Here is a 120,224-nt window from a genome sequence, read left to right on the forward strand (position 1 = left end):
CTGGGAAGCCATTTCATCCCGGGAGCCGCCCCTGCCCGAGCCTGCACCGGCCCACCCCCACCCGTGTCCTAGAAAGCCCCCCGACTCTCCCTGCACCCCAATGTGGGGCTTGGGGCCTAAACACGTGGTCTGCGTGCGGACCTTGCCCTAGAGCTAGGCCAGCGCCCGCACCCTCCCGGCCACAGGGGCCCGGGCCAGCGTGCGACCTGGAGGCCGGCCTGCCCGGGTCAGGGGTGACCACAGGGCTGGGCGGGGCGTGGCCTGGCGGGCGCGGGGCGTGGCCTGGCGGGCGCGGGGCGTGGCCTGGTGGGCGCGGGGCGTGGCCTGGCGGGCGCGGGGCGGAGTCAGCGCGGCCCCGAGCCAGGCGTCCAGGCGCGCGCGGAGCGAGGTGCCCGCAGCGTCCCCGCGCGCGGCCGGGCCCGGCAGGACCGCCCGCCACCGCCGCCGCCGCCGCCGCCGCCTCGGCCATGCGGCTCCCGGGCCCGGGGCCTGGGCTGGGGCCCGCGCCGCCCCCCGCGCGCCGTCCGCGCTGAGCCCGCGCCCGGCCGGGGCGCCGCCCGCCCGGCACCATGGTGCAGAAGTCGCGCAACGGCGGCGTGTACCCCGGCCCGAGCGGGGAGAAGAAGCTCAAGGTGGGCTTCGTGGGGCTGGACCCCGGCGCGCCCGACTCCACCCGCGACGGCGCGCTGCTCATCGCCGGCTCCGAGGCCCCCAAGCGCGGCAGCATCCTGAGCAAGCCGCGCGCGGGCGGCGCCGGGGCCGGGAAGCCCCCGAAGCGCAACGCCTTCTACCGCAAGCTGCAGAATTTCCTCTACAACGTGCTGGAGCGGCCCCGCGGCTGGGCGTTCATCTACCACGCCTACGTGTGAGTGCGGGCGGCGGCGGCGGGCGGCGGGGCCTCCGGTGCGGGCCGCGCCGCGCCGCGGGGTCTCCGTGTGCGTGCGCGCCCGCCCGCCCTGGCGTCCGCTCCCGGCACTGCGGGCCCTGCTCAGAGCGGAGCGCCGCGATGGAGAGCCATCCCGCAGCTGGCTCGCGGAGGGGCCGGGGTGCCGGCACGGCGCGGCGCGGCGCCCCAGACCCGGGCCCCGAGGCCCCTCCCCAGGGCCCACGGCGCGGAACAAAGGGCCAGCGAGGCGGCCGGGCGGGCGGCCTGGGCCTTCTCAGGGCCCCCCAGCGGGTGGGGGCCGAGGGAGAGGTCTCGCCCGCCCCCAGCTGTCGGTGGCAGAGATGGGGAGGGGTCCCGGCATCACCCCAGGTTTAGCCTTTGGTAGCTGCCTGCGGCCCTGTTCCTGGCCAGGCTTGAGTCCCCCCCCAATCCCCCTCCCCCGCCCTCAGCACAACCCGACCCCTGCACCGCTGCTGAAGGCCCCCTGCACATCGGGGCTTTGGACCCCCTTGGCAGCCGAAGCCAAGAGCAGCAGGCTGCTGTCTGTCCTGGGGCCTCAGCCCTGGTCCCCGAGTGGGCTGTGTCCCTTGGGGGCTCCGGCTCGGGGTCTGCCTCCGCCCTGCTCCTGGCATGGCCCTGGTGTTTGTGCACTCATGGATGTTTGTGGTATTTACAAGTTGGGCAAGTGTGCACAGCCTCCCTGTGTGAGATGCTTGATCTCTTGTTCCAGCTAACCAGGGACACAAGAAGAGCGCAGGACTCAGCCATTTTGTGTGAAAGAGGTATTTTGGACTGGAAGTGAGGAGCAGGTTCTGGGGAAGTCTTCTGCCCCGAGGGTGTGTGCAGTGATTGTGCTCAGTGTCTGTTCTGGAATGTGACGTGGGGGGTGGTGGAGGTAGATCCACAGAGGGAAATGCCAGGCTGCGTGCAGAGCAGGTGTCCTGGCGTATCCACAGCCTTTGTGGCTTCTGCCGGAGGTCTGGAGACTGCCCAGTGTGGGGCTTCCCTGGCCGCCCTGTGCGGGCCTGTGCCGCCCCGGGTCACCTGTGCCACCAACTCCAGCAAGGTGGAGCAGGTTTTCCACCTGCACCTGCTGCCTCCCTCTCTGCCTGACTGGGGCCAGAGGCTTCTGTGGAGGCTGGCTGTGGTTGGCCAGCCTGGCACTGGTGACATCTGAGATGCAGACAGGACAAAACTCAAGGGTCCAGGGGACTGGTTGTGGTCCTTCTGGCTGGCAGATCAGAATTTGGCCGGATTTGGCCAGCCCCTGGGTCCCTGCTGCCCACTTCCTGAGTGGCAGCCTCCAGAGCTGTGTGGCCAGTGTGAGACCTGGGGCGAGGCTCCCGATAGGAGTGCTCCGTGGAGAGCAGGAAGGCAGGAAGGACAGTGCAGACCCGGCAGGGTCTTTGGGCCCTGACTTCCTGAGTCAGACAGCCAGGTTTGGCTCAGAACCTCTGAAGCCTTGTCAGTAAAGGGGAGATAGCCGTTTCCTGTGCTCTGGGTGTCCGCTCTGGGTCTGGCTGCGGAGTGACAGGTGACGTGTCCCCTGAAAGCGGTGGTTGTTCTTGGCCCATCCCCCGGGCTCCCTGGTGTGGAATCCCGGGGTTCTGGAGCATGTGTGTCCCCCTGCTAGGCCACATGAACTGGCCGTGATGCATGGGCCTTTGGCCTGCTCAGTGATTAATTATGGGGTAGAGTCCCTTCTCTTCTTGGGTTGGGCAGCCTGGTGGGAGAGGACCCTCACAGTAGAAGGGAGCCCCAGGTCTAGTCAGTGCTGGGTTCTCCTGAGCCATTTTCTTTTGCCTTTGGCTACCTGAGCCTGGTTTCTGAGCGTTGTGAAAGCCCCAGCGGTGCCAGCCGCTTGACCATTCCTGACAGAATCCTGGCTGGCCACCGCTGCCCAGAGTGGGGAAGGAGGCCACTGCCCTGGGCCCAGGGCTTGGTGGGCAGGATCACTCAGGCCCGCCAGCCACAGGGCCCTGCCGTGCACCTCTGGCAGAGCTGTAGCCATTTTGTGCTGCTTGTGAGCATTTCTAGAAGGGCCTGTGGAACTGGCAGAGTCCCTCACCCAGCCTGGGGCTGCACAGACAGTCTGAGTACCGAGTCAGGAGAGGCCCCGACTGGGCAGACATGGGTGATCGAGGGGGGGCGGCTCCAGGAAGCTGCCTAGGGGTCAGGTTTTGTTGCTGCAGGTGAGAGCCTGGCCTGGCCCTCCTGTGACTCGGGCTGCAGAGGGAATGGGACCTGGAGGGCGATGGGACTGCTCCTGCCAGGTGGGCAGGGCAGGGAAGCCGGGGTCCTGTTGGCTTTCCTGTGTCAGCTGTGGGTGGGCCTCTGCCTCGGAGGAGGGCGCTGGGGCGCAGACTGCATACCCTTCCCAACACTGGTGGAGGGTGGCTAGGAGGAGATGGTGTTTAACATCGCCTAAATGGAAACTGGGTGAATACTCGCGGCTGAGTCTTGGGGTTGGCCACCCCGTGTGCTTCCCTCACAGTTGGTGCCTCTGTTCTGGGAGGCCTTGGGAACTCCGGGCCATGCTGGTGTGGCTGCCTGACTCGTGCCCACCCGCCCCAGGCCAGGCTTCCCTCCAGGCTCTTTGGTGGTCCTTCCCCAGACAACCCAGTGGGGTGGAGCCCACACCGCCCCTGGGCCCCTTCATCACCCCTTCTCATCCCTGTGGTCGCTTTTAAGGCTCAAAGGAGCCCTCAGAGGGCCCTGGTTGGGTGGGGACAGCCTCAGTGCCCTGTGACAGGGCCAGGCCTCTGCGGCTGGGTACTCTGTGCCTGAGAGAGGCCACATCTGCGAACGGTGGCCTGCTCTCAACTTCTCCCCACAGTCTCAGCCCGCCTGAGGAGGAGATGTCTATTGACGGAGGGGTCGGAGAATCGTATGGAAATTTCCCCAAAAGTGAAAATGCCTCAGAGGGTGGTTTCCAGGGAGACCTGGGTTTGCTGGGAAACTGGGCTTGTCCATCTTCCAAATCTCTGTAGCATTCCTAACCCTCACAGTGATTACTCTGAAATGGTGGACTGTTTTAAATCAGTCTGTCTTGGTTACTCATGGGGGGTACATTTCTAAACATTCTTGTTTCTGTATGGTAATGGAACACATAGTTAATTAGCAGGCTGGTAGGGGGCTTTCTGGGCAGTGTCTCAGACTACAGTAGTTCTACAAAAATCTGTGTGAGTCAGATATTCAAATTGGCCTATACACAGCTTCAGGAGGACACAGGCTGTGGTCAGAGGCCTGAAGACTTTTGATGTGGACCATGCTGGACCACGTCCGTCAGAGGCTTGTCCAGTTCTGAATCACACATGGTCTGGAAGAGCCTGCAGGAGGGTCCAGCGCATGGGCAGAGTCCAGAGGAGGCCTGCCCCCAGCTCTTCTCGTTATTAAATGAATTGCAGACTTCAGTCCCCATTCTCCTGGTGGGCTACGCAGCATGCCTGGGGGCGGCATGGTGAGCACCCGCTTGTCAGCATGCTGCCGGCTGGGGGCTGGGGGCTGGAGGGCTGGGGGCTGGGGGCTGGGGGCTGGGGGCTGGGGGCTGGGGGGCTGCCGGCTGGGGGCTGGGGGCTGGGGGCTGGGGGCTGGGCTGGGGGCTGGGCTGGGGGCTGGGGGCTGGGGGCTGGGGGCTGGGGGCTGGGGAGCTGGGGGCTGGGGGCTGGGGGCTGGGGGCTGGGCTGGGGGCTGCCGGCTGGGGGCTGGGGGCTGGGGGCTGGGGGCTGGGGGCTGGGGGCTGCCGGCTGGGGGCTGGGGGCTGGGGGCTGGGGGCTGGGGGCTGGGCGGGCCTGGCCTGGGGGTCTCACCGTCTGTTTGGCAAAACTCCTGTATAAGATGGGGCAGAGGCTGGGGAAATGTACAAGAGTCAGGGCCGAGCACTCTTGGGGGAACGCCTCACGCAGCCTGACTGTTTGAACATGAGGGGGCTGGATGGTCATGCAGAAGGACGTCTGTGCTGTGCTCTCTGTCCTTGAGGTTGGACAGGACAGGGTGGGGCGGGGACAGCCCTGCTTAGGGAGGAAGGCCGCTGCTCCAGGCTGGTGCCACCACCCCATGGTTAGGCTCAGTGGGTCCTGGATGGTGGTGGTGGTGCCTGTGGCGTGCCTGTAGGACTTTGCCCTGTGTCCCACATTGTGTTCCTCACGGTGTCCAGGTAAAGCAGCCCACCTTGCTGTGGGTCATTTGAGATACCTTAGGCATAAACGTAACGAAACTAAAGTATGAGATTGCTGGTCAGCGTGTATGCTGTGGACAGACGCAACCTCAGACCTCCCCAGAGGGCCCGTCCTCTTCCTGCCCCGCTGGTGTGAGGCTCGGTGGCGTGATGGGCCACTGGAGGCCTGGGACTTAAAGACGAGGGAGATTGTCGCCCTCGCCGGCGCTGCCTCCCTGCTGAGGACCCCAGATTCCTTGTCACGAAGTGGGAGTGACAGCCTGGGGTATGGCGGGGCCCCGTGTCACGTGACTCACATGAGTCATGTGGCACAGCACTTGGTGCTGCTGTTTGGTGCTCAGGCCTGCCACCGTCCCTACAACCTGCCAGGCTTGCCAGATGTGGCCACATCACAAGGAGGCGTGGAGGCTGGGGTGACTGACACTGCCTGCCCTGGACAGTGTCCTTCAGCTTCTGACCCTCGTCCAGTCCCTTGGAAAATTCTCATGCCTGTACGTCAGTGCCTTGACCTTGAGAGTTGGTTGGGGCTGCAAGGTAACGAGAAGCACACATCTGGGTGTGAGCTCTGGGTTCCGGATGTTGGGAGTTTGCTGTGAGCCCACCCAGGAGCTGGTCATTCCCTAGAACAGAGTTCTTGCTCTGTGGCTGCAGGAGTTCAGAGACATCCTGCTTGGGCGTCCTCGGGAGTCAGCACGGAGGAGAGGAACTGTTTGGTTGGCAAAACACCTCAGCGGGAAGGAGGTTCCGGCAAGCCCTTGAGGCTGAGGAGGAGCCTCAAGAAAGCCCCAGGCATCGGTTTCACGCAGCCGTGGCTGTGTCTGCTGGGGTGCAGTCAGCCAGGCTGGGGTGCAGTCAGTCAGCCAGGCTGGGCCCACTTCTCCATGAGTGCTGCTCCCGCGTGTGGGACGCTGCCCCTCTCCCTTCAGGGGCTGGAGCTGAGCTCTGCTTTCAGACAGCAATGCGCTGACAGCTCCTTGAGCAGGGGCGTCTTAAAACGGTGCCTTGCTGGCTTGTGGTGACGCGCCAGGCTGAGGCTGGGAGGAGGTGGCCACGCGGCACCTGTCCAGCTGCCTAACCACAGCGGGCACAGTGCAGCTGGGTCCAGCGTGGAGGGCAGAGGGGAAACTGCTCTGGGGTTGTCCCCGAGGAGCAGCCTGGAGCTGACTCACACGGCCACCCCGCTGCCCAGCCATCCACCGCCGACTCCAGCGGGGTTCTCTGTGGGCCCAGGCTCTCTGCTGACCGGTCCCAGGTCTCCCCTGGGAATCCCCTTGTGGGATGTGAGCCGGTGCAGGGCTTCCTGTCTGTGTTTCCCAGGTGGGATCTTAGAAAGGAAATTCTGCAAGCAGGCCGAGAATAATGGCAGAGGCAGCCGGCGTGCCAGGCTGCAGCCCTGGCGCACAGCTTGGCTGCAAGAGTCTTCTGGGCTCTTGGTGTTCCCGTTACCACTTCATTCCCAGGGCCGGGCAGGCGGATGGTTAGACGAAGTGAGACGCGGAGAGACAGGGCTGTCCCCCAGGGCCTTTCGTCCTCAGACCCATGTCCCCTGGCTGTCCCTGCCTGTTGTGCTCGAGTGGCCCACAGGAAGGGCTGCCGGCCAGTGCCCCACCGCTCCCGCAGCAGCTTCTCTGCACAGAAAGCGAGGCCTTGGTGTCAGAGGCTTCTCTGGGCCGGGACCTGAGGCCGGGTCGGTTCTAGAGCCTCTCGCCACGGCTCTGCCGGCTCCTTGCCTCAAACAAAATTAGGTCTTCAGTTTCCTCTTGCATTACTGGGGATAATTTTGTGACTGTCCAGAAAAGTGATTGTTCCAGCACATTCTGACAGGAGTTGCTGGAACCAGTTATCTGCAGAGCTCTGGGGTGTCATGTGATGCCAGGAGCCTCAGGCTGCCTGGGCGGCAGGAAGAGTCCTGCTGTCTTCAACCCCCTCTGTGGGGGCCCGGGCCGGGGGTCTGCCCGCCCTCTTTGTGGCCGGGGTCTGCCTTGGCCTCCTGGTCCTGCCTTGTCCTGTTCCTTACGCTTCTGTTTAGGCTTGGGAAGACAGTTTCCGGGGAGTAGGGGGAAGGGCGAAGTGCCTTGGGTTCAGTAGTGAGGAGCCGCGAGGAGCTTTGAGGGCAAGGCAGGGATTTGGAAGGCCCGGTCAGGGCTTGTGGATAAGGAGTCACGGTGAGTGTGTGGGACACTGAGCTGTGCTGTGGGCAGGTCTCCGTGACTGCCTCTCTCAGAGCGCAGAAATATGCTCCTGGGCGCAAAGCCAACAGGCCAGCCTCTGCAAGGGACAGCCCTGCTTGGGGCAGGCCCCGTGGTGGGTGGTGCCGGTCAGCAGCTTCTGGAGCTGACCTCCCTAGCCCCAAGCCAGCCTGGGAGGCCTCTTGGTGGACTGGAGACTACTGCCCCTTCTCATCTCCTTCCAGAATAGTCAGTTTCACAAAGAACACACACGGAAAACAAAGCGTGGCGGAAAACCCTGAGACATATTTAAAAATGTCTAGTGAGGGGTTGGAGGCATGGCTCAGGTGGAGCGCCAGGCAGTGAGCAAAAATGTCAGCTACTGAGTTCAGTACCTGTCGCAGAATAAAGAGCAGAGCTTCTTCCAAGACGCTCTTGGCACACGTGCTGGTGGTTCAGTGCATGTACCTCCGTGTAGGTCATGACTGCGTGCGCTGCCTGCCCCGTGAGGGCCGGGACGGTGGCCCAGGTGCATGGATACACTTATGCCAGGTTCCCCATTCACGGAGGCCCGTTCTAGGGTTTCCCTTCCACCAGGCACTGCAGGGAGGCTCCTGCAAGCGGATGTCTGCACAAACACGTGCAGAGTCCGTGTCTGTAGGCGAGATGCCTAGAGGAAGGACTCTGAAAATGCTCTCATCTCCGATCACGTTTTCCCTTGAACCAGACAGCAAGTGTTGCTGAGTAGCTCTGTGTGTGCTGTTTGTGGGAGGCGGCCAGCCAGAGACAGGGGAGGGGCCGAGGGTCACGCTCCCACCTCTTCTGGGAGTTAGTTCCATGCCAGGAGGCCGGCTGGGGCAGCCCAGAGGGAGGCTCGCTCTGGGGTGCTGGCCATGGTCCTGAAACGCACCGGCAGCGCTGCCTCCTTGGGTGGACATCCGCATGCTGGACTCCTTTGGTGGAGCTCTTCAGGGTGGTGGCTGGCTCCTCGCTGCCAGCTTTCAGGAAGGGCCGGTGTTTGGGAGGCACTGCTGAGGGAAGCCCTGTCTGCGGGGTGGAGACCCGAGGCGGCTCTGTGCTTCCTGAGTCCGGGGTTCCCACACGAAGGGCACGCGGAGGGGCTGTGGACGCAGCAGTAGGGAGGCGTGCTGTGTCTGAGAGAGATGGTTATGGGACTCGCGCCGGGCCGGCTCCTTCGTCCGCTGCAGAACACCTGGCGGCACTGTTCCTTAGTATTATTATTTTGTCAGTACTAGGGTTTAAACTCAGGCCTCATACTTGCTTGCTTGGCTGGCACTCTGCCGCTTGAGCCATGCCTCCAGCCTTTTTGCTGGTTATTTTAGGGAGAGGATCTCACAGACTTTTCTGCCCAGGTTGTCTTTGACCTCAGGCTCCTGAATAGCTAGGATTACAGGTGTGAGTCACTGGCATCGGGCTGATCACTTCTTTTTAAAGTTATTATTACAAAAACAATACACAGCACTGGCAGCAACTGGGAAAAGTCTGGAACACATGAGGAGAGTGATTGATCTTTCTGACCAGTTCCATGCCTTTATTCTTCTTGCACAGCTTTTGAACAAACCAGGGGCTGGGCTCCTAGCTTTTCCTTTATTCACGGCTTGTAATGGGGTATTCTCATGGGCCAGTGGTGCTGTGGCCTGTTGTGTCTTTGTATGCCTTGGAATGTCTCCGTGCATCTTCTTCCCTCATCTTCTGTCACTCTGACAGGCCAGTCTATGGAGACATGGGCGCTCAAGTTTCCGTCATAGAGCCACAAGCAGCCTGTCACGTATCCAGGGATACACCTGTTCTCAGGTGTGTCCTATCTAGGTGGACCAGGTGGGTCATTCCCACGTACTCCATATCTCCTACCACAGGAGCAGGTGGCCGGATGTCCTTGTCCCCTGCTCTGCCTGTCAGTACAATAGAAAGGCTAATGAGCTGACTGAGAGCCAAGGCTGACTTGAGAGGATCTGGGTCCTGTCTGTAGATGGAGCCTTTCACCACTGGAGATGTGCATGTGACCGGGATCAGCCCACCACTGGAGGTATGCACATACTAGGATCGGTCCACCACTGGAGGTGTGCATGTGACCGGGATCAGCCTACCACTGGAGGTGTGCATGTGACCAGGATCAGTTCACCACTGGAGGTGTGCATGTGACCGGGATCAGTTCACCACTGGAGGTGTGCATGTGACCGGGATCAGTTCACCACTGGAGGTGTGCATGTGACCGGGATCAGCCCACCACTGGAGGTGTGCATGTGACGGGGATCAGCCCACCACTGGAGGTGTGCATGTGATGGGGATCAGCCCACCACTGGAGGTGTGCATGTGACGGAGATCAGCCCACCACTGGAGGTGTGCATGTGACGGAGATCAGCCCACCACTGGAGGTGTGCATGTGACGGGGATCAGCCCACCACTGGAGGTATACACATGACTAGGAGAGGACTCATCAGGGAGCAACCTGGAGCCTGACCTGGGTTCAAGGCAGAGTCCTGGCCACTCCAGGAATCTTTCTCTCAGCGTTGGGAAGGCCTGCCAGAGACCCCTGTCGGGGGGTTGGGTTTGTGTGTGGCCAGATGGCATCCTGAGCCATGGAGGGTGCTTCAGGATGCTTCAGGGGTCCGTGCCCTGGAGACAGGAGGGATCTGGACCCTGCTTGGTTGCTACGCAGTAAGGCTGCTGAAGGCTTGGGCTGTGCCAAATGTGGCCCACAGCAGCTCACCCGGGCCGAGGCGTCTGAGGGTGGGGAGGCAGGGGACTGCAGGTGACCACGGACAGAACCAGTCACCTGTGAGGAGCTGTCCTGGAAGAAGAGTTGCCCTGTCCACTGGCCTTGCCATCCCTCTCTGTATTGGAAAACGCCCCAGTGTGGGGCCATTCTTGTCCAGAGAGCAGATGGGCTCACTGCCCAGTAAGATGGCCCTGTGGACCCCAACACCTGTGGGCTGGAGCATGCATTCAGCCCTCCTTAGGGTCTGTTCTGTGCAGGATGCCCTTGAGGACCAGGGTCAGCCTGGGGCAGCACGGATGTGGCAGTTCCCTGCCAGAACCCTGCATCCCATACTGGACAAGATGGCCCTGCTTGCTTCAGTTCTTGGGAAATTGAAGTGAAACTTTAATGTGCACTTAACCATTTAAAAGGGAATAATGTGCAAGTGGAGCTGTGGCTCAAGTGGTAGAGTACCAGCCTTGAGCAAAGAAGCTGAGACAGTGCCCAGGTCCTGAGTTCAAGCCCCAGGTCAACACAGGTGAAAATGTTCTGATGGTGCTTGTGCACGTGGGGGCAGCTGCCAGTGCTCTCTGGAGACCTCTGTGTCCCCCCCCCCCCCCCGCACTCTCCGCAGGCCCCTCCCCCAGCCCCGCAGTCTCTGGCCTCTCTGCCTCTGTGCGTGCCTGTTTGGGAGTCAGGATTCCTGCCTTCCTCTGAGCACGGTCCCCGCCAGTCCCCGCCGGTGCACTGGAGCCTCACACTGTCTGGTGGCTCCTGGGACCCTGGCTGTCTGGGCATCTGTTAATGGACCTCTGGAGTCTGCTGTCAGGCTTCTGTGAGCGGCTCTGACCAAAGTGTTGGCGCTCACACACACGCGCACTCACGGCTTCTCTGGGGACCCGGCCTTTTCTGTCCTGAGCTGTTGGTCTCATTGCTGGCTCAGGCTGTGTGCCTGTGGGTCTCAGGCCCACACAGAGTCATCCCCCGCGGCCTTTGTGTGCTGGGTCCTGCCTTTGGCCCGGGGTCCTGCCTTTGGCCGGGTGGCAGGCGGCAGCAGTGGGTGGACAGTGCTCCGCGGCCTGGCCCTCTGCTCTCCAGCTGGGCCGGCTCAGCAGCAGCTGGTCCCGTCAAGGTCGTGGCCCCTGTGTGTGGGTCTTGGGTGGCAGAACCGGCAGAGTGGATGAGGCCCTGCTCTTAGGTACAGGAAGCACACAGTCTCAGGAGGGGCTGGCTCAGGACCCGGGCTAGAGGCCTGGAGGTCAAGGCTGTAGGAAGGAACTATGGGTAGCAAGAAGATGGTCAAAGATCCTGGGGCAGGGAGAGGCTGGGGAGGCTGAGAAAGAGCAGGAGGGGAGGGCAGAGAGCAAGTGCCAGCCTGACGAGGCCAGGGCGTCTGGGGGGGGTCGTGTGGGGGGTCGCCAGGGCTGACCAGGCCAGGGCGTCTGGGGGGGTCGTGTGGGGGTCGCCAGGGCTGACCAGGCCAGGGCGTCTGGGGGGGGTCGTGTGGGGGTCGCCAGGGCTGACCAGGCCAGGGCACCCGAGTGGGGGTCGTGTGGGGGTCGCCAGGGCTGACCAGGCCAGGGCACCCGAGTGGGGGTCGTGTGGGGGTCGCCAGCCTGACGAGGCCAGGGCATCTGTGTGTGGGGGTTATGGGGGTCGCCAGGGCTGACCAGGCCAGGGCACCCGAGTGGGGGTCGTGTGGGGGTCGCCAGGGCTGACCAGGCCAGGGTACCCGAGTGGGGGTCGTGTGGGGGTCGCCAGGGCTGACCAGGCCAGGGTACCTGTGTGGGGTTGTATGGGGGTCCCCAGGGCTTATGCATGCCAGCAGTCCGGCGGCTTCCGGGGGGCCATGAGAGGGGCTTCCCACAGCCCCAGTAGGGTGGAAGGCAGCTGGAGTGGGCACAGCTGGGCCCGGATGAGCTCTTAGGAGCACAGGGTGCCCTGGTGGGCTGTGGCTCTCAGGAGGGGCTGGTGTGCAGGGCAGGCTGCCCGGGTGGACCTGAGCAGGAGCAGCCCTGTGTGGGACCCCGGGTGTTTGTGCAGCCCTGTGTGGACTCTGCAGTTTTGTGGGACCCCCGGGTACTTGTGCAGCCCTGTGTGGACTCTGCAGTTTTGTGGGACCCCCGGGTACTTGTGCAGCCCTGTGTGGACTCTGCAGTTTTGTGGGACCCCCGGGTACTTGTGCAGCCCTGTGTGGACTCCCCGGTTTTGTGGGACCCCCGGGTGTGTATGTAGTCCTGTGTGGGACCCCGGGTGTTTGTGCAGCCCCAGTGGTGACTGACGGGGGTAATTAACTGTGGAACGCGGCCTTGAGGGACTCTGCGGCTGGAGGTGCCGTGCAGTGCCCTCCCGGGAGGAGCCTTCTCCCCCACTGCTGAGCTGGCGGTTCCCTGCTGAGGTTCCAGAACCCTCCGAAGCATGACGCTCCCACCCAGCCCCTCCCAGGGAGCCCACAGCTGCTGTGGCAGTACTGGGGGGAGGTCCTCAGGAGCCTTAGGGTTCTAGTGAGTCGGGTGGCTAGGGAGTAATGGGGGGCGCTGACGTTCGCAACCCCCCTGTTGTAGAGAGGGTCCTTCTGGCTGCACCGTCACCGGGCAGTGTGGCACCCGGGTCCCTTGGGAGTGCTTCATGCCATGAGAGGTCCTGGCGGTCTCTGGGCTGGGCCTCCCGGGGTGTGCGTGGTGGGGTCTCCAGCATTTCCCGAGCACCTGGTGTGTTTGGCCTGAGGCTCTGGAGGGGGTTTCCTGGCTGGTGGCTCTGGTGTGCTGGCCCATGTAGACCCCGGCGCAGGACACCCCGAGGAGCCCTGGACAAGTGGGGCCTCAGCCTCCAGGCTCCAGGTGGAGCAGCGCGGCCTCAGCCTCCAGGCTCCAGGTGGAGCATCAGGCTCCAGGTGGAGCAGCGCGGCCTCCCGTCCGTCAGGCTCCAGGTGGAGCAGCGCGGCCTCAGCCTCCAGGCTCCAGGCGGAGCAGCGCGGCCTCAGCCTCCAGGCTCCAGGTGGAGCAGCGCAGCCTCAGCCTCCAGGCTCCAGGTGGAGCAGCGCGGCCTTCTGTCCGTCAGGCTCCAGGTGGAGCAGTGCGGCCTCAGCCTCCAGGCTCCAGGTGGAGCAGTGCGGCCTCAGCCTCCAGGCTCCAGGTGGAGCAGTGTGGCCTCCCGTCCGTCAGGCTCCAGGTGGAGCAGCGCGGCCTCAGCCTCCAGGCTCCAGGTGGAGCAGTGTGGCCTCCCGTCCGTCAGGCTCCAGGTGGAGCAGCGCGGCCTCAGCCTCCAGGCTCCAGGTGGAGCAGTGTGGCCTCCCGTCCGTCAGGCTCCAGGTGGAGCAGCGCGGCCTCCCGTCCGTCAGGCTCCAGGTGGAGCAGCGCGGCCTCAGCCTCCAGGCTCCAGGTGGAGCAGCGCGGCCTCAGCCTCCAGGCTCCAGGTGGAGCAGCGCGGCCTCAGGCCTGCACCCGTCCGTCAGGCTCCAGGTGGAGCAGCGCGGCCTCCCGTCCGTCAGGCTCCAGGTGGAGCAGCGCGGCCTCCCGTCCGTCAGGCCTGCACCCGGAGCTGCCGTCAGCACTCTTCCCTCCCTCCCGACATTGGAGGAGGCAGCGGGTCTGGCGGCAGAGCAGTTTATTAGGGGGACAATTAGATTTCAGGCCACGGGGCTGGCTGAGGCCTAATGCGCAGACCGTCCCCAGGGAGCTGGGTGTGAGCTGGACCACGGGAGCTTGCTCCGGCCTCTCTCCCTGGCTGTCCCCTCTTCCAGGGCCGCTGAGCGCCTGGGCCCCCAGTGCCTGTCCTGGGAGGGGCGCGTGGCTTCTGCAGGGGACTCATGGGAATGCAGGGCAGGATTCTGAGGCCAATTCCCCTCCCTGCCCCCCCCCCCGTTGATGTCTCCTCCCCTGTCCCCCCTCCCTCACCCCTCCTCCAGCCAGCCTGCTCCAGCTGGATTCCTTCCTGAGCCACAGCAAGTTACTTGAGCGCCTCCATTTTCCTGTCTGTGGCATGTGGGGCGTGCGCACATGGCTGTCTTGTTGCATGAAGTCGGCGCGCTCCGTGTTTGGCTGGTGTCCCAGTTCCCTCCCACTTGGCTTCCCCAGCGCTCTGAGGATGGGGGTCTGCTGATGGGGAGTTGTGACAAGCCTGTGCCGGCTGCTCACATGTTGGGGTCTTTGTCACTAAATATACACAGTGGGCTGGGACCCCTCCCATCTCTCTGGAGTCCGTCTTTGGAGCTGGAGCTGACCGGAGTCTGCGAGCCCATGTGGGTATCTGCCAGTGTCTGCTGGTGTTTGCCAGCATCGTAGCTGTCCACCAACCTCCAGACAGCAGCCGAGCCCCCGTGTGGGAAGGGAGATTGGACAGGAAGTAGATGAGGCAGCAGGGAAAAAAGATTCCCTGCAATAGGATGGTGGGGTGGGAGGGGAAAGGTGGGAGCAGAGGAGCCAAGGGGGTGGGGGCTTCCCTGGAGAGCAGGGCTCCAGTGTGTGCATCCACGCCCCCACATGCACACACACACTCATACACACACACACTCATACATACACACACACATATACACATGCACACATGTACACACGTAGATGCACGCACACACTCATACACAAACACACATATACACATGCACACACTCATACACACATGCACACGCACTTATACATACACACGCACACACAAATATACACACGCACACATGCACACACATAGATGCGCACACACGCACACACTCATACACACATGCACACACACATGCACACACGTAGATGCACACACACATGGACATGCACATATACACATGCACACACCACACACGTAGATGCGCACACGCGCACACACACTCATATATGCACATATGCACTATATACACATGCACACACGTAGATGTGCGCACACACATATATACACATGCACATGCACATATACACATGCACACACGCATATACACACATGCACACACACATGCACACAGATGTGCACACACTCACACAATGCACATACATACACACATGCACATATACACATGAACACACGTAGATGCACGCACACTCATATATACACACATGCACACGCACATATGCACATGCACACAGGCACACACATAGATGCACATGCACACACATATACACATACACACATGCACACGTAGATGTGCGCACACTCATATATACACATATGCGCACACAACATATACACATGCACACATGTAGATGCGTGCGCACTCACATATACACACATGCACATGCACATATACACAGGCACACATGCACACATGTAGATGCGTGCACACACACTCATATACACACATACACATGCACACATGCACACAGGTAGGTGCGTGCACACACATACACACATGGAATGCACATATACACATGCACACACGTAGATGCGCACACTTATATATACACACATGCACACACACATATACACATGCACACATGTACACGTAGATGTGCGCACACTCATATATACACACATACACACATACACACATGCACACATGTAGATGCGCACACACATACACACATGCAATGCACATATACACATGCACGTAGATGCGCGCACACTTATATATACACACATGCACACGCACATATACACATGCACACATGTACACGTAGATGTGCGCACACTCATATATACACACATATACACATGCACACATGTAGATGCGCACACACATACATACAATGCACATATACACATGCACACACGTAGATGCGCGCACACTTATATATACACACATGCACACGCACATATACACATGCACACATGTAGATGCACACACACACCTGCACACGCCCTTCTGCACCTCAGAACCTACTGAAGCTGGCTGTTGGCTTGTCCCCAGGTGCTGCCCGGCATCTGTGCCCTCACCTCTGCCCTCTGTTCATCTCAGCACCTCCCCTCTGCCAGGGCTCGGGCTCTTGCTCTTGTCCAGTGAGTTTCCTCCAGCTGCTGGTGAAGGCAGTCTGTCCCCGCTGAGTCCCCCATATGACTCTCTTGCCCTCTTGTGTTTTGGAGCCTGGATGTGCGTGGGGACACAGGAGGTTCCTGGCAACACGCTCCACATGCCCGAGGACCGCCTCGGCTCACGGGGTCCCTGCCTGCCCTATCCTGGCCCAGGAGTTGGGCTGGGGACAGCCGCTTGTGATGCTTGTCTCCTTGGCAACTGCTGCCCGGACAGCATCTTGAGTCGAATCTATTATCATAATTACCCTTGAAACTCCTTGTGTTGTAATCTGGGCAGCACAAAAACCACAGTCCTCCGGTCCTGTCTGAGGCTGCGGCTGGGTGGGCCCCAGGTGGGAGGGTAGACAGGGCCTCCTCCCAGCTGGCTCCCTGCTTTGGTTTGTTGGTGGTGAAGGGGGATGCAGCCAGTCCTCAAAGCTGAGAGTGTGGTCTCCAGCCTGCAGCTCCCAGAGCCTCTGGCCAGGTTTCCCCAGCCCCACCCAGTGAGCAGAACGCTGACCTCCAGGTCCGCATGTCTCCCCACAGGCTGTCCCTGTCCTGTGGAAGGTCCCGGGCCCCTTTGAGCACAACCATAGGCCATTGTGGACCCAGGACTCCCAAGGTCTCTGTCCTCTCCTAAAGGGAGGAGATGGATCCCCCGTCCACCGCTGTGGTTTCTGTGAGTAGAACAGTGCTGCAGGGAGGAGGGGGAAGACCAGGCAGGACGTGGCCTCTCCCAGGCCTGGGGCACAGGTCCCCACCAGTGACCAGTGACCCCGGCTTGGTCTTGAGGTGGCTGGTCTTATGGTGTGGGCTGGGTCTGAGGATAAGGGTCTGTTCTCCACACGGGGGCCCCCCAAAGCGGGGCCTCTCCGAAGCTGAGGCTGGAGGGCTTGCTCCTCCCAGGAATAGAAGTCAGAGTGGCCCGGCTCTGCCTGCCTCCCCAGCCTCAGTTTCCCTGGTTGTGAGGTGGGCGTGGGGCTTGTGTCTGGTGCCGGGTCCTGGTTGACTACCCGGGTGCTCACAGGTGGACAAGGGCTGGGAATGGCTGCCTCCACTCAGCCGGCCTGATCCACGCAGTGGGTAGAGGACCTGCTGCACCCGGGGGTGTCTCTTCCGCTCTGGGCCGGGTCCCCTCCCTCCAGGGAGCTTGGAGCCTGGGGCAGCCCTCAGCTGCAGCCCAAGCCCCCTCTCTCCGGCTTCCAGGAACAGTGTGGGTGGCTTCCCTCAGTCTCCCTCCTTGCGCATGGGGCCATCTGTGCTGTCTGTTCCCAAAACTTAAAAAACAAAATGTGGAGTGGCCGTCTGGGATAGCTGGGCTGCACAGTCGGGGTCCACCCTGGAGCCCAGTGCAGGGGACCCACCTGTCCCTGACCAAACTGTTCTGCTCACATTACAGGTGCTGGGCTCGCTTCCCCGTGTTAATCACTGGTGTCACGCAGGCTGCAGGTCCATATGTGGTGGCCTGTCTTCTGTGTTTCTAGAATGTTCTAGATGCCTGGCCAGAGCCCCTTAGGAACAGACCCAAGAGGATCAGATCACTTGGCACCTTGGGCTTACGCCTTTTAAAAATGATTTTATTTTTAATTGTTATTATAAAGGTGACATACAAAGGGATAAGTTTCCTGTCTTGGCAGTGTCACCCCTTTGCTCTCTCCCAGATTTTCCCTCCCATCCGCGCCTACAAGGTATAAAGTTCATCTTCCACATAGTGTCTAATGAGTGCCGCTGCTGCATTTGTTCAGCCGTTGGCCCTACATTTTTTTGTTTTGTTTTGTTTTTTTGGGTCCAGTCATTGGGCTTGAACTCTGGGCCTGGGCGCTGAGCCACAGCGCCACTTCCGGCTTTTTTCTTTTTGCTTATGTGGTGCTGAGGAATCGAACCTGGGGCCTCACGCATGCAAGTCAAGCGCTCTACCACTGAGCCACCTTCCCAGCCCCGGCCCTACAGTTTTATCTTGGAAGAATGCTCTGCAGTGTGCCGAGTCTGCAGGTCTGCCCCCGGCCTTCTGATCGCACACACACCTGCTCTTCAGACCGCGGGGCTTCTGCCCACGCTCCTCACGATGCCAGGACCGCTCCTCCTTGCTCTCCACGGTTGGCCTAGGAAACACCTCTGTGAGGCAGCTGCAGGGGCCTTGCTCTGCTGGGTTGGGCTGGTCCTGGGCCCACAGCCCTCCTGAGCCTCCCTCTGCCCTGCTGCCCGACTCCAAAAGTCCTGACTGGCGCCTACACCTCCCGTCCTCCCTCCTGTTCCTAGATCCCCTGTCCTCCCTCCTGCTCCTTCCAGATCCCCAGTCCTCCCTCCTGCTCCTTCCAGATCCCGTCCTCCCTCCTGCTCCTTCCAGATCCCCTGTCCTCCCTCCTGTTCCTAGATCCCCTGTCCTCCCTCCTATTCTTTCCAGATCCCCTGTCCTCCCTCCTGCTCCTTCCAGATCCCCTGTCCTCCCTCCTGTTCCTAGATCCCCTGTCCTCCCTCCTATTCTTTCCAGATCCCCTGTCCTCCCTCCTGTTCCTAGATCCCCTGTCCTCCCTCCTGCTCCTTCCAGATCCCCTGTCCTCCCTCCTGCTCCTTCCAGATCCCCTGTCCTCCCTCCTGTTCCCAGATCCCCTGTCCTCCCTCCTGTTCCTAGATCCCCTGTCCTCCCTCCTATTCTTTCCAGATCCCCTGTCCTCCCTCCTGTTCCTAGATCCCCTGTCCTCCCTCCTGCTCCTTCCAGATCTCCTGTCCTCCCTCCTGTTCTTTCCAGATCTCCTGTCCTCCCTCCTGTTCCCAGATCCTCAGTCCTCCCTCCTGTTCCTTCCAGATCCCCCTGTCCTCCCTCCTGTTCCTTCCAGATCCCCTGTCCTCCCTCCTGCTCCTTCCAGATCCCCTGTCCTCCCTCCTGTTCCTTCCAGATCCCCTGTCCTCCCTCCTGCTTCTTCCAGATCTCCTGTCCTCCCTCCTGCTCCTTCCAGATCTCCTGTCCTCCCTCCTGCTCCTTCCACATCCCCTGTCCTCCCTCCTGTTCCCAGATCCCCCTGTCCTTCCTCCTGTTCCTTCCAGATCCCCTGTCCTCCCTCCTGTTCCTTCCAGATCTCCTGTCCTCCCTCCTGCTCCTTCCAGATCCCCTGTCCTCCCTCCTGCTCCTTCCAGATCCCCTGTCCTCCCTCCTGTTCCTTCCAGATCTCCTGTCCTCCCTCCTGTTCCTTCCAGATCCCCTGTCCTCCCTCCTGTTCCTTCCCACTGAGCTGGTAAAAGATCCCATCAGGGAGATGGAATCACCAGTAGGAGGCTCACGAGATGCATGAAATGTTCACGTGATTTTCCTTTTCTTTTTTCCTGTTTCTTTTTTTATGACTCCAATAATTGAATAAATTGGCTAATGAGCAAAGGAAATTAATTGCTGTTTTGAAATATGGCTGTGGCTTCTCGTGTGTTCTGTCTGTGCCGGCAGCCTCTGTTGCCACTGCTTGTGTCTGTCAGGAGCTGAGCAGCCTGGAGGGCCTGGACATCAGGAGATGTCTTTAGGATTTAGCAGGGGTCACAAATGAGGGACAGTGCCCTGCCAACCAGGTCTTGGCTGGTCTACCTGGCTGGAGGCGACCTCAGGGAAGGGCTTCAGGGGACCGTGTGGCTCTGGGTATTGGCACCGGCCTTGCCGGGGCCTTGGCACAGCTGGAGCTGTGAGTTCCTGTGCTGGTGGTTGGCTCCGCGCGCCACGGAGATGGCAGGACTCAGGCTGGACTGACGGCCAGCCCTGCAGGGCTCAGGCTTCCTTGGGGAAGATGTGTGGTCTTGATTTCTAGCCAGTGGGGCTGGGGTGCTGTCTCTGACCGTAGCTTGTCCTCAGTGCCCAGGATCCCGTCCAGCTTCTGTCCACTGTGTGAGCGTCTGCTCTGTGTTTCCGCATAGGCCTGTCCCCTGATGGTGAGTGGCCTGTGGGTCCTGGTGTCCCTCCCGTACTGTGTGGAGTCTCCTGTCCCCACGGCCCAGCATGGACGCAGACAGGTGGCTAGGGTGCTGGGCAGGTGCTTCTGAGGCCAGTGTGGGCACCGGCCCTCACCAGGAGTACCTGCCATCGTCTTTTCCAGTGTGCTCAGGCACTGTGCCTCTTGAGTGGCCCTGTCTGAGGCCTCGGTCCCCCCCCCCCCCCCCCGGGATGGGCCTGGACCGTCAGTTTCTGTGGCAGCACCGGTGCCCCGGTAACCAGCACATGTTCAGTGCCGCTGGGTTCAATGCATACCTCAGTCAGCCGCTCTGAGTAAGGCAGGTGGCCTTCTGGGGGTCAGAGGGTGGGGGATGGAGGCAGAGGTCCAGCCACAGTGGGCTGTCCCTTCTGGACGGGAGGAGGGGGAGAGGGACAGAGGTTGGCGCGCGCCTGTGAGTGAGGTGAGATCAAGTGGCCTGGTGGAGGCGCTGCCCGTGTGGGCCAGACACGCGCCCAGTGCCGCCGGGGCCGCCGGTGCTCTGCCCGAGCGCACAGTGAGGCCTGGGGACCCGCTTCCGGCCTGGGGACCCACTTCCGGCCTGGGGGCTGCTTCCGGCCTGGGGACCCACTTCCGGCCTGGGGACCCGCTTCCGGCCTGGGGACCCACTTCTGGCCTGGGGGCTGCTTCCGGCCTGGGGGCCGCTTCCGGCCTGGGGACCCACTTCCAGCCTGGGGGCCCACTTCCAGCCTGGGAACCCACTTCTGGCCTGGGGACCTGCTTCCGGCCTGGGAACCCGCTTCCGGCCTGGGGACCCACTTCCGGCCTGGGGGCTGCTTCCGGCCTGGGGGCTCACTTCCGGCCTGGGAACCCATTTCTGGCCTGGGGACCCGCTTCTGGCCTGGGAACCCGCTTCCGGCCTGGGGACCCACTTCTGGCCTGGGGACCCGCTTCCGGCCTGGGGGCTCACTTCCAGTCTGGGGGCCCACTTCCATCCTTGGGGGCCCACTTCCGGCCTGGGGGCCCACTTCCATCCCTGGGGGCCCACTTCCATCCCTGGGGACTCACTTCCAGCCTGGGGACCCACTTCCGGCCTGGGGACTCACTTCCGGCCTGGGGACCCACTTCCGGCCTGGGGGCCCACTTCCATCCCTGGGGACTCACTTCCAGCCTGGGGGCCCACTTCCATCCTTGGGGGCCCACTTCCGGCCTGGGGGCCCACTTCCATCCCTGGGGATCCACTTCCGGCCTGGGGGCCCACTTCCGGCCTGGGGGCCCACTTCCAGCCTGGGAATGTGGAGAATGGGCCTTCTGGAGGAAAGCCAGGCATTGCAGTCAGGAGGCCTGGCCCTGGGTCCCTGCGTGCTATGTGCCGTTGTTGTGCAGGTCTGAGTCTTCTCCCAGGACATGGAGTCGGCTCTGGGGGTGAAGTGAAGCCAGGGCCTCCATGACTTGTGTGGAGGGTTCATGCTCCACATGGGCCTTTCCTCAAGAGAACAAAGGCAGAGGGAGTCCACCGGTCACCAGGCCCAAATGCCGGGCATTGGCCGTGGGCCTCCCAGGTTGGGGACCACAAAACAGGTGATGTCAGGGGTGGGTATGCCCACAGCGGGGGAGGGGCAGGGCTCCCTCCCCCGAGGAAGGGTGTTCTGTGCCCGCCCTCTGCTTTCCTCATCTTCCCACCAGCCTGTTTCCCTGGAGAGTTTGGAGGACTTCCCCAGCATGGGCTGGCGGGGCTCCAGAGGGGCAGCGACGGGAGGTGTTGGTCCCAGACCCTCCGTGGGGTTCTGTGGACTTGGCCCACGCTGGCCCTCGGACCCTGCTGGCTCGAGCGCAGGACCAGGCCTGTGTCTGGAGCTGCTGCATGGCTGATGTGGCCCATCTGTCTCCTGTGTCTTCCAGGTTCCTCCTGGTCTTCTCCTGCCTTGTTCTCTCAGTGTTTTCCACCATCAAGGAGTATGAGAAGAGCTCAGAGGGTGCCCTGTACATCCTGGTGAGCCCACACGGAGGAGGGGAGGGGGGCCGGGGGAGGGAGGGGAAAGCAGGAGAGGGGAGGGGAGACCGGGAGGGGAGGGGAGACCGGGAGGGGAGGAGAGACGGGGAGGGCAGGGGACCCCTGGCTGGCACTGGTCTCCTCGGTCTCCTCACATGGGTGATGGTGTTCTACCCGGTGCTGTGGGTGGCTTCCGGGACCTCGTGGTCTGTCCCCCAGTGACATCACAGGGTCTGACAGCCCCGCGACCCCAGTCCACTGTGCTGTTCCTCTGCTCGCCCTGGGACCCCAGTCCACTGTGCTGTTCCTCTGCTCGCCCTGGAGCCATGGGGCGCTCCCCAGCAGACGTGGGCGCAGCCATGCCCTCCCCCCGCCCCCAGACAGGGCAGGAGTAGGCACCGGGACAGCACCATGATTGATTCTGTGTTGTCATTGGTAACCGGGTGGGGAGGGGCTCCAAGGAGACGGATTCCCACCAGACACTCCATCACCTGCCCCCGGCCTGGGCTACCAGAGAGCTGAGCCGGAGCGGGGTCCCTGCGATCACCCAACAGCTGCTCACTCCACCCCTGCAGAGGTCCCGCCCCCTCCTCCCCTCCCCTGCAGAGGTCCCATCCTCAGCCCTCCCCTCCCCTCCCCTGCAGAGGTCCCATCCTCAGCCCTCCCTCCCCTCCCCTGCAGAGGTCCCACCCTCAGCCCTCCCTCCCCTCCCCTGTAGAGGTCCCACCCTTAGCCCTCCCCTCCCCTCCCCTCCCCTGTAGAGGTCCCACCCTCAGCCCTCCCCTCCCCTCCCCTGCAGAGGTCCCACCCTCAGCCCTCCCCTCCCCTCCCCTCCCCTGTAGAGGTCCCACCCTCAGCCCTCCCCTCCCCTCCCCTGTAGAGTTCCCACCCTCAGCCCTCCCCTCCCCTCCCCTCCCCTGCAGAGGTCCCACCCTCAGCCCTCCCTCCCCTCCCCTGCAGAGTTCCCACCCTCAGCCCTCCCCTCCCCTCCCCTGCAGAGTTCCCACCCTCAGCCCTCCCCTCCCCTCCCCTCCCCTGTAGAGGTCCCATCCTCAGCCCTCCCCTCCCCTCCCCTCCCCTGCAGAGGTCCCACCCTCAGCCCTCCCCTCCCCTCCCCTCCCCTGTAGAGGTCCCACCCTCAGCCCTCCCCTCCCCTCCCCTGCAGAGTTCCCATCCTCAGCCCTCCCCTCCCCTCCCCTCCCCTGCAGAGGTCCCACCCTCAGCCCTCCCCTCCCCTCCCCTCCCCTGTAGAGGTCCCACCCTCAGCCCTCCCCTCCCCTCCCCTCCCCTGCAGAGGTCCCACCCTCAGCCCTCCCTCCCCTCCCCTGCAGAGTTCCCACCCTCAGCCCTCCCCTCCCCTCCCCTCCCCTCCCCTGCAGAGTTCCCACCCTCAGCCCTCCCCTCCCCTCCCCTGCAGAGTTCCCACCCTCAGCCCTCCCCTCCCCTCCCCTGCAGAGTTCCCATCCTCAGCCCTCCCCTCCCCTCCCCTGTAGAGGTCCCACCCTCAGCCCTCCCCTCCCCTCCCCTGTAGAGTTCCCACCCTCAGCCCTCCCCTCCCCTCCCCTGTAGAGGTCCCACCCTCAGCCCTCCCCTCCCCTCCCCTCCCCTGTAGAGGTCCCACCCTCAGCCCTCCCCTCCCCTCCCCTGCAGAGTTCCCACCCTCAGCCCTCCCCTCCCCTCCCCTCCCCTGCAGAGGTCCCACCCTCAGCCCTCCCCTCCCCTCCCCTCCCCTGCAGAGTTCCCATCCTCAGCCCTCCCCTCCCCTCCCCTGCAGAGTTCCCATCCTCAGCCCTCCCCTCCCCTCCCCTCCCCTCCCCTCCCCTCCCCTCCCCTGCAGAGGTCCCACCCTCAGCCCTCCCCTGCCCAGGGTTAGAAAGGACAGATTTCTCCAAATGAGAAGTCCTCCCCCAGTTGGTCAAGCAGACCCCCACTCTCAGACCAGGCTGAACCACAAGAGAGGGAGGTTCAGGGAGGTGGGTGGTTCAGGCCATGACTTGGCCAGGTTCCAGGGCTGTCTCTGCAGGGAAGGCCTGGCCCCTGCTGCTCCACTGGCTGGAGCTGGGGGCCCTGTGGCCCGAGGCTCTGTCCCTGGGCTGGGAACCCCACACGGGAACCCCACTAGGCCTCAGCTGTGCCCTCCCCACCCCCTACCCCCGTAGGAAATCGTGACCATTGTGGTGTTTGGTGTGGAGTACTTTGTGAGGATCTGGGCGGCTGGCTGCTGTTGCCGGTACCGAGGCTGGAGGGGGAGGCTCAAGTTTGCCAGAAAGCCCTTCTGTGTGATTGGTGAGTCTGGGGGGGGGTGGCTGCTGGGCGGGGGCAGGAGCTGGCCTTTGTGTAGGCCATCATGGTTGGGAGAGAGGGAAAGTCCCTGCTCCTTCTGGAAGTTTCACCTCACCTCTCCCCTGGCAAATGTGGCCTAGCTGTTGGAGGGACCAAGTGCTGAGCAGCTGGTCCTGGACCCTATGGGCAGGCGACCATCTAGTAGGGCAGCATGCTGCGGGCCTGGCCAGGCGGGCCCGTCCCTCTTGCTGGAACTCTGGCCATCCCACCCCTTCTGCAGGGCAGGGGGGTGCCTTCCCCTCACAAGCCCTGCCCCTTCTCTGCAGACATCATGGTGCTCATTGCCTCCATCGCTGTGCTGGCTGCTGGCTCCCAGGGGAATGTCTTCGCCACCTCTGCACTCCGGAGCCTGCGCTTCCTGCAGATCCTGCGTATGATCCGCATGGACCGGAGGGGGGGCACCTGGAAGCTGCTGGGCTCAGTGGTCTATGCGCACAGTAAGGTGCGTGGTCCAGAGCCCTGAGGACGCATCCGAACCCTGGGGGCTGCCATCCACCCATCCCGGGTCCTGGGGGCTGCCGTCCGCCCCCCCCCGGGCCCTGGGGGCTGCCGTCCACCCACCCCGGGCCCTGGGGGCTGCCATCCACCCATCCCGGGTCCTGGGGGCTGCCGTCCACCCACCCCGGGTCCTGGGGGCTGCCGTCCACCCATCCCGGGTCCTGGGGGCTGCCATCCACCCACCCCGGGCCCTGGGGGCTGCCGTCCACCCATCCCGGGTCCTGGGGGCTGCCGTCCACCCATCCCGGGTCCTGGGGGCTGCCGTCCACCCATCCCGGGTCCTGGGGGCTGCCGTCCATCCATCCTGGGTCCTGGGGGCTGCCGTCCACCCATCCCAGGCCCTGGGGGCTGCTGTCCATCCATCCCGGGTCCTGGGGGCTGTCGTCCACCCATCCCGGGTCCTGGGGGCTGCCGTCCACCCATCCCGGGTCCTGGGGGCTGCCGTCCACCCATCCCGGGTCCTGGGGGCTGCCATCCGCCCACCCCGGGCCCTGGGGGCTGCTGTCCATCCATCCCGGGTCCTGGGGGCTGCTGTCCACCCATCCCGGGTCCTGGGGGCTGTCGTCCACCCATCCCGGGTCCTGGGGGCTGCCATCCACCCATCCCGGGTCCTGGGGGCTGCCATCCACCCATCCCGGGTCCTGGGGGCTGCCATCCGCCCATCCCAGGCTCTGGGGGCTGCCATCCACCCATCCCAGGCCCTGGGGGCTGCTGTCCATCCATCCCGGATCCTGGGGGCTGCCGTCCACCTACCTCAGGTCCTGGGGGCTGCCATCGACCCATCCGGGTCCTGGGGACTGCCATTGATCCACCCCGGGTCCTGGGGGCTGCTGTTGATCCACCCCGGGTCCTGGGGGCTGCCGTCCACCCATCCCAGGTCCTGGGAGCTACCATCCGCCCCCCCCCGGGCCCTGGGGGCTGCCGTCCACCCACCCCGGGCCCTGGGGGCTGCCATCCACCCATCCCGGGCCCTGGGGGCTGCTGTCCTCCCACCCCAGGCCCTGGGGGCTACCATCCACCCATCCAAGTTCCCCACCACTGTGGGCTTTCTCCAGGAGTCCAGGGGGCGTGGAGACAGCCAGTGAGTTGACTGGAGTCAGGAGGCTGATCAGAGACAAACGAGCCCCTTCCTTCTTTGTACAACTCAACCCATCTTTGTCACTTGCCCCCAGAAAGTGTTTTTGCAAGGTTAGCTTGCGCAGCTGTCCTCGGAGCCACTTGCTGGGTGCTTGTGTCCCCTTCCCTGGTTTTGAGTGCCTCGTGACTGTCTAAGCTGTGGTTTACAGTGGCTGCGGGCCATGTGACACGTGGGGCGGTTGTGGCCACCTGACCTGAGTTCAGGGGGTCCCAGGCGCCCCAGTGGCAGAGACCGGTTCTGTTAGGGTGAGGTGCGTGGAACCCGTGGTGCCCCCGCCCCCCAGTCATCTTCCCATGAGGCCCTTGTCAGCTAGCGCGGCTCCCTGGGGCCCAGACCCTCTCCTCTGCCTCTGTGGCGCTGGTGCTGAGAACGAGGCCCCTGGGCCTCATCTTACCCGGTGCCGTCTGACGGGCCACGTGTGGCACAGATTCGGGCCGCTGGTGTCCGGCTGTGAGGTGCACAGGTGAAGGACTGTGGCTGCTCGTAGTCCTCGCGGCGCCCCCGATCCTGCTGGCTTAGCCCTCCCACCAGTCCCATGAGGGTCCACCCCGGCTGCATGATAATCTACCCTGCAAAGTCCTGGAGAGGCGGGCCTGGGGACGGCTCCTGGGCTGTCCGCTGCTCGGGCCAGGCTGAGGGTGACCCGTCTGCCTTTCAGGAGCTGGTGACTGCCTGGTACATCGGCTTCCTTTGCCTCATCCTAGCCTCGTTTCTGGTGTACCTGGCAGAGAAGGGGGAGAATGACCACTTTGACACCTATGCAGACGCACTCTGGTGGGGCCTGGTAAGTCCTGCTCTGTGGCCCTCCACTCACCCAGAGCCACCCCCTGCCTCCTGCTGCTCTGCTGTGGGGCTCTTGTCTCCTGGAGATGCCTGCTGCTGGCCTGTCACTATCATGTCCTGCTGTGGGTGGACGCTGGCATCTTCTCACCCGTCACTGAGGCCTGTGGACCCCTCTGGCTCACCCGGGTAGGGGAGGAGAAAGTGCAGGAGGTGGAGGCTGAGCACAGTGGGAAGAGGAAGCTGGGAGTCGAGCCTCAAGGGGCCAGACTCTCCTGGCCTTGTGGTGGTTTCTGGAGTCCTGGTCCTCAGGTCTCGGCTTGCCTGCTCCTGGCTCCCACCCGTCCTGCCCACCACAGTGAGAGAGGAGAGAGAGAGAAGGAAGGGGCACCACACTCTGGGCTCAGCCTTTGAGGCTGACCCGGTCCGTCGTGGCAGAGCCTTCTCGGTGGCCTCCCTGCTGCCCCGTGCCACAGCCGCCCGTACCCTGTGCATCGCTCGCCTGTGTGCCAGCGGCCTGCTCCTGTGGCCTCTTCTGGACTCCACTTGGGGGCTGGGCACTCTGAGTGGCCCTTGCCGGGTACTCCGGTCCCCGATCCCAGCCCTGAACGTGCTGGCCCAGGTGCTATGGCGGTTGGCCAGCCAGGCGCTGTGTAGCTGGAGCCACCGAGAAGCAGATGGGTGGCTTCCCCAGGGAGGAGGCCACCGTGCCGTGTGTTTGTGGTGACCGTTAATCATCGTGAGGTCTGACGGAGGATGGAGTGGGCTGCCAGGGGTGAGGCCAGCGCAAAGGCTCACCTCAAGGGCACTTCCTGTGACCACTGAAAGCCAGCGGGAGCCCGGGCCCGGCCCGCACGGGAGTGCACAGCCCCGGCTTGCACCCGCCCATCCCCAGCCACCCGAGACCGTCTCACGGGAAGCTCCCGGGCCCACTTCCTGCTCACAGCCAGGAGACCATGGTCAGGCGGTGGCAGAGACTCTAGCGTGTCCCCCGCCTTCTCTTCCCTCAGGCAGGGTTCTGTGATCACCCAAGGAGGCTTGGTGGCCCCTCCTTGAGGAAATTATGTACCCAAATACCAGGACACAGGCCAGCCTTCCCTTCTCGCACCTTCTCGTGGAGTCGCTCACCTCCTGGCAGCCACCACTGGACTGGGCCTGGCCGCTCTCTTTTCTGGCCTCTGCAGCCTCTAGCCGGCCCCAGCCGGCCGTAACTGTGTCAGGTTCCTCACGCACTTCCTCTGCTCTGACCAGGCTTGCTCAGGGCTTCCTATGCCCGCCTCCCCGCCCCAGAGCAGTCCAGGGCCACGGGCCAGCCACCTACAGGGCATAGATGCCTCTGTGCTCTGCACCGGGGGAAAACTCGTTCCTGGAGAAAATGGGGAGCAGAGAATTTGGGGGCTGCCCTTCCAGAGCGGCCAGCGCAGACCCTGAGCTTGCTTCGCCCTAGTCGGGGTGTTGTAGGAGAGGCAGGCAGGTCTGTGGCTGTGCAGCCCAGGCCCCACGGGTCCGCGAGAGGTGCTGCTGGAGCTTGGGGTATCCGATGACCTGCACCCTCTGCCCCTCAGATCACCCTGACCACCATTGGCTACGGGGACAAGTACCCTCAGACCTGGAACGGGCGGCTCCTGGCGGCGACCTTCACCCTCATTGGCGTCTCTTTCTTCGCTCTGCCTGCTGTAAGCCCAGGGCCTCATCTTGCCTTGGGGGGAGACGGGGTTTCACACGCGCTCCGTGGTTCACCCCGCTGATGTGGGGGCCTGGGACGGAGTTCACGACCCTCAGTGGAGAGTGCCACCCAGACGTGGCCCGGCGGCCCTGCTTCCCCGGCGCCCCTTGGTCCAGCGGCCTCTCCAGCAGATGAAGTTCTGTCAGGGCCCTGAGACCAAGGCTGCTCGGAGGGAGAGGAAGCCTGCGGATGTGGGCCACAGCAGCATCTGGCGGCTGGCCTGGGTGCCGTGTGGCAGAGCAGGGAAGGGGGCTCCCTCTTGGGTTCATTGTGGGTACTGCCATGCTTCCTGCTGGCCTGAGCCTCCCTTGGGTTCCCCAGGCCTGGTCCCTGGTGCTGAGGGACTGGGGGGTGGGAGGCAGTGCTTACACAGCCGGATTGTATGGACCAGCATGCCGGGGACACAGCAGCTCCCTAGACCTGGCCTCACCTCACGACTTGCAGGGCATTCTGGGGTCTGGCTTTGCCCTGAAAGTCCAGGAGCAGCACCGGCAGAAGCACTTCGAGAAGCGGCGGAACCCAGCGGCCGGCCTCATCCAGGTCAGTCATGGCCCCACAGGGCCCAAATGACCGTGCAGCACCACCCCGCCCAGAAGCAGGGCCTGCCGCGGCCCTGGCCTGAGGCTGGCGTCCCCAGGTTTCTTCCTGGCTGGGGCTGGGGCCCTGTTCCCCTGCAGGAGCTTGTCCAGGCCTAGTCACGGACAGGCAGGTCAGTGCAGAAGAAGTACAGATGCCCCAGGTGGTGGTGGTGCTGAGTGGCCCTGTCCCCAGCAGGTGTTCAGCCACCCAGGCTGCCTCCCAGCACCCTGGGAGGTGGATCCCTTCCACACCTGTTGTACAGCTGTGGGGTTTGAGGTTCGTGTCTTTGCTCCAGTAGTGAGTAGCACCTGAGATCTTGCTGTGGCCCCAAGCTTGAGCTGTGGTCACTGCCCCATCCTGCCGGAGTGCAGACAGCCAGCTCCAGCTCAGAGGCAGGAAGGTGCAGAGGCCCCTTGAGCCGAGAGTTGTCTCCAGGCTCTCTGGTTGTCCAGGACCAGCTTTCTTTTAAAAGTTGTCATGCTTGTGGTTTTGGCCTTGGGTGCCTACATTTCTCTTTCACCGTCAAACACCAAATGGTTGTTCGCTAGTTGTGAAAGAGAATGAAGAACAGAACTACTTGCAATCGCACCCTGCTATTGAGAATGGAAAAAAAAAAAAAGACTGTAAGTGCTTGTGGCTAAAGGTTTAAGCAGGGAATGAGAAACCCCGCATAGCAACCATGAACCTCCTCTCTGAGCTGACCCAGAGGCCTGCAGGTCTAGAGACCAACTGTGCCACTGAGGCTGGGCACCGGGGCTGTTCCCAGAGCATCAAGGGCATCTCTAGCCTGGCTCTGATGGGCAGGTAGGGGTGCAGTCTCTGCGGGAGAGAAGCAGATAGGAGCTGAGCTTTCTGCAAGGCTGGGTGCTGAAGTTTCAGTTATAGGAACCAGCTGTTTTCTGAGGGCCTGTGACCTGGTTCCGATTCCCAAGGAAGGACAGACCCATGGGGCAGCCCCAGGGGTCCTGCGAGCCCGCAGGTTGCAGTGATGGCTGCGATGATGGTTTTAGGTGGTGTGTAGACAACAGAAGCCCAGACCAGCTAAGTGTCAGGCTCCGGGCCTGTCTGGTCAGGACCGCCTGCCCTGCCCCACCCCTCCCTGCCCCGTGTGCCTCTAGGATTAGAGAGGGCTCAGGCCTCTCAAATGTCAGGTGGGGAATGCTCTCCACTGTGAGCCGGGCCCAAGCCCTGAGACCCTCTCTTCACACCAGTGTTGGTGGTACTTTGTTCTTCTAAGGGTAAACTGAGGCTTCCTAGAGCCTCCGCTGCCTGACGGGTAGGGTGAGGGCTCGGAGAGGGGTGGTCCTTGTCCAGCTGAGCCATGCTGACCGCCCTGTCTCCCCCCGCAGTCTGCCTGGAGGTTCTACGCCACCAACCTGTCTCGCACAGACCTGCACTCCACGTGGCAGTACTACGAACGCACGGTCACCGTCCCCATGTACAGGTACCACCTCCCGCGCCGGCACCCATGCTTTGCTTTTTAATTTTGTCAACTGTTTAATTCGATGTGAAACTCCATTTTGTTATGTTGATTGATTTTTTTTGTTAAAATGTATGTCTTTTTCAAACAAGTATTCAGTGTGGTTTCTTTCACAGTATTGGTTTTGTTCTTTGATTTGTAGTACGTGGCTTTTGCTTCTCGCCCCCATTTCTTGTCCTTTGCTGTGTGTGTTGTGAGGGACAGGAGGCAGGCCTCTCCCAGAGGGCCCTAGGTCTGGGCACTAGATCCTTCTGGCACTGTGCCCTGCAGGAGCAGGTATCCCACAGTGTGAGGCCGAAGGCCCTGTCCTCAGCAGGGGCTGGGGCTGCCCAGGGGTGAGGCTAGCCACAGTGAAGATCAGCCAGGGCCAGAACTCCACTGTCCAGAGACAGTCAGCCAGGGCCAGAACCCCGCTGTGCAGAGAGGGTCAGCCAGGGCCAGGAACCTCTCTGTCCAGTGAGGGTCATCCCAGGGCCAGGAACCCCTCTGTCCAGCAAGGGTCAGCCAGGGCCAGAACCCCACTGTCCAGAGAGGGTCAGCCAGGGCCAGAACCCCACTGTCCAGAGAGGGTCAGCCAGGGCCAGAACTCCACTGTCCAGAGAGGGTCAGCCCAGGACCAGAACCCCACTGTCCAGAGAGGGTCAGCCAGGGCCAGAACCCCACTGTCCAGAGAGGGTCAGCCAGGGCCAGAACCCCACTGTCCAGAGAGGGTCAGCCAGGGCCAGAACTCCACTGTCCAGAGAGGGTCAGCCCAGGACCAGAACCCCACTGTCCAGAGAGGGTCAGCCCAGGACCAGAACCCCACTGTCCAGAGAGGGTTAGCCCAGGACCAGAACCCCACTGTCCAGAGAGGGTCAGCCCAGGACCAGAACCCCACTGTCCAGAGAGGGTCAGCCAGGGCCAGAACCCCACTGTCCAGAGAGGGTCAGCCCAGGGCCAGGAACCCCCTTGTCCAGCAAGGGTCAGCCAGGGCCAGAACTCCACTGTCCAGAGAGGGTCAGCCAGAACCAGGACCCCACTGTCCAGCAAGGGTCAGCCAGGGCCAGAACTCCACTGTCCAGCGAGGATCAGCCACTGTCTGGGGATCCTCAGGGACTCTAGGACAGAGCCTGGGACACCAGCAAGAAGAAAGCCTCCTTAGGCATGGAGGGCAGCCTCCATGGGCCCTGTGGGCCAGCGGGGCAAAGGAGGCAGCGCTCACTGAGCCGCGAATGCTGGACTATGCTTAGACTAGGTACTGAGGCCTGAGTGCTGGGCACAGAGCCCCTCTGGGTGGCTACCTCCTGACGGCTGTCCCTGCACTAGGTGAGCGAGAGGCTGAGACGGCCAAGCTTCCTCCCCGTCCACCAGAGGGCAGACTGCCCCCCAGCGCCGTGCCTGGCCCTGCTGGCCCTCAGGACACTCCCACACCAGTGTGCCCAGCGCCGTGCCTGGCTGTCCCTTAGTCCACTCCCACACCAGGGAGCCCAGCGCCGTGCCCCCAGCCAGGCTGCAGCCCAGGATGGAGCCTTGTGCTAATTTTCTTTGTTCTTTGTTTCCCCCACTTCCCTTGACTATTTTCTCTTTCATTTTCATTTTTCTTATCCCGTTCTTTAAACCATTTTGGTTCTTCTCTCTTTGTGTGTGTGTGTGTGAAAACACTTGAAAGCTCGCAAACTCAAACCTACGGGGCCTCCAGGTAGGACATGCATGGGACTAAAGCCATGTGTGTGTGCGTGCGTGTGCGTGCGCGCGCGTGCGCGCGTGGTTCTTGTTTCCGTGGGGCTGGGAGGGCTAGGCCTTGGGAGTCTCATGGTCTACCAGCTCCAAAGCACCAACCCTGTGGTCCTCATGCTGGGCACCCTGCGCCCCCTGCCTGGGCCCATGAACCCACTTTCTCTCCCTGACCCAGTGTGAGCTCCCCTCCCTTGCTCTGCTCTGCTTTCCTGTTGCGGATCCCTGTCCTCAGTCTGTCTGCTTTCCTTGGCCTGCTTCCGCCTTGTCTTAGAGCTGAAGCCTCCTCACCCTGCCTCCTTTCCAACCCCTGGCCACACAAACGACGGAGCAGTTTGTTGGCTGCGGGGCTTGCCGTGTCCTGGGGGACCTGCGTCCAGGGCAGGAGTAAGATCCTGGGTGAGAATTCCCCGACCAGCATGGCCGCCCTCACGAAGGCCCTGCTTGGATGGCCTGCCTCTGGAGTCTCTCTCCGGGCTTGCGTCCCCCAGCCTGTTGCCTTAGAAGCCATCCAGGCCTCAGGGGCAGCGAGAGCAGCTTCACGCCCCGTCCTGGGTAATGTGCCTGCTCGCGTGGCCCTTCCTCCCTGTTCTAGAGTGCCCACCCAGGTGGCCAGGGCGTGGAGATTGGAAGCGGAGCCCTTGGCTCGGTGGGGCTGCTGAGCTGCTCAGGGAGTGGCGGCCCCGTCCCAGTCAGCCCTGGCCAGTGCAGGAGGCTCCCTTCCGGCCGTCTCCAGGATGGCGAAGGGCAGCTGTGGGTCAGGCCTGGGGTTCTGTGCCTCCCTGGACCCCCCACGGTGGAGGCCAAGCTGCAGTGTCTTCCTCCCAGGTCCCACGGCTCTCCGCTCCCTGTGGGTGGGGTTGGCACTGCGCCCTCACAGGCCCTCCTAGACGCGGGGGCTTCTTTTGCCCATCTTCGCCAGGCAAGCTGGAGAAAGAAATCAGAGGTCCCCGGCACAGGCAGTGCGGCTGTCCCTCCCCGCCTCACGGCCAGCGCGGTCCCTGCAGCTGGCTGCGTCCCCGGGCCCCGCCTCACGGCCAGCGCGGTCCCTGCAGCTGGCTGCGTCCCCGGCCCCCGCCTCACGGCCAGCACGGTCCCTGCAGCTGGCTGCGTCCCCGGCCCCCGCCTCACGGCCAGCGCGGTCCCTGCAGCTGGCTGCGTCCCCGGGCCCCGCCTCACGGCCAGCGCGGTCCCTGCAGCTGGCTGCGTCCCCGGCCCCCGCCTCATGGCCAGCGCGGTCCCTGCAGCTGGCTGCATCCCTGGCCCCCGCCTCACGGCCAGCACGGTCCCTGCAGCTGGCTGCGTCCCCGGGCCGGGCTGTGCTCCGCCCTGGGTGCTCCCTGCCACCTCCCCATTGGCACGCTGCACCCTCGCCGCTGTGGCTGCTGTACTGGCAGGCTGCACACGGCCTGCCCCGAGTGTCGTCTGTGGCATGTGTCCTGTCTGGACAGAGCTGAGTCTAGCCTGGGCCTGTGTGCATGGGACCCGTGCGGGAGGTGTTCCTAGGGTCTTGCTCCGGGCTGAGGAGGGCAGTGGGGAGGGCGGGTGAGGAGGGGGTTGGGGAGTGGCGGGATGGGCTGGGGGCCAGCTGCCAGGGCTTGGCTGGCCTCCGGGCTTTGTTGCACCATAGCAGGAGCGCCTGTGCTGTCAGTGCTGGTCTGGGACCGTGGGGGCTGGGGAAGGAGCGCGAGGGAGGGAGGAGGAAGAGGCGGGCAGAGTGCACGGGCCCTCTCTCTGCTGCCATCCGCGGAGCCCTCCCGGGGCCAGGCTCCGCTGGGCTTCCACAAGTGGGGGACCAGGGCTGCCACGCCTGCGGTCTGTGCTGCCTTCTCTGGAGGACACCAGACACCCTGGGCTCCATGCGGCGGACCCCCACTGCAGGGCTGTGGGTGGCGCTGGCTGTGGCCCTGAGGGTGTGTTGGCCTTCCCAGGTGGAAGAGCAGGGGTGAGGCTGAAGCTGGGAAGAGGCTGGAGATGGGTGAGGCTGGAGATGGGGTGAGGCTGCGGATGGGGTGAGGCTGGAGCTGGGAAGAGGCTGGAGATGGGTGAGGCTGGAGATGGGGAGAGGCTGGAGAGGGGTGAGGTTGGAGATGGGGGTGAGGCTGGAGATGGGGTGAGGCTGGAGATGGGTGAGGCTGGAGATGGGTGAGGCTGGAGATGGGGGTGAGGCTGCAGATGGGGTGAGGCTGGAGATGGGGGGTGAGGCTGGAGATGGGGGGTGAGGCTGGAGATGGGGAGTGAGGCTGGAGATGGGGGGTGAGGCTGGAGATGGGGGGTGAGGCTGGAGATGGGTGAGGCTGCGGATGGGGTGAGGCTGGAGATGGGTGAGGCTGCGGATGGGGTGAGGCTGGAGATGGGTGAGGCTGGAGATGGGTGAGGCTGGAGATGGGGGGTGAGGCTGGAGATGGGTGAGGCTGGAGATGGGTGAGGCTGGAGATGGGTGAGGCTGGAGACGGGGGTGAGGCTGGAGATGGGGTGAGGCTGGAGATGGGTGAGGCTGGAGATGGGTGAGGCTGGAGATGGGGGGTGAGGCTGGAGATGGGTGAGGCTGGAGACGGGGGTGAGGCTGGAGATGGGGGTTGAGGCTGGAGATGGGGTGAGGCTGGAGATGGGGTGAGGCTGGAGATGGGGTGAGGCTGGAGATGGGTGAGGCTGGAGATGGGTGAGGCTGAAGCTGGGAAGAGGCTGGAGATAGGTGAGGCTGGAGATGGGTGAGGCTGGAGATGGGGTGAGGCTGGAGACGGGGGTGAGGCTGGAGATGGGTGAGGCTGGAGACGGGGGAGGCTGGAGATGGGGGGTGAGGCTGGAGATGGGGTGTGAGGCTGGAGATGGGGTGAGGCTGGAGATGGGGTGAGGCTGGAGATGGGTGAGGCTGGAGATGGGTGAGGCTGGAGATGGGTGAGGCTGGAGATGGGTGAGGCTGGAGACGGGGGTGAGGCTGGAGACGGGGGTGAGGCTGGAGACGGGGGAGGCTGGAGATGGGGGGTGAGGCTGGAGATGGGTGAGGCTGGAGATGGGGTGAGGCTGGAGATGGGTGAGGCTGGAGATGGGTGAGGCTGGAGATGGGTGAGGCTGGAGACGGGGGTGAGGCTGGAGATGGGTGAGGCTGGAGATGGGTGAGGCTGGAGACGGGGGTGAGGCTGGAGATGGGTGAGGCGGGGGGCTCAGGGTCCTCTTGTTTTAGAGGCACTGGGGCCATGGCTTTGAGTGAGGGATGGGAAGGCCTCTGGAGGTCTGCCTGCTGGACCTGGCTGAGGGGGGTCTGGGTGAAGGTTCCAGAGGAGCTGGCTGAAGCAGCAGGTGATGGGAGGGGCCGGCTGCTCCCCAGGACCCCAGGCCTGGAAGGCCAGGGCGCCCTGCACCGGAGGGCGGGCAGCATGGAGACGGAGAAGAACTGGCTGGGGCCCGCACCCCGCCCTGGATTGAATCAGCTGGGGTCCGGGTGGGGGCCAAGTAGAGCGCATGAGGCTTCACAAAGCAGGGTAGGGCCTGAGTCACGAGAGGGACAGCTAGGACTTGGTGTCCACCACCCTCCAGCTGTCCCCCCAAACAAGAAGGGAAAGTTTATGGAGGCTGTAATGGCGGGGGGGGGGGCCGGGGGCAGGCTGTGGGGGTAAGGGGGGCCGGGGGCAGGCTGTAGTGGCAAGGGGGGCTGTGGGAGTGAGGGGGCCTGGGGCAGACCATGTTGGGGTGGGGAGGGAAGGGGATGTTCAGGAGGTGGAGAGGGGAGGGGAGGGGATGTTCAGGAGGAGGGGAGGGGAGGGGAGGGGATGTTCAGGAGGGAGGGAGGGGAGGGGATGTTCAGGAGGTGGAGAGAGGAGGGGAGGGGATGTTCAGGAGGGGAGGGGAGGGGAGGGGATGTTCAGGAGGGGGGAGGGGAGGGGATGTTCAGGAGGGGGGAGGGGAGGGGATGTTCAGGAGGAGAGAGGAGGGGAGGGGATGTTCAGGAGGGGGGGAGGGGAGGGGATGTTCAGGAGGTGGAGAGAGGAGGGGAGGGGATGTTCAGGAGGAGAGAGGAGGGGAGGGGATGTTCAGGAGGAGGGGAGGGGAGGGGATGTTCAGGAGGGGGGAGGGGAGGGGATGTTCAGGAGGAGAGAGGAGGGGAGGGGATGTTCAGGAGGGGGGGAGGGGAGGGGATGTTCAGGAGGAGGGGAGGGGAGGGGAGGGGATGTTCAGGAGGAGGGGAGGGGAGGGGAGGGGATGTTCAGGAGGGGGGGAGGGGAGGGGAGGGGATGTTCAGGAGGGGGGGAGGGGAGGGAGGGGATGTTCAGGAGGAGAGAAGAGGGGAGGGGATGTTCAGGAGGGGATGTTCAGGAGGAGGGGATGTTCAGGAGGAGGGGATGTTCAGGAGGAGAGAGGAGGGGATGTTCAGGAGGAGGGGAGGTGATGTTCAGGAGGGGATGTTCAGGAGGAGGGGAGGGGATGTTCAGGAGGAGGGGAGGGGATGTTCAGGAGGAGGGGATGTTCAGGAGGAGGGGAGGGGATGTTCAGGAGGAGGGGAGGGGAGGGGATGTTCAGGAGGGGAGGGGATGTTCAGGAGGAGAGAGGAGGGGAGGGGATGTTCAGGAGGGGGGGAGGGGAGGGGAGGGGATGTTCAGGAGGGGAGGGGAGGGGATGTTCAGGAGGAGGGGAGGGGAGGGGATGTTCAGGAGGAGGGGAGGGGAGGGGATGTTCAGGAGGAGAGAGGAGGGGATGTTCAGGAGGAGAGAGGAGGGGAGGGGATGTTCAGGAGGAGGGGAGGTGATGTTCAGGAGGAGAGAGGAGGGGTGGGGATGTTCAGGAGGAGGGGAGGGGAGGGGATGTTTAGGAGGGGAGGGGAGAGGATGTTCAGGAGGAGAGAGGGGAGGGGATGTTCAGGAGGAGAGAGGAGGGGTGGGGATGTTCAGGAGGAGGGGAGGGGAGGGGATGTTTAGGAGGGGAGGGGAGAGGATGTTCAGGAGGAGAGAGGGGAGGGGATGTTCAGGAGGAGAGAGGAGGGGTGGGGATGTTCAGGAGGAGAGAGGGGAGGGGATGTTCAGGAGGAGAGAGGGGAGGGGATGTTCAGGAGGAGGGGAGGTGATGTTCAGGAGGGGATGTTCAGGAGGAGAGAGGAGGGGAGGGGATGTTCAGGAGGAGGGGAGGGGAGGGGATGTTCAGGAGGAGGGGAGGGGAGGGGATGTTCAGGAGGGGAGGGGAGGGGATGTTCAGGAGGAGAGAGGAGGGGTGGGGATGTTCAGGAGGAGGGGAGGGGTGGGGATGTTCAGGAGGAGGGGAGGGGAGGGGATGTTCAGGAGGAGAGAGGAGGGGTGGGGATGTTCAGGAGGAGGGGAGGGGATGTTCAGGAGGGGAGGGCAGGGGAGGGGATGTTCAGGAGGAGGGGAGGGGAGGGGAGGGGATGTTCAGGAGGGGAGGGGAGGGGATGTTCAGGAGGAGGGGAGGTGATGTTCAGGAGGGGATGTTCAGGAGGAGAGAGGAGGGGAGGGGATGTTCAGGAGGAGGGGAGGGGATGTTCAGGAGGAGAGAGGAGGGGAGGGGATGTTCAGGAGGAGGGGAGGGGAGGGGATGTTCAGGAGGAGGGGAGGGGAGGGGATGTTCAGGAGGGGAGGGGAGGGGATGTTCAGGAGGAGGGGAGGGGAGGGGATGTTCAGGAGGGGAGGGGAGGGGATGTTCAGGAGGAGAGAGGAGGGGAGGTGATGTTCAGGTGGGGATGTTCAGGAGGAGGGGAGGGGATGTTCAGGAGGGGAGGGCAGGGGAGGGGATGCCCTCTTCCACAGCCTGGAGGTCTAGGATCTGGTGACAGCCTGGATTCTGCTGTGCATGCTGGCCCTGCCCAAGGCCTCAGCCTCGGGAGCAGCAGAGTTGAGCCGCCCTGGAGCTGGCAGAGCCAGAGTCTGAGCCCAGGCCCCAGGCCCTGGGGGCCTCGTGGGGAGGCGTGGCTGGGGCCCAGGCCCCTGACATTTCCCCCCTCCTCCAGAGTGAGGCTGACCTGCCTCTCCTTCTTTTGCCCCAGACTTATCCCACCCCTCAACCAGCTGGAGCTGCTGAGAAACCTCAAGAGCAAATCTGGCCTCACCTTCAGGTCAGCACGGTGGTTCCGGGATGGGGTTGGAGCTTTGGGGCGGATCAGAGCTCAGGCTTTATGAGGGGCCCACGTCCCTGCGGTGAGCAGCAGAGCCTTGGTACTGTCCCCAGAGGGCAGGGAGCCCTGGGATGGGACTGGCCGCTGGTCTTTGCGTGGTTCTCTATCCATTGTTGCTGACTGGGAGGAGACTTCTGTCTCCAGAGTGCAGGGCTGATGGATAGAGGAGGCCCTGCTGGTAGTGACCCCAGCTGGGGCAGACGCTGTGGCCACAGACCAGCGGTCCTCCCTGGGCTCCCATGCAGATGGGCGTGGGGAGCGGCCAGAGCAGGCTGCCTTCAGCAGAGTCTGGACATTGCACCCTGGAACTGAGCGTGATCGTCACATCTGCTTCACACTGGACTTCCCGTGGGGCCCTGGGTCAAGTGACGGCGTCCCAGTGAGAGGGCACTTTGCAGACGTCTCGGTGGAGATGCCAGGGACAGACACCTAGAGCCATGCGACTGGGAAAACGCAAAGAGGGATCCTTCCTCCTCTGGGGAAGGAGTTCGGCCTGTGGCCCCCCGCTTTCAGGACTCTAAGAGAGTAACATTCTTAGTTTAAGCTGCCAACTGTGGGTTTTGTTACGGCAGTTCAGTTGCTGGCCGGTTTAGAGGTTGCAGTCCCTGGTCAGCTGGGCTCCGTTGCTTTTAGGCTGTGGTGAGGCAGAGCGTCATGGTAGAGGAAAGCTGATTATCTACTGGCAGCCAGGAAGCAGGGAGAGACTGGAGGCGGCCAGTGGCAAGACCTGCCCACCCAAGCCACACCCACAGGGATCCACTTCCTCAACCTGGCCCCGCCTCCCGGCGTGGCCCACGCAGCCACGAACTTGTCTATGGAGCAAGCCTTTGACACGGAGCCTTGAATGCAACCCTATTTGGAAAAGGGCCTTTGTGGAGGTGAGGGCATCCTGGCTGTCCCAGCTACAGCTACACTGCGCTGTCTCTCTGAGGACACAGGCAGCAAAGGAGAGTCCCCTAGGGACAGGGGACTGGAGCCCCCAGAGCTGGAGAGGCAGGTGGACTTTCCCTGGTGAACTGGAGAATGGCCTTGACCATTCGGATTTTTGGCCTCTGGAACAGAGAAAGAGTAAATTCCTCTTAGGTTAAATCTTCCAAGTTTGTGGTGATTGCAGAACCGCACTGGGGTAGATGGGGCCACGGTGAGCATCTTTGCTGCTCTGGCTGCTCTGGACACCCAGCCAGCTGGCCAGACGGCTGTGGGACCAGACCAGGACAGCCGAGCACAGGCGTGGCCTTCACGTGTGCCTGGCCCCCTGAGACACATTGCTCCTGAAGCAATAAATGGAGCCCGGTGGCTTAGGTTCATTCTCGGAGCTCTAGGCCAAGCAGGGAGTCTGCCCATATCTCTTTCCTCTGCTGTCATTTGCTGTACTGACGCAGTGACTCGGTCCTGTTGCACACAGTACTTGAAAGTGCACCAGAGTATCACAGGAGACCCAGGGAGCCACCGTCCCCAGAGTCTGAGACTGACCAGGGAGCCACCGTCCCCAGGGTCTGAGACTGACCAGGGAGCCACCGTCCCCGGGGCCTGAACAAGATCACTCCCTGTTTTTTTGTGGCTTAGCCAAGTATGGTCCGGTACCAATCTTTTATCACTTTCATAATGATTACAGTAGAAATAGTCAACCCTAAATAAGACAAGCAATGGCCAAAATAACCTCACTAGCAGAATGAGGTGGGAGGAACAGACAGCAGTGGAGGGTTGGCTGGTCCACCCTCCATGATACAGAGGAGAGAAACTCCACGAATTCCGGCGTGCTCTTCAGCAAGCCTTTCCGTGAGACGGGCAGGCCTTCTGTGGAGACGTGTGTCCAGCACAGCTGCATGGGAGGGGGTCGAGGCAGGGCTCCTCGAGGCAGGGCTCCTCGAGGCAGGGCTCCTCGCCTCCTCGAGGCCAGGGCTCCTCGAGGCCAGGGCTCCTCGAGGCCAGGGCTCCTCGAGGCCAGGGTTCCTCGAGGCAGGGCTCCTCGAGGCAGGGCTCCTCGAGGCAGGGCTCCTCGAGGCAGGGCTCCGGCCCCGCCCGTGCTGTCCGGGACAGGCAGCTCCTCCCTGCACCCCGCACAGGCAGCTCCACTGTGGAGCGTGGGTCGGGTGGGGCCGCGGCTCTGGGGTCTGCGGCCTTGGCCACCAGCCCCGGGGCCGTCTGCGTGGTGACCGCCCTCCTCTTGTCTTCTTGCAGGAAGGAGCCTCCTCCAGAGCCATCACCAAGGTCAGTCCCTCCCGCCTCCAGCTGCCCGGCGTGCGTGCGTGTGCGTGTGTGCGTGTGCGCACGCGCGTGTGCCCGCTTCTCCGTGTGCCCACGTCAGGGCCCGCTGGGCTGCCATGGCTCTGTCTCTGCTTTTCACCCACGGCCTCTCCCCGGGCTCTGTCCGCCAGCTGGGCCTTCCTGGGATCCCCCCACCCCTAGGGGCCTGGAGGCAGACATTTCTGTTTAAGTACTTCCGGTGGGCATGTAGCCCAATTTTCAGCTAGAGTGAAAATCTCCCAAATGGGCAGGAAGGAGGGCCGTGCACATACAGGCAGAGCCCAAACACTGCACACGTGGAGGAGGCCCTTGCCAGGGACAAGTGGGAGAGTGTGGGATCAGCCTGCGCTCGGGGGGCCTCTCCATGGGCATCCAGACCTCGCAGGCCTCCTGTCTAGCTTCTGACGGGACCCACATGCTGCTCATCTGGCCACTAAGGCGGAGCTCACTGCCAGCTCTGCTTGGGTCGAGGGGGCAGGAGCTGGCCCCTGCCTCCCTAGCATTGAGAAGCATGCCAAGCTCTGGTCACAAAGCCCCAGCCTAAAACTCTAGCCCATGGGCGTCTCTGCTGGCTGCAAGCCAGCCTGACCACAGTGTGTCCCCTCCCCACACCGCCCATCCTCGGGGCTGCAGGACGCTAGCCCCAGACCGGGTCTCATGTGCCCTGCCTGCCCCCTCACGCCTGCCTGGGCCTTAGGATGACCAGACGGCAGGACAGACAGGCATGCATGTTCTGTGGGACGAGGTGGAATCTGGCCTTAACCCATCGTCTCTATCTGCTGGATATGACCTTCTCTTAATCCCAGGAAAGGAGAGTAACTAGTGACCAGTGGGATACTGTGAAGTGTGTGAAATTTATGTCATCATCTAATATCCATTTAAAAAAAGAAGAAGAAAAAAGGCAGTGAGCAGTGGGCAGTGATCAGGCCACGAGGGAAGCTAGCTGGGGAGCGGGGAGCCAGTAGCGCTGTCCCCGGCTGGCGTGGGACCTAGCGCTGTCCCCGGCTGGCGTGGGACCTAGCGCTGTCCCCGGCTGGCGTGGGACCTAGCGCTGTCCCCGGCTGGCGTGGGACCTAGCGCTGTCCCCGGCTGGCGTGGGACCTAGCGCTGTCCCCGGCTGGCGTGGGACCTAGCGCTGTCCCCGGCTGGCGTGGGACCTAGCGCTGTCCCCGGCTGGCGTGGGACCTAGTGCTGTCCCCGGCTGGCGTGGGACCTAGCGCTGTCCTCCAGGTGGCGTGGGACCTAGCGCTGTCCCCAGCTGGCGTGGGACCTAGCGCTGTCCCCGGCTGGCGTGGGACCTAGTGCTGTCCCCGGCTGGCGTGGGACCTAGCGCTGTCCTCCAGGTGGCGTGGGACCTAGCGCTGTCCCCGGCTGGCGTGGGACCTAGCGCTGTCCTCCAGGTGGCGTGGGACCTAGCGCTGTCCCCGGCTGGCATGGGACCTAGTGCTGTCCCCGGCTGGCGTGGGACCTAGTGCTGTCCCCGGCTGGCGTGGGACCTAGCGCTGTCCCCGGCTGGCGTGGGACCTAGTGCTGTCCCTGGCTGGCGTGGGACCTAGCGCTGTCCCCGGCTGGCGTGGGACCTAGCGCTGTCCCCGGCTGGCGTGGGACCTAGTGCTGTCCCCGGCTGGCGTGGGACCTAGCGCTGTCCTCCAGGTGGCGTGGGACCTAGCGCTGTCCCCGGCTGGCATGGGACCTAGCGCTGTCCCCGGCTGGCGTGGGACCTAGCGCTATCCCCTGTCCCGATGGCAGGGATGAGAACCCCTTCTGGCCCACACAGGTGAAGTGAGAAAGTTGTCCAGCTTCCCAGAGGTCAGCCCGCCCTCCTTCCTCAGTCACTGTTAGGGGACCCTGGTCCAGCCCCCCCCCCACTGGCTGCCCTGCTGTGACCTCCAGCTGACAGGTGGTGGGAGAGGGGAGCAGCCCCTTTGGCCACAGCCGCCCACAGCCCTGACTCGGGTGGGCAGAGATGGATCCCGACGCGATGGCTCTGGAGGCCTCTCCACCCATCTCTGTGCCAGCCTGCCTGGCCCGTGCCCTTCTGGGAGCAGCCGCCGCGGGGCCTGTGCGCTGCCGCCCGGCTGCAGGTCTCCCCAGGGGGCCTGTGCGCTGCCGCCCGGCTGCAGGTCTCCCCAGGGGGCCTGTGCGCTGCCGCTCCGGCTGTAGTCTCCCTGCACTGTTCTGTCTCAGCCTCTCTCTCTCTCTCTCTCCCTCTCCTGCCCCATCTGGAAAATCTTGCTGTCCCCAAGTGCTTTTAATCACTGTCACTGCCCTTCTCGGCCCCTTTCTCGTCTGCTCTGTCTTTTGGGATGAGGTGCTGGCCCTGAAAGTGGGACTCCAGGTGAGGACCATGGGAGCCCGGCTCTCCGGTATGTTCCGTGGCTCCCCGCTCCGCCCCTTGCCGCTCCTCCGTCTCCTTCCCGCGTGTTGGTGGTCCCTGCCTGCCTGTGCCTCCCGTCCCCTTCCCCGAGGGCCACTGCCACCGACCAGGTCTGGGACCCCACCGTGCTCAGCCGAGAGGGCTCCCAGGGCCTCAGCATGGACACCTGGCTGGCAGGTGTGAGGCACCTGGAGGGGATCGGGGTGCCGGGGGAGTGTACCTGCCGCCAGGAGGCAGGGCTGGCGTCTCTGCCCCCGCGGTGCGGCACGCCCCCCCGGTTGGCACCCAGTGCATAGGTGCTGCTCAGAGGAGGCCCTGTGCCCTGCGTAGCGCGCGCACGGGGGTGAGCCCCCGGCCGGCTGGGGCGCTCGGCTCTAAGCACCCCTGGGGGGCTGGGATGGAGCTGTTTGGAGAGCCCTGCGGGGCCTGGGGTGGGGACCTGGGGAGCTGGGCTTCAGGCTGTGCTACTCTGACTGCCTCTTGTGACCCGCCCTGTGTGGTCCCAGCCTTTCCTCTGCCTCCCGCCTCCACGCGGAGGCCCTCGAGCCCTGGCTTTGGCCTTCCCGTCTGTGTGGGTCTCCTCTCTTTTCACAGGTGGTGGCGTTCTGTATAGTTTGGTGCCTGCCCGCGCCTGGCCTTGGCCCGCATCTGTGAGGGTATCTGCCCTCCACAGGCAGCCCCTGCCTGGGCCTAGAGCTCAGAGGGAATAGACCACATCATGGTAGCCCGAGCGGGAAAGTGTCCCGGGAGGGCTGCTGCCAGCAGCCCCCTCCTCGCCCGCCGTGGCTAGCCCTGCTGTCCCACGCAGGGGCCACTAGCTGCTACCACGCTCATTCAAATAGACAGCTCAGCCCTGTCTCGGTGGCCCTGCGTGGCTGGTGGCTGCCACCACAGCGCAGCCGCGGACATCTCCCCTCTGCAGAGCTGGGTTGGGCCACAGGACTCCCCTCCTTCCCTAGGGGTGGGAAGGGGCTCAGGGGCGGTAGGCCTGGGGACCACTGAGGGGAAGTGGGAGGTGCCGCTGCCCTGGCCAACTCCGGCAGGCTAGGAGCTTTGCTAATGGCCCCATCACGTGGTGGGCTGGCCATGCACAAGTGCGGCCTCAGCTCCGCACCCCAAGGTGACCCCAAGCTGCTTGTCTTTAGCAAACTGGGCCTAGCAGGGGATGCAGACTGGCGCTCACTGGCGGGCCGGGGCTTGCAGGCTCAGGGCCTTGCTTGGGAAGAGACCAGAGAACTCTGAGGAGTCTTGCCATCCAAAGGTTCATTTACCGGAGGTGGTGACGGCACCCTTCAGGCCCAGATGGAGAGATGCATGTGGACAGGGCGTAACGGGGACTGTCGGCTGACATTAAACGAATGTGGGAGGAGAGTAGACGTGAGCGCCTTCTTCCCTGGCCCAGTGGTGTCTGATGTGAGACACCGTTGCCATGCACGCTGGGCTCCTTGGATGCTATCTGCTGGCTGGAAAGGGCCGGGGAGGAGCCTGAAGGAAAGGAAGGATTATTCTTGAAGTGCGGGTGTACCGCTGAGGTCTGTGGGGCTCTGGGGAAGGCAGCACCTTCCAGGCCTTGACAGGCCCTTACGCTGCCACTCACCACAGTCCAAGGCTCAGGGCCCCTGGCGGCCTCAGGCAAGTCGACTTGGGGCAAATCTCTTGAACCCAGATGTCCCTTCTTCTGAGCTCCCTAGAATTAGGGGTACACTGTGTTTGGACTGGGCCGCCGCAGGCCGGCATGGTGAAGCCTTGCTGGTGGATTTGTGAAGCTGAGCCGCACATCTCCCCCCCTTGTAAAACGCGCATGCTGCAGAGCGGCCACTTCGGGGATCATGTCTATCCACGAGCCTCGCCCTTTAAAGTCTTACCTCATGCAGGTTTTTTTTTTTTTGTTGGCATGAATACAACAAAAAAAAATTGAAATAATAATAGTAATACATCTTTTAAGACATGACCCAAACTCTGGCTTTGGAAGGAAAAGGTATTTTTGGAGGAAAACCACGGGGATTCTTTTTCTCCAAAAATAGGTGACTGTTTTCTCTTCCAGGCTGCTGAAGATTTCCGCACCCGCCTCACTGTCCTTGTCCCCCCCCCCCCCCCCCCCCGCCGGGGCTGCGTGACTCAGTACCCGCTCTCTGGTCCCGCCCTCCCCGGGACTAACTGTGCTCTCCTCATTTCCAGTAAAGGCAGACCGTGCCAAGGGTGCCTGTGTGGATGCTGCCCGGGACACTCTAGGTACCACGCAACGCTCGCACGGACCGGCCTCGCTGCACGCCCCTGCCCTCCCTGCTTATTGGAGGTTGGGACGAGCCACGGCAGCACCGGCCCAGCTCTGACTCCCCTGGTGCCCAGAGCACAGGGCAGACCCGGGCGCCTGGCCTCCCTCCTCCACACGGAGCCCTGCCGTGGCCAGGGCGCTGATGTGGACGTGACCATGCCCATCAGAGAGGCCCCGCCCTGGGCTGGTCAGTCTGGCGCCTCTAGTAGGCACTGAGGACCGATCCTGAGCTGGTTACCTCACTGTAGAGGCTGTGTCCTGTGGTCTGGGCTCTTCACCCCCCACCCCTCCAAAAGCCTGAAGCCATGGCTACCACTTGTGACTTGCAGGCTTGGTTCAGGGCAGACCGGAAACAGGATGGCGGAGACACCCCGTCCCTTGCACCTTGACCACACCTTTCCTGTCCCTGTCCCTGTCTGCTGTCTGTGTGTGAGGGCCTCTGTTCTGCTTGCTCCGGGGCCTCTGCCTCCTGTTTCCCTGTGCTGTCCACCCCTTCCCAGCCAGTGCAGCCCAATGCAGCAGGCAGCTGCAGCGCCCACCTGCAAGAGCCCCCATTGTGTGCATGTGGCCGGTCAGCACGAGCAGCATGCTTGTGCATCTGCACCCGTGCATGCTCCAGACCTTCCCGCCTGGATGAGGGGCTTGCAGGATCGTCCCCCCTGCCCGGGGGCCTCTTGGCTCTCCGTGTGTCCCGGAAGTGGGCATGCATGGGAGGCTCTTGAAGCTTCCAGTGGGGGCGGCGGCTTGCTTGAGCCCTGGCTGAAGCTACCTGCTTACCCCTGTGTCCGGCGGCTCCTGGCCCTGGGCTGGGCCTTGGGACAGGGGGTGGGGTCGGGCCGCTTGGGACCAGAAGAGTGTGGAAGTGTTGGGGCTCTGCTGTGTGCATTCTCATGGAAAGTCCCCTTGCTCTCCTGGGCGTCCTCCGTCCCCAGTTAGGCTGGACAGCTTCCTGTGGATGCCAGCCCCTGCACTGCTGAGCTGGGCGCCTGCGTGCTGGCCAGGCGGGGGCCGTCCCCCACAGGGCCCTGGGGAGGCTGCTAGTGGGGAAAGGCTAGAGCTCTGCCGGCCGTTCCTGAGTGACCCCTGACCCACAGCTCCTGTGCACGGGTCGGGTCTGGCCGCAAGCTCTTGCTGAGTAAGTGGAGGAAGCCCCTGAGAGCCCCTCTTTGGGTTTGCTTTGTTCTTGGTTTGTGTGGTGAGGTGAGGGAGGCCCCCCCCCCATCCTTGCTGGTGTCCCGGCTCCGGGGTGAGGAAGGCTGATGGGCCCAAGGCCTGTCATTGTGCCCTGCCTCCTCTTGGGCCTCCTCTGGGCCTGGGTGGGAGCAGGGTTAAGAGCTGGGGACACAGAGCTGAGACTGAGGGGGGCCCTGCCGTGGCCCGGTCACGCATGCGGCTGGAGGCCTCGGAGAGGCCTCTGTACTGGCACTTAGAGACCCGGAGGAAGTGCCACCAGGAGGGAGATGGGGTTGGCCTTGGGGTTCCTCACCCGGAGGGTCCTACAGACTGCCCAGCCCCTCTCCAGGCAGCCCCGGGGCCATGCCACCCGCCACCACTCGGCCCTGAGTGGTGGGAGACGCGCCTGGTTCCGTGTCTGGCTCCCTGGTAGCCCACTGTCAGCGCAGAGGCTTCTGGGAGAGCTGAGCGCAGCGGCCACACGCTGGCCGTGGTGGAGGGTGGACCGACGCCCGCCCAGCATCCTCGCAGCTGGGACTGAGCCAGGGCTGCTCTCGGGCTGCTTACGTCTCCCTTCCTTGTGTGTGCAAGTCAGAGGGACCGCGGAAGATGGTCTTCCCAGGGCCAGGTCCTCCCCGGGAGGCCCGGAGGGGCCTCCCTTCCTGTGTTTGCAGTGGCCTCTCTGCTAGAGAAGGGGTCTGTGAGAGTAGCGAGGAATGTCCTAGAAGCCAGAGTCTCCCTCAGCTGGATGAGTCTAGGTGGGCCCCAGTACTACCACAGTCCTCAGCTGTTTTCAGGTAGTGTCAACATTCAATGCTCCCTGTGCCAGCCAGATTCTCTGTTGAGGCCAAGACCAGGAGGCCACGCGGACTCTCGGAGGAGCTCAGGCTCCGGAGGGTTGGCCTCCAGGGGCACGGAGGCCCAGGCCCGGGGCCAGGGGGCCGTGGGGCCAGGGCACGGAGGTAGGCGTGAGGCCAGCAGAGCCTCTGGTCCTTGATGCTCACAGGATGCCTGGCGGTCACCACACCCTTCCCAGGTGGCCCCGTGGCCAGCACTGGCCCCGTGGCTTCTGCCTTGTTCTTCCTCCTCTGTATTGATATGCAGACACAGATGGTCTCCCAAGTTTCCCACTGCCTAAAGACGGGGTGGGGAAGGGCACTGGCCACGGTCGGGGTGTCCAGGCCGCGCAGGCCATGGCTGGGGTGTCCAGGCCACGCAGGCCATAGTAGGGGTGTCCAGGCCGCACTGGCCACGGTTGGGGTGTCCAGGCTGCGCAGGCCATGGTCAGGGTGTCCAGGCCGCGCAGGCCATGGTCAGGGTGTCCAGGCTGTGCAGGCCACGGTCGGGGTGTCCAGGCTGCGCAGGCCCTGGCCGGGGTGTCCAGGCTGCGCAGGCCATAGTCAGGGTGTCCAGGCCGCGCAGGTCATGGTCAGGGTGTCCAGGCTGTGCAGGCCACGGTCGGGGTGTCCAGGCTGCGCAGGCCCTGGCCGGGGTGTCCAGGCCGCGCAGGCCATAGTTGGGGTGTCCAGGCCGTGCAGGCCATAGTCGGGGTGTCCAGGCTGCGCAGGCCATAGTTGGGGTGTCCAGGCTGCGCAGGCCACGGTCGGGGTGTCCAGGCTGCGCAGGCCACGGTCGGGGTGTCCAGGCCATGCAGGCCACGGTTGGGGTGTCCAGGCTGCGCAGGCCATAGTCGGGGTGTCCAGGCCGTGCAGGCCATGGTCGGGATGTCCAGGCCGTGCAGGCCATAGTCAGGGTGTCCAGGCTGTGCAGGCCATGGTCGGGGTGTCCAGGCCGTGCAGGCCATAGTCGGGGTGTCCAGGCCGTGCAGGCCATGGTCGGGGTGTCCAGGCCGCGCAGGCCATGGTCGGGGTGTCCAGGCCACGCAGGCCATGGTCGGGGTGTCCAGGCCGTGCAGGCCATGGTCGGGGTGTCCAGGCCGTGCAGGCCATGGTCAGGGTGTCCAGGCTGCGCAGGCCATAGTCGGGGTGTCCAGGCTGTGCAGCCACAGTTGGGGTGTCCAGGCCGTGCAGGCCACGGTCGGGGTGTCCAGGCTGTGCAGGCCATGGCCAGGGTGTCCAGGCTGTGCAGGCCACGGTCGGGGTGTCCAGGCCGTGCAGGCCATGGTCGGGGTGTCCAGGCCGTGCAGGCCACGGTCGGGGTGTCCAGGCTGTGCAGGCCACGGTCGGGGTGTCCAGGCCGTGCAGGCCATGGTCGGGGTGTCCAGGCCGCGCAGGCCACGGTCGGGGTGTCCAGGCTGTGCAGGCCACGGTCGGGGTGTCCAGGCCGCGCAGGCCATGGTCGGGGTGTCCAGGCCGTGCAGGCCACGGTCGGGGTGTCCAGGCCGTGCAGGGTGTGGTGCTGACTCCTCACTGTGGTGGTCACCCTGGCACTCGGTTGTACGTGTCTGTCTGTGGGTCCCTGTGGGCCGTGGCAGGAGGGGCTGGGAGAGGGATCCGGGCATCCGTGGGTGTCACTGCGTGTTGGGTCCTCTTGACCCTTGGGCTGGGGCTGACCTGGGAAGTCTGGCTGGCCCACACAGAGCCAGTTTCCCTTGGGAATGATAGGGGGCCCCCAGAGGGGGGGAGCAAGCAGCAGGCCTGGACCAGTGCCTGAGATGTCCCAGACGGAGAGGTGAAGGCTGTGCCTGCCTGAGACCCCTGGAGGGGGTGAACCCAGACCCCGCGGTCCTCACGGACAGCAGTGATGGGGGGAGACCCCGCGGTCCTCACGGACAGCAGTGATGGGGGGACCCCGCGGTCCTCATGGACAGCAGTGATGGGGGGACCCCGCGGTCCTCACGGACAGCAGTGATGGGGGGACCCCGCGGTCCTCACGGACAGCAGTGATGGGGGGACCCCGCGGTCCTCACGGACAGCAGTGATGGGGGGACCCCGCGGTCCTCATGGACAGCAGTGATGGGGGGACCCCGCGGTCCTCACGGACAGCAGTGATGGGGGGACCCCGCGGTCTTCACAGACAGCAGTGATGGGGGAGACCCCGCGGTCCTCATGGACAGCAGTGATGGGGGGGGACCCCGCGGTCCTCACGGACAGCAGTGATGGGGGGACCCCGCGGTCTTCACAGACAGCAGTGATGGGGGAGACCCCGCGGTCCTCATGGACAGCAGTGATGGGGGGGGACCCCGCGGTCCTCATGGACAGCAGTGATGGGGGTGGGGCCCAGGGTCTTAGGTAGCTGAGAGACTGAAAAGAACTTTGCAGGAGGTCAAACGGGGTGCAGACCACGATCCTAGCTACACAGGGCCCTAGATCAGAGGATTCCAAGTTCAAGACCTGCCCTCAAAAACTCAACACTCTACCTGAGAAATAACTAAAGCAAAAACAAGATCAGGAGCATGGCTCAAGTGATAGAATAGCTGCCCAGCAAGCACAAGGCCTTGGGTTCAGATCCCAGTACTGCCATAAATGAAACGCATACGCACACACACACATACAGTGGGGCCTGACCACTGTCCTGTCGCTGTAGCCACCACCTCCTCCCCGGCCCCCGAGGCCAGGGCTGGGGCTGGGGCCAGGGCTGGGGCCAGGGCTGGGGCCTGGCCCCAGAGGGGCTTTGTTCCTGCCACCATTCCAGAAGCAGACGTGTTCAGTTGCCCGGATGAGCGCAGGTGCGGTGGACTGCTGACACCCGGCAGATGCCACGTGGTGGCCCCATGGCGGAGGCCAGGAGGCTCCAGGCCTCCTTGGAAAGGCCAGAGTATGGATGGACAGGCATCAGCCTATGATGACCTCCTCTGCTCAGGAGCCAGAGGGAGAGGCTGAGGGCAGGGAGGCCACTCTTGGTGACAGCCGAAGGGCCGGTGGAGAATGTTCGTGGCCAGGCCCCTGCAGACAAGAGCCTCTGGGAAGGCTCAGCGCCAGGGCGTCTGGAGGCGCCCGAGGGTCACCTGTTGGCCTCAGTGTCCTGGGCACCACAGAGCCTCTCCCCCCACCCCGTGCTCCCGCCGCTGCCCAGCCCTTGATGGCTGGCCGGTCTTCCAACCTGCATCCCCCCTTGTCCTGGGTCAACACTGGCTGCACAGACACAGCCTGTGTCCCTTCCAGAGTGACTTCTCTTGCTGTTTTTCTGTGTCTGTGTGTGCGTCTGTCTGTCTGCCATCGCTTCTCCCGGGAGCAGTCAGAAGGTCAGTTTGAAAGATCGTGTCTTCTCCAGCCCCCGGGGAGTGGCTGCCAAAGGGAAGGGGTCTCCCCAGGCCCAGACGGTACGGCGCTCTCCCAGTGCTGACCAGAGCCTGGACGACAGCCCCAGCAAGGTGCCCAAGAGCTGGAGCTTTGGCGACCGCAGCCGGGCCCGGCAGGCCTTCCGCATCAAGGGTGCGGCGTCCCGCCAGAACTCGGAAGGTGGGTCTGGTGTGGCCTGGCCGTCCCACGGCGGGCCCTGGGGCCGGGGGCTGCCCAGAGGGGAGGTGGCCCTCAAACACAGAGCAGGGCGGAAGCCGCTCTGAGCTGGGAGGCCCCTGCCACCGGTCACGCTCCCCTCCCCGGCCCTGGCCAGAGTGCCCGCTCCCGGCCGTGTCACGTGGGGACACTCCGCAGCGTGGGCGCAGGGACACTGTGGCTGGACTCTCACCCGGCACAGTGTGGGCTCCTCCGTGTGGCGTGTCAGCATCTCCTCTGTAGCGGAGCTGCTTTCTAGGTGTGCTTTGAATCTGCCACCATCCACTCACTCACACGAGCCCTCACGCTAGCCACTCCCGGAGGGCCACACCCAGGAGGGTCCCAGAGGGCCTGTGGGAAGGCAGGGCACCCCGGGGACACTCCAGGGACCCACGCGCAGGCCGAGGGGTCCTCTGATGGTCTGCATTCCTTCCAACTAGAAGCAAGTCTCCCCGGGGAGGACATCGTGGAGGACAACAAAAGCTGCAACTGCGAGTTTGTGACGGAGGATCTGACCCCGGGCCTCAAAGTCAGCATCAGAGCTGTGTGGTGAGGCCCGGCTGCTGGGGGGTGCCCGGGGCTGCGCGCAGGGTGGAGGAGCCTCCCTCTCGGTGCCAACTGCTGCTGGCCCTCCTGGGCCAGGCAGAGAGGAGAGGCCACGGGTGGGCCTGCGGCCCTGCCCCGAGGGAGCTTCACCCTCACCCCTTTCAATTCCCTGCTCCTGGCGCCTGTGTCTGACCGTAGACTTAGAGAGGCTGGGAGGGTGACAGGCAGATGGACGTGGTGCTGGCCTGGCTGTGGGGCCGGCCTGGATGTGAGGCTGGCCTGGCCGTGGGTTTGGACTGGCCGTGAGGCTAGCCTGGCCGTGGGGTTGGACTGGCCGTGGGGCTGGCCTGGCTATGGGGTTGGACTGGCCGTGGGGTTGGACTGTCCGTGGGGCTGGCCTGGATGTGGAGCTGGCCTGGCCGTGGGGCTGGCCTGGCCGTGGGGTTGGACTGTCCGTGGGGCTGGCCTGGCCATGGGGCTGGCCTGGCTATGGGGTTGGACTGGCCGTGGGGCTGGCCTGGATGTGGAGCTGGCCTGGCCGTGGGGCTGGCCTGGCCGTGGGGCTGGCCTGGCCGTGGGGTTGGACTGTCCGTGGGGCTGGCCTGGCCGTGGGGTTGGACTGTCCGTGGGGCTGGCCTGGCCGTGGGGTTGGACTGGCCGTGGGGCTGGCCTGGCCGTGGGGCTGGCCTGGCCGTGGGGTTGGACTGTCCGTGGGGCTGGCCTGGATGTGGAGCTGGCCTGGCCGTGGGGCTGGCCTGGCCGTGGGGTTGGACTGTCCGTGGGGCTGGCCTGGCCGTGGGGCTGGCCTGGCTATGGGGTTGGACTGGCCGTGGGGCTGGCCTGGATGTGGAGCTGGCCTGGCCGTGGGGCTGGCCTGGCCGTGGGGCTGGCCTGGCCGTGGGGTTGGACTGTCCGTGGGGCTGGCCTGGCCGTGGGGTTGGACTGTCCGTGGGGCTGGCCTGGCCGTGGGGCTGGCCTGGCCGTGGGGCTGGCCTGGCCGTGGGGTTGGACTGTCCGTGGGGCTGGCCTGGATGTGGGGCCGGCCTGGCCGTGGGGCTGGCCTGGCCGTGGGGTTGGCCTGGCTGTGGGGACGGCCTGGATGTGAGGCTGGCCTGGCCGTGGGGTTGGACTGGATGTGAGGCTGCCTGGCCGGGGGGCTGGCCTGGACCTGGGGCTGGCCTGGACCTGGGGCTGGCTTGGACCTGGGGCTGGCCTGGACCTGGGGCCGGCCCAGCTATGGGGTTGGCCCAGATGGCACCTGCCAGAGCTCACAGTCCCCTCCCCCCACCCTGCAGTGTCATGCGGTTCCTGGTGTCCAAGCGCAAGTTCAAGGAGAGCCTCCGGCCATACGACGTGATGGATGTCATCGAGCAGTACTCGGCTGGACACCTGGACATGCTGTCCCGCATCAAGAGCCTGCAGTCCAGGCAAGGGCCCCGCTGTCCAGGCTGGCAAGGGCTGGGCCCTGTGGCCAAAGCCAGGCATGGGGTGGGAGACACGTAGGGCTGGTGTGGGATGTGTCCAGGGCAGGGCCAGTGCCCAGCACGGGGGCCTTCGCCCCCACGTCCGCTTCTTGTTGCTTTCCGCAAGTCTTCACGCGGTGTGTCTGTTCCGAGTGTTTCTTTTGTCTTTCCCCGCCCCCCTGACTCACCGTACCGTGCTGTGTAGCTGTGTGGTGCACATGCTCACTGCATGGATGTGTACACGTGCGTGCAGATGTACACACGGGAGCCCGCACACATGTGTGTATGTGTGCATGTGTGTCTGTGCATGTGTGTGGCACAGGCGTGTGCTATGTGTGTGTGTCTATGCACACGGGTGTAGTCGTGTTGGTGACGGGCAGCAGTGAGTCAGGTGTGTGTGGCTTGTAGCGGGCACCTGCTGGCTCATCTGGGTGTGAGAACTTGAGTCACATGAGCTGCGGTTTGTGGGCACGGCGAGGGCCCCTGTGCCCCACACTAGGAGCCGGTAGCCTTCAGGGCTCCACCCTAAGCCACACACGACATACAATAAGCACACACGGAGCACAGCAAGGAGCCCCGGGTCTGCCAGCCCTTCTGAGGTGCGTCAGACCCCTGCCATCAGACCCCTGCCATCAGACCCCTGCCATCAGACCTCCGCCATCAGACCCCTGCCATCAGACCTCCGCCATCAGACCCCTGCCAACAGAACTCCTCCATCAGACCCACACCAACAGACCCCCGCCATCAGACCCCTGCCAACAGACCCCTGCCATCAGACCCCCACTATCAGGCCTGCAGGGCTGGGCACTTTTTCAGACTTGAAGGTGGTGCTTAGGTCTGTCACCCCTGAGGTTGGACAGGGTGAGCAGCCTGGGGACTGTCACGTCTGAGGGTGGGCGGGGTGGGCGGCCTGGGGTCTGTCACCCCTGAGGGTGGGCGGGGTGGGCGGCCTGGGGACTGTCACCCCTGAAGGTGGACAGGGTGGGCGGCCTGGGTCTACAGCTGGCCACCACGACCAGCCTCCCCTTGCCCTGTGCCCACCCACTTGTCACAGGTGACAAGGAGCAGTCTTCAGGCCTTTAGCTGCTCCTACAGGTGGGGCCCTGTCACAGCCCCAGTAAGCTCAGGCTGGGGCCTCTCTGGGACCCCAGAGCAGCGGCCGGACTTGTGCTGTGTTTTGGTGAGTGGGAACCCCTAGCCTTTGACCTGTGCTGTGTCTCCATGGCTCTCTACAGCTTTCCAATCCGACATTTCCCCTTCCTTCCCCTTCTGTCTGGAAAGCAGACACATGGAGCTCACCTTGCCTGTGGGCAGCCCCCTCTCGGGGCCTGTGGGCAGCCCCCTCTCCGGGCCTTGGCGTCCGGAGGACGTCTATCCCGCGTCTTCTGCTCGGCGATGGGGCCAGGCTCCCCGAGGCCCAGCTCCTGCGTGTAGTGCTGTGCTGGGAGCCCAGGGCGGTCTGCAGACACGGTGCTGCCAGGGTGGAGTGGCATGCATTGCAGAAGGATCACCGCGGCCTGGCTGTTTCCTTGCATTTCCAGCAGCTCTGCCTGGAGTTGCTCGATGATGCATTGTGCTGGTGTCTCTCTTCTTGTTTACACTGCCAGGATAGATATGATTGTGGGCCCCCCACCCCCTTCAACTCCCCGGCATAAGAAGTACCCCACCAAAGGACCCACGGCCCCTTCGAGAGAGTCACCCCAGTACTCACCTAGGTTAGGACCAGCACCTCTTCCTGGCCTGTCTTTGTGAATGGCCAGCCCCTTCGCCCCAGGCCACATGACTGCAGCCCCTTGCACCCTCTCCCTGGAACAGCGGGACACATCTCCCTAAAAACGCACGGAAGGAAGAAGGTCGGCCCTCCTCAGCCCCGGGCGGGCGGCGCAGAGCCTCCTTGACGGTGCTCCCCGCAGGGAGCACTCCCATCAGCAGGGCCTGCTCTGGATGGGAGCAGAGAGCATTTAATGGCCAGGAAGCTGTGTCCTGCCCTTGCTCAGGCCACAGCCTTCGTGGCCTCCTGGGCAAGACTCAGGCCCATGTGTGTGTCTGGCCCCGGGCTCACGGCCGCCTGGTCCCAGTGGGGGGGCGGGGACTGCCTCCCCGTGCCCCTCCTTGGACTTGAGGTGCAGATGGCAGCAGCACCTGCCTCCCAAGCTACTGCCCAGAGTGACGGCAGCCGAGGCTGGCTGTGGGGGCACTGAGCACCTCAACCTCGGCCGCCTCGCGGGCAGTACCCATGACCACGGGAGGTGGAGTTCAGGGCACAGCCCGCTGGCAAGAGCAGGCCCCTGCATAGTTAGTTCAGATTCAGGGGCCTGCTGGCTTCCCTGGGGCCTGCTCCCTCCCGCCCGTGGGACCGGCCAGGGCAGGGGCAGGGCAAGTGGGCAGTGCGGCTCTGTCGGGCAGCTTAGGAGCAGCCAGGTGACCGGCACAGGGGGAGCTCAGACCAGCCCGCACCCCCTCCCATCACTGCCTCGGCTGCGAGGAGGCTAAGGATTCACTGAGCGCCAACCCGCAGCCTTGCCCTGAGAGAAGGCTCTCAGGGGTGGGACAGGGTTGTGTTTGTGCGTCCCGAGTGTGTCCAGCAGAGGGCGCTCCGCTGCCGTCCGAGGCATGCTGTGGGCGTGGCGTTGGGGGTTCTGGGCCGGGGCTGGGAGTCCCCCAGCCTTCCTCACGCAGGTTCACACCAGGAAGAGCCCGGGACGGGCTGAGCACTCCAGCACGAATCCCAGGCCGAAGCCAGAGGAGGCCGCAGGCGGCCCCAGGCCCAGCCCTGAGCCAAGGCTCCCTTTGGGACTTCCCAGACAGGTGGCCCGTCATGTGGCAGGGTGAAGGGGCTGTGCATCTGCCTGGACTGTGTGGACATGGGGCTTCGCCGTGGCCACTGGCGTTGCTTGGAGCTGGAGGGACCCCTGCCTCCCCTGACCCTGGTGCATGCACCCCGCAGGGAGCTAGTGGAGCATGAGCCTGCCCCTCCCCCAGCCCTGTCGGCCGGCACCCCCTGAAGTGTATGGGGGGCCCTGCAGGCTGAGGACTGCGCGGGGCTGCTGGGCCCAGGGGCCCCAGGACGTGCTTTGTGCTCAGGGCCGCAGCTGTGTGGCCGGCCTGGAGTGGCCCTGCTCAGCATGCCCTGTGCAGAGCACGGCTTGCTGAATGGACTCTGTGAGGGAACGTGCTGGGAGGCTGGTATTTCCTGCAGCCCCAGCATGGCCAGGCCTTTGCTCCCCACAGATCTGCTGAGGGTCTCCGGTGCTATGTTAAACAAATGGGAGTCTCCCCCCGCCCCCAAGGGCACACAGCCACCTTCCTTCCCGGCAACCTCAACCTTCGGCCTTGACAGATCAGCTCGACTGAGTTCTGCGTCCTGCACACACAAGCACATGCACTCCCATTCCAAGACACACGCGCAGTTTACATGCATGCACATGCAGCACAGGCACACGCCGCGCACTCAGAGCTCTGGTTGGCTGCGGCTCCTCGCCTCGCCTCTGGTTGTGCATTGCCGTTTCCCGTGCAGCCCTGTCCCCTCCCTTGTCCTGGAGCATGGAGCAACAGCTCTCAACCTCCTGCTTCTGTCGTCCGTGCTGGAGACGTTAGCGTTGTCTGTGTCGTACGTGTCAGCGTGGAGGCCTCCATGGTGCATTACACAGGAGTAAAGCTCAGGGGAGGGGAGGGGAGCGGAGGGGACCCTACTGGCCTTGTGCTCGGAGCCCCGGCTAGATGCTCACCAGCTGTCATGGATCCCGGGGCCTGGGTTTGCTGTAGGACCAGCAAGCCCAAGCCAGGGAGGAGAAGGGAGACATGGGTGGCGATGGGCAGGGCACGAGGTTGATGGGTGTGGGGCCGCAGGCGGGGCGGGGCTCACTTTACTCCTCAGTAATGTCCCATGAAACGGACGGAGCAGGGACCGGGCCGGAGCGCAAGGAGGCAGCGCAAGCACACGAGCACCGCTGTCCGTCTGTCCTGGCGCCTGCTGCCCCCCGGTCGGCTCTGAGATGGTCGTAGAGCCCAGATCTGGGGGGCTGTGGGATGTCCCAGGAGGAGGGGGCAGGGCCTGGCCCCACGATGCTCAACTCACACTCAGGGGCCGGGTCTCTGTTCCCGGCAGAGTGGACCAGATCGTGGGGCGGGGCCCGGCGATAACCGACAAGGACCGTGCCAAGGGCCCGGCGGAGGTGGACCTGCCCGAGGACCCCAGCATGATGGGACGGCTCGGGAAGGTGGAGAAGCAGGTGGGCGAGACTGAGGGGCTGTGGGGTGCTGTGGAAGGGGCCGGCCTTTGGCCCCCCGCCCCCCCCGGGGCGATGTGTGCCCCAGCCGCGCCTCCTCGTCCCGGGAGGAGGTCCTCCTGGGGCCTAAGATCTGCTCTCCCCACATCCGGGCTGGGGGGCTGGGGGGCTGGGGGGCACGGCTGGCAGTGGGGTCCCTCGGCAGGGGTCATGTGCTGCGGGGCTTGCCAGAGTCATCCTCTCCGCCCTCCTTACCCCCGCCCCAGACGTCACCACACGTGGGCACGGCCGCCCCGGGGCTGGCTCTGGAGCAGGCCTGCGCCAGGCCCACATGTGGATGGCGGGGTGAGAAGCTGAGCTGCCCGGCATCCGGTGTGGTGTGGCTCGGGGTCTGGAGTACCCCAAATCCCGCCCCCCCCGCCTCGGGCCCCCGTCCCAGCAGCCCGCCCAGCAGCAGCCCTGTCTTGCAGGTCTTGTCCATGGAGAAGAAGCTGGACTTCCTGGTGAGCATCTACACTCAGCGCATGGGCATCCCCGCGGCTGAGACGGAGGCCTACTTTGGGGCCAAGGAGCCGGAGCCGGCGCCCCCCTACCACAGCCCCGAGGACAGCCGAGAGCACGCAGACAAGCACGGCTGCATCATCAAGATCGTGCGCTCCACCAGCTCCACCGGCCAGAGGAACTACGCCGCGCCCCCGGCCGCGCCCCCCGCCCAGTGCCCCCCGTCCACCTCGTGGCAGCAGCAGGGCCACCAGCGGCACGGCGCCTCCCCGGTCGGGGACCACGGTTCCCTGGTGCGCATCCCACCGCCCCCCGCGCACGAGCGGTCCCTGTCTGCGTACAGCGGCGGCCACCGGGCGAGCACCGAGTTCCTGAGGCTGGAGGACGCCCCGGCCAGCCGGCCGCACGAGGCGCTGCGGGACAGTGACACGTCCATCTCCATTCCGTCCGTGGACCACGAGGAGCTGGAGCGGTCCTTCAGCGGCTTCAGCATCTCCCAGTCCCGGGAGAACCTGGACGCCCTCAGCAGCTGCTACGCGGCCGTGGCGCCGTGCGCCAAAGTCAGGCCCTACATCGCCGAGGGCGAGTCAGACACGGACTCGGACCTCTGCACGCCCTGCGGGCCGCCGCCGCGCTCCGCCACGGGCGAGGGCCCCTTCGGCGACGTGGGCTGGGCCGGGCCCCGGAAGTGAGGCCACTGTGGGCCACGGGCCCCGCCTGCCACGTCCTGCCCCGCCCGGCTTGGGCTGGGGCCCCGGGGCCTTTTCATTGAGTGACCGCATCATGAGGGCGGCGGAGGCCCCGTGGGGTCCGCGCTCGGGCCCGCGTTGGGTGGTGGGCAGGTCGGGCTCCTGGGCTCACAAGGTGACATTTTACAAAAGTTCCTTTCCAACCAGCGGCGGAGGGGGGCTGGGTCGGGGCCCTGGAGCCCCTCTGCTCTGTTTGGGGACAGACCACCTGCACGCGCGGAGGGCTGGAGCGATGGCGGGCATGGCTGGGGCATGCGCTTGTGGTAGGGCCCTGCTGGGAGGCGGTGAAGGGCAGACCTGGCCCTGGCCGGCCTTGGACTGGCCGCTCAGGAGGCTGCGGGAAGCCTGGCCAGCGGTCTGTGTGCACACAGCTGGGCAGTGCCCTGGCCCCTGGGTACCTCAGGGGCTGCGTCCTCCCTGTCCTCCTCCCCATGGAGCCGCTGCCAGGCAGAAGCCTCGGGGGAGAGGGAGGAACGAGGCCTCAGGGACCAACCCGGCTCCCTAGAGAGCCCCTCGGGCCCTCCTGATCACAGCCTTGCTCCTTGGGGTCTCCAGCGGCCCTGGGGTGCACGAGAGCCCCAGCACCCCAGTTGAGGAGGTCTGAGGTCAGACCCCTGTTCTCTCCTCTCCTCAGCACCAGGTCAGTGCCTGTCTCTAGGCCACGGTTAGCAGTGGGAGACGCCAGCCTGGGGGCGGGGCCAGGGCCCCCCCACGCTCCCACACCCTGCGGCCCCCAGCGGGGTGGGCTGCACGGTGGTGGGCTACGAAGCCTTTCCACGCAGCCCCTGCGCCCCATATCAAACGGGGGCCTGGCAGAGGGTTCCTCCCACGGGAGCCGCTTGGTGCCTGGCAGAGGGCCCACTGGGGCGGGGGGGGGGCACCCCGGGAGCCTTGCTGCCACACGCTGGTCCCACGGCTGCCGTCTCTTGGTGTTTGGAGCGTGGGAGACTTCCTGTTCCCCGGGGGCCCAGGGTCCACTGGGCAGCCAGTTTGGGGAGCGTGAGCTCAGCACTAGAAGCAGGGTGGAAGCCCGGGCTGGGCCTGTGGGACCCAGGCCAGAGACATCTGTGTTTGTAGGCTGGGCACAGTGGGGGGGGCCCAGGCTCTGCAGCAGCCCATGTGTGCCGGGGCTGGGCTGGCCAGCTGGGGCACCCCTGAAAGAGGGACACGGAAAGGCCAGGGGCCCAAGTCTCGTGCCCTTGTTGGAGGTTGGTGTGGACCGGAACGATAGCCGGTCTAGGGCCTTGAGGTGAGCCAGCCCCACCCCGCTGCCCACTGGGAAAACGTGGCTGGGCCTGGCTGTCGGTGTCTGTGTGTGAGGCCTCGGGAGCTATGCCCGCCCCTCGGGGGTGGCTCCACCTGCCGACACCTCCAGGGCCTCTGCCAGGCCGCGGGCCGGGAGTCCTGTCGCGCGTGGCTCAGCGTGGGAGACCACGTCCGTGGTGGTGAAGCGTGGACGCTGTCTGGGATGGGGTGCTTGGGGCCCTCAGGCCTCTGGCCGGCCTCAGAGGCCCCTCTGCCCTCTGGGATGGGGGGACAGGAGGGGGGCTCCCGGGCGGAGGGGGGTGTGCGCCTTGACATCATCAGCCCGCCCACCCCTCCAAGGCCTGCGCTGCTTGGACCCAGGGGCTGCAGGAGCCCCCCGCCCCCCCAGATCCTGGCCTGTGCTCAGGGGGTTGGTGTGTCCTGACTCAGACAGGCAGCCTCCAGTCTTGTCCCGGAGAGCACTGGGCTGACCTGGCCCAAGTTCTGCAGCTGAGCACTGGTCAGCCGGCCGGACCGCAGGGGACGCTGGGTTACAGCCAGAGGGAGCCGGCCAGGGCCTGCCTGCCCCACAGCAAGAGAAGCTTTGGCGGGGCCTGGAGGGCGAGGGGCCCCATCGGGTGGCAGGGGGCCTGGTCCCGGAGATGAGGGGGTGGAAACCCCTCTCCAGGGCCCCCAGACCTGGCCAGAGCTGCACAGCTGCCCACTGCCCACCCGAGTGTGAACACAAGTGTGAGTGTGAGGGGCAGCGACCGCCCCGCAGGGAAGTCTCCACACCTGCTAGCACACACGCTCCCGCACACCTGCTAGCACACACACTCCCACACACCTGCTAGCACACGCTCCCACACACCTGCTAGCACACACGTTCCCGCACACCTGCTAGCACACACTTCCCGCACACCTGCTAGCACACGCTCCCACACACCTGCTAGCACCTCCCTGCACTGCGCGTACACGCATGCCTACAGAAAGGCCACACTTCCATTCACGCACACAGGCGCAGTCACGTGGGCACACAAGTAAACACATGTGGAAACAGCATTCTTTCACACTACATGGCTACACCTAACACACACAAGGTCTGCACACGCACACACTCACATCAGCTCACACAGGTGCACACATACATCGGCCACACCTGGTGGCCACAGGCGTACTCTGATGCATGCACACACAGACCATATGTCAGATACAGTTTCACGCAGGCACACACAAGTGCACGCGCACACCCTGGCAAGTGTGTGCCAGCTCAAACATGCACACACGCACAGCTCCATGCACGTGTACACGCATGGCACACAAACGTGTGCACAGAGGTACAACCCGAGCTGCGTGTACACGCGTGTGCGCACACACAGGCGCCCTGCACGGGCTGCCTACTGTGGCCATTCTTTCCCTCTGGCTCTTCTCGATCGACGTCTGGAGAGGGAGCTCCGCGGAACTCGTGGCGTTGGGCAGATGGGTCGAGACTGCCGCTGAAGCCTACGTGGGGTCCAGCCACCTGGGCTCCGGGGAGCAGTGGGAGAGGGGCTGCCAGTGCCACGCAGGGCCCCCGGCCTGCTGCCGCCCGCGGCCCCCGCCCGGAGCCCGAGGACTGCCAAGTAACAGGAGAAGCCGAGGTTGGAGCCAGGGAGGTCCAGGACCACGGAAGGCCAGGCCGGCATTCGTGCTGGCTGACTCCCGGTGCCCTCCTGGGAGGGGCCAGGCCCCGCGCCGGGCTGGCGTTGCCTATTGAGCACGGGCATTTTCTAGCCTAGCATCTCCCTTTGCGTCCTCTTCAGGTACAGCCCCTGTGTGTCAGGCTGGCCGTCTGGAGAGCCCCTCACCTGTGGTCTGAGCCGCGCAGGAGGCAGAGCCGGGCCCGCAGGGCGTGCCTGCCTCCTATCCCCGCTCCGAGGCTGCAAAGTGGCCTGGCGCTGCGGACAGCTCTCTGGAGAGCCCCGCCGTGGACCCGGTCAGCCCAGAGTCTCCACGGAGCCCAGCCACGGCCGGGCCGCTCCATGTCTTCTACTGAGAGGGGCTGGGAAGAGCAGCCCTGTTCTCTGTGGAAGCTTGGTCCCCAGGTATTTCCAGTCCCTTCCCCAGCCTGCCCAGAGGCCAGGGGTGGTTCTTTTTGGAGACATGGGAATGTTAGTGTCACCTGGCCCGGCTGCAAGTGGCGGAGGCCACCACGCCCGCCCCGGCCTCAGGCTGTGAGGTCAGCGGGGGACACATTAGCCACCTCATAGATCACAACCCCTAGAAACAGACCTGGTAGGGGCGGTTGGACGGCAAGGCCACCACGAGGGGCCGAGGGGCTGCTTTGCACTGTGCAGCAGGGCTGGGTTCTGAGCAGGGGCTCCTGCCTGGCCCTTGTGGGCCCCCAGCACGCAGAGCTGTGATCAGCCCCCGACATGCTGCCCAGTGCCCTCAGCCACAGGAAGCCAGGCCTGCCCCTGCCCCCTGTGAACCTTGCGGCCCTCTCCGGTGCACACAGGCTGCGGGGTGTGGTCAGAGGGCAGGACAGGGCAATCGCACGCACGGCTGGTCACTTCCCCAGGGTTGCCGTCCCAGCCCCCTTTGGGGCTCCCGAGGAGCTAAGAAGAGGTAGCATGGGGGCTTTGTGAAGAGAGGGCGTGGGTAGGACCCTGGTCCTGTCCTGGGGATGCCTGCGCCAGGCCTCTGCCACGCCCCCGGAGCGAGAAGGACGGGTCAGGATCACTGGATTGTGCCGTCCTGGTGGGGCTGACAGCAGGCCTCAGGAGGGGGCTGCGGGGAGCCAAGTAGAGTGAAGGGAAACCCCCCAATCCACCCAAGGGGGGCGGGCCAGCTCTGTCCTGTACGCTTGCTCCGGTGCCCCTAGCTGGCCGAGGACGCTGGGTCTGGTCTCTGACCCACCCCAAGACTCCCCTGGCATCGGACTGTCACTGGAGGATGGGGTCCCAGCCCCCCCAGGCCTCGTGTTCCCGGGTCTCTGGGGCAGGAGCACACATCGCTAAGCACCGCACAGCCGACTCAGATTGGGTTTGACAAAGTTGTTGCCTTAACGCATGTTGACAGCGATCCCCAGGCTGCCTGGTGCCCCTGGGCCCCTCCAGGCCGGGCCGTGAGAGTCCACAGGTCCAGCCAGACACAAGTGCCAGCAGGGGCTGCAGCCCTGGTGGGGCACCTGGGCTCAAAGCCACGCCCGCTCCGGCCCGAGGGCGCCAGGCAGCAGCGCGCCCCGCGCCGCCTACTGCCGTCCTGCCCGCCCCTGGCCGCGTGCAGCTTCCCCATCTCTGCGGTTGCCTTTGGCTGTCTTTGCACTTTCGTTCATGCTCCAAAGAATACTTCATACTGCCTTTGTACGACTGCACCCTAACCATTTCGTAGGTGGCCTCGGGCGCCGCACCAGCCTTTTCTTCTCGGCAACGTGCGGCCCTGGACGCTGACATCTCCACTCTGCGCACCACCGTCGGACGCCCAGGGAACGGACGCTAGTCTTCTAATGGGTTCGCCGGGATAGAACCAAACAACACGGACACGTTCGTGCCACGCAAACAGGCTGGTGTGGTCAGGCGGGGGCCGGGGGCTTCCGGTGCAGAATCTCTCAGAAGGACATGTGTGGACAGTTCTGGAAAGTTCTGCTGCCATGGGGCTGAGTGGGTGCCCAGTGGACCCGTGCACTTAGTAAAATGCAGTGATTCAACCGGGTGGAGTGTGTGTGGTCTTCCTGCCGCTGCTTGTACCCTGGTCTGAGATGCGCTGGATTGGGGAGGGAGGCTATGGCCCCCCAGGCCTGGACCGGAGCTTCCCTGGGCCCTTTGACCAACTTCAAGCCTTCTGATGCCTTGAATCTCCAGGAACTCCTGTCCAGGCAGCTCCGGAGCTGTGCCCTGCGGAGCCCAGGGTGCTTCAGCCAGGGGCAGCGTGGGGGAGGGGGGCGCTGCACCTGCGACGCAGGGCCCCAGGCCCCACCTTAATGGCTTCAGGGCCTGGACGTGAGTCCGTGGGCCTGTTTTTCCAGAGGCCTCCTCAGGCCCCTGGGTCTGCAGCACACTGGCCAAGGGCCTGGCTGGCCGCCCAGCCTGGGCTGTGGCGCCAGGGCCCCTCCACTGTGCTGGGCACTTGCCCGGCCCTGGCCCCCTGCCGGCCCCCGCTCCAGGCCCTCCTCAGCACTCACCGGCTGCCTTGGAGCACCGGCTGGGCGGGCCGCTGGCTCATCGCCCTCACTGGTGGGGCCCCAGAGGACTCGGGGCAAGGTAGCCCCTCGGGATGGGGGCTTGTGGCCCGGTTTACTGTCTCTGCCCTCTGGAATTATCCAGGCAGACCCTCCCTCTCTTTGGGTCTCTGCTGAGCTTGGTGGGATCAGGTGCCCTGCAGCAGCGGCTGGCCCTGCGCTTGGTGCCCAGAACTTCTTTCCGACTCGGTGTCCGCACCTGCCCAGATGCCTGGTCCCTGCTGCAGGGTGTGGGAGGGGAGGGGCTTGAGCCCCGGGGCTGTGGCAGACACCGCTGGCTGTAGTGGACGCCAGCAAGACCCTCAGGTGCCCAGAGCCACCATGATTACTGGGGTTCAGTTTGGTTCTGGGCTCCCCGGTGGTCCCCACGCCCAGCACAGGGGAAGGGCGGCAGTCTGCCTCCTCGCTGCAGTGCCTGCACACTTCTGTGCCCACACGTTCCCTCAGGACTCGGGCGAGGGCTGGACCTTCACCGTTGTCAATGCTTATCCTCTGTCACCGGGAGCAAAGCAAAGGAAGAAGACAGCTTCCCTGGGCCGAGTCGCAGCTCTGCTGCTGCTTCTGACCTCCCTGGGCATCCTGCTGCCCCACGAATGCACCGGTCTCAGGGCCAAGCACTACAGGTGTCCAGCCCTCCCTGAGCTGCCCCTGCAGAGGCTGCCACACCAGCAGGTGGCTGTGCAGATGAGGACGCTGGGCTTGGTGCAGTCCTGCGCAGTGGGAACTCTGCGCCGGCTGCACATTGGCTCTGGGACCATCCGATTGGCCCCTGCTGCCAGTCTCCACCAGGAAGCCCCGCCCTGCTGCTCCCTGGATCCCGTGAATGCACGGGTCCTTGAGGCCAGACTTGGGCACAAGGTGCGCAGGGGGTGGGTGGGAGGTGTGCAGGAGGGCACCTCCCGATGGAGTCTGGACTGGGCAGGCGGGGTGCTGGGCAGAGTGACACCCAGGGCCGGCTTTCCGGCAGTGATAGACTTGGGTGCTCGAGTCAGGTGGCGGCAGATGAGTCACCAGAGCCCTGGGGCCTCTGAGGAGAGGCCAATGCAGGCCCTGCCTCTTCTGGGGCCCCTCCTTTCCCTCAGGGCACCAGCCAGGCCATTCTGCCCACGGAGTGTCCAATAGGCATCGTTACCTGCTGGCCATTTTACTGTCCACTCTTCTGTCTTCCAGGGCCCCAACAACTCCTTCCCTTCCCCTTCTCTGGTCCTTCCTGCAGGGACCTTAGCCTGAGATGGGGAAAGGTGTCTATGGGATGGCCGCGTGGCAGGGTGGCCGTGTGGCAGGGTGGACGCAGCACTGTCCACGGGGTGGCTGTGTGGCAGGGTGGATGCAGCGCTGTCCATGGGATGGCCGCGTGGCATGGTGGATGCAGCGCTGTCCATGGGATGGCCGTGTGGCATGGTGGACACAGCGCTGTCCATGGGGTGGCCGCGTGGCATGGTGGATGCAGCGCTGTCCATGGGATGGCTGCATGGCAGGGTGGACGCAGCACTGTCCATGGGGTGGCCGTGTGGCAGGGTGGATGCAGCGCTGTCCATGGGATGGCCGTGTGGCAGGGTGGACGCAGCACTGTCCATGGGATGGCTGTGTGGCAGGGTGGATGCAGCGCTGTCCACGGGATGGCCGTGTGGCAGGGTGGACGCAGCGCTGTCCATGGGGTGGCCGTGTGGCAGGGTGGACGCAGCGCTGTCCACGGGATGGCCGTGTGGCAGGGTGGACGCAGCGCTGTCCATGGGGTGGCCGTGTGGCAGGGTGGATGCAGCGCTGTCCATGGGGTGGCCGTGTGGCAGGGTGGACGCAGCGCTGTCCACGGGATGGCCGCGTGGCATGGTGGACGCAGCGCTGTCCATGGGGTGGCCGTGTGGCAGGGTGGATGCAGCGCTGTCCATGGGGTGGCCGTGTGGCAGGGTGGATGCAGCACTGTCCATGGGATGGCCGTGTGGCAGGGTGGACGCAGCACTGTCCATGGGATGGCTGTGTGGCAGGGTGGATGCAGCGCTGTCCACGGGATGGCCGTGTGGCAGGGTGGACGCAGCGCTGTCCATGGGGTGGCCGCGTGGCAGGGTGGATGCAGCGCTGTCCATGGGGTGGCCTGTGGCATGGTGGACGCAGCACTGTCCATGGGGTGGCCGTGTGGCAGGGTGGACGCAGCGCTGTCCACGGGGTGACTGTGTGGCAGGGTGGACGCAGCGCTGTCCATGGGATGGCCGCGTGGCATGGTGGATGCAGCACTGTCCATGGGGTGGCCGCGTGGCATGGTGGACGCAGTGCTGTCCATGGGGTGGCCGCGTGGCATGGTGGACGCAGTGCTGTCCATGGGGTGGCCGCGTGGCATGGTGGACGCAGCGCTGTCCATGGGGTGGCCGCGTGGCATGGTGGACGCAGCGCTGTCCATGGGGTGGCCGCGTGGCATGGTGGATGCAGCGCTGTCCACGGGGTGGTTGTGTGGCCGGGTGGACGCAGCGCTGTCCACGGGGTGGCCGTGTGGCAGGGTGGACGCAGCGCTGTCCACGGGGTGGCCGTGTGGCAGGGTGGACGCAGCGCTGTCCACGGGGTGGCCGCGTGGCCGGGTGGGTGGCTCAGGTGCCTGAGGTGTCTGTTGGATGTGTCATGTCCCTTCCACACAAGGGGGCACGTCTGCCAGGATGCCACGCCCTCTCTCTGACTCACGTGGGCAGAAGAGTGGCCTCTCCAGCGCCCCTTCCTCTGGTGCTTGGCCGATCCCTGTGGCCAGGACTGCTGGGCTCAGCCGGTCCACCGACATGTCCTCGTTCTCACCCGGTCCCGGGCTGCTCTCAGCCTGGCCCCCCGGCCCGAGGGTACTGCACGCGGCAGGGTGCATCCATGACACCCTCAGTCTTCCTTAGGACCTGCTCTCGGCCCTTGTCAGTGAATTCGGGGGTGACCTGGGTCGGAGGTCACTTTGCCCATAGGAGATCATCCTCTGGCCCCGACGTGGCCTTGGGTGTGTGCGGGCGGCCTTGGCAGCCCGTCGGGGCGGGGTCTCCCCTCTGCCCTGCGTGCCCGGCCCACAGGCTGCTCTCCCTGCAGCGGCCTCTCCACCGGATACACCTGTGTCCAGCTGCCTGCCTCCCAACCGTGCCTCAGTTTACCATGTCCTGGAGCACCTATATGCTGGGGAGCTGGAGAGACACTCAGCAGTTCCACCGGCCCCCATGGGAGCCACGCGGCCACAGCTGCACCCCACGACTCTCAGAGCTGCTAATTTTCTGGATAGATTTTTCTGGCTAGGTGCTGGCTAGGCCTCGACTGCCGTTCATGCCACGGCCTTGTCGGCACTGCTGCGGCGTTCCTGCCAGGTCCTGGCTCAGGCCATCCTTCTCGGCACCCTCTGCTGCTCACCGCTCACAGGAGTAGCCTCATGTCAGGCTCCTTCCTGACCAGCTCGGTGGTGCCCCGCTGGCCGTACACGTGAACCCCAGACCAGGCGTTCCCCTGCTTTCTGGAGGAGGAGAACGTGGCTCAGCCCTTCAGGAAGGCTTCCAGCCCTGCTGCGGAAACCCCAAGCTTGGAGGCAGAGACAGCAGGGTGGGTGCGGTCTCCTGATCTCCATGGGAGATTTGCTGAGAGCAGCCCGCTGGGGGCTGAGCCCTAACCAGGCCTCGCTGACCAGCACCGAGAGCCACAGCCTCCTGCTCCTGTCCCCAAGCCCTGACCAGGCTCAAACCACAAGCCCGGGTTAGCATTCAGTGAAACGAGAGGCCCAGAGGTGCGCTCTCTCTCTTTCTCTCTCTCTCTCTCTCTCTCTCTCTCTCTCTCTCTCTCTCTCTCTCTCTCTCTGGCTTTGAACAATAAATTCAATGTCTTTAAGAAGTAGGGGATTATCCTTGCTCTCCATTTCTGCTCAAGAGAGTGCAGTTTGTGTCAAGGGACACAAGTCAAGGGACTTGTTCATCCATTGAAGCTGGCAAACTAAATCATTCCCTCACCGTTCCAGTAACGGGGGGAGGGAGGGGCTGGCCGTGTCTGTCCTCTCTCTCCTGAAATTAGTCATTTGTGACTTTTTTTTCCTTCCATTAAAAAAATAGTTAATCTGTCCAAAGCTTCATCAGTTTTACTTTTTCAAAGACTTGGATTTTGGCTTGCTTTTCATGTTTTTCTGGTGTCAATTTTATGGATTTCTGCTCTAATCTTTACTGTTTCCAGCTACTTCTACTAGGTGATTTTCTCTCTTCAGGCTCTTTAGGCAGAGGCTTAGTTTACATATTTGGAATATTCTTCTATAAGCACTTCCTTACCTGCCTCCCACAAAATTTGATATGTTGGGGGTTTGTTTTTATTATATTATATATAATATATATTTTCAAATTTTTCTTGAGGTATCTTTTCATGAGTTCTTTTGTGGCTGTGATCTAATTTAATTTATTTCCCTTATTTTTAATTTTTTTCCCAGACACAGGGCTTGAGTGTTGTCCCTCAGCTCTTTTGCTCAAGGCCAGTGCTCTACCACTTTGAGCCACAGTTCCACCCACATCCAGCTTTTGAGGGGTTAATTGGAGATAAGAATCTCACGGGCCTTTTCTGTCTGGGCTGGCTTTGAACTGGGATCCTCAGATCTCAGCCTCCTGAGTAACTAGGATGACAAGGGTGAACCACCAGTGCCTGGCTCTTATTTCTAATTTTCTCCCTTATTTCTGGCTCTGTACTTGGTATGATTTGCATTTCTTGGACTTTGGTAGGATCTGTTTCCTGATCCAGAATGCGCTGTATCTTGCTGAAGGCCGGTGGGTTGGGGTCTGTGTGCTGCTCTCCTGCAGACATCACCGGGACAGAGCTGTAGGGCTTCTGCCTGCCCAGCCCTGTGGCCTGCCTGCCCATCGCTGCGTTCTTATCTGCAGAGACTGCTGACACGCTGCGTTGGCACCTGTCATCCTGCTGCGTTTGGCCTTGTCTTCCCATCACTCTTCTGTCTTCTGTGGGGCAAATTAAGAATAACCCAGCCAGCCCTCGACATGTTATCCTGCAATCTCAGACGTTAGACATTTATTCTGTTGTCTGTTTTTGCTTTGGAAAGGATACATATTTCAGGGCAAGTAAATAAAGTGATCTGTATGTTAGTGTGCTTATCTGATCTCTGGAATCTTCGTTTCCTCTATGACCACCCCACTCCTTCTGTCTGGAGAATGTGCCCAGGGTTTCTTTGGGAGAACACTGGGGGTGAAGATCTTGCCTTGCTTTGCCTTCACATTTGGTGAGGAACTCAACGGTGCCGCAGCTGGGCACTGGATGGGCAGATTTGTTGCTCAGTGAAGGTGATGTCTCCAAAACCGGCTTCTTGTTCAAACTGTGGCTACAAGAAGTCTGGGTGGTTGTCATGCCTTTGTGCAGGGTGGGGTGTGTGTGTGTGTGTGTGTGTGTGTGTGTGTGTGTGTGTGTGTGTGAAAGCAGGCACATATTTCTTCAAGAGTCTTGCTTTGTCTTTGGACACTCCCATGTGCAGCACTGTGGGCAGTCATTCTATCGGATGTCTGTGATTTCACTAGCTCTTTTGTTTGTGTCTGTAATTAAGTTTGAAAAGGGTGTCCACTGCTCCCCCAGATCCTCTCTGTTGCCCTCGGTGGTGTTCCCTCATGCATGAGGGTGTGTTCCGTGGGTGGGGGGTTGGTGTCTTCGTCTTTATGACCTCCAGCCGTGTTGTGTCTACTGGGCATGGGAGCTGTGTCCGATTCTTCCTGGCATTGAGCTCTCTTTTGTTCAAGTGTTTCTGTCAGGTTCGTTCTTGTGGTTGAGCCCCTGCAGAGATGAGGACTGGTGCTTCTACGCCGTCCCAGGAGCGTCCGCGCTGCTCCTGACGGTTTTAGCTTTAAGCTTTCCGTCCGGTAGTGCCAGCATCGGTCACGTTGTCTCTGGCTTTACGATTGTTCGGGCTCCTGAGGGCTCTTGGCTGTGAAGCCTTTTGTGCAGCCCAGGGGACACAGGCCACAGGCTCGGGCAGCAGCGGGCAGCCTCCTCTCCCGCAAGAGGCTGCGGAGCAGGGAGGGGGCCGGGTGACGCTGCCGTAGAAGGGCCGCACTCTACCTGACTGACAGAGCTGTGACCCCGTTCAGCTCTTTAAGCACCATAAAGCGTACTCTCCAAAAGCTGGGCTGTGCGTCGCGGCTGGCGCGGGTCTCCAGCACTGCCCTGGGCTGGGGCGCAGCCTTACCCTATTCTAAAAGGGCTTGGGCTCCTGTGGGACGTCAGGTTGACATTTTTCCTTGTGTACTTCAAAAATTTGACCCCAATGTGTTTATGTTACATAGCTTTGGGTGAAAATACACTTTTTCTGTTTTCTTAAAATTCTTTTTTTTTAAATTCTTTTAAATTTTCCTCCCCCTTCCCTTCCTCCTCCTCCCCCTCCTCCCTCTCTTCCTCTTTTCCCTCTCCTCCTCCTCCTCCTCCTCTTCTTCTTCCGCTTCCTCTTCTTCTTTCTTCTCCTTCTTCTCTTCCTCCTCCTCTTCCTCCTCCTCCTTCTTCTCCTCCTCCTCCCCCTCCTCCTCCCTCTCTTCCTCTTTTACCTCTCCTCTTCCTCCTCCTCCTCCTCCTCCTCTTCTTCTTCCGCTTCCTCTTCTTCTTTCTTCTCCTTCTCCTCTTCCTCCTCCTCTTCCTCCTCCTCCTTCTTCTCCTCCTCCTCCCCCTCCCCACTTTGTCTCCCCTTTTTCCTTCTCCTTCTCCTTCTGTTTTCCTCCCCCTCCTCCTCTTCCTCCTCCCCCTCCTCCTTCCTTTTTCTTCTGTGTCAGTACTGGGACTTGAACGCAGGGCCTCACACTCTTGCTTAGCTGTTTTGTTCATGGCTGGCGCTCTACCACTTGAGTCACACATTCCAGTTTAGTTCTTCTGGTGGTTAACTGGAGATAAGCGCCTCAAGCACTTTCCTGCGCTGACTGGCTTTGAACCTCCATCCTCAGATCTCAGCCTCCTGAGAGTGGGGATTACAGCCTTGTTTCTGGCTTGATTTTCTTCCTCTTGCTCCGTTTCTACTGTGTAGAGTTCTGGAACTTCTCGCAGATCTCTGAGGCCCAGGCCCACAGCCTCTCTCCGGCTCCTTGCTGCCTGACTCCCAGCTCAGCCCTGGGAAGCGGCTGAGCAGCGCTCCTCCCGTTGGCGCTGCTCTTCCTGGCGGCCGGTGTCAGTGTCCGGAGGCTGTGGCTTCCTGTGTGCTGCCAGCTGTTCTGGGAAGGTGACCTTGTCCTGTGGCCGGCCCTTGTCCCCAGTGCCCGCAGGCCCCTGTCCCCCGTGCCCAGTGCCCGCCGGCCCCTGTCCCCTGTGCCCAGTGCTCCCCAGCCCCTGTCCCCCGTGCCCAGTGCCCGCCGGCCCCTGCCCCTAGCCCGCTTGCGCAGGAGTCTGGGCCAGTTGCAAGAACACAGCCACCATCACGGCTCCTTGAGCGCTCCAGGGTTGCATGTGCCTGGCCGGAGGCTGGGCACGGCTGACAGATGGCTGGCATTGGCTCAGTCTGCGTGCGTCATGGGGCGTTCCAGGAATGACCCTGGGACCCGGGGTCCACTGGACTCTCGGCTCAGGGAGGCCCTGGTCCAGATGAGGCCATGCAGGCAGTGCAGGCAGGCTGTGGAGAGCAGACCCACCGAGGTGCCAGAGGAGTGGCCTTGGGAGGGTGGGGGACAATGGTGGGGGCTCAGTGCACGGTGCTCCCCGTGGGCAGGGGCTCAGTGCACAGTGCTCCCCGTGGGCAGGGGCTCAGTGCACGGTGCTCCCCGTGGGCAGGGGCTCAGTGCACGGTGCTCCCCGTGGGCAGGGGCTCAGTGCACGGTGCTCCCCGTGGGCAGGGGCTCAGTGCACGGTGCTCCCCGTGGGCAGGGGCTCAGTGCACAGTGCCCCCCGTGGGCAGGGGCTCAGTGCACGGTGCTCCCCATGGGCAGGGGCTCAGTGCACAGTGCTCCCCGTGGGCAGGGGCTCAGTGCACGGTGCTCCCCCGTGGGCAGGGGCTCAGTGTACGGTGCTCCCCGTGGGCAGGGGCTCAGTGCACGGTGCTCCCCCGTGGGCAGGGGCTCAGTGCACAGTGCTCCCCGTGGGCAGGGGCTCAGTGCACGGTGCTCCCCGTGGGCAGGGGCTCAGTGCACGGTGCTCCCCGTGGGCAGGGGCTCAGTGCACGGTGCTCCCCGTGGGCAGGGGCTCAGTGCACGGTGCTCCCCGTGGGCAGGGGCTCAGTGCACGGTGCTCCCCGTGGGCAGGGGCTCAGTGCACAGTGCTCCCCCCCGTGGGCAGGGGTTCAGTGCACGGTGCTCCCACCCATGGCCTCCCTCAAATCCGAGGTAGCTCCTAACCTCTGCCAGGCGCCCAGTGCTTCTCTGGCACTCTGAGGCCTGGCTTGGGAAGCCCGGTCCTGTGAGCCCCGGCCCTGAGGCTCCACTTTCGAGGCTCCTCGCCTGTGAGTCCGGCGGGCGCTGCTCGGGGACTGCGGTCAGACCCCGGCCACGTGGGTGGGTCGTGCGAAGAGATCGTTTGGTGACTGCAGATGTGAAAATGAATTTCATGTTCTTCAGGCAGCAAGAAACAGCCTGGTAAATATTTTATTATTTATTAAACACGGGGAGACAGAGCTGCACATCGGATGAGTCTGCTGGCTGCAGGGCCAGCGGGGTGGGCCGGCAGTCACGGGAGGAGGGGCCGGGGCCCCGGTCACTTGCGGGTCACAGTCTGACCCGGAGGCTCAGGGGGCACCGGGCATCTTCGTCAGAGGAGGAAGGACAGCAGGGGAAGAGGCTGCTGAGGCGGACAAGACCCCCTGGGGAGAGCCTTGTCGGGGACAGAGGGGAGGGCTGCCTGTGCACCCCACGCGACGCGCGGCGCTCCAGGGTACAGGCCCACCCCAGGCCGGGCAGGGCACCCTGGAGGCAGAGGCCGACCCGGTTCCCAGGGCTGCCGGCCTTCTGTGCGAGGCCACCGGGCTGCGGGCGGGGCCCACAGGGGCCTGTGTCCTGCCTGGGCCCCAGTGCACTGCCCCTCCAACAGGCGTCCTCAGTGCTGGGGTGAAGGTAACCCCCCTTCCTAGAGGAGAGGAGCAGTGTCCTGCAGCTCCACCCAGCACTTCCAGTGACTTCCAGCAGGTGGTGCGGTGGTGACGCTGGCCTGGGCCTACGATTTGGTTTGGAGATAGGACTGGGGCTTTGCGGGTGGGTCCTTTGTGCAGAGGGAAAGCTCTGTGTGGAAAATTCCTGCACAATAGAAGTCTCAGGTGCTTAACTAGCGTTGCACCTGAGCCAAATACCTCGGGGAATCCTGGGTCTCACAGTTCCCCCCAAGCCCTGCCTTCCCAGTCAGGAGCTGAGAGCCCTCGGCCCAGCCCCTGGCTCGCTCCGTGCACACAAGAGCAGAGGCCGGAGGCTCGAGCCAGCCAGTCCCTGCCCGGCTTTCACCAGGGAAAAACTGCAGAGTAGAAGTGTCAGTGCATGCTGACAGTGCAGGACAGCTGGGGGTGGGGGGGAGGGTCTGGGTGCTGGCTGGGGGAGGGAGGGTTGGTGGGTGCTGGCTGGGGGAGGGAGGGGTTGGTGGGTGCTGGCTGGGGGAGGGGGGTTGGTGGGTGCTGGCTGGGGGAGGGAGGGTCTGGGTGCTGGCTAGGGGAGGGAGGGGTTGGTGGGTGCTGGCTGGGGGAGGGAGGGGTTGGTGGGTGCTGGCTGGGGGAGGGGGGGTATGGGTGCTGGCTGGGGGAGGGAGGGTATGGGTGCTGGCTGGGGGAGGGAGGGGTCAGTGGGTGGCGGCTGAGTACCCTGGGAAGGGTGGGGTGGGAAGGACATGGTGTGAGAATCTGGAACCACTTGGGTCCTGCAGGAAGTAAAGGGCGTGGGGCTGGCAGCCTGCGGGGGGGGGGGGGTGCTTGGTGAGATAGAACACTTGGATCCCCAGTTCACATCCACACCTTGGTTGTTTCCCTTCTCTTCTGGTGAAGTCTAGGTGATGGGGGGGAAAGCAAGGCTGGCCCTCAGCTGGGGTCAGTCGCGTCCAACCTCCTGCCCCCTCACCTGCACAGCCCCAGCCGCCTGCCCCCCTCACCTGCGCAGCCCCCTCACCTGCACAGCCCCCCCCACCTGCGCAGCCCCCCCACCTGCGCAGCCCCCCTCACCTGCACAGCCCCCCCCACCTGCGCAGCCCCCCCACCTGCACAGCCCCCCCACCTGCACAGCCCCCTCACCTGCACAGCCCCCTCACCTGCACAGCCCCCCCCACCTGCGCAGCCCCCCCACCTGCACAGCCCCCCCACCTGCACAGCCCCCTCACCTGCACAGCCCCCCCCACCTGCGCAGCCCCCCTCACCTGCGCAGCCCCCCTCACCTGCACAGCCCCCCTCACCTGCGCAGCCCCCCTCACCTGCGCAGCCCCCCTCACCTGCACAGCCCCCCCACCTGCACAGCCCCCCTCACCTGCGCAGCCCCCCTCACCTGCACAGCCCCCCCACCTGCACAGCCCCCCCCACCTGCGCAGCCCCCTCACCTGCACAGCCCCCCCACCTGCGCAGCCCCCTCACCTGCGCAGCCCCCTCACCTGCACAGCCCCCTCACCTGCACAGCCCCCCCACCTGCGCAGCCCCCCTCACCTGCGCAGCCCCCTCACCTGCACAGCCCCAGCCGCCTGCCCCCCTCACCTGCACAGCCCCCCCCACCTGCACAGCCCCCCCCACCGGCACAGCCCCCCCCACCTGCACAGCCCCCCCCACCTGCGCAGCCCCCCCACCTGCACAGCCCCCTCACCTGCGCAGCCCCCCTCACCTGCACAGCCCCCCCACCTGCACAGCCCCCCCCCACCTGCGCAGCCCCCTCACCTGCACAGCCCCCCCCACCTGCGCAGCCCCCTCACCTGCACAGCCCCCCCACCTGCGCAGCCCCCTCACCTGCGCAGCCCCCTCACCTGCACAGCCCCCTCACCTGCACAGCCCCCCCACCTGCGCAGCCCCCCTCACCTGCGCAGCCCCCTCACCTGCACAGCCCCAGCCGCCTGCCCCCCTCACCTGCACAGCCCCCCCCCACCTGCACAGCCCCCCCCACCGGCACAGCCCCCCTCACCTGCACAGCCCCCCCCACCTGCACAGCCCCCCCCACCTGCGCAGCCCCCCCACCTGCACAGCCCCCTCACCTGTGCAGCCCCCCCACCTGCACAGCCCCCTCACCTGCACAGCCCCCTCACCTGCACAGCCCCCTCACCTGCACAGCCCCCCTCACCTGCACAGCCCCCCTCACCTGCGCAGCCCCCCTCACCTGCGCAGCCCCCTCACCTGCACAGCCCCCTCACCTGCACAGCCCCCCTCACCTGCACAGCCCCCCCACCTGCACAGCCCCCTCACCTGCACAGCCCCCTCACCTGCACAGCCCCCCCCACCTGCACAGCCCCCCTCACCTGCGCAGCCCCCTCACCTGCGCAGCCCCCCTCACCTGCGCAGCCCAGCCTACCCTAGTTCCTCCAAGTGTAGAGCTCGCGACAGGGCAGGCTCATCTCTGCTCTGCCCCACCCCAGGCGCAGGGCTGGGCACCTGCAGGCCAGAAAGGTCACGAGAGCTGCCGGGCGGGTCGGTGCAGGGCTGTCCCAGGGCGTAGCCCGTGTGCCTGGTCCTGCACGGGCTCCCCTTCCCAGGACGCAGCCTCCCTCCACCTCCTCCCAGGTCTCAGCAAACTTCCCCTTAACACCTCCAGCCTGAGATTCCAGTCTTGGCCCCAAGCCCAGTGTGGAGGAGCAGCACAGCCGGGTGCCCTGATGCTGCCCACTGTCTGCCAGGTGTTAGTGGGAGGAGGCCGGGAGGAGGCTGGGAGGAGGCCGGGAGGAGGCTGGGAGGAGGCTGGGAGGAGGCCGGGAGGAGGCTAGGAAGAGGCCTGGAAGAGGCTGGGAAGAGGCCAGGAGGAGGCTGGGAGGAGGCTGGGAGGAGGCCGGGAGGAGGCTGGGAAGAGGCCTGGAAGAGGCTGGGAAGAGGCCAGGAGGAGGCTGGGAGGAGGCTAGGAAGAGGCCTGGAAGAGGCTGGGAAGAGGCCAGGAGGAGGCTGGGAGGAGGCCGGGAGGAGGCTGGGAAGAGGCCAGGAGGAGGCTGGGAGGAGGCCGGGAGGAGGCTGGGAGGAGGCTGGGAGGAGGTTGGGAGGAGGCTAGGAAGAGGCCAGGAGGAGGTTGGGAGGAGGCCGGGAAGCAGAGGGTGGTGAGAGGCTTCCAGGCCTTGGCCAGGGATGGGTGGCCTCCATTTCTCCCCCGTGGGGGTCATTCCAACAGTTTCCGTGGGCCGAGACCCTCGCACCTGAGATGTCTTTGCAGCCAGCCCTGGCAGCGTGACGCTGTGGGGTGGGGACGGGGGCTGCCAGCAAAGGCTTTGTGTCACCACCTCGCTGTGCCCAGCAAGCTTGGGCACGGGGCTGGCCACGCGGTCAGCACCCCAGCCATGGGCCGGCCCTCTGGACATTCGCTCACCAGCCGCAGCTCAGACGCCCTAGATAGTGACAAAGTAGATGACAGAGAGAGCGACGGGAGGGCACACTCATCAGACAGATGCTACCACACGAGGGGTCAGCGCTGCTGCCCACTGGGGAGAGACCCTGTCCCCAGCACCCCCAGCTGGGGAGAGACCCCGTCCCCAGCCCCCCATCCCCAGCCCCCCAGCTGGGGAGAGACCCCGTCCCCAGCACCCCCATCCCCAGCCCCCCAGCTGGGGAGAGACCCCATTCCCAGCACCCCCATCCCCAGCCCCCCAGCTGGGGAGAGACCCCGTCCCCAGCACCCCCATCCCCAGCCCCCCAGCTGGGGAGAGACCTCGTCCCCAGCCCCCCATTCCCAGCCCCCCAGCTGGGGAGAGACCCCGTCCCCAGCCCCTCAGCTGGGGAGAGACCCCATCCCTAGCCCCCCAGCTGGGGAGAGACCCCATCCCCAGCACCCCCATCCCCAGCCCCCCAGGCTGGGGACAGACCCCGTCCCCAGCCCCCCTCAGCTGGGAAGAGACCCTGTCCCCAGTCCCCCCCAGCTGGGAAGAGACCCCGTCCCCAGCCCCCTCCCGTCCTCAACCCCCCCAGCTGGGAAAAGACCCCGTCCCCAGACCCCCCCCAGCTGGGAAGAGACCCTGTCCCCAGCCCCCCCCCCAGCTGGGAAGAGACCCCGTCCCCAGCACCCCCCCCAGCTGGGGAGAGACCCCATCCCCAGCCCCCCAGCCCCAGCCCCCCAGCTGGGGAGAGACCCCGTCCCCAGCCCCCCAGCTGGGGACAGACCCCATCCCTAGCCCCCCAGCTGGGGACAGACCCCATCCCCAGCCTCCCTCAGCTGGGAAGAGACCCTGTCCCCAGTCCCCCCCAGCTGGGAAGAGACCCCGTCCTCAGCCCCTCCCGTCCTCAACTCCCCCAGCTGGGAAGAGACCCCGTCCCCAGCCCCCCCAGCTGGGAAGAGACCCCATCCCCAGCACCCCCTCCCAGCTAGGGAAGAGACCCCATCCCCAGCACCCCCATCCCCAGCCCCCCCTCCAGCTGGGAAGAGACCCCGTCCCTAGCCCCCCCCCAGCTGGGAAGAGACCCTGTCTCCAGCCCCCCCTCCCAGCTGGGAAGAGACCCCGTCCCCAGCCCCCCCATCTGGGAAGAGATCCCGTCCCCAGCCCTCCCCCTGAGGGAAGAGACCCCCCATCATCAGCATCCCTAGCAGCAGAGGACACAGACAGTGACCCCCTCTGGCGTCACCCCAGGTCAGACTCTGGTTAGGGGAGAAAAGTCCATAATCCCAGCAGTCAGGAGGCTGAGGTAGGAGGATTAGGAGTTTAATACTAGCTTGAGCTACATAGCCAGACTGTCTGAAAAGCATCAAAAAGAAAAAGGAAGCCAAGATGGAAAAGAGGAAGGAAGGAAGGGGAGAGGAAGGAAGAAGGGGAGGTAGAGGGAGGAAGGGAAGGAGAGAGGGGGAGGGAGGAGGGGAGGAGGAGGGAGGGGAGGAAGGGAAAGGGAGGGAGGAGGAGGAAGGAGGGAGGAGGGGGGGAGGGGAGGAAGGGAAGGGGAGGGAGGGGGAGGAAAGAGGGAGGAGGGGGAGGGGAGGAAGGGAGGAGGGCGAAGGAGGGAGGAGGGAGGAGGAAGGGAGGAGGGAGGATGAGGGAGGAGAAGGGAGGAGGGAGGAGGAAGGGGAGGAGGAGGGAGGAGGGAGGAGGAAGGAGGGTGTCTGCCCTGTGGTCTCGCCAGACCGTGGACCCTGGCAGGTGCCGACCGCCGGCGCCCACGCCGTCCCCACAGCCCTGACAGGAGGGGCCTTTCTCTCTGGGACAGAGGGGGGTGGGGGAGGAGGGCGGCACGTGGGGGAGGGGCACGTGGGGGGAGGGCGTGGGGGCATGGCCCGCTCACCCGCCCAGGGCCGCAGCCCACGCCTCTGCCCTGTCCTGAGGGACTTACACCAGGTAGAGCGTCAAGGAGCTGGGTCTGATGAACTGGCCCACAGAGTCACGTGCAGGTTGCTATGGGAACAGGCTATTTGGGGTGGGGGTGGGGGGGCCACGAGGTGCTGAAAGATGTATGAGTTTTCCAGCGAGCAGGGCAGGTGGAGATGGGGAGGGGCTGGGCTCCGGCCAGACGTGAAGCTTCTGGAAAAGCCCATGCAGAAATCCTCCCATTCTGCAAAGAGCTGTGGCCACTTAGAAGCATCAGCAAGACCTGTGGGAGGCCAGGCTCCTCCCTCCCCCCCTCCCCGCCTCAGGGCCAGGCTTCCTGCAGGGGAGCACGGCGGGGGCTGCGCCCAGAGGGAGCTGCGGTCCGTCCACACCTCCCCAGCACCGGGCCCAGGCCTCTGGAGCGCCCAGCCCCGTGCTCGGAGCTGGCTGGTCTCCCGGGGCAGAGCCAGGCGCAGGTGACCAGCCCCTCCCGGGATGCTGCTCCCCCTCCTCTCCACGTCCCCTGGCCCGGGCTCTCCTCTCAATACCAATTGAGCTGACCGGTTCCCTGGCACCCGGTCCAGTGGCAGGCGTCAGGGTGCGGGCTTTCCCTCCATCGCCTCCGTGCTCCACAGCTGAACTTCAGGAAGCTCCGGGGAGACGCCCCAGCCTGGCTACAGGGAGCCCACAGAAGGGCTCTGCCCCCCTTTCCCGGGGTGTCTTCTCCCTCCTCCCTCTCACCGGCCTCCAGTCCCCAGAGTCCAGCTGCTGCCCAGCTCGGCTGTCCTGAGTCAGCATGGACTGAGGCCCTGCTTTGCTCCCTGGAGCCATTTACACCAAAGGAGCCACTGGGGCGGGCAGCGGGTGGGCCAGGCACTGCCGTTCCGTGTCCTCCAGCGGCTCCGGGACCTGACGCGTGCCCCACCTCCCCGCTCCTCAGGGGCCGGCTCTGTCAGGGCGCTGTGAGGCTGGTGCCGGCAGCCCGGGCGCCTGGGAGGAGAGGCCCCGGCCCCGTGGGCCTCTGCCACGGCTGGCGGCAGGTCCTGCGCTCACAGCGGTGGTTCCGGAGGCTCCCGTGGTCTCCGCGTCCGGCGATGAGGGTGATGTTCTTATGGAGGCCTGGCCCCCCAGCTGCAGCGCATGAAGAGAACACAGTCCTGATCGCCATCATGCGATGCTTTGCAGGAAGCAGGACACAGGACCGGGTGGCAGGAGATCAGGGCAGAAAATCCAGGCTCCTGGGGCTGGCGGCCGCCGGGTGTTCCAGCAAAGTGAGTGCTTCGCTGATTCCTGTTTGAACACCCGCTCCGAATGCCAATGTGTGCGCAATGGCTGCTATGTTCATAAGCCTGGAGAGCAATGGCCACAGTAAGGATCCAAAGCCTGGACTTGGCAGAGCACAGGAAAGAGCTGCAGCCCAGCTCAGACTCAGGCATTGGCCGCGCATTCCAGTGTGAGTCAGGAAAAAGAAATAGAGGCGTGACCAGCAAGCGAGGCTTGGGCCTGGGAGAGAGTCCACGGACCTCGCGTGGCGTCACCGGGAACTCAGAAGTAGAAAGGACCGAGTGTGGAAGAGCAAACGGTAAAGAAATACCAGGTGAAAACTCCCCAGATTTGGTACACACACACACACACACACACACACACACACACACACACACACACACACACACAGAATCAAGCATCCCAGCAAATCTCATATAGGATAAAGTCAAAGACAACCACACGACACATCTCAATCCAGTTGTTGAAAACCAAAGATAAAGGGAAGTTCTTTCAAATAACCAGGGAAAAATAATGGGGGAGCACTGATTTGAAAGACCTCAGGTTCCCTGGGAAAGCCAGTGAAGCAAGGGACAGCAGGTGGCATGTTTAAGTTGATGAGAGAAAGGATTGTCCCGAGGAAGCCAGCGTGGCAGCCACGCCGGTGACCCGGCACTCAGACGAATTCGAGACCTGCTAGGTTACACAGCAAGACCCCATCTCAAAAACAAAGCAAAATAAAATAGCAAGATGTGTCAACCCGGAAGTCTGTCCCATGAGAATGATCCTTCAGGAATCCTTGTGAAATAGATACATTCTTTTTTTTTTTTTTTTTTGTCGGTCGTGGGGCTTGAGCGCTCTACCACTTGAGCTACAGCGCCACTTCCAATAGATACATTCTCAGGTGAAGGAAAACGAAGAAAATCCCTCACCAGCAGCCCTGATCTAAGAGAAGTGACAAACGCATTTCTCACCGGCAGTGAATTGAGGTCACGGAGAAACCTGAATTCTCAGAGACAAAGGAAGAACAATGGAAATTAAATATCTGGGGAAATGTATGAACATTTTCTTTTGTTTTTTCTTTAAAACACTAGGACCAGGCACAGTGTTGTAGGCCTATACGGTAAACTACTTGGGGTGTGGAGAGAGGAGGGCTGACCTTCAAGACCAGCCTAGACAAGAAAAACTTAATGAGATTCCCTCTCGACCATCCCTAGCCCTCAACTCATCTGAGAGCAAAGCGTTGCTGATTACAAAAGCCAGGAAAAAAAGAGTTTAAGAAAATTACACGGAGGGAGAGGAGGGAAAGTGGGAGAAAAATGAGGGAGGGGCTGGCAATGTTGGACAAGAAATGTGCTCATTACCTTATGCGTGTAACTGTAACCCTCTGTGCATCACCTTGACAATAACATTAAATTAAAAAAGAAAGAAAATTATTCGGGCTGGGGCATGGCTCAAAAGGTAGAATTCCTGCCTGGCAAGCACAAGGCCCTGAGTTCAAGCTCCAATACCACACACACACACACACACACACACACACACACACACACACACACACACACACACACACACACACACACACAAAGAAAAATATAACCTATTCCTACATAGATGCAAAATCCTAAGCAAAGTATTAGCAATATATAAAAAGAATGATACTTTATGACAAATAGAAAAGCACGAGATATAAGGCTGGCTCAATATTTGAAAATCAGCTTATGTAATTCCACAGAGGAATAAGTGAACAAACAATATGACAGTACCTCATTATGTGGGTAGCTGCAGAGAAATATTTGGCAGGGGCTGGGAAGGTGGCTCAGTGGTAGAGCGCTTGCCTTGCATGCACGAGGCCCTGGGTTCGATTCCTCAGCACCACAGAAGCAGAAAAAGCCGAAGTGGCGCTGTGGCTCAAGTGGTAGAGCACTAGCCTTGAGCTAAGAGCTGAGGGACAGCGCCCAGGCCCAGAGTTCAGGCCCATGACCAACCAAAAAGAAAAAAGAAAAACATTTGGCAAAACGTCATTCGTAATAAAAAAAAACTCCCAAACCAGAAATAGAAGGTCTTTTTAACCCGGTGAGGTGTCCGGCGATGAAAGCCTGAGCATTTCCTGCTTCAGAGAAGGCGTGCGCGAGGGTGACCCAGCGGCCTCTCCTAATGTGGAAGGGCAGAGCTGGCAGGGCCTGGCCCGCTTCCTGGAGCCTGGCTTGTGGGGGCTCTGGGGCCCAGGGCTGAGGGGTGCAGGGACTGGAACACAGGGCTGGGGCACAGGCTGGGGGAGGTGTGGCTGCAGGGCAGCCGGGGGCCGCAGGGCCGGGCAGCCGGGGGCCGCAGGGCCGGGCAGCCGGGGGCCGCAGGGCCGGGCAGCCGGGGGCCGCAGGGCCGGGCGACCTGGCTCACACCCCCTAGGGTCCATCAAGGCAGTGCAGCGTTTCCTGTTTTATAAATAGAAGGTCCATCCTGCAAGGTTTCTTTTGAAGATGCAACCTGTGAACAGAACAAAGTTCCACTTCCACCTGGAGCCACAATCTGCGGTGTGTTCCTGCCGGCCTCAGCCCCGGTGGGGGGAGGGCGGGGGACATCGACGGAACCTTGGTAGGTTCCGGACATCAGCTGTCCCCATGTCCTGCGTCTGGACATCAGCTGTCCCCATGTCCTGCGTCTGGACGCAGCTGTCCCCATGTCCTGCGTCTGGACGCAGCTGGAGGCCAGGGCAGCTGTGACCGTATGTCCCTTGGTGTGTGGCCTCATTAGACCTTGCACACTCTGGGAGGGGCTCCCCCCCTCCCCAGGGGCTGCACCTAGCAAGCCTAGCATCTCCCCAGAGCGTGGCCGCCACAGCCTCTTGGCTAGGCTCCCCGCACTGTCCCCCGCCTCCCAGGGCCCGGTCGGATCCTGATCCCCGAGCGAGAGCTGCTGCTGGAGACGAAGAGCTGACAGCCGTAATTGCCTGGGCCCAGCTCCAGGCAGCTCCTGGGAGACGGGAGCTCCCGCTGGGGTGAGGGGTGCTGCGGCTAAGTACGCGAGGAGGTGAGGGTGGGAACTTCAGTGAGCAGCATTGCTTGTCTCCACCTTGCCAGAGTTCCCTGCAGCGGGTTCACCAGTGGAAGTCTGGACTGGAGGAGAATCTGCGTCGGAGGTGAAGATGAGAAGTGGGTGGCACGGCCAGGGAGCTGCCCGCTCCGTCCCGCGTTCTGGGGCTCCCCAAGGAGCTGCCCGCTCCGTCCCGCGTTCTGGGGCTCCCAAGGAGGTGCCCGCTCCGTCCCACGTTCTGGGGCTCCCCAAGGTTCTGGGGCTCCCCAAGGAGCTGCCTGCTCCGTTCCGCGTTCTGGGGCTCCCAAGGAGGTGCCTGCTCCGTCCTGAGTTCTGGGGCTCCCAAGGAGGTGCCCGCTCCGTCCTGAGTTCTGGGGCTCCCAAGGAGCTGCCCACTCTGTCCCGAGTTCTGGGGCTCCCCAAGGTTCTGGGGCTCCCCAAGGAGCTGCCCTCTCCGTCCCGCGTTCTGGGGCTCCCCAAGGAGGTGCCCGCTCCGTCCCGCGTTCTGGGGCTCCCAAGGAGCTGCCCGCTCTGTCCCGAGTTCTGGGGCTCCCCAAGGTTCTGGGGCTCCCCAAGGAGCTGCCCGCTCCGTCCCGCGTTCTGGGGCTCCCCAAGGAGCTGCCCGCTCCATCCCAAGGTTCTGGGGCTCCCAAGGAGCTGCCCGCTCTGTCCCACGTTCTGGGGCTCCCAAGGAGGTGCCCGCTCCGTCCCGCGTTCTGGGGCTCCCCAAGGTTCTGGGGCTCCCCAAGGAGCTGCCCGCTCCGTCCCACGTTCTGGGGCTCCCAAGGAGCTGCCCGCTCCGTCCTGAGTTCTGGGGCTCCCAAGGAGCTGCCCGCTCTGTCCCGCGTTCTGGGGCTCCCCAAGGTTCTGGGGCTCCCCAAGGAGGTGCCCGCTCCGTCCCGCGTTCTGGGGCTCCCCTCGGGCAGCTCCCTGCAGCAGGCCGCCTGAGGACTCAGCCCTCCGGTCTCAGGCATGGCTGAGGGTAGCCTGGCCCTGCTGCGGAGGAGAAATGGAATCTGCCCGCCACCGATCCGTGGTTGCTCTCAAATGTGGTTGTCCCACAGTGGGCTGAGGTTTGCCTAGTGGTGACCCCTGGGGCGGAAGGGGCTGACCCTGTGGAGGGTGGGGGTCCCTAGCTACTCCCCGACGGGTCCCTCAGCCCGCCAGCCCAGGCCCAGGGCTGACAGGTGTAAACCGCCTCCTTTGATCCACACCCCAAGGCTGGAATGGACTGTCCCAACTTAGGTGCTCAAGTACCCAAAGCTGGTAAATGTGGGCTCACCCCAAACATGTCACCTACCAGGTGAGGACTCAGTTTCCCTGAGGCTGGGCCAGGGCCCACAAAGAGGAGAGCAGCAAGAGGTCTCTGTGGGTACAGGACTGAGGTACAGGGCTGAGGTGCAGGGCTGAGGTGCAGGACTGAGGTGCAGGGCTGAGGTGCAGGGCTGAGGGCTGAGGTGCAGGGCTGAGGGCTGAGGTGCAGGGCTGAGGTGCAGGGCTGAGGGCTGAGGTGCAGGACTGAGGTGCAGGGCTGAGGTGCAGGGCTGAGGGCTGAGGTGCAGGGCTGAGGTGCAGGGCTGAGGGCTGATGTGCAGGGCTGAGGTGCAGGGCTGAGGTGCAGGGCTGAGGACTGAGGTGCAGGGCTGAGGTGCAGGGCTGAGGGCTGAGGTGCAGGGCTGAGGTGCAGGACTGAGGTGCAGGGCTGAGGTGCAGGGCTGAGGTGCAGGGCTGAGGGCTGAGGTGCAGGGCTGAGGTGCAGGGCTGAGGTGCAGGACTGAGGTGCAGGGCTGAGGTACAGGGCTGAGGACTGAGGTGCAGGGCTGAGGGCTGAGGTGCAGGGCTGAGTGCTGAGGTGCAGGGTTGAGGACTGAGGTGCAGGGCTGAGGTACAGGGCTGAGGTGCAGGGCTGAGGTGCAGGGCTGAGGACTGAGGTGCAGGGCTGAGGACTGAGGTGCAGGGCTGAGGGCTGAGGTGCAGGGCTGAGGGCTGAGTTGCAGGGCTGAGGTACAGGGCTGAGGGCTGAGGTGCAGGGCTGAGGTGCAGGGCTGAGGGCTGAGGTGCAGGGCTGAGGACTGAGGTGCAGGGCTGAGGGCTGAGTTGCAGGGCTGAGGTGCAGGGCTGAGGTGCAGGGCTGAGGTACAGGGCTGAGGGCTGAGGTACAGGGCTGAGGTGCAGGGCTGAGGTGCAGGGCTGAGGTGCAGGGCTGAGGACTGAGGTGCAGGGCTGAGGACTGAGGTGCAGGGCTGAGGGCTGAGGTGCAGTGTTGAGGACTGAGGTGCAGGACTGAGGTGCAGGGCTGAGGTACAGGGCTGAGGGCTGAGGTGCAGGGCTGAGGTGCAGGGCTGAGGTGCAGGGCTGAGGGCTGAGGTGCAGGACTGAGGTGCAGGACTGAGGTGCAGGGCTGAGGTACAGGGCTGAGGTGCAGGGCTGAGGGCTGAGGTGCAGGGCTGAGGGCTGAGGTGCAGGGCTGAGGTACAGGGCTGAGGGCTGAGGTGCAGGGCTGAGGGCTGAGGTGCAGGGCTGAGGGCTGAGGTGCAGGGCTGAGGTTCAGGGCTAAGATGCAGACCTTCACATTCGCCTTGAGCCTCCACCCTGGCTCTTCCAGTGAGCTTAACTAGGCCCAGGGGCCTCTTCTGGACAGAGGGCAGGACAAGAACTCAGAGTCTGTCCTTGGCTCTGTACACACAGGTGAGAGCCAGGTAGACAGTATGGTGGGGAGGGGTGCGGCTGCTGCCCTGAGCTGTGCTGTGGTCTGGGGAGAAGCTGTCTGTCTCTAAACTCCTGCCACTTGTCACAATCCAGCCTGGGGCTGAAATCCAAGGCAAAGCTGCTACTCAGAGCCTCTCCACCCAGGAGAAGCCAGGGTATGTGCTGGAGCCACCTAGCTGAGTTAGTACTGGAGCCACCTAGCTGAGTTAGTACTGGAGCCACCTAGCTGAGTTAGTACTGGAGCCACTTAGCTGAGGAAGTACTGGAGCCACTTAGCTGAGGAAGTACTGGAGCCACTTAGCTGAGGTAGTACTGGAGCCACCTAGCTGAGTTAGTACTGGAGCCACTTAGCTGAGGAAGTACTGGAGCCACTTAGCTGAGTTAGTACTGGAGCCACTTAGCTGAGTTAGTACTGGAGCCACTTAGCTGAGGAAGTACTGGAGCCACTTAGCTGAGGAAGTACTGGAGCCACTTAGCTGAGTTAGTACTGGAGCCACCTAGCTGAGGTAGTACTGGAGCCACCTAGCTGAGGAAGTACTGGAGCCACCTAGCTGAGGAAGTACTGGAGACACTTAGCTGAGGTAGTACTGGAGCCACTTAGCTGAGTTAGTACTGGAGCCACCTAGCTGAGGAAGTACTGGAGCCACTTAGCTGAGTTAGTACTGGAGCCACTTAGCTGAGTTAGTACTGGAGCCACCTAGCTGAGGTAGTACTGGAGCCACCTAGCTGAGGAAGTACTGGAGCCACCTAGCTGAGGAAGTACTGGAGCCACTTAGCTGAGGAAGTACTGGAGCCACTTAGCTGAGTTAGTACTGGAGCCACTTAGCTGAGTTAGTACTGGAGCCACCTAGCTGAGTTAGTACTGGAGCCACCTAGCTGAGGTAGTACTGGAGACACCTAGCTGAGGAAGTACTGGAGCCACTTAGCTGAGTTAGTACTGGAGCCACCTAGCTGAGTTAGTACTGGAGCCACCTAGCTGAGGAAGTACTGGAGCCACTTAGCTGAGGAAGTACTGGAGCCACCTAGCTGAGGAAGTACTGGAGACACTTAGCTGAGGAAGTACTGGAGACACTTAGCTGAGGAAGTACTGGAGCCACCTAGCTGAGGAAGTACTGGAGACACTTAGCTGAGTTAGTACTGGAGCCACTTAGCTGAGGAAGTACTGGAGACAGTGGTTTGTACCTGCTCTAGGCTGCCTGCTGGGCATCCAGTTTGGTTCCCTAGATCAGGGCTTTCATACAGAGATGCAGTTCCCTGTCCTCCTTCAAAACCTTCTCAGCGGCACTGGGTGCCTCCTCCAGGCTCGGGAGCCCTTCCTCGGGTTATGCGTGTTCTCAGCAGCCCAAGCCTTGGCCCACCACCCTGTACGTCCCGTCCTCCATTTGAGACGCTGTCTCTGCTGTCTCCTCTGGAGATGGAGCTGGTGGCAGCACCGCAGCAGGCAGGCAGCAGACCCCGACTCTGAGCAACACACAGGAAGAGACACCCGGGCCCACAGGAAGCCGCCTGGCAGGCTCCCCGCGGGCCCCACCCAGGCAGGCCGTGTGCCAGCCCATCCACGCGCCACAGCCAAATCCGCGTTCCCAAGGCAGGAAAGTTGTTTCCACTCTGCAAATGGATGCCGGGGTCCCCAGCTCCCTGCAGTACAGCAGGGACAGGCCGTGATCCCAGAGCAGCAGAGCTGGAATAGAAGAGGACCCTGGCGTCGGGCCCTGACGTTGACCTCCTCTCGCCACCGCTGGACGGAGCTCTCGGGGTGGGGGGGTCAGTATCTGCGAGGCGGATTGGGGAGGCGCAGCTCGGTGACTGCCCATGCAGCGCGGGGCCGGGCTGTAGCACCGGATGCGTGCTTGAAATGGCACCAGCACTTCTGGACTGGAGACTTGATGAGCTATTTGCAGACGTGTCTGTCATGATGAGCCAGGGCTGGCTTACGGCACTCCCTGCACAGACAGGCTCCTGGCCCAGCCCTTGTGGAGGAGGAGGGACAGCCGGGGACGCGAGAGCTCCACACCCCCTCCCAGTCCAGGCCCAGGGCTGGGAGCCGCACACGCAGGGGCTGTGCCCCAGGGATCTCAGGGGACCTAGACGCTCTCCCCAGCACGGTGACCTTGGCTTTTGCGTCACCACAGCTGCTGCTGACGATCCATCTGGTATAACAAATGTTAGAGCACGCGAACGTGAAGAGAGCGCTCCAGGCTACAAATGAGCCCCTTCCTCACAGCTGCGTCAGGACGGGCTCCAAAGCCCCGGGCAGTGGCCCCGGCAGACTGAACCTCCACAGCCCACAGGCACTGGGAGCTGCCCAGCCCAGCTAGCTTCTAACCAGCAGGCCCACCTGCCCCCAGAGGCCTCTCCCCGGGCCTGGCCTGGCTCCACTCCAAGGGCAGAGGCCAGATGCCTAGTGTCCCTGCGGGGGAGGGGGACTGAAGCCCTGGGGCACCTGCAGGCCGTGAGCGGCCTCTGGCCCCCCGACTCCCCACTGCCCAGCTCCCTCCCCGTCATGGGCCCTGGTGCTGCGGCTGGGGTCCTCTAGCCCCCAGGACCCCGTCCCCAGCAGTCCTTCCTGTCTGCGGGAGCACTGCGGGTAACACCATCCCCGGCATCAGAGATGACACAGCCAGCTTTGTTCTTCCTGCCCCTGTGGGAAACTGTCACCCAGGCCACAGGAGGTGAAGAGGTGCCCCGAGGGTGGGGTCTGCGGTCTTCTTAGCCACGGGGCCCCACGGCTCCACAGAGAGACCCCACCAGAGCTCCCAGCCCCCAGCCCCCAGCCCCAAGCTTGGCTGACTTCCAGGCCCAATGTGGTTCTGCACAGGCCCTAGGGACACAGATGGACATCACTGGGGACACAAGCAAGAAGGAGGGGACAGGAAAAGGAGGAAGAGGCTGGTGGGAGTCAGGGGCTTCTCCCCTGGTTAGGTGTGGCTGTGCTGGTTGCTATGCGGGCAGGGGGTGGGGCGCAGAGTCTTCCAGGTCCAGTGGGAGACAGAGGCTGGCGGGCCCAAGAATGCCAAGGACAGCAGGGACTGAGCACAGAGCCCTGCCCCTGCCCTTCACTGAGGACAGAGCAAGTGCTGATTGGAAAATCCGGTCACGTAATGAAATAAAAGGCTCCTTTCTGAAACAAGACCCCGTGTCCCAAGACCCAAGTTTCCACGCCACAGGCTGGAAGAGCGGCCAGGGCATCGCTAGATCAAGGGAGGACAAGAATCCGATTCCCTCAGTCCAAGCTGAGCCACCGACAGGCAGCCCCTGGCCCCGCTGCCTGGATCCTCCTAGGACAGCTAGCATGAAAGCTGGGGGAGCTAGCAAGGGAGGGGCTGGGGCAATGCACACTCGTTTACACACTGCCACACCCCCGACACACTGTATGCACACACACTCTGCGTGCACACAGACTGCACGCGCATACACTACACAGGCACACACCCACACCCAGGACACACCCCACACACACTCGCATTCATACACATGCACCTCAGACACACCCATGCACACAGGATACTTTCCACGCACATGCGTGCCTGTGCACAAACACCCACCTCTCACACACACACACACTTCTGCACACCCCCATGGACACATGCACTATGCACCAACCCCCAGGCCTGCACACAGGACATGGATCTAACTTCATGCCACCTTCTCTGCCTGCCAGGCCCCTCTCCTGCCCACGGCGGACCTCAGGAAGAGCCATCTCTATGGCCGGGCAGAGGTCAGGCCACGTTTTCTTTTCTTAGCATTTGTGGGAGACAGGTCACCAGGGAACTTTGTGGCCTGGAGGGGCCACAGAAAGAACAAGTCTGGCAAAGTGGCTCTAATTTCCTGGGTGGTCTTAGCAGGGTGGGACTGTGAAAAAGTCTTGTCCTCTGGTGTCCACGGTCCTCTGTGTCACCTGTCCTCCCATGTGTCCACTGTCCTGTTCACGGCTATGGTCATGAGCTGGTCTGGACAAGAAGAGCAGTGAGAGATGTCTGGCAGTGGGCAGAGGACATCTGGACACTCCCGCTGGGACCAGGCACACACAGTGGCAACTTCAGCCGTGTGGACTGGCAGTGTGCACTTACTGCTGCCCACCAGTGCTGACCGTGGCTGGGGACAGCGCCACACGACAAAACCCAACTGGAGCCAGGCCCACCCTGAGCGCATGTCCCGCGCTCGGCCCTGGCCGGGTGCAGTTCTCTGGGGAGACGGGGCCAGGCCCACCCTGAGCGCATGTCCCGCGCTCGGCCCTGGCCGGGTGCAGTTCTCCGGGGAGACGGGGCCAGGCCCACCCTGAGCGCATGTCCTGCGCTCGGCCCTGGCCGGGCGCAGCTCTCTGGGGAGACGGGGCCAGGCCCACCCTGAGCGCATGTCCTGCGCTCGGCCCTGGCCGGGCGCAGCTCTCCGGGAGACGGGGCCAGGCCCAGCACCCCCATGGCCCAGCAAGGCCGCGCCTTGGCCTGGCGGTGCCAGCTTCCTGTGGGACTGCACAGGCGGAGGGAGAGTGAGGGGTCACAGGGAGGTGAAGGAGGGGGAGAATCTACCAGAAGGACTTCTCTCCCTGGTGGTGTCACCAGAGGCAGGTGAAGATTTTTGAATTCTCCCTCTAGAAGTAGGGACTCTTCACTTAGGGTCCTTGACTTGCATTGTAGAATAATGATTTCTGGGGCTGGGAAGGTGGCTCAGTGGTAGAGCGCTTGCCTTGCATGCATGAGGCCCTGGGTTCGATTCCTCAGCATCACATAAGCAAAAAGAAAAAAGCCGGAAGTGGTGCTGTGGCTCACGTGGTAGAGTGCTAGCCTTGAGCTGAAGAGCTGAGGGACAGCGCCCAGGCCCAGAGTTCAGGCCCCATGACCGGACCCCCCCAAAAAAAACAATAAAAAGAATAATGATTTCTGGGCATGTGACGATGGTAAGAAAGTGTGGCACAGGTGTCTGAGTTAGCAAGCAGGCAAGCATGCATGTGACACACAGGCAAGTGTGCATGCAACACGCAGGTGAGCATGCATGCAACATGACATGCAGGGGAGCGGAAAGGAAGGGGTGCATGATCAGTGTGGGCCTTCCAGGAGAGACAGCTCCTTGGCAGTGGGCACAGTTCTAAGGTAAAGGCAGGGGTCTGACTTCAAAGTTAGGCAAAGACAGATGGTTTATCTTTGCTCTGATCACTTTCTGAGTTTCTGGATGTTTGGGGTATTCTTTCCAGGTAAGAATGCGTCCTGCCAGAAAACAGATCCTTATCCCTGAGATAAGGAAGGCTCTTGCCTGCATTTGGGTAGGAGGTTGCTTAAGTTTCCAGGGGACATTTCTCTCAGGAAGCCACACATCCTGCCAGACCAATGTTAGTTCTTGGGGTGAGAAATGCATCTCTCAGGAAGAAACCGGTCCTGTTGTCTCTCTTTGAAGCAAAGATGGTGCTTCTGTTTCTAAATACTGTTGCTGAGTGGTCTTCACCAGGTCTCACCTTCTTGGATTTTTCCTGCCTCATTTTCCCCTACATGACTTCGATCCCTTAATCTTAAGGGAAGTAGATGAATGCGCATCTCCTGTGTTTGCCGTAGGCTTACCCACGCTCCCCAGTCTGTGCGCCTCGGCTGAGCCAGGGGCTGCCACCCCTCCCGACTCTGCTCTGTAGGGAAGCTGCGGCTGTCCCTCCTGTCCCCCATTCCCCCCATTCTGTCCCCCCCTCCCGTCCCCAGCCCGCTGGAGGTGAGCTGTGCTGCTCCTCCCTGAATGACCAGTGCAGAGGTGTTTTCTGAAGGGTTCTGGCTGGAAATCATTCGCAGGCAGGCAGCCGGCCAGGACAAAGGGCTTTTCTGTGCTGGTGGCCTGTCAGGATATAATTCTTCACAGAGAATTCTTCACCTAGGAGGCTCTCCCCTCCCCTGACATCCGCCACAGCCCCACCGCACCAGCCACAGGGCCTCTGACTGCCCAGTCCAGGGACGGGTGGGTGTGAGGCCTGGCCTCACGTCCTCAGTCCTCCTGGGGCTGCCCGAGGCCCCTGAGTGCAGCCAGAGGCTGGTGGGGCCCAGCCCCTGGGGCAGCGGCCAGGCCCGTGCCGGGGAGGTTCAGGCTGGCTTGCCAACCCTGGTCTGGTCCCAAGCTGCCTGCTTGGCTCAGGAGTCCCTGCGTGTGATCCTTCGACACGGTCCCAGAACGTTTCAGAGAATGCAGAGCCGCCGGGCAGTTTCCACGACGTCCAGGCATCAAGTGCGCCAAGCTCCCGTCACAGCGACCTGGCTCAGCGGCCACACTTGACGGCAGGGGGAAGCGGGTGACGCCTGAGGTCCCTGGGGAGGCCGAGAGGCCTGGGCCAGGCTCTAAATCTCAGCTCGGGCTCCCTGCCTCCCGGCCAGCTGTCCCTGGGCCAACTTGGAGACAGAAGCTCGCCTGGTAATTCTCATTCATCACCGCAGAAGGCTCACTGGAGGCCGGCGCCCTCCTCTGAGTGCTGATAATTAACTACTCAGTGCAGAGGTGCCAAGGGCAGGAAATCGGAGATGCACCACGAACGGCAGCCTGGGCAGACAACGATCTACGAGAGATCCTAGCTGCCAGACGCGGGTTCCAGCCAAGAGGTCTGACGGAAGCCCAGCTGGGGTCCTACGACCACCACAGAGACCCCGGTGACCAGCCTGGGCTCCCCGAGGGGTAAGCGGGAGCTGCAGGTCCAGCCACGACCAGCAAGGCTGCACCACGGAATCCACCTCCAGGGTGGGGGGCGTGGCCAGCCTGAGCCTGCAGGCCCGGCACCCTTGTTGCTGCCTGACCACACGTGGTCTCGGCCTCTCTCCTGGGTATCTCTGAGGCCAGGCCTGCCCTCGCAAGGGCCTTGTGCCCACCTGGACAATGTGCAGCCCCATGGGTTCCCTGTGTACTGGACACCATGACCCTGTGACAGGCCTTGGTCCCCTCCCTCTGTCCCCCCTCCCTCCCGGCATTCCACACGAGCGCTGTCCTGTGCAGCGTAAAGCAGGAGGCTCCCGGGGACCTCCAGCCGTGCAGGGAGGGCAGCAGCAATGCGCCTGGGCTGTTGGAGGGCTAAGGCTTCGGGAAGGAAATCACAGCTCATCTCGTTCATTGAGATGTCCGAGTCTCTCCGTCCCACTTCCAGGTGTGTCTGGTGCATAAGGGCTAATGTAGGAAAAACTAGGGGTGCACAGGTGTGCAGCAGTCCCCAGGAGACTGAGGCTTTGACAGCTCAGGGGAGGATGAGCAGCTCTCTGCACAGCCTGCGGCCGCGAGAGGCTGGAGGGTGGGAAGCTGGGCTGGTCCCGGTCCAGCCCCTCCTCAGCACATCTCCCCTGCCCCTCATCCCTCCCCTCCCTCCTCTGCCCCTCACCCCCTTCCCAGCCCCTCTCCCCTCCCTCCCCTGCCTCTCACCCCTCCCCTGCCCTTCTGCCCCCCTCCCCTGCTCCTCTATCTCCCCTCCCCTTCCCCTCCCTCCCCTGCCCCTCTGTCCCCCCTCCCCTCCCCTTCTGCCCCCTCCCCTGCCCCTCTGTCCCCTCTCCCCTGCCCCTCTGCCCCTCAGCCCTGCGATCACTGGCCACAGTGTAGTGTACTGCCGGGGCCTCAGCTCCTACCTTTACAGGAATCCCTTTATACCAGCACGTGGTTACCATGGAAATGTCCTTGGGACAGGGCAGAGGGAGGGAGGGGAAGGCCTCTCAGAGGCCCAGGCTAGCCTGAGGAGCTACTGTCCGGTTGGGCAGTGGATGTCTGGAAGGGCAGCGTCCAGGGGAGGAGCCCGACAGTGCCTGCCCCACCCCCACCTGCCCCCCACCGCCGCTCCCCCAGCCTTGGGGTCCCTCACAGCCTTTCTTCCGAGTGGTCTCCCAGCTTGTGACTGGCCCACCGTGGAGCACTGCTCGGCTGGACTGGGTGCCGGCTGGGGCAGGGGAGGAAGGGGTCCTGGCACATTAATAAGTTAGGCCCGATTAATCTTGCCGCATTAGCAAATCCTCGGGGAAAGCCAACTGGGCGGTGCAGATGTGCGTGAGCCCGTGCACGCTGGCCTGGCGGGAGCTGCCCCCGGCCTGGTTTTCACCCCAGGACAGGCCCAGCGAGGGAAGCCACTCACCCCACACCCCACGGCTCCCCCAGGACAGGCCCAGCGGGGGAAGCCACTCACCCCACGGCTCCCCCAGGACAGGCCCAGCGGGGGAAGCCACTCACCCCAAGGCTCCTCTTAGAAGGCGGGTGCAGAGCCTGCCTCAGGAGAGACGGGGAGGGTGCAGAGCCAGACCTGAGCTGCCTCTGAACAGCCCCCCACCCTGCCCCGGGGTGGGCCCCAGGGCCCCTCCAGGCGGGACGCCAGGTGTGGACAGCCCTGGCCAGGGGCGCCTCCTCACGCTCTGAGCTGGGGGCCGAGGTTCCACAGCGGCTCCTTCCCCCACGTTGAGTAGTGGGTTGTGCGCCATGGTGCCTCTGGGGCTGCACCGGGTCCCGGGTCTCTGAAGGCTGAGCTAGAGCCTGGGCCTTACACAGACACCCAGCGGGGAGGGCTCACCTCCCCACCCAGCCGTGAGGGCTCACCTCCCCACCCAGCAGCCTCTGTCCCCCTCCCTTCTCTGGAGCCCCTCCAGAGCCTACCAGCTCACCGTGACCCTCCCACCTCTACTCCAGCATGATGTTCCAGAGGCCCAGCCCCAGCACCCTCAGGATGAAACTCCAACACGGGGCGTCCGCCCACCCCAGAGGGGCCCTGGGGAGACTCAGCCTCACCCCAGAGGGGCCCTGTCACTTGAGCAGCTGTGCGGGCCTCTTCCTGCCCTGCCTCAGCCGTAGCCATGGGCCCTTCACAAACCACAGAGGACTCTGAGGTCTGCGCCCCTCAGTCAAGATGGCTGTGAGACAAGCCCGATGTGCTTCCTCTGACAGAAGCCGAGGACCAGACAATCTTCCCCAGCCCCCATGCGGTCAGCCCTCGCCAGCCCCCCATGTGGTCAGCCCTCCCCAGCCCCCATGTGGTCAGCCCCTCCCTCCCCAGCCCCCCATGCGGTCAGCCCTTCCCTCCCCAGCCCCCCATGCGGTCAGCCCCTCCCTCCCCAGCCCCCCATGTGGTCAGCCCTTTCCCCCCAGGCTCCCTACTTGCCTTGCCCCCCCAGCCACTTTTGGGGCTCAGCTCCAGCTGCCTGTCAGGTGGAGCCTGTGTCCTCCCGGCTCTCCCTGGCTCATGCAGGGGTAATGGATGCTCCAAGCCTAGTCAGGCTGGGTGGGGGCTGCTGGGGCAGGTGTGGGGGGCCAGGTATGTGGGTCTGAGAGGGATGCTGAACCCCAAGCGAGAGCTGTGTGTGGTGCTGGGATCTGGCTGTAGGCATCTGGACCACGGGTGCTCAGGACACACTCTCCCTGAAGCCAGGAGGCCAGGATGCAGGCCTGAAGTGGGGCAGCCTAGGTTCAAGTCCCCCCACAGGCTGTGTGACCCTGAGGAAGCTGCTTGACTTTCCTGTATCCGTTTCCTCTTAGTGAAGCAGGGGTAAGGAAAAACCCTGTCCTCACAGGTGTGAAACCTGTCCTCACAGGGGTAAAACCCTCCTCACAGGGGTAAAAACCTCCTGGGGAGGGGGGTAAAACCCTCCTCACAGGGGTAAAAACCTCCTCAGGGGAGGGGGCGGGCGTGGGGGTGTGTGGGGTAAACCCGTCCTCACGCGGTAAACCCTGCCGCATGGGGTAAAATGGTCCTCACAGGGTTCTGTGGAGTCAGGGAGCCCGCACCCCGCACCCCCTGAGCAGGCCTGCTCAGCTGCCCCTGCCGGGTGGTGAGAGCCCTGGCTCTGCCTGGCCGCAGACTCCGGAGGGGCCCAGCGCAGGCCCAGGACGGCCGGGTGGGAGGGAGCGAGGCTCCGGTGTGGGTAGGAGGGCAGGGGCTGGCCCAGACGGGCTGGAGCTCCTGGCTCAAGGTCAGCGGGGCAGCGGCCTGGATGGAGGGTGCGGCTGGTCAGCAGGGCAGGGCAGCAGGGCCCGGTTCACCTTCCTGCGCCTGTCCGTCCCCTGTGGGTCTGGGGCGGGGCTGCTCCCACACCGAATCCTCGGCCACCACAGAGCGGCTCCGCCTGGGGTGGGGGCGGCCCACGGGGCTGGAGACCCCAGGTGCGGGCGTTGGGGCGTGTCCGCCATCCGCTGGCCTGGAGCCGGGGGTGGGGGTGGGGCGGCGGGCTCCTCGGCGCGGGGGGGGGGGGGGGGGGGGTGAGGGTGGGGATCCCAACCCCGTGGGCGCGGGGCTCCCGGTCTGGCCAGGGCCAGAGACGAGGGCAGCCTGGACATAGTGGCCGAGGGGTCCCCATCAGAGTGGGCGCAGCCCGAGCCGGGGGCCAAGGAAAGTTTGCGGGGTGCAGGGGGGGTCTGCGTCCCCACTCCTCGCCCTCCCCTCCCCCCTCCTCCCTCCTCCCCCTCCCCTCCCCTTCCCCTCCCTCCCCCTCCCTCCTCCCCTCCCCTCTCCCCCCTCCTCCCCCTCCCCCTCCCCTCCCCTTCCTCTCCCTCTCTCCCCCCTCCCCCCTCCTCCCCCTCCCCCTCCCCTCTCCCTCCCTCCCCCTCCCCTCCCTCCTCCCCCCTTCCCTCCCTCCTCCCCCTCCCCTCCCCTCTCCCTCCCCCCTCCCCCCTCTTCCCTCCCCCCTCCCCTCCCCTCCTCCCCCTCCCCTCCCCCCCTCCCTCCTCCCTGCCGCCGGGTGGAGGCAGTCCGGGCGCAGCCGCGCCGCCGAGCCCCAGCCTCGCGCTCCGCCCCGCGCCCCGCGCCCACGGGAGCCGCCGCGCCGGGTGAAGTCGGGCCGCGCCGAGCCGACCCGCGCGCCATGGAGCTCCGGGGGCGCGGGGCGCTGCCGCCGCCGCTGCTGCTGCTCCTGGGCGCCGCTCTCCTGCCCGGTGAGTTCCGGGGCTGGCGGCGCCTCGCCCGGACCCGCTCAGGACTGGGGACCCGCGAGCGCGGCTGCGGGCTGCGGGCTGCGGTGCCCGGCGCGGGCTGCGGTGCCCGGCGCGGGCTGCGGGGCGGCGGGACGGCGGGGGGGGGGGGGGCTGGGGCCCGGGCCACCGGGGCGCCGCCGCCCCGCGTCCCGCCCGCCCGGTGCCCAGGTCCAGCCGCCCGCCCTGCCCGCCCTGCCCGCCCTGCCCGGTGCCCAGGTCCAGCCGCCCGCCCTGCCCGCCCTGCCCGCCCGGTGCCCAGGTCCAGCCGCGCGCCCTGCCTGCCCTGCCCGCCCTGCCCGGTGCCCAGGTCCAGCCGCCCGCCCTGCCCGCCCTGCCCGCCCGGTGCCCAGGTCCAGCCGCGCGCCCTGCCTGCTGGGCCCGCCGAGTGAACCGGCACTGACCCCCCCCCCCCGCGGGGGCTCTGGCTGGGGTGAAGGTGGGGGGCCGGGACTCCCGGGGCGCAGGTGAGCCGCGTCCCCTCCCCCTCCAGCCGCCTGTCCAGCAGGGAAGCCCTGGAGTGTCTGTCCAGGAGCTGGGGGCGCCCGGCTGCACCCCACAGACGCCGGGCGTTGTCGGGGTGGGCTCCGGTTCCCCCACGCAGCTGGCGCGCTCCTGTGACTGCTAACGCTGGGCTTCCACAGTGACAGCGAGCTGGTCTAGCGCGGGGCCAGGCGGCTCCCCCTCTCCTCCTCTCCCTGCAGCCTGGCCCCCTCCCTACCCCCTCCTGACCCCTCCCTGCCTGCTGCTGCTGCCCCAGCCCTTTGTCTCTGCGTCCCTGGAGACAAAGGCCTGCCCTGTGAACTCACTGCCTCTGTACCCCAGTCCGTGTTCCTGTGTCGGTCAGGTGTGGGCTGGTGTGGGCTTCCGTGCAGTGGAGATGACACATTCGGGCAGGAAGGGCACCACCAGGGCAGCGGCCGAGGGTCCTGAGGTGGGAGGGGATGCGTGAGGCTCCAGGAGGAGGGGTCTGCGTGGCCGGGTGTAAGGCCCAGGGGCCCACCCGCGCCTGAGCCCCCACCTGCTTCCCCTGCAGCGAGCAGCCCTGGAGAGACGCGCGCCCACGCCGAGGAGCGACTCCTGAAGCAACTCTTCTTGGGCTACAACAAGTGGTCTCGGCCGGTAGCCAACATCTCCGACGTGGTCCTGGTCCGCTTCGGCCTGTCTATTGCGCAGCTCATTGACGTGGTAGGCCTGGAGGTGGCCTGCTGCCCTGCATGGCACGGGCCACCCTGCCTGGAGGGCCCTGCGGGCCCTGCGGGGCTGGGCGGGGCTCAGGTGGCCGGCTGTGCAGGTGCATGCTCACGTCTGGCGGTAGGAGGGGAGGTTGGTGTGGTCTCAGGCCCTGGCACACGATGGCCGCATTGTCCACTGTGAGCTGGGCACCTTTGGGGGCAAAGAATGGAAAAATGTCTGTGGGCAGGGGAGAGGGATGTGCCCTGGCCCGGGGCAGCTCAGCGGCGGGAACTTTCCTTGGGGCACCCCTTGGGTAGAAAAGAGGGTGCTGTCAGGCCTGGAGGTACCCCCAATCCCTAGCTGATCGCAGAGGTCTGGAACGCGGGGTCAAGTCTAGGCCAGGTCCTGTTCGCCTGGGATGCGTTCCTCTTCCTGAGTCCAACCAGAAGCCCCTGCAGCATGGGTAGGATCCCAAGGAGCCCTGGGTGGGGGGAGCACCCAGAGATGTGGGCACTCTCAAAAGAGTGTGCTTCAGGGCCAGGCCTTGGCGAAGTGGTGGCCCCAGGGTGCAGGGCTCCGTGGGAAGGCCGCAGGGCCTGGGCTCCATGGGAAGGCTGCAGGGCACGGGGCTCCGTGGGAAGGCCGCAGGGCGCTGGGCCTCGGTTCGGTACCGGCAGGGCCGGTGGCCTTGGTGTGATGGCCGTAGGGCTCTGTGGGAAGGCCGCAGGGCGTGGGCTCCGTGGGAAGGCTGCAGGCCACAGGGCTCTGTGGGAAGGCCACAGGGCGCGGGGCTCCGGGGGAAGGCCGCAGGGTGCAGGGCTCCATGGGAATGCTGCAGGGCGTGGGGCTCTGTGGGAAGGCCGCAGGGCCTGGGCTCCATGGGAAGCCTGCAGGGTGCAGGGCTCCATGGGAAGGCCGCAGGCCACAGGGCTCCGGGGGAAGGCTGCAGGGTGTGGGGCTCTGAAGAAAGGCCGCAGGGCGTGGGGCTCCATGGGAAGGCCGCAGGGTGCAGGGCTCCATGGGAAGGCCGCAGGGTGCAGGGCTCCATGGGAAGGCCGCAGGGCCTGGGCTCCATGGGAAGGCTGCAGGGTGCAGGGCTCCATGTGAAGGCCGCAGGGCGTGGGGCTCTGTGGGAAGGCCGCAGGGCACAGGGCTCCGTGGGAAGGCCGCAGGGCGTGGGCTCCGTGGGAAGGCTGCAGGGTGCAGGGCTCCATGGGAAGGCTGCAGGGCATGGGCTCCATGGGAAGGCCGCAGGGCCTGGGCTCCGGAAGAAGGCCGCAGGGCACCGGGCCTCGGATTGGTACCGGCAGGGCCTGTGGCCTTGGTGTGATGGCCATAGGGTGCGGGTCTCTGTGGGAAGGCCGCAGGGCCTGGGCTCCATGGGAAGGCCGCAGGGCGCGGGGCTCTGTGGGAAGGCCGCAGGGCACAGGGCTGGGGGGGGGGAGGCTGCAGGGTGTGGGGCTCTGGGGGAAGGCCGCAGGGCATGGGGCTCCATGGGAAGACCGCAGGGCTCGGGGCTCTGTGGGAAGGCCGCAGGGCACAGGGCTCTGGGGGAAGGCCGCAGGGTGTGGGGCTCTGGGGGAAGGCCGCAGGGCACAGGGCTCCGTGGGAAGGCTGCAGGGTGTGGGCTCCATGGGAAGGCCGCAGGGCGCCGGGCCTCGGTTTGGTGCCGGCAGGGCCTGTGGCCTTGGTGTGATGGCCGCAGGGCACAGGGTCTCTGTGGGAAGGCCGCAGGGCCTGGGCTCTGGGGGAAGGCCGCAGGGCGCCGGGCCTCGGTTTGGTGCCGGCAGGGCCTGTGGCCTTGGTGTGATGGCCGCAGGGCACAGGCCTCTGCACAGTGGAGATGCTGTTATGTACCCCGGGCTTCCTGGCCAGGCTCAGTGCTCCCTGGGAGACCGGCCTTTGGGAGCCCCTCTGGGTGCCGGTGCACAGCGAGGCTGCCTCACGCCTCAGCAGCTCTTCACGCTGAGATCAGCCCTCACCCCGTGGGCTGTGGCCAGGGTGGGGCCTCGCCAGTGGGGGTCCAGGCTGTCTGAAAGGCCTGAAGTTTCAGCACGAGTCCAGCCGGCTCCAGCCTGCTATGGAATCCAGCCTCCAGGCTCCTGGTTGGAGGCATAGTCTGGGGAAGGGAGAGCTGTCAGGGGTCCTGGGTGCGTCCCCAGCCCTCCAGGACCCCCTGCAGTGGGGGGAGGAGCTGGCCTCAGGTGGGCACCATGTGTGTTGGGGGGCCGGTCCTCGGCCACCCTGGGGCACTTTCCTGGTGTGGGGTGACAGCATTCCCACCATCTCGGGCTGTGGGCAGCACCCCAGGGCTCTGACAGATGCGAGGCCTGCACAGGGCTGGCCAGCCCGGTCAAGCTGACCGCTCGCACTGCCACCCTGGGTGTCCTGGAACCGGCCCTCGAATGACACTCCTGCGGTGTCCCTGGCTGACGTCCAGCCCCAGGACAGTGCGAGAGTGCAGACTCATCAACCTGCGGAGGCTTGCAGACACGGTTGCAGAGGGGTGGTGGGCAGAGGTGGCTGATCAAGGCCGGTCCATTACCACCGCTTGGCCCAAGGCCAGACCACTGCTACCTCCCAGGCCAAAGCCAGTCCATTACCCCCTCCCGGTCCCACCCCAGCCCAAGGCCAGTTCGTTGCCACTGCCAAGCCAGTGGCCAGTCCATTATCACCACCTGGCCCAAGGCCAGTCCACTGCTACCTCCAGGCCAAAGCCAGCCCATTACTCCTGCCCAGTCCCACCCCAGCCCATTACACTGTCTCAGGTGCTCTCTCGGGCTGCAGCACCCAGTTGCCCAAGAGACGCCGGGGCCCAGGAAAGACTTAGCTATACAGGTCCCATAGAACGTAGCTCCTGGTTCCACTACCTGCCTGGGGCTGGCTAAGGACACACGAGCACAAGCACACACGAACACACACACGTACGCGGACGGCAGATCCACTTCCACACAGAGCATCAGGCCTGCCTGGCATGTCCCTCTAGAGATGGGACGGGACGCCCCGCCCCAGCACCCCGCCCCCTTGGTGGCTCTGTGCCCTCTGGAGATGTCCTCTGGAGCTACTGTCGGCCACCGAGCTCAGATGCAGAGGATTCCGTGGAATCCCAGCCGTTTCCCATCCTGAGGAAGTGTGCCTGGGTGTGGTGACATGTCTCCTGGCTCTGAGGGAGCCAGGGCACTGGGAGTCTGGGCAGGAGTCTGGGCAGGAGTCAGGGCAGGAGTCTGAGCAGGAGTTTGAGCAGGAGTCTGGGCAGGAGACTGGGCAGGAGTCTGGGCAGGAGACTGGGCAGGAGTCTGGGCAGGAGGCTGGGCAGAAGTCTGGGCAGGGGTCTGGGCAGGGGTCTGGGCAGGAGTCTGGGCAGGAGTTTGAGCAGGAGTCTGGGCAGGAGTCTGGGCAGGAGGCTGGGCAGGAGTCTGGGCAGGAGACTGGGCAGGAGTCTGGGCAGGAGACTGGGCAGGAGTCTGGGCAGGAGACTGGGCAGGAGTCTGGGCAGGACTCTGAGCAGGAGTTTGAGCAGGAATCTGGGCAGAAGTCTGGGCAGGAGGCTGGGCAGAAGTCTGGGCAGGAGTCTGGGCAGGAGTCAGGGCAGGAGACTGGGCAGGAGGCTGGGCAGGAGGCTGGGAATCTGGGCATGATTCTGGGCATAGTCTGAGCAGGAGGCTGGGAGGCTGGGCATTAGAGCCTAGCTTGTTCTAAGGGCTCTGGAGTCCTGTGGAGTGAGCAGGTGCCTCCCCCGTGCCCACCTCCTTGGATATGGGATGCGGTCACCCAGGGACGGAGCCGTGTGGCATGCGGGTTGCTGCAGGGTGGCCAGGCAGTGGCTGCGTGCTTGGCCCTGCACCACCCCATTCCTCTGCTCTGGGCCAGGCCGAGTCCCTCGTGGTCGGCCCGTCCCCTGCACGGCTGAGCGAGGTGCCCTCCACGGCTGGAGGTGGTAGCTTTGAGTGGAGCCCGCTTTTCCTGCTTGCTCTGGGGTGGTGCGGGGTCGTCTCCCTCGGCACTTAGTGCCCCGTGCCGCACCCTCTGCTCTGGTGAGGTCCCGGGCAGGAGGTCCCCTGGGAGCCCCGTGGGCAGGGATGGCTGGGCTTACATTGGCACTCGACACCCACAGCGTTGGAGGACCTTGGGGGCATCCTGTCTCCACAGACCTGAATCCCCCCTTCTCTAGAGGTTCTCCTCCCTCCGGGGATGCTTTCCCAGAGCACAGGCTCCCCGTTGGAAATGTGGGCATTGGGCCTGGAGACAAGACCTAGAAGGGAAATCACAGCAAAGGTGACCCATGGTTGGGCAGGGGCTTCAGCACCACACAGTGCCCTTGTTAGCTGGACTCTCAGCCACAAGTGACCTTGGCCAGCCGGGGCCTTCCGACCCTCGCAGGGCCAGGTTTGCTCGAGGCTACTTGACCAGCAGCTGGACCCACTTACCAGGCTGTCTGACAGCTGCAAGGGGCAGTGCAGGCTCTCAGCGGGGAGGTCTTGTCTGCTGAGGCCACCGCATCACAGACACCACCCAACCACAGACACCACCCAACCACAGACACCACAGACACCACCCAACCACAGACACCACAGACACCACCCAACCACAGACACCACAGACACCACCCAACCACAGACACCACCCAACCACAGACACCACCCAACCACAGACACCACAGACACCACCCAACCACAGACACCACAGACACCACCCAACCACAGATACCACCCAACCACAGACACCACAGACACCACCCAACCACAGATACCACCCAACCACAGATACCACAGACACCATCCAACCACAGACACCACAGACACCACCCAACCACAGACACCACCCAACCACAGACACCACTCAACCACAGACACCACCCAACCACAGATACCACCCAACCACAGACACCGCAGACACCACCCAACCACAGATACCACCCAACCACAGATACCACAGACACCATCCAACCACAGACACCACCCAACCACAGACACCACAGACACCATCCAACCACAGATACCACCCAACCACAGATACCACAGACACCATCCAACCACAGACACCACCCAACCACAGACACCACAGACACCATCCAACCACAGATACCACCCAACCACAGATACCACAGACACCACCCAACCACAGACACCACCCAACCACAGATACCACCCAACCACAGACACCACCCAACCACAGACACCGCAGACACCACCCAACCACAGATACCACTCAACCACAGACACCACAGACACCACCCAACCACAGACACCACCCAACCACAGACACCACCCAACCACAGACACCACCCAACCACAGATACCACCCAACCACAGACACCACAGACACCACCCAACCACAGATACCACCCAACCACAGATACCACAGACACCATCCAACCACAGACACCACCCAACCACAGACACCACAGACACCACCCAACCACAGATACCACCCAACCACAGATACCACAGACACCACTCAACCACAGACACCACCCAACCACAGATACCACCCAACCACAGACACCACCCAACCACAGACACCGCAGACACCACCCAACCACAGATACCACCCAACCACAGATACCACTCAACCACAGACACCACAGACACCACCCAACCACAGATACCACCCAACCACAGACACCACCCAACCACAGACACCGCAGACACCACCCAACCACAGATACCACCCAACCACAGATACCACTCAACCACAGACACCACAGACACCACCCAACCACAGATACCACCCAACCACAGATACCACTCAACCACAGACACCACAGACACCACCCAACCACAGACAACACCCAACCACAGACACCACCCAACCACAGACACCACCCAACCACAGACACCACCCAACCACAGATACCACCCAACCACACACACCACCCAACCACAGATACCACCCAACCACACACACCACCCAACCACACACACCACAGACACCATCCAACCACAGACACCACCCAACCACAGACACCACAGACACCACAGACACCACCCAACCACCCAACCACAGATACCACAGACACCACCCAACCACAGATACCACCCAACCACAGATACCACCCAACCACAGACACCACAGACACCACCCAACCACAGATACCACCCAACCACAGATACCACCCAACCACAGACACCACAGACACCACCCAACCACACACACCACCCAACCACACACACCACCCAACCACCCAACCACACACACCACCCAACCACAGATACCACCCAACCACACACACCACCCAACCACACACACCACCCAACCACACACACCACCCAACCACACACACCACCCAACCACACACACCACCCAACCACCCAACCACACACACCACCCCAACCACAGACACCACCCCAACCACAGATACCACCCAACCACAGATACCACAGACACCACCCAACCACAGATACCACCCAACCACCCAACCACACACACCACCCAACCACAGATACCACCCAACCACACACACCACCCAACCACACACACCACCCAACCACACACACCACCCAACCACACACACCACCCAACCACACATACCACCCAACCACAGACACCACAGACACCACAGGGGCCACCCCATCACAGGGGCCACCTCATGGCCGGGGCCAGGTCCCCTCTGGTGTGTGGCCCCAGTCATGCCCTTCGCTGTGGCTAGGGAGCCTGGAACGGGAGACAAGGATAGATCCTGAATTCTGCTCTTGCTGTGTTCTAGGATGAGAAGAACCAGATGATGACAACGAATGTGTGGGTGAAGCAGGTGAGAGGCCAGGGCTCCCCGTCCCGGGCCGCCCGGCTGCCCCCCACCCCCTCACCTGTGGCTCTCCTTCCCTGCCCAGGAGTGGCATGACTACAAGCTGCGCTGGGACCCCGGGGACTACGAGAACGTCACCTCCATCCGCATCCCCTCGGAGCTGATCTGGAGGCCGGACATCGTGCTCTACAACAAGTGAGCCAGGCGCAGGCCCGGAAGGGGCTGCCGCGGGAGGGCCTGCGTGCGTGCATGTGTGCGTGCGTGCGTGGCATCGGTGGGATTCCCAGGCCAGTGCTCAGCGCTGGAGGGGCCTGCCCGTGGTGGCGGGGGCCGGGGCGCCAGCCTGCCTGCCCTGGCCTGGGGCCTCTGGTGTCTGAGCCATCTCACCCCCCTCCCCCGAGGGTGCAGAGCACTAAGACGCCTCTCTGGGTGACAGCGGGCCTAGGCCCTTCCACTCCAGTGATTTCCACAACCAGGGCACCTCGGGCGGGCCCTCCCTGCAGCACACGTCACCTTGTGGGGGTTCTGCAGGCCGCGGGAGGTTCTGGAAGGAGGAGGCAGAGCGCCCAGGTGCCTGCATCTGCCCTCCTCAGCCCGCCCCTGTGGCTGCGCCCGCCGGGCGTCAGGCCATCAGCGAAGCAGCTCTTGGGGCCCTGCCGCGGCCTGCGGCCAGGCTGGTGGAGGCTGAGCGAGGCTGGCTGGGGCGTGGCTCGCGCTGTGTCCAGGCGCTGGCCGTGGCCCCCGCCGGCTGGCTGTGTCCAGGCGCTGGCCGTGGCCCCCGCCGCCTGGCATCCGTGCTCCCCCGCCCCCCGTGGAGCCTTGCCAGGACCCCTGAGCCGACGCAGCCCTGCTCCGAGCTGAACCCACCCAGGATGAGCCTTCGGTCTCACTTAGGCCGGAGAGACTCCTGCAATGCTCGACAAATGGAGCGAAGGAGCCTTGCGCGCGGGGCCCAGCCGTCCGCCGCAGCGCTGCCAGCCCCGGGGTCCTCCTGACCCACAAATGGCCCTGTCAGATTAAGAGCACCCGGCTCTTCTGCCTCATTGGGGCCGGTAATGGTCTCGCTATACGTTGTGGAAGCGGCTGGGGGTTCCGGGTGCACTACTGGCAGGTGATGGCAGGGTGGGGAACGGGCGTTTCTTGGCCTCCCTCTGGATGGCCTTTTGCCTCTGTAACTCGCGTCCTGGAGCCCACACTTGGCTCCCCTCAACCCCTGGGCCGCACCGGTCAAGCCCGGGCAGCCTGTTGGACGCATGAGGACATGCACGGTCTGGGAAGGACAAACTCTTCCTGGAGGGATGGGCCAGGCAGGGGAACGGGTGAGCAGCCAGGGACCAAACCCACCAGGACCGGAGCTTGGGATACCACCGTGCCCGGCCACCCCGCTCCAAGCCTCCTCCCTGCCGGGACTCCTGGGAGTGGATGGGTGCGGGCGCCTCTCGGGTCTGAGGCTGGCTGGCCCCGGCCTCGGGTCTGAGGGGGGAGAAAGGCCACGGCACGGGCAGCTGATGCCGGGCTCGGCGACCGCTGCAGAGGACGCCCAAGAGTGGCAGGCCGCCTAGCCAGTGTCAGCCCCACTGCCGAGCAGGCCAGGGGCCGGTTCCCGGGCTTGGAGACCCCTTCACTGGGACGCCTGCTGGCCCCAAGTGTGGCCCTTTGATATGGGAGCCCAGAAGCTCCCGATCCGGGGCTAGGCAGGCAGGAGAGGGTCTTGCTCACCTCAGGGACACACTGGGCACTTGGGGGGCCTGGGTCCAGAACTCGCTCTCAACCTGCCCCAGCTCTTCCCGGAGGGCCAGGGCCGGAGACGGCAGGCCACGCATCTGCCTCTGGAGACATGGGGAGCCGGCCCGGGAGAGCCGGCCCTGTCCCGGCGCTCAGCGGTGCTGCGGGCCCTCCGGGGCCAGCCGCACGGAGTGAATGAGCCCTGGACTCCTCCCCTGCTGTGGCCACAGGGTAAGGTCCGGAGCCGGGTCTGGAGCGGAGGGGCGTGCGCCAGGAGCCTGCAGAAGGCTCTGAGCGTGGAAACGGCCCCCGTGGCCTGGGCCGGTGGCAGCAGTGAGCCCGCCATTTGTGTCCTGTTGGCAGGAGGTCGCTGGGCAGGGGACTCGGTCACTTGCTGTGTGGGAATTTTAATTTGTGCCACGAAGGAGCAAGGCTTTGATTTTGGGGAGATGGGGCTGGGAGCAGGAGGCACACTGGAGCCTGAAATGAGCGGAGCCGCAAGATCCGCCCCCACGCGTCCAGAGGGAACGGCTTCCGCGGGGAAGGAAGCTGCAGCCGGCGCCGCCAGCCACAGCCTCATTGGGATGGATGTGAGACTCGCAGCTGCGCTTCTTCCCTGTGCCACGGGGGGGGGGGGGGAGAGAGGGGGAGGGAGGGGGAGGGTCTGGCCAGCGGGGAGGGCTGGAGTGACGGGGGGGAGGGTCTGGCCAGCGGGGAGGGCTGGAGTGCGCAGGGGAGGGTCTGGCCAGCAGGGAGGGCTGGAGTGAGGGGGGGAGGGGAGGGAGGGGGAGGGTCCGGCCAGCAGGGAGGGCTGGAGTGACGGGGGGGGGGAGGGTCCGGCCAGCGGGGAGGGCTGGAGTGACGGGGGGAGGGCCCGGCCAGCGGGGAGGGCTGGAGTGCGCAGGGGAGGGTCCGGCCAGGAGGGAGGGCTGGAGTGACGGGGGGGGGGAGGGGGAGGGTCCGGCCAGCGGGGAGGGCTGGAGTGAGGGGGGGGAGGGTCCGGCCAGCGGGGAGGGCTGGAGTGAGTGGGGGAGGAGGGGGAGGGTCCGGCCAGCGGAGAGGGCTGGAGTGAGTGGGGGGGGGGAGGTAGGGTCCGGCCAGCGGGGAGGGCTGGAGTGAGTGGGGGAGGAGGGGGAGGGTCCGGCCAGCGGGGAGGGCTGGAGTGAGGGGGGGAGGAGGGGGAGGGTCCGGCCAGCGGGGAGGGCTGGAGTGAGGGGGGGAGGGTCTGGCCAGCGGGGAGGGCTGGAGTGACGGGGGGAGGGTCTGGCTCCTCACCAGCAGAAACCAGGGGCCGGGACGCCCGGGGGGGGGGGTTGATGAGGTCTCTGTGGCCCGCGTGGGGGCTCCAGTGGGGGAGGTGACAGGAAGGTCCTTGAGGGTCCTGGCTGATGACCATGGCTTTATAACTGGTCCAGATCTGGCGACCGGCGAGCTGCACAGGGCCAGCGGGCACACGCCCAGGTGAGCGATGCCCCTCAGAGCTCAGAGCCTTTGACTCCGGCCTGGGAGACAGAGGCAGGACGAATCAACAGCGGGGCTGGGCAGCAGAGCAAACAGAAAGCACCAGAACCTGTGGTTCAGGGCTGCACTGTCCTCTGAGGGTCAGACCAGCACCGTGGGGGCTCCCACGGTGAGTGCTGCAGCGTGGGGTCCATTCAGGCTTCAGGGAGCTCAGTGTGGAGCGGGGTGTCCATCATCGTCCTGCATGGAAGCAGGGGCAGGCACACCGCCACCACCTCCGCTCCGCAGACCTGGGCTGGAGAAGGGAAGGCAAGGTCTGGAGTGCACCTCAGTCCAGGTCGCACGGGCACGTGGGTGGGGCAGGCACCTCGGCTCTGGGGAAGTTGAGGAGGGTGCTGAGGGTCGCAGAGCTGGAGATCTGTCTACAGGAGGGGGCTGAGGGTCTCAGGGCTGGAGATCTGTCCACAGGAAGGGCTGAGGGTCACAGAGCTGGAGATCTGTCCACAGGAGGAGGCTGAGGGTCTCAGAGCTGGAGATCTGTCCACAGGAAGGGCTGAGGGTCTCAGAGCTGGAGATCTGTCCACAGGAAGGGCTGAGGGTAGTAGAGCTGGAGATCTGTCCACAGGAGGGGACTGAGGATCAGAGCTGGAGATCTGTCCACAGGAAGGGACTGAGGACCAGAGTTGGAGATCTGTCCACAGGAAGGGCTGAGGGTCGTAGAGCTGGAGATCTGTCCACAGGAAGGGCTGAGGGTCACAGAGTTGGAGATCTGTCCACAGGAAGGGCTGAGGGTCACAGAGTTGGAGATCTGTCCACAGGAAGGGCTGAGGGCCACAGAGTTGGAGATCTGTCCACAGGAGGAGGCTGAGGGTCACAGAGTTGGAGATCTGTCCACAGGAGGGGGCTGAGGATCAGAGCTGGAGATCTGTCCACAGGAAGGGGCTGAGGGCTCTCAGCTCCTGTTTGTTGCCCACTCCCCCCCAGCCTCTATGCCGGACGTGAGCATTCCCCAGAGAACCGGAGAGGCAGGAGGTGCCGATGTGCTGTTGGCCCTGCACAGTCCTGACCTTTGCATGCAGGGATTTGGCCTTCCTGTTCCCGGGGCCATTGGTGGGACAGCCTTCCCATTTGGCACCAGTGATGGAAGGAGGTGGCTGGATCTGGGTCTTGCCCAGGAGGAAGAGAAAGCTTGGGTCCCGGGGGCATCTGGCACAGCTCTGCAGTCTGCCTCTTCCATGTCTTTGTTGGGCATGGGTGGAACGTGGGCAGAGCCCATGGACCTCAAGCAAGCCCGGCAGGGGCCCAGGGCGCAGCTCCTTGCCTGCAGCAGGGAGAGGTGTGCGGGAGAGCTGCGGGCTGAGCCGCGCTGGTCCGATGCCTCTGCCCCTGGTCCCGCAGTCTCCGTCCCCGGGGACCGCGTAGCATGTCCTTGTGGACAGGGACACCCGTTCTGCCAGCGCCTCCAGGCTGCCTGCCGGGGGCTCCGGGACCTGTGCTTCCCCAGACATTCCTCATACACCACGGAAGCCAGGGCGGCGAAGTCCGACGGAGCCTCCCAGAACCCTGCGCGGGTGGAGGCAGGTGTGGAGACGGTGGGAGCAGGTGGACCGGCCCCAGTCCCGCTTCTCTTGCAGATAGACACGACCACCAGCCACGGTGCTGTTGTGTCGGCTCCTTCCGCCTGTGTTCTGGGAACGGCTGGGAAAGCACACAGATGAGTCACAGCCAGAGCTCCCGCCAGGCTCCGCGGAGCCCTGCGGCCTCACCGTTGGCTGCAGGGGGCTCCGGCTGAGACGGAGCCCGTCTGTGCGGGAACATCCTGTGAGCAGGCATGGGAGGGCTGGGGCACGGCCGTGCGAGGCTCTCACCCCCCCTCCCTTCCTGCCCAGTGCGGACGGCGACTTCGCCGTCACCCACCTGACGAAGGCCCACCTCTTCCACGACGGGAGGGTGCAGTGGACGCCCCCGGCCATCTACAAGAGCTCCTGCAGCATCGACGTCACCTTCTTCCCCTTTGACCAGCAGAACTGCACCATGAAGTTTGGGTCCTGGACCTACGACAAGGCCAAGATCGACCTGGTGAGCATGCACAGCCGCGTGGACCAGCTGGACTTCTGGGAGAGCGGGGAGTGGGTCATCGTGGATGCGGTGGGCACCTACAACACCAGAAAGTACGAGTGCTGCGCCGAGGTGTACCCCGACATCACCTACGCCTTCATCATCCGCCGGCTGCCGCTCTTCTACACCATCAACCTCATCATCCCCTGCCTGCTCATCTCCTGCCTCACCGTGCTGGTCTTCTACCTGCCCTCCGAGTGCGGCGAGAAGATCACGCTGTGCATCTCCGTGCTGCTCTCCCTCACCGTCTTCCTGCTGCTCATCACCGAGATCATCCCGTCCACCTCGCTGGTCATCCCGCTCATCGGCGAGTACCTGCTCTTCACCATGATCTTCGTCACGCTGTCCATCATCATCACCGTCTTCGTGCTCAACGTGCACCACCGCTCGCCGCGCACGCACACCATGCCGGCCTGGGTGCGCAGGGTCTTCCTGGACATTGTCCCACGGCTGCTCTTCATGAAGAGGCCGTCCGTCGTTAAAGACAACTGCCGGCGGCTCATCGAGTCCATGCACAAGATGGCCAGTGCACCCCGCTTCTGGCCCCCGCCGGAGGGCCAGCCTAACATCCTAAGCGACACCTGTGGCCTGTCGCCCAGCCCGTCCTTCAGTGTCCCCCCGGACACGCCGGCAGAGAGCCCGCCCGTCTGCAAGCCGCCCTCCGACCAGGCCCCTGCCTCACAGCTCTCAGAGGCCGAGAAGACCAGCCCCTGTCCCTCACCCGGTCCGCATGGGCTGCCCGGTGGGGCCGGGGCCCCGGGGCTTGTCAAAGCCAGGTCCCTGAGTGCCCAGCTCGTGTCCAGCCCCGGGGAGGCAGTGGAGGTCAGTGTCCGGTTCCGGTCTCGGAGCATCCAGTACTGTGCTCCCCGAGACGGCCCCCCTCCCGCCGAGGGCCTGCCGGCCAGCTCCCCAACACCCCCGAAGGCCCGCTGGACCAAGCCTCCCACCCCAGACCAGCCGTCTCCGTGCAAATGTTCGTGCAAGGAGCCCTCCGCTGTGTTCCCAGTCACTGTGCTCAAGACCCAAAGCACCAAGGCCCCACCCAGGCCCCTGCCGCTGTCGCCGGCCCTGGCGCGGGCAGTGGAGGGCGTCCAGTACATCGCAGACCACCTGAAGGCAGAAGACACGGACTTCTCGGTAAGTCCCTGCCTCGGCTGGGTCTGGGAGGAGGCTGTGGCCCGTTGGGACCATCTGGTGCCCTTTGCTTCCTGCATGTCCCCAGACACGGCTGCTCCACTTGGGGACACCTTACTGGCCTCTGCTCAGAGCCCTGTGGGCCCCTGGGCTGAGCTGGGTGAAGCAGGCAGGGCCAGAATGGCTGGCGGGCAGGGGGCTGGGGCTGGGCGCCGCCCCTCGGGCGTCAGGACTGGCCCGTTCCTGGACACATGGAGCAGGTGCTGGCTTCGCCAGGCATCACAGGGCCTTCCTGGGGCGGCTTGGGACCACGGCAGACTGTGTCTGTGTTGCAGGTGAAGGAAGACTGGAAGTACGTGGCCATGGTCATCGACCGTGTCTTCCTCTGGATGTTCATCATCGTCTGCCTGCTGGGCACCGTGGGCCTCTTCCTGCCGCCCTGGCTGGCCGGCATGATCTAGGCACATGATCAGGGCCCGGGGTCTGCAGGACATGGCAGTGGCTGAGTCTGCATGCTCCTGGCTCCAGGCGGGAGGTCCCAGCCCCGGCCTGCCACCCCCCCCCCCCGGCTCCCGAGCCTGCTGTGACGCCCTGGAGCGAGACAGGGCCTGCGGGACTGGACAGCAGTGGTCAGCGGTGGCCAGTCTGTGCCCCTCGCAGGGCAGAGTCGCACCCTGAGCCCGATTAAAGCTCCTATAGCAGGCAACACCCACCTCCTGCCGTCCACGCACTCCCGCGCATGGCAGACATCCTGCACGCCCCGCACAAGCTCTGCCTCGCAGCCCCCGCCCGTCCCTGGGCGCCCGCCTTCCCCCCCCAAGGTGGGGGCATCCGCTCCCTCGGGGGCCTGGCAGATCCCAAGGTGGGGGCGCCAGGGCCATGGGGGTCTGGCCAGGGTCTGGCGGGGTCCACCCAGGGTCTGTCTGGTGTCTGGCCAGGGTCTGACTGGAGTCTAGCCAGGGTCTGGCCGGGGTCTGGCCGGGGTCTGGCTGGGGGTCTGGCAGGGGTCTAGCCAGGGTCTGGCCGGGGTCTGGCCGGGGTCTGGCTGGGGGTCTGGCAGGGGTCTAGCCAGGGTCTGGCCGGGGTCTGGCCAGGGGTCTGGCCAGGGTCTGGCGTGGTCCAAGCAGCTCTGCTTTGTCTGGTTTGGGGTACGTCAGCAAGAGCCCAGCCTGTGCCGGGGCCTGCCTGCAGAATAGTTAGACTCCCCCTCCCCCAAGACCTCAGGTCAAGACCACGTGTGCACATATGTACATACACACATGAGATCTCGGGTCAGGCCCCTTGTGAGGGTGCACACACACACACACACACACACACACACACACACACACACACACACACGAGACCTTGGTTCAGGCCCCTTATGCCTGCACACACACACACACACACAGATAGACCTCAGGTCAGGACCCTGCGCACATGCATACACATGCAAGACCTTGGTCCCCAAGAGCTAGGCTCCCCTTCCAGGGCCCTACCACCCCGGACTCCTAAGACTTGTGTCTGGGGTTTTCCAGGACCATGTGGAGCTCAAGCCCAGCCCAGACCCTGAGCTCCAAACACTCTCCGCCTTCCCCAACCTCCCCCCTCCCTCCGCCATGTCTCTACCTTTGTCCACAGCCTGGGGGACCCTCTGGGGCTGGGTAGACTTGAGGAAGGACTTCCTGTCATCATTGAGTGACGGGCCTGCAGTGCTGAGCTCGGTGCTCCCGGAGGCCTGGGACCCCCAGGCACACGGGGGATCCCCACCTTGGGATCTGCTGGGCCCCCGAGGGCCCAGACGCCCCCACCACGGGAGGGAGAGGAGGCCGGGGTCCCGCAGGGACGGGGGTGTTGGGGGCTGGAGGCAAAGCAGCCCAGGATCTGCTCAGGACCTGCATGCAGAACCGCACCGGGCCTCAGCGTCCCTGGAGGGGAGTTGGGGGACCCCTGGGGGTGCAGAGGGGCGGGGACAGCACAGTCCCTGCAGGGGGAGGGGCAGCTTGGCACAGCCCCCAGCCCCAGAGAGAACCGAGTGCGGGAGATGCCAGCGGATCTCCCTGTGTCCTCCCCACCCCCGTGCGGGCCCTGTGCCCTCCACCATCTTGTCCCTAGGCCCCGGGCAGGGAGCCCAGCCCCGCTGCCCTCCGGCAGAATGTGCTCGACAGACACGAGGTGTCTGACAGACATGGTGAGGTCTGGGGCTGGCACACCCCGCGCCCGGCCTGCGGCTGCCGTCGTGCGGTGCCACTCATGGTCCCCGCTGAACCGTGGCATCCGGACAGGCAGCTCTAAGTGCTGTGTCACCGGCCCCACCCAGCTCTGGCCAACCGCCTCTGAGCTGGCGCCCTGGGAGGCGGGCCCTGAGCTGGCGCCCTGGGAGGCGGGCCCTGAGCTGGGGGCCTGGGAGGCGGGCCCTGAGCTGGGGGCCTGGCCGGGAGACATGTCACCTGGCTGCCAACCCCGGGCTCCGGGCACAGAGACTGCCCGGGTTTGCTCTGCACCATCTCTCACCCACCATCTAGCCACACCCCAAGCTGACCCTCATCCCCCGAGGTGCTGGGGGCCCCAGGGGCAGGTGACATGGGACCAGAGGTCGGCCTTGGCGAAGGGCACAGACGCAGACTTCGGATCAGCCGGGATCCGTGTTGCATAAGCGGATCCGTGGCTCAGCTGTGTGCGCAGCTGTGGGACTGGCCGGCCCTGTTCTTTCTGGGTCAGCAGAGGCGAGGCCCGGAATCCCAGCAGACCAGCACGCGTCAGAGACTCGGAGGGTCATCGAAGGGCAGCCGGAGCCCAGAGAGAGGACAGGCAGCCATGTCCCGAGCCCTGGGTGGCAGCCCCCATCCTCGCCTGAAGGTTGATTATGGCACACACGCCTGGTGTGGGCCTCGGCATCATGTGACCTGGAGACCAAGCCTCCAGGGTCCGGTGTGTGAGCCCTGGCGTCTGGTAACTCGCTGCGGACGGCCGTGTCCGGGCTCATGGTGGTGCTGTGTGTGCCGGTGCGTTGCTGTGTGTGCTTCCCGCTTTCTGTTGCTGAGCTGTTCTGTCAGAATAAACCGAGTTGCGGTGTGCTTGTTCCCCACCTGTAACGGTTTTCAGGTGCAGGGCTGTGTGCGCATGTGTTGTCTTCTGTGTTGCGTTGTTGTCTGTGTGCGCAAGTGCTGTGTCTCCTGTGTTGCGTTGTTGTCTGTATGCAGTGATCGAGTCTTGTCCTCTTGCAGGGCCTTTCGGGCTCAAGGCCGGTGCCCCAGGGTGGGCTGCCTCAGGCGCCTGGCTGGCTCACGCTCATCGTCAAGGCCAGCGGGCAATCTAGGCCTGTGCCCGCCTCCTTGCCAGCTCACACCGGGCCAGTATTTTCCTGCCCTGGATCGCCCCAGGGCTTGGCCACCTCTGTAGACCAGCGGCTCACCGCCTGCCGTGGGTCCTCCGTGGAGCCCTGTGTGAGGCTGCGGCTGCAGCCCTCCCGCGCCTCCCACCTCGGGCAGGCCGCGCCCGCACTGGAGGCCTCCCTGGAGGAGGTGCCGCTGGCCTCTGAGCAGTGCGGAGCCCGGGCGTCCTTCCGTGAGGGGCAAGTCCCGGCTTGGCACCGCCCACGGCGCTTGGGCCCGGTGCTCTCCCCACGGGAAGTCCAGCGGCCACGTCCCGGACAGGCCACGGAATCACAAGCTGACACCACACGTGCAAGGCAGGTTCTGCGGACACGTGGGCCCCCGAGCTGCCACCGGGACTCCGACTGCCTGGGCTTCCCTGGGCGCGTCTGCTGGCACCTCGGATTCGCCCACAGCCTGCACACTGGGGAACACAACTGTATGACAATCTGTGCTCTGACTTGCTTTATTCTTATTCTAGTCTCTTCTAGTTCCGGCTAGAAAAATGTCAGCTGTAACCCCCAAAATTAATTTCTTGACCACAGCGGAGAGCATGCTGCTTAGGACCTAATACCCGGCAGAGTGTGTTTGTGTTGGGATTTAGAAGATAAGGCAAAAACGCTTTCTGTGCCTGTGCCCTTCGCACCCCCCATTTCCCTAATCCCGGCTGACATTTCCTGCCCTGGGCCTGCCTCTCGCGAGCTGAGGCCAGGCTGCACGTCTGTCCCATCTCAGCCTGTGGCCCCGCCCAGCACCCCGCCCCAGAGGCCGCCTCTCTCAGAGCTGGCTGGTCAGCCAGCGGGGGCTTGGGTTCCACCATGGGGTGCCCTCCCTACAGACTTGGGCATCGCCTGCTGCTGCAGCAGTTCATGTGCACTTCTGTGCATGTATGTGCTTCTGTGTGGCCATGCATGTTCTTCTGTGTGGCCATGTGTGTGCTTCCATGTGGCCATGTGTGTGATTCCGTGTGGTCATGTATGTGATTCCGTGTGGCCATGTGTGCTTCCATGTGGTCATGTGTGTGGTCATGTATGTGATTCCGTGTGGCCGTATGTGCTTCTGTGTGGCCATGTGTGCTTCCGTGTGGCCATGTGTGCTTCCGTGTGGCCATGTGTGTGCTTCCGTGTGGCCGTGTGTGCTTCCGTGTGGCCATGTGTGCTTCCGTGTGGCCATGTGTGTGCTTCCGTGTGGCCGTGTGTGTGATTCTGTGTGGCCATGTGTGTGATTCTGTGTGGCCGTGTGTGTGATTCTGTGTGGCCGTGTGTGTGATTCTGTGTGGCCGTGTGTGTGATTCTGTGTGGCCGTGTGTGTGCTTCTGTGTGGCCGTGTGTGTGCTTCCGTGTGGCCATGTGTGATCTGTGTGGCCATGTGTGTGCTTCCATGTGGCCATGTGTGCTTCCGTGTGGCCATGTGTGTGCTTCCGTGTGGCCATGTGTGTGATTCTGTGTGGCCGTGTGTGTGCTTCCATGTGGCCGTGTGTGTGATTGTGTGTGGCCATATGTGCTTCCGTGTGGCCATGTGTGATCTGTGTGGCCATGTGTGTGCTTCCATGAAGCCATGTGTGCTTCCGTGTGGCCATGTGTGTGATTCTGTGTGGCCATGTGTGTGCTTCCATGTGGCCGTGTGTGTGCTTCCATGTGGCCATGTGTGCTTCCGTGTGGCCGTGTGTGTGATTGTGTGTGGCCATATGTGCTTCCGTGTGGCCATGTGTGATCTGTGTGGCCATGTGTGTGCTTCCGTGTGGCCATGTGTGTGCTTCCATGTGGCCGTGTGTACATTTGCGCATGGCGATGGTTCCATCTGTAGCCTGGCATACTGGGGAGAGATGCCCCTGTCGATTCTATTTGGGGCTTAGGAGCCACGCGGCCGCAAATGCGTCTTGAGGAAGGAATTTTCCTGGCGGATGCAGAGCAGGCTGGGTGAGCAGCTGGGGCTCATTCGCTGCTGACGAGCGATTCTCAGCACCAGGCCCCGGTGCTCAGCCCAGACCAAGGATTCCTAGGGGCTTTGCCAGCCTAGGGGATTGGTTCCCTCACTTCAGCCTGAATTGCACTCATAATGCCGTGAGGTTTCCATGGCTGGTGTCTCTTCTTGAAGATGCCCATTGTCCTTTGTCAAGTTTCCTCTCTTGGTAGTTGGAGACCTCTCCTGCTGACCTAGCTCTTCTGAGCCTGCCACATTTGGAGGCCCCACGGCTGCTCTTGACCACCATTCCTCACGCACCGGGAAAGAACAAGATGTTTTCTATTGTTCCAAGAAATGTTCTAGAAATGCTGACCAGGTGCCGTTGAGCTTCCGCCGTGCTTGGGTCTTCCCTGCCCTTGTGGGTTTTCTGCGGAGTCCCAAGCTGCTGTCCCAGGGTGGTGGTGCTCCGCCCCTCGCCCCACCCCTCGCCCCCTCGCCCCGCCCCCTCGCCCCGCCCCTTGCTCCGCCCCCTCGCTCCGCCCACTCACTCCGCCCCCTTGCTCCGCCCCTCGCTCCGCCCCTTTGCTCCGCCCCTCGCTCCGCCCCCTCACTCCGCCCCCCTCGCTCCGCCCCTCGCTCCGTCCCCTCGCTCCGCCCCCTCGCTCCGCCCCCCTCGCTCCGTCCCCTCGCTCCGCCCCTCGCTCCGCCCCCCTCGCTCCGTCCCCTCGCTCCGTCCCCTCGCTCCGCCCCTCTCTCCGTCCCTTTGCTCCGCCCCTTGCTCCGTCCCCTCGCTCCGCCCCCTCGCTCCGCCCCCCTCGCTCCGCCCCTCGCTCCGCCCCTCGCTCCGCCCCCCTCGCTCCGCCCAGCTCGCTCCGCCCCTTGCTCTGTCCCTTCCCTCCATCCCCTCGCTCCGCCCCCTCGCTCCGCCCCCCTCGCTCCGTCCCCTCGTTCCGCCCCTCGCTCCGCCCCCCTCGCTCCGCCCCCCTCGCTCCGCCCCCCTCGCTCCGCCCCCCTCGCTCCGTCCCCTCGCTCCGTCCCCTCGCTCCGCCCCTCTCCGTCCCTTTGCTCCGCCCCTTGCTCCGTCCCCTCGCTCCGCCCCCTCGCTCCGCCCCTTGCTCTGTCCCTTCCCTCCGCCCCCTCGCTCCGCCCCCCTCGCTCCGTCCCCTCGCTCCGCCCCCTCGCTCCGCCCCCCTCGCTCCGCCCCCTCGCTCCGCCCCCCTCGCTCCGTCCCCTCGCTCCGCCCCCTCGCTCCGTCCCCTCGCTCCGCCCCCTCGCTCCGCCCCCTCGCTCCGTCCCCTCGCTCCGCCCCCTCGCTCCGCCCCTTGCTCCGCCCCCTCGCTCCGCCCCTTCGCTCTGTCCCTTCGCTCCGCCCCCTCGCTCTGTCCCTTCCCTCCGTCCCCTCGCTCCGCCCCTTCGCTCCGCCCCCTCGCTCCGTCCCTCGCTCCGCCCCTCGCTCCGCCCCTCTCTCCGCCCCTCGCACCGCCCCCTCGCTCCGCCCCCTCGCTCCGCCCCCTCGCTCCGCCCCTCGCTCCGCCCCCTCGCTCCATCCCTCGCTCCGCCCCTCGCCCCGCCCCTCGCCACCGCCCCTCGCTCTGTCCCCTCGCTCCATCCCCTCGCTCCGCCCCCTCGCTCCGCCCCTCGCTCCGTCCCTTTGCTCCGCCCCTCGCTCCACCCCTCGCTCCATACCCTCGCTCTGCCCCTCGCTCCGTCCCTTCGCTCCGCCCCTCGCTCCTCCCCCTCTCTCCGTCCCTTTGCTCCGCCCCCTCACTCCGTCCCTTTGCTCCGTCCCCTCGCTCCGCCCCCTCGCTCCGTCCCTCGCTCCGCCCCTCGCACCGCCCCCTCGCTCCGTCCCCTCGCTCCGTCCCCTCGCTCCGCCCCCTCGCTCCGTCCCCTCGCTCCGCCCCTTGCTCCGCCCCCTCGCTCTGTCCCTTTGCTCCGCCCCCTCGCTCCGCCCCTCGCTCTGCCCCCTCGCTCTGTCCCTTTGCTCCGTCCCTTTGCTCCCTCCCTTTGCTCCGTCCCCTCACTCCGCCCCCTCGCTCCGCCCCTCGCTCCGCCCCTCGCTCCGCCCCCTCGCTCTGTCCCTTTGCTCCGCCCCCTCGCTCCGCCCCTCGCTCCGCCCCTCGCTCCGCCCCCTCGCTCTGTCCCTTTGCTCCGCCCCCTCGCTCTGTCCCTTCCCTCCGTCCCCCTCGCTCCGCCCCCTCGCTCCGCCCCCTCGCTCCGCCCCTTGCTCCGCCCCTCGCTCCGCCCCCTCGCTCTGTCCCTTTGCTCCGCCCCCTCGCTCCGCCCCTCGCTCCGCCCCTCGCTCCACCCCCTCACCCCGCCCCTCGCTCTGTCCCTTTGCTCCGCCCCCTCGCTCTGTCCCTTCCCTCCGTCCCTTCGCTCCGTCCCCTCGCTCAGCCCTGTGTGCTTTGGAGCATTTTTTTTTTCCTTACCTGTCCTGAGGTTTGAACTCAGGGCCTGGGCGCTGTCCCTGATCTTTTGCTCAAGGCTAGCACTCTATCACTTGAGTCACAGCGCCACTTCTGGCTTTTTCTGTGTATGTGGTACTGAGGAATCAAACCTAGGGCTTCCTGCGTGCCAGGCAAGCGCTCTACCACTGAGTCGCCTTCCAGCCCTGCTTTCAAGCCTTATGACCGGCTTGGCACCACCACATCCTCGCTTCTCTCTCTGGCTTTGAGCCCGCCCCGAGGCCCCGAGGCCTCCCTGGCTCTCCTCTGGCTGGGCGTGAACCACCTCCCTCCAGCCCTGCTGCTTGAGCCTCGGGTCTGCCTGAGACTGCGGTGTCCCGTCAGCACTGCACTGATTCTCTCACCGTGGACTTCGTGGCTTCTCCTGGTAGAATCTCCTGTGGTCTTTATCCAGCATGTGCTCGGGGCTGGACGTGGGGTTGTTCCCACGTGGAGCTGGGCAGGCCATCCTTAGCAGGCTCGCCGGCTGCGCGACACTGGCCTCTGTTTCCTCGTTGGCACTACCATCGTGGCTGTGCCGCTTCGCCCCGCACCCGGCCACCCAGGGCGTGTAGTGTCAGCCGTCCATGTGCCCTCGGCCTCCCTGCGCCCTCCCCGCGTGCTGCCCGGCCGCTTGCGTGCTGTTGCCCTGGAGGGCTTCCATGCTGGCTTCTCAGTGTCTTCTGGCCATGGCTGCAAGGCGTGTGCTTTTGTAGGTTTTGGGTTGCTACCCCACACAGGCCCTTGGCAGATGCAGGAGTTTCTTGTCTCTCGGCTCGGTCCTCTCCTGCTCTTAACGCTGTCTTTTGAAGAAAGGCTTTTAATGTTGATGAAGTATCATAGTTTTTCCTTTCCTGTACACTGCTTAAGAAATCTGCCCGCCCCGAGGATCTGTGTCTATGCTTTTGGAAGTACAGCGTTAGTGTTTACACTCAAGTGACTTGATTTTGAGTGTGTGTTTGTCTCGGGAGTGGGCCTCACACACTCGGCCAGGCTGGTCCTGAGCGCTCAGTCCTCCTGTCTCTGCCTCCAAAGGCCGAGTGTTCAGATTTGCACGACCGCAGCCCAGGGGCTCCTGTGTCTTCCAACGGTCATTTGTGGATTCAGACACTGGGGTGTTTCACTGTTGGGCCACACCACCAACCCTTTCCCCGGCGTGCCCCACACGGCCTGTGGAGGGCTGGTGAGGCTTGTAGGCCCATTTCGGGTCTAGGATTACGTGATCATAGCTGAGGGAGAACACAGCTTGTCTTACCTTTTAATGAAGATTGAGAAGCTGAATGAATGAAATGCTCCCAGGGAGACACAGCAGGTTCCTGCCCCGTCACGCGGCTCAGGTGGGCCTGAGCAGCTGGTGAGTGTGGAGTGAGTGCCTAGTGTTCTCTCCACGTTCATTTTGTCAACATCTACCCCCGTAAAGGTCAGGTTTACAGATGGGCTGGTGTAGATGCACACGCCAGAGGCACACATGTGCACACGCAGACAACACATGAGTACAGACATCAGCATGTGCAAAGGCACAAGACACATGTCCACGCACTCACGCAGACGTGCACGGTGTTGAGTGTGGACATGTTCACAGGTGCACACACGTGTGGGGCGGTGGTGTTTCTGGAGTGCTTACCACAGCCTGGCAGGCTCTTGGGTACGCCGCCTCCATGCCAGCTCCTCCAAGGCTGGTCTCTGAGGGGCAGGAAATGGTGCCACGCCATCTTATCAGGACCATGGGGGGTTGCAGGGAATCCACGGGTCCAAGTCCACTGAGTCAGGAGCTGGGACTCACCAGCATAAGCGATTCACCTGTCCATGACCTCCACTCCTGACTCTCCTGGACCTCACCTGTCCATGACCTCCACTCCTGACTGCTGGACCTCACCTGCCCGTGACCTCCACTCCTAACTGCTGGACCTCACCTGCCCGTGACCTCCTCCACTCCTGACTCTGCTGGACCTCACCTGTCCATGACCTCCACTCCTGACTCTGCTGGACCTCACCTGCCCGTGACCTCCACTCCTGACTGCTGGACCTAACCTGTCCATGACCTCCACTCCTGACTCTGCTGGACCTCACCTGTCCATGACCTCCACTCCTGACTGCTGGACCTCACCTGCCCGTGACCCGCACTCCTGACTGCTGGACCTCACCTGCCCGTGACCTCCACTCCTGACTCTGCTGGACCTCACCTGCCCGTGACCCGCACTCCTGGCCTTCAGGCCTGGCTTATCTGCAGCTTGCTCTGACATCATGGTGTGACCAGCTTCCTCCCTCCCTGAGTGCAAGCCCACCCCAATGCGCGCCCCCTTCCTGTCCCAGGGAATGGCCAGGCCCACAGCACCCCAAATGACCCCGCTCCCCAGCTAGGCCTGGCCCGTGACCTGTGCCC

General features: G+C 64.2%; 2 protein-coding genes across 12 annotated transcripts; both read left to right on the plus strand.

Annotated features, from left to right (window-relative positions):
- Positions 1–360: 360 nt before the first annotated feature.
- Positions 361–58,981, plus strand: LOC138837770 (potassium voltage-gated channel subfamily KQT member 2). 9 transcript variants are annotated; one of them, XM_070036752.1, is made up of 17 exons: positions 361–865; positions 21,689–21,779; positions 23,939–24,065; positions 24,389–24,564; positions 26,417–26,542; positions 28,104–28,214; positions 28,709–28,804; positions 30,193–30,287; positions 31,972–32,001; positions 38,026–38,094; positions 40,336–40,365; positions 44,957–45,010; positions 50,364–50,587; positions 51,064–51,172; positions 52,465–52,596; positions 56,741–56,864; positions 57,332–58,981. In XM_070036752.1, exons 1-17 carry the CDS (start codon positions 570–572, stop codon positions 58,052–58,054), a joined length of 2,613 nt encoding a protein of 870 aa, XP_069892853.1. In that variant the 5' UTR covers positions 361–569; the 3' UTR covers positions 58,055–58,981. The 9 variants fall into 9 exon arrangements, with proteins under 9 accessions (XP_069892853.1, XP_069892858.1, XP_069892859.1 ...); XM_070036753.1 differs by having other exon boundaries at positions 499–865; positions 51,067–51,172; XM_070036755.1 differs by having other exon boundaries at positions 499–865; positions 50,400–50,587.
- A 32,539-nt stretch (positions 58,982–91,520) lies between these two features.
- LOC138837772 (neuronal acetylcholine receptor subunit alpha-4-like) lies at positions 91,521–110,834 on the plus strand. Of its 3 annotated transcripts, none has more exons than XM_070036763.1 (6): positions 91,521–91,532; positions 96,814–96,965; positions 103,660–103,704; positions 103,784–103,893; positions 108,774–110,139; positions 110,472–110,834. In XM_070036763.1, exons 3-6 carry the CDS (start codon positions 103,675–103,677, stop codon positions 110,595–110,597), a joined length of 1,632 nt encoding a protein of 543 aa, XP_069892864.1. In that variant the 5' UTR covers positions 91,521–91,532; positions 96,814–96,965; positions 103,660–103,674; the 3' UTR covers positions 110,598–110,834. The 3 variants fall into 3 exon arrangements, with proteins under 3 accessions (XP_069892864.1, XP_069892862.1, XP_069892863.1); XM_070036761.1 differs by lacking the exon at positions 91,521–91,532 and adding an exon at positions 95,625–95,741; XM_070036762.1 differs by lacking the exons at positions 91,521–91,532; positions 96,814–96,965; positions 103,660–103,704 and having other exon boundaries at positions 103,821–103,893; positions 108,910–110,139.
- Positions 110,835–120,224: the final 9,390 nt, after the last annotated feature.

The sequence above is a fragment of the Dipodomys merriami genome, unplaced genomic scaffold (genome assembly GCF_024711535.1).
Source record: "Dipodomys merriami isolate MVZ:Mamm:240054 unplaced genomic scaffold, mDipMer1.0.p SCAF_275, whole genome shotgun sequence".
Lineage (NCBI taxonomy): Eukaryota > Metazoa > Chordata > Mammalia > Rodentia > Heteromyidae > Dipodomys > Dipodomys merriami.

Coding starts and splice junctions, on each gene's coding strand:
- LOC138837770 (XM_070036760.1), top strand. CDS start 570: ATGGTGCAGAAGTCGCGCAACGGCGGCGTGTACCCCGGCCCGAGCGGG. Junction 866..21,688: donor TTCATCTACCACGCCTACGT/GTGAGTGCGGGC, acceptor TGTGTCTTCCAG/GTTCCTCCTGGTCTTCTCCT. Junction 50,588..51,063: donor GTCCCGCCAGAACTCGGAAG/GTGGGTCTGGTG, acceptor CCTTCCAACTAG/AAGCAAGTCTCCCCGGGGAG.
- LOC138837772 (XM_070036761.1), top strand. CDS start 95,672: ATGGAGCTCCGGGGGCGCGGGGCGCTGCCGCCGCCGCTGCTGCTGCTC. Junction 95,742..96,813: donor GGGCGCCGCTCTCCTGCCCG/GTGAGTTCCGGG, acceptor CTTCCCCTGCAG/CGAGCAGCCCTGGAGAGACG. Junction 110,140..110,471: donor CAGAAGACACGGACTTCTCG/GTAAGTCCCTGC, acceptor TCTGTGTTGCAG/GTGAAGGAAGACTGGAAGTA.